Raw genomic sequence first — 144179 nt, forward strand, 5'->3', positions numbered from 1 at the left:
TTTAAAATGTTACTCTGATTTTTAAACAAAGCATAAACAAAATCGGTCTTTTCTGGCCGTGATTTTGGGGATTTCACACAACTCATCTAATGCTAATTCTTGGGTGCTTGATACAGGATATGGTATTCACATTTGTACTGATTTGCATGCACTAAGAAGAAGTGAGCAAGTGGAGCACGGGAAGATAAACTTAGTCATGGGCAACAGGAAAGCATCACTTGTTACCAAGATAGGAGTTTATTCTTTATTGCTTAATAATGGGTTAATGTTAGATTTGAATAAGTGTTGTTACTCGCCCGAAATGGCGAGAAACATTATATCTTTTCATGGCCTGTACAAACAAGGTTTTACATTTTCATTTGATAATAAAAATGGTGCTATTAATGTTTATTACAATGATGTATTTTACTTTAAAGCAATACCTTGTGATGGTGTATATGAAGCTGTGAATGTTGTATACAATTTAGGAAATAATGTGTTGTATATTGATTCTTCTGATAGCTTGGATAAAGCATCCTTGTGGCATTGTCATCTTGGACATGTTAACAAGAAGCGCATAGGCCAACTCCAAAAGGCTGGAGTCTTGGAATCATTTGACCTCAAGTTAGATGACAGTTGCGAGTCTTGTTTACTTGGAAAAATGACAAAGTCACCATTCACAGGTACTTGTGATAGGGGTGAAGGTTTGTTGGACCTTGTACACATGGATGTGTGTGGGCCCTTCAGAGTTGCTACAAGGGATGCTAATCACTATTATGTGACTTTTACTGATGATTACAGTAGATATGGATATATTTACTTAATCAAGCATAAGTCAGAAACCTTTGAAAAGTTCAAAGTGTTTAAGCAGGAAGTTGATAATCAATTGGGCAGGAACATCAAAATGCTCCGATCCGATCGAGGAGGAGAGTATCTTTGCATTGAGTTCCTTGACTATCTTAAGGAATGTGGGATTGTCTCACAATTGACACCTCCTAGGACACCACAACTGAATGGTGTGGCTGAGAGGCGCAATCGAACCTTGTTGGACATGGTTCGTTCCATGATGAGTCGAGCTTCGTTACCAATCTCTTTCTGGGGTATGCCTTAGAGATTGCCGCCCATATCGTTAATCTAGTCCCTACTAAAAAGGTTGCCAAAACACCTCACGAGATGTGGACTGGGAAAGTGCCCAATTTGGACCACATCAAAATTTGGGGTTGTGAAGCTTTTGTGAGAAGTTCCACGAGGAGTTGGGCACGGGGCTGCATTTCAGCACCGCTTACCACCAACAGATGGACGGACAGAGTGAGCGGACGATTCAGACGCTCGAGGACATGCTTCGAGCATGTGTGTTGGACTTCGAAGGAAGTTGGGACACGTATTTGCCGTTGGCTGAGTTTTCCTATAACAACAACCACCATTCGAGTATTGGTATGCCTCCTTTCGAGTTGTTGTATAGGAGGAGGTGTCGGACTCCCATCTACTGGGGAGAGGTAGGGCAGCGAATGATGGGCAACACTGAGATAGTGCTTCAGATGACAGAGCATATATATAGCAGGTCAGACATAGTTTATTAACAGCTCATAGTCGCTAGAAGAGTTATGCGGATAGGCGACGGTCCGAGCTCTAGTTCTAGGTGGGAGACTTCGTACTCCTGAAGGTATCTCCTTGGAAGGGAGTGATACGATTCCGGAAGAGGGGCAAGCTAGGACCCCGGTACATTGGTTATTTCAGGGTGACCGCTAGGGTGGGCAGGGTAGCATACCGTTTGGAGCTACCTGCGGAGTTGAGTTAGATACATGATACCTTCCACGTGTCTCAGTTGAGGAAGTGTATTTCCGACGAGACGGTAGTTGTACCACTAGAGGACATTCAGGTGGATGTGAGCCTGAATTATGTTGAGAGGCCAATCGCGATTGTGGATCGAAAGATCAAGGTTCTGAGGAACAAGGAGGTGCCCCTGGTCCAGGTCTAGTGGCAACATCGGAGAGGGTCCGAGCTGACTTGGGAGTCGAAGTCAGAGATGCTGGAGCAGCATCCGGGGTTGTTTACGGCATAAGACTTCGAGGGCGAAGTCTGGTTCTAGTGGGGCAGAATTGTAACATCCTGAAATTCAAGTACACATATTTAACCCTTCTTCCTTTCTAAGTTGTCAAGTTTAGCTCTGAAAAGAAGTGTATGGAAAATGAGTACGCTGGACGTACTGAAGAGTACACTGCGCGTACTCATGCGCTTAAGTTGGATGCAGACCCGGTTGGGTACGCTGGGCGTACCAAGGTTACGTCGGGCGTAACCGGCCCGGATGCAAAACCCTAATTGTGGCTTGAGCCCTTTATAAGGAATGTGATGGCCTTATCCTCAGCCACCATTTCAGAGAGTGAAACCCTAAGAGAGAGCTACCCTTCATTCTTAACCTGTGTGTGTGCTTTTGAGCTTGGAAGTTCCTTTGTGTGTTTGTGAAGAAGAAGAGAGGATCATTGTGGAAGCTAGTCTTGGAGTGCAAACTTTGGATATGATCTTTGCAAGGGTGGGAACATCACTTGGAGGTAAAAATCTCAGAACTTTCCTCTTCATTTTGGTTTTGTGTTTCATGGTCCAATTTCTTAGGGTTTTGTCCCAAGATGGAGACTTTTTGAGTAAATGGTTCCCATAAGCCTTGATCTGTCCCATTTCAACTTTGGATGTGTTGTAGATGCTTAAAAATCCAAACTTGGTTGTCATTATGGAGTCATGCATGGGTTTTGGTCTTAATGAAGAAAGGAGATAAGAGGTTGGAAGAAGTTATAACTTTCTTAGCCATGCAAAGGTCTAAAGGTTTCGAATTTATGGTTTAGGAGGCAGTAGAGTGCCTAGATCTGTGATATGAACAGTTGTCTTAATCGATTCAGACCATAACTTTTGAGAATGGGAAACTAGGACTTACGCTGGGCGTAATCCCAATACGTGTCGCATAGGGGGTCGAGTCCCCCGATTCTGGTTAGCCAGAGTACGCCCCGCGTACTGCCCCCTGTTTACTTTCGTTGACTTTTAGGGTTTTAGTCAACATTTGAACTTTTGGGTCAAGGAGGGGTAAAATGGTCTTTTACCTTTCTGTGGGATTGTAGAAAGGGATTTAATCTAGCCTTTGAGAGCCATTATTTATTTGAGGATATTGTTTATGTGATTAGACGGGGGCTAGATCAGTATATTCGTGTGCGAGATTATCCGAGTTAACCGATGTGAGTCTTCTCACTATACATTACCTAGAGTGGTATCTATGTGTAGACCGGAGGGTCTTGTGTGCTATGTGTATGTATGAGATTATGTTTATTGTGATATATGCATGCTATGTGTTGTATAGACCGGACCGGAGGGTCCAACGATATAGACCGGACCGAAGGATCCAACGATACAGACCGGACCGAAGGGTCCAACGAGCTATGACCGGACCAGAGGGTCCAACGACCTACGGGACATGTTGGCTGTTATTCCTTCCGAAACTCTACATCTAAAACAACATCTTGAGAATTCGGTTGTTTTCAACACAATCTGCTGCAGTCTCAGATGAATTAGCCTCATAAGAGAATAAATCCACCACTTCAGAAGGACAAAGAAAGAAAATTTCCAAGAAGCGAAAAGGATCACCCTCAAAACTGAAGGCCAAAAAGAGAACCAACACTGGTGAATCCTCTCATCAGGATTCACAAATTGGATCTAGACCTGACTCTAGGTCTCTGTCTACCCCACCTAACCACTATTCCGAAGTACCCTTCAGAGTTTCAATATCACACTCTGCATACACTTACAGGGAATCTACACATAATCTACCCGCACCTTCTAAAAATGGTTGTGCTGGTATTGAGCAAACTCCCTTGGAGGCCATTGGGACAAACCCATGAGTCAATTTGAATCACCCTCTCATTTCTACACAAGTACAATTAGTGACCACTGCCACTGATTCCAAGCTTTACGAGACAAGAGTCGTCCCTCCCACCTCATAAGTCTCAATCGATCCGATACCTACCACATGTAAAGGAAGATCGTGTATTTTTAATAACTATTGGGTTAATTTTGACAGCAGAGCTCACACAAGGCATCCAAAGCTTACCTAAGACCAAGTTGAATACACTCTCATCCCCATGCGTCAATGGGCAGTCAAAATTCACATTTCCTTCACTCTTCCATTAGATGAAGAGACTGATCAAGAACTCCAACCATTTGTTAATGCTTTGAATTCTAAAACGAATGCATCAGTTCCCACTCTTGACGATATAGTGGGTGATCCTCCTTGAAATGAAGAAGTTGTTGCCGGAGAAATTCCTAACACAACCTTTGTGTTGGATGATCCTCCTTTGAAGACTGATGATAAAAATGATTTGCATGTCTCCACGCCCATCTCTAAAACTCCAAAGCCCAATGATGAAGATCTCTCCGATGAGATCATGTTTGAAGATGATAACACAACCGCTAGTGTCATCCTAGTTCCTACTACCTTCAACCTATTGCAAAAACCATCCTCCTCCAAGGCTCTTTTTGACTTTGGACCTTCTTCTTCCTAAGACATAATGGAAGGAGAAGAAAATCAAGAAGGACTCAACATCACCTCTCGCCATCCATAAAGTACCTTGGATGGCAATCAAGAAAATCCATCTCAAGATGATTAAAATGATGATGCCAAGGGTCTTGAAGACTCATAAGACAATGAAGATGATAATGATAAGAAGTCATAAAGTTCTACTTCGAACACATGATCCTTAGACGAAAACATTGTTGATCCATTTACTCTTTTGGAACTCTGAGAAAACGTTGTGACGGCTAATTCTAAGGTTGACAAGGTCAATGAAAAGGTTGCACCACTTGACTCAAAACTCGATCTTGTGATTAAATCTCTTCCGAGATCAAGGCTGCTGCACCCTCGAACCTTGATCGAGCCAATCAGTTGGACCAACTCATTTATCTTTGCTTGAGGCCGAGGAATGTTATAAAACAAATCTTGATCATCACATATCTACCACCTCTACCATGCTTAAGATCCACGATGACATGATCTCTGCTACTAATGAACTTATCAAGCAGACTCATGTTCGTCATGAAAAGCAAATTCAGATATTGGAGAAGGAAATTCTTCACAAGGATGCCATGAACATGGTGATGTAAGAAGTTCTCATAAAGGTCATTTGATCAGCTCAACACTTTGTGGATACTCTAAAACACAAGTTTGATGAGCTTCTATTAATAATGGAAGAAACATTTGACCATATCAAATCCCAAACTCCAACTGCCAATGCTTATGATTCACTTTCTAATCAAATCAACATGAGCTTTCAACAGGTGTTCGAACGCTTGGACAATTTGCAATCAGATGCATTGCTTGCATATGAGGTAGGGTCTTCCCATGCAATAGGGGGAGAGAAGATGGTTCAATGGAAACCTATCTTAGACTATGCCCTCCGAGATGAAACTATAGATGAAGAAATCATCAACGTAGAAGCTTTTGAAGAAGAAGATGATTTTGACGAAAATGATCCGGTGAATAATGCGATTATTGGACTTCAAGCCATCAAGGAACAATATATCATCTCAAAAATCCTTTCAGAAGAAGATAAGACGAAATGGTCCTCAGTCTCTTGGCCATCATCTCTATCAGAAGCCTTCAAAAGGAGTCACGCCATGGAAAAGTTAAAAACAAAATTGACTTTTGATGCTTTCTGAGCCACTCATCCAATGCCTTCTCCAATTCCTGCTCCGAGGATTGTCCAAATTGATGAAGGTTCTCCCTAAGGTTGTAGAACTCGCTACTCAGTGCCTGCTCGGCCGACTGCTGAGTAGCGAGTACTCGGGAGTACTTGGATTCGGTAATTCATGTAGAAATATTTTTAGGAAAATTATATATGTCAAAATCATAAGTTAAAATCATAATTTACTTGAAATATATAACAAAATTAGATACGTGTGTGTTAAATAATAAATCATTAAGTGTATTATACATATTAATCTTGAAATTCTTTATTTTTTTTCTCTTTTATGACAATTTTGACCCTTTGACCAAATTTGAGCGATTAGGATGAGTTTGACTTTGTTGACCGAGCAGGACAGAGCAAGACCGAGTAGGCCCGAGTTAGAGAGATTTTGACCGAGGTTGACCGATTTTTTACCGAGTTTGACTTAATCCGAGTTTTTTTTCCGAGTTCACATAACTCGCCTCGGTGGAGTGCCGATTCTGAGTACTCGCCCGAGTAAGCCGAGTTTTGCAACACTGGTTCTCCCACCAGGAAACCTGATGAGCTTCCTAAAGAGCCTTTGGTTCCTCCTCTATCCGAGCTGCTCATCAATCAATCTGGTCAACAAATCATATCATCTATTCTTACTCAAGAAGGTCCTATCGAAGACAAGGGAAAGAGGATCTCTTTCGAACTGGACAGCCCAGTGAAGTCATTAAAAAAGTCTGAGGGGTGGTCCAAAGAACAAATGCAACATGCTCTGGAAGAAAGCATCCATATTTAAGCATTGAAAGATAATCCCAATCCGATGCTGGGCATTTCTCCACTTTTCCGAGAAGGAATCTTGCATGACATTCATTTTGTGCCCTTCATGTAGTTTGATCTTCCAAAAATGACTGAGACCAACTTGAGTTACCAATATTTCCCCATAGACACTTCTACATCAAGTTCGCACTATTACATGCATCTGATTATCCACAAACCATCATCCGAACCAAGAGTGAGAGATTGAGAACCTTTTATTCCATAAATTCACAATCTCAAAAGGAAGTGTGGTCTCGAAAAAGAATTACCAAGACTGTTGGTTATGGTAAAAAGGTTTAAAGCAAGTTTGATCTCGATTGTCTTCTTTACAGATACTTCATATCTCAGAACAAGGAAACCACTGTTACAATCACTGATGCTGACTTTCCTTTGATGAATCCGAACGAAATTCTTACCATGGATGTTCATCTCAAAGATCATCAGAAAAATGAATCTAGCATTTGAGCTTTCAACACTGCTATCAGCTTTCTCAAGGACTACATTGCTGAATATTGTAGATCCGATGTGGAGTTTGCTCACCTGTTCAGAACTTAAAATCTATTGGCTAAAATCAGCACTAAGCTTCCTGAAGCTCAAATCTTAGGTGAAGGACCTATTGGAGATCCTAAACTTGGTTTTTTCTATCTCAAGAAATAGACAAATCAAAAAGAATTTTTCCGAGTTCTTGAGACACATCTCGTTCCAACCCATATTTTTCAAGAAATAGATAAATCATTAAGTGTATTATACATATTAATCTTGAAATTCTTTATTTTTTTCTCTTTTGATGACAATTTTGACCCTTTGACCAAATTTGACCGATTAGGCCGAGTTTGACTTTGTTGACCGAGCAGGCCAGAGCAAGATCGAGTAGGCCCGAGTTAGAGAGATTTTGACCGAGGTTGACCGATTTTTTTACTGAGTTTGACTTAATCCAAGTTTTTTTTTCCGAGTTCACATAACTTGCTACGGTGGAGGGCCGATTCTGAATACTCGGCCGAGTAGGCCGAGTTTTGCAACATTGGTTCTCCCACCAGGAAACCTGATGAGCTTCCTAAAGAGCCTTTGGTTCCTCCTCTATCCGAGATGCTCATCAATCAATCTGGTCAACAAATCATATCATCTATTCTTACTCAAGAAGGTCCTATCGAAGACAAGGGAAAGAGGATCTCTTTCGAACTAGACAGCCTAGTGAAGTCATTAAAAAAGTCTGAGGGCTGGTCCAAAGAACAAATGCAACATGCTATGGAAGAAAACATCCATATTTAAGCATTGAAAGATAATCCCAATCCGATGCTGGGCATTTCTCCGGTTTTCCGAGAAGGAATCTTGCATGACATTCATTTTGTGCCCTTCATGTATTTTGATCTTCCAAAAATGACCGAGACCAACTTGACTTACCAATATTTCCCCATAGACACTTCTACATCAAGTTCGCACTATTACATGCATCTGATTATCCATAAACCATCATCCGAACTGAGAGTGAGAGATTGAGAACCTTTTATTCCATAAATTCACAATCTCAAAAGGAAGTGTGGTCTCAAAAAAGAGTTACCAAGACTGTTGGTTACGGTAAAAAGGCTTAAATCAAGTTTGATCTCGACTGTCTTCTTTACAGATACTTCATATCTCGGAACAAGGAAACCACTGTTACAATCACTGATGCTGACTTTCCTTCGATGAATCCGAACGAAATTCTTACCATGGATGTTCATCTCAAAGATCATCAGAAAAATGAATCTAGCATTTGAGCTTTCAACACTGCTATCAGCTTTCTCAAGGACTACATTGCTGAATATTGTAGATCCGATGTGGAGTTTGCTCACCTGTTCAGAACTTAAAATCTATTGGCTAAAATCAACACTAAGCTTCCTGAAGCTCAAATCTTAGGTGAAGGACCTATTGGAGAACCTAAACTTGGTTTTGTCTATCTCAAGAAATAGACAAATGAAAAAGAATTTTTCCGAGTTCTTGAGACACATCTCTTTCCAACCCATATTTTTCAAAAGTTCATTTCAAATGCTGCAAAGAGTGATTCTTCTGAACACATCCAGAAGAAATTTATTGAGCATCTTCAATGGTACATTGAGGTCTAAAGCTACCTCTAGAGTGTTAACCTATTTGTCTTTTATGAAGCCAAGTGACAAGTCAAAAGATTGCAAATTTCACTTAAGGTGAGATTGTTGGAACATAGAAAAGTGATCCTTATGCAATCCGATATGAAGACTTCCGAGATGAAGATTGAGACTGAAGTGAACATGTTCCGAAGTGAAGAACAGCCAGAGATCTATGATTGTTTAGAAACATTTTGTGTCTGTAATGCATTAATTGTTGCAAGTACTATTTTGTATTATTATTATTATTGTTTTCTAGTATAGTACAAGAGAAAAGATCAACATCAAGGGCGGTGTCAGTCTGTTGATCTTCAGAAGTCTCTTAGTCCATGCGCACATTATCTGATTTGTCTTTTAGTCATCCCTTGACTATTTAAGGAGTTGTCATCTGTGTATCAAGATAGAGATGTGTGCACATCCTTTTCCCTCTAATCAAGAATCCTCCGGTCAATCATTCTCTCTTACATTCTTCTTTTTCTTGAATTACGTTACATTGTTCATACTTATTATTATTCCATTGTGAGAACCTTGTTGATTTTCTCTATTCCGAGACAAGAATGGTTTACCAGACTTGACTGGATCTCTATTATTAGAAATCATGGATCTTAAGTTCACTCAATGGTTGAGCTATCAAACCTTCGCCATGCAAATCCTTGCATTCACACAAATGAGATTGGAAAGGGAGAGGTCGCACAAGATAATTGTTGGTGCACACTACGCATTTTGATTCTCATTTTAGGGGAGGTTTTGTCAAATGAGTATTGGAGTATCATGTTGTGACAACCAACTTATGAGGAAAATTCAGACGTCGGACATCACTCATTGATTGTGAAAAGTGACCGCAAAGAAGCATTCATGCATTAGGGCCAATTTAAAATTTTGAAATATTATTTTTCTTTATCGTTTTGGGGATACTGCAAATCTTGTTCAAGGGATCAATATATATTATATATAACAAGCTCCTTGCAATTGCAATTTATGTTGTGATGAGATTGATATTGCGTACAACCAATCAAATTTTTTTACTGCCCTAGTAAAATTAACATAAACCAAGAGGGAGACAAATCGAATAAAGGCATTCATATCTGCGTTATGAACATCTAAAAGCCAGACAATAAAAAGAAGTTAGAAATAAAAAATATATTGTACGTATCATACCCTTAGAGAATTTCTTTCGTATAGGACACAACTACATTCCAAAATAATGGTCAAGCTATGTTACACTTTTACATAACCTACCTATGCCTATGTTAAGAAAACAAATTAGCACACCACAATTTTAGTCATTAGGAGTATAGTCCAAAAGGAAAATCCAAGTAAATTAGTGGCATCAATCATAAATCTAAACAACTAACATGTGTGTTTTCCTCATATTTTTGATTAATATATATCAACTGAACATCTTATCTTCCACGAACGGTGAAATATATATTTCGTTTCCCAAAAAATGACGAAACCATGCGTTTCATATAAAGCCGACCTGTGGGCAAAGAAATTATTCCAATTCATTCACATCCATTTTTTCTTATCTCTACCAGAACTATGACATCAACAAACCAGACAGCCCTGAGTTTTTTGGTATTAATCTTCTTCTCTGCTACTTTGCTTTCACACACTACATCTAGGTTGCTCCCTGAAACTTCCAGCTATGAGAGCCACGAACAATGGATGGCTCGTTATGGACGCGTGTACAAGGATGCTGATGAGAAAGAACAACGTTCAAAGATTTTTCAAGAGAATGTTCGGTACATAGAGTCATCCAACAGTGTCATGAACAAAGCTTACAAACTAGCAGTCAATGAGTTTGCAGACCTTACAAACCAAGAGTTCACGAGCACAAGGAACCGATTATAGGCACACGAATGTTCCCCATCGACCTCTGCTTTCAGGTATGAAAATGTGACAGCAGTTCCATCATCAATGGACTGGAGAAAGAAAGGAGCAGTAACACCTGTTAAAGACCAAGGCCAATGTGGTAAGCAAAAACTACTACCGGGATTTTCAAACTTGAGACATAGTCCAAGTAGTAATTAAGTTATGTTTGTTAACAAGACCATATTTAATTAAACTCGATATCGCATCATATATGTTTGTAGGGTGTTGCTGGGCGTTTTCAGCTGTGGCAGCTATGGAAGGAATAACCCAACTGAAAACAGGTAAATTGGTGTCTCTATCCGAACAAGAGCTCGTGGACTGCGACACCAGTGGTCAGGATTAGGGATGTGAGGGCGGTCTTATGGACGACACCTTTGATTTCATCCTAAACAATAAAGGCCTTACTACAGAGAGCAACTACCCGTACAAAGGAGTCGATGGCACCTGCAATACCAACGAGGAATCTAACCATGCTGCAGCGATTACGGGTCATGAAGATGTTCCTGCTAATAGTGAAAGTGCACTTTTGAAAGCTGTAGCTAGTCAGCCTATTTCTGTGGCCATTGATGCTAGTGGGTCCGACTTCCAATTCTACTCTAGCGGGGTGTTTACAGGAGAATGTGGTACTGAACTAGACCATGGTGTTACTGCGGTTGGTTATGGAGCGAGTGCAGACGGAACTAAATATTGGCTGGTGAAGAACTCTTGGGGAACAGGTTTACCATAATGATGCAAAGAGATGTTGATGCGCAAGAAGGCCTTTGTGGCATTGCCATGATGGCTTCCTACCCGACTGCATAATTGGGTAACATCAAGAGTAATTATTGTAAATTAAGTGTATTTACAGTTATGTTATTACAAGGAAACATGTAAATTACAAAATGTATCCCAAAAATTAAATATTTGTAAGGATGCAACTATATATATTATTCATAAGAGAAATTATGACCGTGAATGTATTTTCGTATATGCATATTCTTCTCCGAGTATAGCAAATTTCGGACAAACAATCACCCAAGCAAAACATGTTGAAACGAGTGAATTCTTTTTTGATCGATGGAAGGGTAAAATGAACAAGAAATACTTTTGACTAAATAACAAAGCTTACCATATGTTGGTAGCAGATTCAAGTGCAAACTTCCAAATAATCCAAAATGAAGGACATCACAAATAAGGGAATGAGAATCTGCAGGCCACATAGATGTGAGACCCGAGTCAAATCCAAGTCATGCCAATCAAAACACCAACTTTCCTTGAGAACCACTTGAAACATTTTTTTTGGGTGCTAAGCTGCATATGGAAGTACCAATGAAGTTGCTTTGAGAGCTATGCAATTTATTGGCTAGATGGAAGAAGCTATGAAACCACACATGTTAGTTTTAAGAAAACTATTAACATTTATGTATTTATAATAAAAAGAAAAGAAATTGCGTGTATTTATGTTATGTGTATTTATAATCCTACGTTTTGGCCCATGTATGGCCGTTTTATATATAGTTTCTTTTGTACAACGTAGTTGTTAATATATTATTATTAATAAAAGAAATCATGTTGTTTTTGAGAACAAATTTTTATTATATTGACTAGTAGATAAAAGATTGTAATAAACCAATTGATCGAAAGCTAAAGAAAAACCACACTACACCAACCGTTAAATTGGAAGTCCAAAACTGAAAAGCCACAACAAACGACACTCTTAATGGAATTTAAATAAACCTTCGACGTAAGGGAGTACACCAAGAAATCGTAATTGTCATTGGAATCATTAAGGTTACCGCATCTAAACAGTCTTGATAATCAAACCTTGCATAGTTTTGTAAATAAACTAAAAACTTGTTAATAGTCTGGAAAATTTTATCTATAACTAAGGACTCCTAAATGCCACATAATACTTCATTTTTGTTTATATTTTCTAAATTTATCACAAAAGAAATAAATGCATCTGAAATACAAAAAAACGCAATACAAAAAAACCGCACAATAGAAAATGCAACACATTTTTGGAACTCTGGCATTAGATTCAACAAAATAATTCCATGCATATTAGGGTTTTGGATCACCTCTAATGGTATCAAACTCAATTCGTCTCTCCTAATTTTGATCTCTTTCCCCTTACATCCTTCTTGGCATCAACAACCGTTAACCTTTATTTTTAACCTTTTCAAGCAGCCATGATCGACACCTCCTCATCATTTTTCTCAATCTTGGGAGCCTAAACTATGATTCCCAACAAGAAATATTTTACACACATAGTATTGGGTTCAATGTTTTTTTTATCATACTGACGAAACATGTCGTAAACTCCTACTACACATTATGATCGTGAGAGCATAAAAATCGTGTTGATCATCAAACATTCGATCTACGGTATAATCTAACAACTATATTTTATAAAATAAAATGATCCTAAACCGAATACGGCTACCATGTAGATTCTCAAGAAATCTGAGACCTTATTTCTTGAGATGTTAAGGGAAATCAACAGTTGTATAATACCTCTACTACCTCTACTGGGACCCGACTAACAATGAGTATTACACCTAAATCATGTCATTTACACTTCTCTTAGAAAAAAGTGATTTGATGGTCGTGTATTAGAATTTCCTCATATATACCGTTAAAGATTTGTGTTGCCATGAAAATGACAACATTGCTAGTATCATTCAATTATGTTCCCACGTTCTCTATCAACGTTTTTAATACGACAACATTGGATGGATATATTTAGAAATTAATATGATTTCCATTTGGATCACTCATAATCAATCATGGTTTTAGGCGAATGTGAAGTTGAAAGCCCAGGAGTCTAGTACCAAACGGTGACCGACATAACACTTTAATTATTGGTCACCCTTAGCCACCTTCGTTTATCGCAAAACCTAGGTTTTTTTTTGTATATATAAAGAATAACTGTTGTGTTTGTTTGTTTCGTAAGGCGACTCCTAATGAAATGGTTTAGAGACTTTGGTTTTTCACATATCTCACACCCGATGGGAGTTAAAGAAAAAAGAATTGGGTAATAAAGCTTATAAATGGTGGAGGACAGAAATTTCCACCAATAAAACTTTAGTTCTTCACCCACAAACAAACACGGGGGTTGAATAATCCACACTTTGAGAAAATTTTCCGATGAAAAAGTTTTTAAATTAACAAACAATAATAATATAAATTAATAACATAAAATCAAAAGTTACATTTAACATTGAAAATAATTGATGAAATAATTATTATGATTGAAATCATAAAAATGGCAAAATGAATAGTTTTTAAATATACTTTTTCAAATTTGATTTTCAATGATTTCCCTTTAGCACATTTTGTACCTTTTCAAACATATATTCACGATTTCCCTTTGTTAACATGGTAAACTAGCTTTTTTCTCCTCCATTTTAATTTGGTGGGCATGTGGACAAGTTTGCTATAGTAATATTGTGGAAAATGAGCTTGGAAAGGGATAGTTCGCACAAGGTCATTGTTGGTGCACACTATTCGTTTTGATTGTCATTTTTGAGGAGGTTTTGTCAAATGAGTATCGGAGTATCATGTCGTGACAACCGACTTTAGGGAAAATTCAGACATCACATCGGGCATCACTCATTTTTTTGTGAAATGTGGCCGTGAAGAAGCATTCACGCATTAGGGACAAATTAAAATTCTGAAATATTATTTTTCTTGATCGTTTTGGGAATCCTACAAGTCTTGTCGAAGGGATCATTATATATTATATATAACAAGCTCCTTGCAATTGCAATGTATGTTGTGATGAGACTGATATTGCGTACAACCAATCAAATTCTTTTACTACATAGTAATCTTCAAATGCATTGAATGTGTGGGCAATTATGAAATTGGGAACTCGCCGAGTACGCCCAGCGTAAGGCGTGCATGGACGCGGGTGCAAGGCAGAGTACGCCCAACGTGCTAGAGGTACGCCCAGCGTACTCTCAGAGTTCTAAAACCCTAAATTTAGGGTCAGCCACTATATAAGGAACATGTTGGTGCATACCCTAGCCTCCTTAAGCTCACCCTTAACCTCAGAAACCCTAGAAACCTGTATTCCCTCCATTGTTGGGTGTGTTTGGCCTTGGAAGCTCATTTTGGCAAAAGAAAAGCTAGAAGAAGAAAGGAGAAGTTGTCAAGGAAGGAAAGGATCGATTGGAGCTTGTAGATCTGAAGAGATATCATCCTTTGGAGCTTATTTGAGGTATAAAGCTTCTTGCTTGCCATCTATTTTGCATAGATCTAAGTGTTGTGAAGTTTTAGCATCTTTCTTGTCCCAAAGTTCTCATCTTGATTCATGCTTGGTGTTGGCCGAGATTATCTGTCCTTTCAGACCTTTGGAGAGGTCTTGAGTGAGAAAATGAGGTCCTAAGGGCTGTAGTTGTTCCATGTGTGAGATATATAGGTCTTATTGGATTAAGACCTTATATTAAGAGCTTTTGGACGTCCCAAGTGATAAAGTTTGAGACTTTACGAATCTTAGGCATGTTTGGCCTAGGGATCTGAAGTTTGGGCTTAAGAGCTTAAGCCATTAAGAAACTATAAGGACTTAATGAGTAGGAAGTTACGCCCCGCGTAGCGAGTCAATGCCCCGATCCCCTGTTGCGAATCAGCGTGTACGCCCAGCGTACCAAGGAGGGTACGCCCAGCGTACTCCCTCTGTTGGGTTTTCATTTTGGGCCTTAGGGTTTGGACTGTTATTTGAGTTGCTGGATTTTGGGCCGTGGATGGACATTTTGGATAGAGTCTTTTGGGCCCATTGGTTGTTATGGATCATGAGTTTAGGCCCATTGGGTGAGGTGGGCCCAATTTAGTAAATTGGGCCAATAATTGGTTTTGTTTTGGACTTCTGGACTTTGGGCCATTGGTGGGCTTGGGAGCTTACCTAGTGTTGGGTCGGATTGAGGTAGGGGTAAAATGGTCAATTTACCCTTAGAAGAGTATTGTGCTTGGCCTAATGTTTATTTGTGCTATGTTGGCTAGTTCGGGATTTTCGGTGAGTCGGTGATTCGAGAATCTGCTTCCTCAGTTCAGAGTTTCGGCAGTGCGAGGTGAGTTATCCTCACTATATCAACAGGGTCTAAGGCACCAAGGCCGGCCCTTTATCGGATTGATCCGGGTATTTGTTGTTATGTTATTGCTTTGATATGTTTGCATCCTGGTAGCTATGATGGTATATGTTAGAGACCTGGTTAATGTCGGTTCCCTGATATGTAGGGTGATGCTATGCTAGTGACCGGTTAGGTCGGTATCCTGGTTAGGATGATGATATGTTATGTGATCTGTTTGATCAGCTTGTTGACTGTGAATTCTTATATGATTGTATGGTTATGTGCACATGGTTGTTTGGACTAGAGTTGGGTTGAGGCGGGTCCTGCTTTGTGCTATAGGCCAGGATACCCAGGGCGGACCGATTGTCCCGAAGGCTCAGCGAGCGGTCCGGATAAGCTGTAGGCCCTAAGAGGGCGGACCAGACGTGCCGAGGCTCGGAGAGTGGACCAGGCCGACTGAAGGCCCGGTGCGGGCGGACCAGTTATACTGTAGACTCAGAGAGTGGACCAGGTGGATTGAAGGCCCGGTGCGGGCAGACCAATCACATTGCAGACTCGATGTATATGGCTAGACTCGGAGGGTGGACCAGGTGGACTGTTGGCCGGTGCGGCGGACCAGTCACATAGTAGACCCGAAGTGCATGGTTGTTCTGTGATCGGTTATGATATGGCATATTATGCGTTTTTGGTATTTGTGGTTGGTATTTTGGGGATATCTCACTAAGCTTTCGGGCTTACAGTTGTGGTTTAATGTTTTTCAGGTTCTTCAGGAGACCGTGGCAAGGCGAAGGCGTGATCGTACCGCTCCTCATGTTTATGTTGTGATGTGATTTTGGGAATACTCTAAATAAATTGTATTGAAAACCTTTTTGTAATAATTTAATGAAATCAGGTTGTTTTTGAAAAGTTTAAATTGGTTGGAATTTTTCGGTCGTTACAAGTTGGTATCAGAGCCTTGGTTTGAGTGAATTGGAGGAACACTCGTGTGACTCCAGTCTCAAATCAAGGAGAGTTTTCAAAAGAGAATTTAAAATGGTTTTCAAAATGAATAAAGGAGGGCGCGGAGGTATGATCAGCCGGAGCCAGTAAGTAACCCCAAAATTACCATACATGATATTTATTTTTGAGCTTTGATAGAACAGCATGCTAGTGCTAGGCTAGGGATCTTCAGGATTTCATGATAATGTTGCCTGATTTATGATGCATGTTAGCCTAGGGTTTCCTTGTGTGAGATTTCCAGTGTTCCTCTAGTAGTGAGGGTTGAGCGTTTGTTATGCATGTTTTCACTAGGGTGTTGTGGTAGTACTTCATACAAATATGGGTAGGTGTGGAAGGTAGTATGGGCCCGTTGTAACACCGTGAATTTCAAAATAATTTTTCGCATAATATAAAAACATTTTCATTTAATTTTCATAAAAACATCAATGTTTTAAGACTCCAATCCATATCATACAAAAATCCCAAGATCACATATCATAAAAATTCCATGCGTGTGTACAGATAAAGCCGGCACCTTCCCACGGTCATCACTAGTACCTGAAACAAACAACACTAACACTGTAAGCACAAAGCTTAGTGAGTTTCCTAAAATACCACACATAACACGTATTAGCCACTCGTGGCTATAACTCTGTGGGTCCGTAGACCCTACTCTGTGAACCCACTGGTTCTAACTCTGGGAACCTTCCGGTTCCAACTCTATAAACATGCACAACATAAATCACATAGAAATAATGCAGTACAACACATAACATACATATAGCATACAAATAGTCTGTCACATAACTCTGATTACCTACTCAAGGTAAAGTATAGTGAGAAGACTCACCTCGCGTATCTCGATAACTCGCAAATCCCAAAAATCTCTCGCGCTCGATCCTCCGAGCTATAATCCTCCTATAACATAATATATCTCTAATTAACACTTTCTCAACTAGGGTTGACTACCCCTATCGAGTCAACACTGGTCAACTCTGGTCAACGGTCAACGGTCAACTTTAACCGGACTCGGCGAGTGCACTAGAGCGACTCGGCGAGTCTATACGTGTTCACTGACTCCCTAGGGTCCTCTTTTGACACGTCGAGTACTTCCCTGACTCGACGAGTTCCACCTGGCATGAATCGCGGGACCACCACGACTCAACTCGCCGAGTCTCAAGAACAACTCGGCGAGTTCAGCTCGACTCAGTCCACCTGTCAGCCCTCTCTAACTCTCCCTGACTCACTGAGTCAACCCTTAACTCGGCAAGACCACTCGTTTCATGCTACTCGCCGAGTCTGTTCTTCGGACTCAGCGAGTCCATGCCATGCATCAACTCAATCTCGCTTCTGAGGTCAGATCCGCTCCAACAACTCATAGATCTGGCCCTCCCAAGCACATTCATCACGTAAAGTCTCAATCTTGGCTACCATGCAACGCCTACAAGGCTTCTTTTGAAGAAATGACCTCTAAAATGGTAACCTAAGTCTCCAACTCAAAAGGAAAGGCATAAATCATGGCATTTGGGACTCTCTGGACCTTCTAAGGTCCAGATCTAGGTACCATATCCCCATGGGACCTCTCATACTCCAAACACAAGGCAAACAAGGCATGAAGAAACCCTAGATTTGACCATATCAAGAAAAACACGAGTATAAGCTCCGAATGTTACCTCAAATAGCCTCTTCTGCCGAAATGGGAGTAGATCCAAGCTCCCCAACTCTCCTAGTTTGGCCTTCCTCTTCCTTTCTTGCAAATACACACAAAAATGGTGAATAATGGCCTCTTATCTCACTCACAAGAACTCTCAGCTGCTCTGGTGCTCTCAAGGTCGAAGGTAGCCCCAATGAAGGGGTTTAAGGTCCTTTAAATAGGGCTCAAGGCTGGGAAATTAGGGTTTCATTAAACAGCGCGGACTCGCCGAGTCCAGACGCGAACCCGCGTCCAAATCCGCAATCATACTCGGCGAGTCTAGGCTCTAACTCGCCGAGTCTCCTCACAAATTATCAAAAATAAATAAATGAATAATACTTGGGAATCCGGGCTGTTACAATTCTCCACCACTAGAACTGGACTTCGCCCTCGAAGTCTCGCTCTGCAAATAACTCTAGATGCTGCTCACGCATCTCATGCTCCGGTTCCCAAGTCATCTCGGACCCCTTCCAATGCTGCCACTGAACCAAAACCAGGGGTACCTCCTTGTTCCTCAGAACCTTGATTTTCCGATCTCTGATGGCCACTGGTCTCTTAGCATAATTCAGACTCGCATCCACCTGAATATCCTCTAATGGAACCACTGCCGACTCATCGGGTATACACTTCCTCAGCTGTGACACATGAAAAGTGTCGTGAATCTGCCCCAACTCTGCTGGCAAATCCAAACGATACGCTACCCGGCCTACCCTCGCGGTCACTCGGAAGTGACCAATCTATCGGGGCCCCAACTTGCCTCTCTTCCTGAATCGAATCACTCCTTTCCAAGGAGAGACCTTCAGGAGTACAAGGTCGCCGACCTGAAACTCAAGCTCGGACCGACATCTGTCTGCATAACTCTTCTGACGACTCTGAGCGGTCAACAACCTCTGTCTGACCTGCTGGATCTGCTCTATCGTCTGAAGCACGATCTCTATACTGCCCATCACCCACTGTCCAACCTCTTCCTAACAAATGGGGGTCCGACACCTCCTCCCATACAACAACTCAAAGGGTGGCATACCAATGCTCGAATGATGGCTGTTGTTGTAGGAAAACTCTGCCAAGGGCAAATATGCATCCCAGCTACCCCCGAAATCCAACACACATGCCCGGAGCATGTCCTCGAGCGTCTGAATCGTCCGCTCACTCTAACCGTTTGTCTGGGGATGATATGCGGTACTAAAATGCAGTCTAGTATCCAACTCCTCATGAAACTTCTTCCAGAATCTGGAAGTGAAGCGCACATTACGGTCTGAAACAATCGAGATCGGCACCCCATGCCGAGATACCACTTCCCTCACATACACCTCTGCCAATTTCTCTGCTGAAGAACTCTCGCTGATAGCAAAGAAGTGAGCGCTCTTCGTCAATCTGTCCACAATCACCCAAATTGCATCAACTCCTCTGGCAGTCCTTGGCAATTTGGTGATGAAATCCATAGTGATCTGTTCCCACTTCCATTCGAGAACCTCCAATGGCTGCAACTTACCATGCGGCCTCTGGTGCTCGGCCTTAACCCTACGGCAGGTCAAGCACCTCTCAACAAACCACACGACATCCCTCTTCATACAGGGCCACCAATACTCCTTTCTCAGATCCAAATACATCTTAGTGGCCCCCGGATGGATCGAAAATTTCGACCGATGAGCCTCCTCCATCAAAATGGTACACGTTCCTCCCACAAACGGTACCCAGATACGCCCCTGAAATGTCATAAGCCCCCGACCATCGGTAACGAACTCTGAAATCAAACGAACAACCCGTTCCCTCTTCTGCATCTCAGGTTGCACAGCCTCGGCCTGTGCCCCACGAATGCGTCCAACACTGGAGCTATGACGGTCAATCTCAAACATACATCCCGCAGCGGGGTGCTCTCCGCCCTGCGGCTCAATGCATCGGCTACCACATTAGCCTTGCCTGGGTGGTACAGGATCTCACAATCATAATCCTTGACCACATCCAACCACCTTGTCTGACGCATATTTAGGTTGGGCTGATCCAAATACTTCAACCTCTTATGGTCCGTGTATATCGTATACCGAACCCCATACAAGTAGTGACGCAAAATCTTGAGGGCGAACACCACTGCCCCCAATGCTAGATCATGGGTGGGATATCTCGGCTCATGAGGCTTCAGCTGCCTCGATGCATATGCTATCACATGCCCTCTCTGCATCGGCACCGCTCCCAACCCCAAAATCGATGCATCACAGTATACCACAAAGTCCTCCATCCCTTCCGGGAGGGCTAACACCGGGGCTTCACACAACCTTTGGCGAAGTGTCTCAAAGGAGGCCTGCTGCTCGGGGCCCCATGAAAAAGCAACACCCTTCCGGGTCAATCTGGTGAGTGGCACTGCGATCTTACAGAAATCCTTGATAAATCTCCGATAATACCCTGCCAACCCTAGGAAACTCCTGATCTCGGAGGGTGACCTCGGCACCTCCCAACTCATCACCGCCTCAACCTTGGCCGGATCGACCAATATCCCTTCCTGGTTAACAAGATGTCCCAAGAACTGGACCTCCCGCAACCAGAAATCACACTTAGAGAATTTGGCATAAAGCCTCTCCGATCTCAGAACTCCGAGAACCTCTCTCAAATGCTCCTCATGCTGCTCTCTAGATCTCGAATATACCAGAATGTCGTCGATAAACACAATCACCGACCGATCCAGCATCGGCCTACACACTCGGTTCATGAGATCCATGAACACTGCTGGGGCATTGGTGAGCCCGAAAGGCATCACCACAAACTCGTAATGCCCATAACGCGTCCTGAACGCTGTCTTCTGGACGTCCTCATCCCGCACCCTCACCTGATGATATCCAGACCTCAAGTCGATCTTGGAGAACCAAGATGCTCCCTGCAACTGATCGAACAAATCGTCGATCCTCGGCAACGGGTAACGGTTCTTGACCGTCAGCTTGTTCAACTCCCGGTAATCAATGCACATCCGGTGTGAACCATCCTTCTTCTTGACGAACAGGATAGGCGCTCCCCACGGCGAGCTGCTCGGCCGAATAAACCCCTTCCCCAGCAGCTCCTAAAGTTGCGAGGATAACTCTTGCATCTTTGGAGGTGCAAGGCGATAAGGCACCTTAGCGATAGGCGCGGCCCCCAGAACCAAATCGATACTGAACTCTACTTGCCTCACAGGAGGCACACCCGGCAACTCCTCGGGAAATATATCCGGAAACTCACGCACCACCGGAACCTCCTCAACTGAACTCGGCCTCTCGGAATCCACCCGCGTATCCATCACATACGCCATAAAACCCTTACAGCCCTGCTGTAGACACTGCCTCGCCCTAGCGGCCGAACAAAACGCTGATCCTGAACGTGTACCATCGCCGTACACCGAAAGAACTCCCCCACTAGGGTCTCGTATGGTCACCAGCTGTCGCTCGTAGTCGATAACCGCACCGAATCTGCTCAACCAGTCCATGCCCACAATGACACAGACATCACCCATCGCAATAGGAACCAGATCAATCGGGAACTCAACTCCGAAAATCTCGACTACGCACCCTCGGAGAACCTCCGTGGCATATATCACCCTCTCATCAGCTATGGAAACTCTCAGAGGCCGACTCAACGCCTTACGACTAACACTGATATGCTGACTAAAAGCCAAAGATACAAAAGTCCGACTCGCACCCAAGTCAAATAACACCAAGGCAGGTACACAATTCACAAGAAAAGTACCTACGCATAACATAATATAAGCATAATATCTCAACATCAAAATAAATACACGAAAGAATACATACCAGCCACGACATCGGGCGCTGCGCGGACCTCCTCCGCGGTCAGCTGAAAAGCTCTCCCTCGTGCCCTCGTCGCCTCGGCTTTCACTGGCCGACTCTTGGGTAGCTCTGATGGCGGCAGGGGCAGATCCCTGAGGTGCTCCCTGAGATGATCCTCGCAATTGCGGACACTCTGCCTTCCGGTGTCCGGTCTGGTTGCAGTGGAAACACACCGCAAACCCCTTGGGGCAGTCCTTGGCCATGTGCCCCTCCTTGCCACACTTGTAGCAAGATCCCGCTCTACAGACTCCATCATGTCCCTTGCCACACTTCCCACAAGTGCGGCCCTTCTGGCTCCCTGGTTTGGGATCAGCGGGCTTAGCCCGCTTGGCTGCCGGCTGAGACTGTGCCGGTCGCCGATCCCTCCCCTGAGACTCCGCCTCCTCCCTGGCCTGAGTCTCTAGCTCAATCTCCCTCTTCCGGGTATTTGCCTGAAGCTCGGCAAATATCTAGCTCAATCTCCCTCTTCCGGTACGAGGAGTTCGCCGCGAACTCCCGAATGTCTCGCCTCAAGATACTCAAATATCGGCTCATACGTGCCTGTTCCGTGGACACGTGCTCAGGGCAGAACATCGCCCTCTCATGGAACATCCTGGTAATCACCGTAATAGACTCAGTACCCTGCTTGCGGGGCTGAAACTCCTGGGCCAAACGCTCCCTCTCCACCTAGGGGACGTACTCATCTCGGAACATGGCAGTGAACCTCTCCCAGGTCACTGCCGCAAGCTCAGCAGGCGTAAAGTGCGCCGTCACAAACTTCCACCAGTCCTTCGCTCCCAAGCGAAGCTAGTTCAGCGCGAACCGAACCTTCAAATGCTCAGGAGTTGAGCAAGTGAAGAAACACCCCTCTATATCAGAAATCCATCTCATAGCCGCCACCGGGTCCTGGGTCCCATCGAACTCTTGTGGTTTTGTGTTGCTGAACTCTCGGAACAGCAATGCATCACCACCCCGCGGCCTCGCTGCAGCAATAGCTGCGGTGGCCGCTACAACAGCAGCCTCAGATAGAGCGGCATAACGCTCGTCAAAGGTCTCAATCAGCGTGGTCTTAATAGACCCGAACATCTCTGGTATCTCTGCCCTGATGGACGCAGCCACCTCCTCATGGATGATCCGGCGGATCTCCTCATCACTGGTCTCACTGCTCTCAGGCATCAGACGTGTCCTCACCATGATCTACCTCTTAAATACAACATATGATAAATTAGAATCCATTCCAGCATACTCACACTCGATAACTCTTCCCTCCTTGATCCTTGGTATTCCAAAGATTCTTACTTGGGCTGTACACCGCTCCGGTACTTTCAGTAGTACGGGCCCAATACTACTGTCCGCACCGTATCAGAATACACCCCAAGTCCTCCTCTTCGGATCCCAAATTCCAAGTACTCTATCATGCACAATCCACTCTCTAACAAATCTCTCATAAGCCCCTCGCTGCTACCTACTCACTCTCAAGCATCTCATAACAGCTCACCTCTCCCTAGGCTAAGGCATCACATATCAGGCCACTCTAGTCCTAATAGGAGTACCTAGCCTACTCTAGCATGAGAATACATCATATCAATATTAATATCACATAATATGAGGGTATTTTGGGAAATCACCGTTCGGGCGCGGACTGATCGTACACACAAATCTACTCTGCGTTTTTCCAAAAATCTTTTACTCTTTTTGAAAATACTTCTCAAATCCTCAATTTGAGTTCAAATACGCCTGAAGGTGTACTCGAATCCCTCAAACCAAGGCTCTGATACCAACTTGTAACACCGTGAATTTCAAAATAATTTTCCGCATAATATAAAAACATTTTCATTTAATTTTCATAAAAACATCAATGTTTTAAGACTCCAATCCATATCATACAAAAATCCCAAGATCACATATCATAAAAATTCCATGCGTGTGTACAGATCAAGCCGCCCCCTTCCCACGGTCATCGCTAGTACCTGAAACAAACAACACTAACACTGTAAGCACAAAGCTTAGTGAGTTCCCCAAAATACCACACATAACACGTATTAGCCACTCGAGGCTATAACTCTGTGGGTCCGTAGACCCTACTCTATGAACCCACTGGTTCTAACTCTGGGAACCTTCCGGTTCCAACTATATAAACATGCACAACACAAATCACGTAGAAATAATGCAGTACAACACATAACATACATATAACATACAAATACTCTGTCACATAACTCTGATTACCTACTCAAGGTAAAGTATAGTGAGAAGACTCACCTCGCGTATCTCGATAACTCGCAAATCCCAAAAATCTCTCGCGCTCATTCCTCCGAGCTATAATCCTCCTATAACACAATATATCTCTAATTAACACTTTCTCAACTAGGGTTGACTACCCCTATCAAGTCAACACTGGTCAACTCTGGTCAACGGTCAACGGTCAACTTTAACCGGACTCGGCGAGTGCACTAGAGCGACTCCGCGAGTCTATACGTGTTCACTGACTCCCTAGGGTCCTCTTTTGACACGTCGAGTACTTCCCTGACTCGACGAGTTCCACCTGGCATGAATCGCGGGGCCACCACGACTCAACTCGCGAAGTCTCAAGAACAACTCGGCGAGTTCAGCTCGACTCAGTCCACCTGTCAGCCCTCTCTAACTCTCCCTGACTCACTGAGTCAACCCTTAACTCGGCAAGACCACTCGCTGAGTGGTTAAGGACAATCTTCATGCTACTCGCCGAGTTTGTTCTTTGGACTCGGCGAGTTCATGCCATGTATCAACTCAATCTCGCTTTTGAGGTCAGATCCACTCCAACAACTCATAGATCTCGCCCTCCCAAGCACATTCATCACGTAAAGTCTCAATCTTGGCTACCATGCAACGCCTACAAGGCTTCTTTTGAAGAAATGACCTCTAAAATGGTAACCTAAGTCTCCAACTCAAAAGGAAAGGCATAAAGCATGGCATTTGGGACTCTCTAGACCTTCTAAGGTCCAGATCTAGGTACCATATACCCATGGGACCTCTCATACTCTAAACACAAGGCAAACAAGGCATGAAGAAACCCTAGATTTGACCATATCAAGAAAAACACGAGTATAAGCTCTGAATGTTACCTCAAATAGCCTCTTCTGCCGAAATGGGAGTAGATCCAAGCTCCCCAACTCTCCTAGTTTGGCCTTCCTCTTCCTTTCTTGCAAATACACACAAAAATGGTGAATAATGGCCTCTTATCTCACTCACAAGAACTCTCAGCTGCTCTGGTGCTCTCAAGGTCGAAGGTAGCCGCAATGAAGGGGTTTAAGGTCCTTTAAATAGGGCTCAAGGCCGGGAAATTAGGGTTTCATTAAACAGCGTGGACTCGCCGAGTCCATTCCTTGGACTCGCCGAGTCCAGATGTGAACCCGCGCCCAAATCCGCGATCATACTCGGCGAGTCTAGGCTCCAACTCGCTGAGTCTCCTCACAAATTATCAAAAATAAATAAATGAATAATACTTGGGAATCCGGGCTGTTACACCCGTACTACTGAAAGCACAGGACCCATACGCGTATCAGGGAAACCATGACCTCTAGGGTTGGATTGAGAGTTGGTTCCCGGGATAGTGGGAAGAATCTGAGATTTTGTGGTGTTTTTCAGTATGGAGATTCCGAGGCATGCTGGGAGTGGATCCGGGTCAGGATCGGGAGCAGGAGAGGGAGTTCCGGGCGGGTCAGTACCGCCCAAGGTTATTGGTCAGATGAGCACATGCGAGTTGGATGCGAGGATTCGTGAGATCCTGCGTGATGAGATTGCTATGTTGTTCCGGGCTGAATTGCCGGAACTGTTTGGGTCGATCAAGACCGCCATGGTGGAGTATTTTGATGAGCGCTATGCAGCTCTCAAAGAGACAGCTGCCGCGGCAGCTACAACGGCTGTATCTTTTAAATGTTTGGATTTTTTCGGTCATTACAAAATTATAAAAACGGCAAAATGAATAGTTTTTAAATGTACTTTTTCAATTTTGATTTTCAATGATTTCCCTTTAGCACATTTTGTACCTTTTCAAACATATTTTCACGATTTCCCTTTTTTAACACGATTTCCCTTACAGAATTTCCTTCGTATAGGACACAACTACATTCCAAAATAATGGTCAAGCTATGTTAAGCTTTTACATAACCTACCTATGCCTACGTTAAGAAAACAAATTAGCACACAACAATTTTAGTCATTAGGAGTATAGTCCAAAAGGAAAATCCAAGTAAATTAGTGGCATCAATCATAAATCTAAACAACGTAACATGTGTGTTTTCCTCATATTTTTGATTAATATATATCAACTGAACATCTTATCTTCCACGAACGGTGAAATATATATTTCGTTTCCCAAAAAATGACGAAACCATGCGTTTCTATATAAAGCCGACCTGTGGGCAAAGAAATTTTTCCAAATCATTCACATCCATTTTTTCTTATCTCTACCAGAACTATGACATCAACAAACCAGACAGCCCTGAGTTTTTTGGTATTAATCTTCTTCTTTGCTACTTTGCTTTCACACACTACATCTAGGCTGCTCCCTGAAACTTCTAGCTATGAGAGCCACGAACAATGGATGGCTCGTTATGGACGCGTGTACAAGGATGCTGATGAGAAAGAACAACGTTCAAAGATTTTTCAAGAGAATGTTCGGTACATAGAGTCATCCAACAGTGTCATGAACAAAGCTTACAAACTAGCAGTCAATGAGTTTGCAGACCTTACAAACCAAGAGTTCACGAGCACAAGGAACCGATTCAAGGCACACGAATGTTCCCCATCGACCTCTGCTTTCAGGTATGAAAATGTGACAGCAGTTCCATCATCAGTGGACTAGAGAAAGAAAAGAGCAGTAACACCTGTTAAAGACCAAGGCCAATGTGGTAAGCAAAAACTACTACCGGGATTTTCAAACTTGAGACGTAGTCCAAGTAGTAATTAAGTTATGTTTGTTAACAAGACCATATTTAATTAAACTCGATATCGCATCATATATGTTTGTAGGGTGTTGCTGGGCGTTTTCAGCTGTGGCAGCTATGGAAGGAATAACCCAACTGAAAACAGGTAAATTGGTGTCTCTATCCGAACAAGAGCTCGTGGACTGCGACACCAGTGGTCAGGATCAGGGATGTGAGGGCGGTCTTATGGACGACGCCTTTGATTTCATCCTAAACAATAAAGGCCTTACTACAGAGAGCAACTACCCGTACAAAGGAGTCGATGGCACCTGCAACAGCAACGAGGAATCTAACCATGCTGCAGCGATTACGGGTCATGAAGATGTTCCTGCTAATAGTGAAAGTGCACTTTTGAAAGCTGTAGCTAGTCAGCCTATTTCTGTGGCCATTGATGCTAGTGGGTCCGACTTCCAATTCTACTCTAGCGGGGTGTTTACAGGAGAATGTGGTACTGAACTAGACCATGGTGTTACTGCGGTTGGTTATGGAGCGAGTGCAGACGGAACTAAATATTGGCTGGTGAAGAACTCTTGGGGAACAAGTTGGGGTCAAGAGGGGTACATAATGATGCAAAGAGATGTTGATGCGCAAGAAGGACTTTGTGGCATTGCCATGATGGTTTCCTACCCGACTGCATAATTGTGTAACATCAAGAGTAATTATTGTAAATTAAGTGTATTTACAGTTATGTTATTACAAGGAAACATGTAAATTACAAAATGTATCCCAAAAATTAAACATTTGTAAGGATGCAACTATATATATTATTCATAAGAGAAATTGTGAGCGTGAATGTATTTTCGTATATGCATATTCTTCTCCGAGTATAGAAAATTTCGGACAAATAATCACCCAAGCAAAACATGTTGAAACGAGTGAATTCTTTTTTGATCAAACCAAGGGTCAAATGAACAAGAAATACTTTTGACCAAATAACAAAGTTTACCATAAGTTGGTAGCAGATTAAAGTGCAATATTCCAAATAATCCAAAATGAAGGACATCACAAATCAGGGAATGAGAATCCAGATAGATGTGAGACCGGAGTCAAATCCAAGTCATGCCAATCAAAACACCAACTTTCCTTGAGAACCACTTGAAACAATTTTTTTTGGGTGCTAAGCTGCATATGGAAGTACCGGTGAAGTTGCTTTGAGAGCTATGCAATTTATTGGCTAGATGGAAGAAGCTATGAAACCACACATGTTATTTTTAAGAAAACTATTAACATTTATGTATTTATAATAAAAAGAAAAGAAATTGCGTGTATTTATGTTATGTGTATTTATAATCCTACGTTTTGGCCCATGTATTGCCGTTTTATATATAGTTTCTTTTGTACAACGTAGTTGTTAATATATTATTATTAATGAAAGAAATCATGTTGTTCTTGAGAACAAATTTTTATTGTATTGACTAGTAGATAAAGATTGTAATAAACCAATTGATCGAAAGCTAAAGGGTAACCACACAACACCAACCGTTAAATTGAAAGTCCAAAATTGAAAAGCCACAACAAACGACACTCTTAATGGAATTTAAATAAACCTTCGATGTAAGGGAGTACACCATGAAATCATAATTGTTGTTGGAATCATTGAGGTTACCGCATCTAAACATTCTTGATAATCAAACCTTGCATAGTTTTGTAAATAAACTAAAAACTTTTTAATAGTCTGGAAACTGTTATTTATAACTAAGGACTCCTAAATGCCACATAATACTTCATTTTTATTTATATTTTCTAAGTTTATCAAAAAAGAAATAAATGCATCTGAAAATAAGAAAATCTACATACAATAAAACGAAATAAAAAAACATCGCACATTAGAAAATGCAAAAATTTTTCGAACTTTGGCATTAGATTCAACCAAATAATTCCATGCATATTAGGGTAAGGATCACCTCTAATAGTATCAAAGTCAATTCGTCTCTCCTAATTTTGATCTCTTTCCCCTTACATCCTTCTTGGCATCAACAACCGTTGACCTTTATTTTTAACCTTTTCAAGCAGCCATGATCGACACCTCCTCATCATTTATCTCAATCTTGGGAGCCTAAACTATGATTCCCGACAAGAAATATTTTACACACATAGTATTGGGTTCAATGTTTTTTTTATCATACTGACGAAACATGTCGTAGACTCCTACTACACATTATGATCGTGAGAGCATAAAAATCAAGTTGATCGTCATACATTCGATCTACGGTATAATCTAACAGCTATATTTTATAAAATAAAATGATCCTAAACCGAATACGGCTACCATGTAGATTCTCGAGAAATCTGAGACCTTATTTCTTGAGATGTTAAGGGAAATCAACAGTTGTATAATACCTCTACTACTTCTGCTGGGACCCGACTAACAATGAGTATTACACCTAAATCATGTCGGTTACACTTCTCTTAGAAAAAACTGATTTGATGGTCGTGTATTAGAATTTCCTCATATATACCGTTAAAGATTTGTGTTGCCATGAAAATGACGACATTGCTAGTATCATTCAATTATGTTCCCACGTTCTCTATCAACGTTTTTAATACGACAACATTGGATGGATATATTTAGAAGTTAACATGATTTCCATCTGGATCACTCATAATCAATCATTGTTTTAGGCGAAGGTGAAGTTCAAAGCCGAGGAGTCTAGTACCAAACGGTGACCGACATAACATTTTAATTATTGGTCACCCTTAGACCCCTTGGTTAATCGGAAAACCAAGGTTTTTTGTATATATAAAGAATAACTATTGTGTTTGTTTGTTTCATGAGGCGACTCCTAATGAAATGGTTTAGAGACTTTGGTTTTTCACATATCTCACACCCGATGCGAGTTAAATAAAAGAATAGCGTAATAAAGCTTATAAAAGGTCGAGGACACATACTTCCACTAATAGAACTTTAGTTTTTCACCCAAAAACAAACAAGGGGGTTGAATAATCCACATTTTGAGAAAATCTTCCGATGAAAATTTTTTTAAATTAACAAACAATAATAATAGATAATAATAACATCAAATCTAAAGTTACATTTAACGTTGAAAAGAAATGATGAAATAGTTATTATGATTGAAATTATAAAAATGGCTAAATGAATAGTTTTTAAATGTACTTTTTCAAATTTGATTTTCAATGATTTCCCTTTAGCACATTTTGCACCTTTTCAAACATATTTTCATGATTTCCCTTTTTTAACATGGTAAACTTGCTTTTTTTCTTTACCATTTTAATTTGGTGGGCATGTGGACAAGTTTGCTACAGTAATATTGTGGAAAATGAGCTTGGAAAGGGATAGTTCGCACAAGGTCATTGTTAGTGCACACTATTCGTTTCGATTCTCATTTTTGGGGAGGTTTTGTCAAATGAGTATCGGAGTATCATGTCGTGACAACCGACTTCAGGGAAAATTCAGACATCACATCGGGCATCACTCATTTTTTGTGAAATGTGGCCATGAAGAAGCATTCACGCATTAGGGAAAAATTAAAATTCTGTAATATTATTTTTCTTGATCGTTTTGGGAATCCTGCAAGTCTTGTTGAAGGGATCATTATATATTATATATAACAAGCTCCTTGCAATTGCAATGTATGTTGTGATGAGATTGATATTGCGTACAACCAATCAAATTCTTTTACTGCATAGTATTCATCAGAAGCATTGAATGTGTGGGTAAAGTTAACATAAATCAAGACGGAGACAAATAGAATAAAGGCATGCATATCTGGGTTTTGAACATCTAAAGCCCAGACAATTTAAAAAAAATTAGAAATAAAAAAATATCTTGTACATATAAGACCCTTAGAGAATTTCCTTAATATAGGACACAACTACATACCAAAATAATGGCCAAGCTATGTTCAGCTTTTACATAACCTACCCATGCTTGTGTTAAGAAAACAAATTAGCACACAACAATTTTAGTCAATAGGAGTATAGTCCAAAAGGAAAATCCAAATAAATTAGTGGCATCAATCATAAATCTAAACAACGTAACATGTGTGTTTTCCTCATATTTTTGATTAATATATATCAACTGAACATCTTATCTTCCACGAAAGGTGATATATTTCCTAAACAATGACGAAACCATGCGTTTCAATATAAAGCCGGGCAAAGAAATTATTCCAAATCATTCACATCCATTTTTTCTTATCTCTACCAGAACTATGACATCAACAAACCAGACAACCCTGAGTTTTTTGGTATTATTCTTCTTCACTGCTACTTTGCTTTCACACACTACATCAAGGTTGCTCCCTGAAACTTCCAGCTATGAGAGCCACGAACAATGGATGGCTCGTTATGGACACGTGTACAAGGATGCTGATGAGAAAGAACAACGTTCAAAGATTTTTCAAGAGAATGTTCGGTACATAGAGTCATCCAACAGTCTCATGAACAAAGCTTACAAACTAGCAGTCAATGAGTTTGCACACCTTACAAACCAAGGGTTCACGAGCACAAGGAACCGATTCAAGGCACACGAATGTTCCCCATCGACCTCTGCTTTCAGGTATGAAAATGTGACAACAGTTCCATCATCAATGGACTGGAGAATGAAAGGCGCAGTAACACTTGAGACGTAGTCCAAGTAGTAATTAAGTTATGTTTGTTAACAAGACCATATTTAATTAAACTCGATATCACATCATATATGTTTGTAGGGTGTTGCTGGGCGTTTTCAGCTGTGGAAACTATGGAAGGAATAACCCAACTGAAAACAGGTAAATTGGTCTCTCTATCCGAACAAGAGCTTGTGGACTGCGACACAGTGGTCAGGATCAGGGATGTGAGGGCGGTCTTATGGACGACGCCTTTGATTTCATCCTAAACAATAAAGGCCTTACTACAGAGAGCAACTACCCGTACAAAGGAGTCGATGGCACCTGCAACAGCAACGAGGAATCTAACCATGCTACAGCGATTACGGGTCATGAAGATGTTCCTGCTAATAATGAAAGTGCACTTTTGAAAGTTGTAGCTAGTCAGCCTATTTCTGTGGCCATTGATGCTAGTGGGTCCGACTTCCAGTTCTACTCTAGCGGGGTGTTTACAGGAGAATGTGGTACTGAACTAGACGATGGTGTTATTGCGTTTGGTTATGGAGTGAGTGTAGAGCATATATAGTAGGTCAGACATAGGTTATTAACAGCTCATAGTCGCTAGAAGAGTTATGTGGATAGGAGATGGTCCGTGCTCTAGTTCTAGGTGGGAGACTTCGTACTCCTGAAGGTATCTCCTTGGAAGGGAGTGATACGATTTCGGAAGAGGGGCAAGCTAGGACCCCGGTACATTGGTCATTTCAGGGTGACCGCTAGGGTGGGCAGGGTAGCATACCGTTTGGAGGTACCTGCGGTTGAGCCAGATACATGATACCTTCCACGTGTCTCAGTTGAGGAAGTGTATTTCTGACGAGACGGTAGTTTTACCGCTAGAGGACATTCAGGTGGATGGGATCCTGAATTATGTTGAGAGGCCAATCGTGATTGTGGATCGAAAGATCAAGGTTCTGAGGAACAAGGAGGTGCCCCTGGTCTAGGTCCAGTGGCAACATCGGAGAGGGTCCAAGCTGACTTGGGAGCCGGAGTCAGAGATGCTGGAGCAGCATCCGGGGTTGTTTACGGCATAAGACTTCGAGGGCGAAGTCTGGTTCTAGTGGGGCAGAATTGTAACATCCTGAAATTCAAGTACACATATTTAACCCTTCTTCCTTTCTAAGTTGTCAAGTTTAGCTCTTAAAAGAAGTGTATGGAAAATGAGTACGCTGGACGTACTGAAGAGTACACTGCGCGTACTCATGCGCTTAAGTTGGACGCGGACCCGGTTGGGTACGCTGGGCGTACCAAGGTTACGTCGGGCGTAACCGGCCCAGATGCAAAACCCTAATTGTGGCTTGAGCCCTTTATAAGGAATGTGATGGCCTTATCCTCAGCTACCATTTCAGAGAGTGAAACCCTAAGAGAGAGCTACCCTTCATTCTTAACCTGTGTGTGTGCTTTTGAGCTTGGAAGTTCCTTTGTGTGTTTGTGAAGAAGAAAAGAGGATCATTGTGGAAGCTAGTCTTGGAGTGCAAACTTTGGATCTGAGCTTTGCAAGGGTGGGAACATCACTTGGAGGTAAAAATCTCAGAACTTTCCTCTTCATTTTGGTTTTGTGTTTCATGGTCCAATTTCTTAGGGTTTTGTCCCAAGATGGAGACTTTTTGAGTAAATGGTCCCCATAAGCCTTGATCTATCCCATTTCAACTTTGGATGTGTTGTAGATGCTTAAGAATCCAAACTTGGTTGTCATTATGGAGTCATGCATGGGTTTTGGTCTTAATGAAGAAAGGAGATAAGAGGTTGGAAGAAGTTATAACTTTCTTAGCCATGCAAAGGTCTAAAGGTTTCGAATTTATGGTTTAGGAGGCAGTAGAGTACCTAGATCTGTGATATGAACCGTTGTCTTAATCGATTCAGACCAAAACTTTTGAGAATGGGAAACTGGGACTTATGTTGGGCGTAATCCCAGTACGCGTCGCGTAGGGGATCGAGTCCCCCGATTCTGGTTAGCCGGAGTACGCCCCGCGTACTGCCCCCTGTTTACTTTCGTTGAATTTTAGGGTTTTAGTCAACATTTGAACTTTTGGGTTAAGGAGGGGTAAAATGGTCTTTTGCCTTTCTGTGGGATTGTAGAAAGGGATTTAATATAGCCCTTGAGAGCCATTATTTATTTGAGGATATTGTTTATGTGATTAGGCGGGGGATAGATCAGTATATTCGTGTGCGAGATTATCCGAGTTAACCGAGGTGAGTCTTCTCACTATACATTACCTAGAGTGGTATCTATGTGTAGACCGGAGGGTCTTGTGTGCTATGTGTATGTATGAGATTATGTGCATTGTGATATATGCATGCTATGTGTTGTATAGACCGGACCAGAGGGCCCAACGATATAGACCGGACCGAAGGGTACAACGAGCTATGACAGGACCAGAGGGTCCAACGACCTACGGGACTAGAGGGTCCCGCTGAGACACATCGACCGAAGGGTCGTACTGTAGCCTCGAGTGGCGTATGTGTTGGATGTGTTATTTTTGGGACTCACTAAGCATTTATGCTTACCGTGTTGTGTGTTATGTATTGCAGGTACCAGTGAGGATCGCAGGAAGGCGCCGACATGACCGTACACACAGATGGAGTTTTATTTACATTGAGATCTTGGGATTTTTTTATTGAGATGATGTTGATACATGGATTTTGATATTACATATGAATTTTATTATATTTTGAAATGGAAAAATTGTTTTGAAAATTTACGTTGTTACACTTCATCTCTCGGAACTTCTCAAATCTAAGCTTTTGAAAATATGATCCTTAAGATCTTCATTCGTTGATATCTCTGATATTCATTTAGAGTTTGTGCCATCTCTAGGCATATATGAAGTACCAATGATGCTTTGAAATCTCTTTAGAAGTATCTTAAGTCACCTCCATCTCGAAACTTGATCATTCTGTGATTCTCTTAAATCTTCAATAAATGAATTTTAAGGTTATCATTTAAGAATTCATTCTGAAACGTTTTGTCATGATGATTTAAATGGTAATTTCTTTATGATTATCCTCTTCATTCCCAATAAAAATGCTTTCGACATGCATTCCAATAAATGTACCGAGTGTTTATGAATTGAATTGATAGTTTTCCAAATTGAACAAACAAACGTCCCATCTCATGGTTACTAACTATCACTTAGGAAGGTCTTTTAGACCTAAGCATTTAATGCAACCCGTTTCCTTTTTCGGGTGTCATCATTCAACTATTCGACCTGACCCATAAACATCCACATATATAAGGATTTTGAATCCTAACTATTCCCACTTTTCTCACTTTTGGCTATCGCCTTCCTAGAACCTCTCAACTGTGCTCTCTTGTTATTAAACGTTATTTAATCTTTTCAATGGCATCAAAAACTTCCAAAACTGAAAATAAGAAGAGATCATCAAAGGGGTCAGCCTCATCATCTTCAACTGAACCCATTCTTAGGGAAACTACCCAAATATTTTCCCTCGATCCTATGGACTACGATGCGTCCGTCAGGATCATGATCATGTTCATAGCTAGACCTCCTATCGCCATTCCTCTTTCCAAAATCCCCATCCATAACATCCTCTTAGGCTTCTATACAAAGCTTTTGAACGTGTAAAGATCGAAGATGGTGTTCTTGAAGTGAAAATAATAGACGATCATATTGTACCTGTGCACAAAGCAACATTTCTTTGTGTAATTGAAGTTGCAGAAAACCTTCAAGGTTTTTGAGTGAAGGAACCCACCTTAGACGAATTTCAATCGTTCCTCTCTCAGATTGGGTACAATGGCAAATTCAAAGCCAACGAGTTCAAGAAATCTGTTGTTCCTAGGATTTGGACCATCCTAATGCATCTCATCCTCAGAGGATTATCCATAAAGCATGGATAAACGGACACGATGAGCAAAGATTGGCTCTATGTCGTCTACATCATCTTCACTGGAAGAGCCAACACTGTTGATCTACCAGAAGTCCTTTGGCAAGACTTCAGGAAGTTTACCGATAAGAGTAAGGCAAATGAGATTTCGAGTCCGAGATTCTGGGCTCTGACTCTTCAATAGATGTACTATAAGCTCCATGTAGCCATTCCAATCAACTCTGACATGCGAGAGGTATACTAATCTTTTAACACAATTAAGACTTATAGGTTACCCGGTCAAACCTCTTTTGGACCTACCCGACGTCTACCCCAACACATGTTGGCTGTTATTCCTTCTGAATCTCTACATCTAAAACAACATCTTGAGAATTCGGTTGTTTTCAACACAATCTGCCCCAGTCTCAGATGAATTAGCCTCATAAGAGAATAAATCCACTACTTCAGAAGGACAAAGAAAGAAAATTTCCAAGAAGCGAAAAGGATCACCCTCAAAACCGAAGGCCAAAAAGAGAACCAACACTGGTGAATCCTCTCACCAGGATTCACGGATCGGATCTAGACTTGACTCTAGGTCTCTGCCTACCCCGCCTAACCACTATTCCGAAGTACCCTTCGGAGTTTCAATATCACACTCTACATACACTTACGGGGAATCTACACATAATCTACCTGCACCTTCTAAAAATGGTGGTGCTGGTATTGAGCAAACTCCCTTGGAGGCCATTAGGACAAACCCATGAGTCAATTTGAATCACCCTCTCATTTCTACACAAGTACAATCAGAGACCACTGCCACTGATTCCAAGCTTTACGAGACAAGAGTCGTCCCTCCCACCTCATAAGTCTCAATTGATCCGATACCTACCACATGTAAAGGACGATCATGTATTTTTAATAACTATTGGGTTAATTTTGCCATTAGAGCTCACACAAGGCATCCAAAGCTTACCTAAGACCAAGTTGAATACACTCTCATCCCCATGCGTCAATGGGCAGTCAAAATTCACATTTCCTTCACTCTTCCATCAGATGAAGAGAATGATCAAGAACTCCAACCATTTCTTAATGCTTTGAATTCTAAAACGAATGCATAAGTTCCCACTCTTGACGATATAGTGGGTGATCCTCCTTGAAATGAAGAAGTTGCTGCCGGAGAAATTCCTAATACAACCTTTGTGTTGGATGATCCTCCTTTGAAGACTGATGATACAAATGATTTTCATGTCTCCACGCCCATCTCTAAAACTCCCAAGCCCAATGATGAAGATCTCTCCAATGAGATCATGTTCGAAGATGATAACACAACCGCTAGTGTCATCCTAGTTCCTACTACCTTCAACCTATTGCAAAAACCTTCCTCCTCCAAGGCTCTTTTTGACTTTGGACCTTCTTCTTCCTAAGACATAATGGAAGGAGAAGAAAATCAAGAAGGACTCAACATCATCTCTCGCCATCCATAAACTACCTTGGATGGCGATCAAGAAAATCCATCTCAAGATGATTAAAACAATGATGCCAAGGATCTTGAAGACTCATAAGACAATGAAATTGATAATGATAAGAAGTCATAAAGTTCTACTTCGAACACATGATCCTTAGAAGAAAACATTTTTGATCCATTTACTCTTTTGGAACTCTGAGACAACGTTGTGACGGCTAATTCTAAGGTTGACAAGGTCAATGAAAAGGTTAAACCACTTGACTCAAAACTCGATCTTGTGATTAAATCTCTTTCCGAGATCAAGGCTGCTGCACCCTCGGACCTTGATCGAGCCAATCAGTTGGACCAACTCATTTCTCTTTGCTTGAGGCCAAGGAATGTTATAAAACAAATCTTGATCATCACATATCTACCACCTCTACCATGCTTAAGATCCACGATGACATGATCTCTGCTACTAACGAACTTATCAAGCAGACTCATGTTCATCATGAAAAGCAAATTCAGATATTGGAGAAGGAAATTCTTCACAAGGATGCCATGAACATGGTGATGTAAGAAGTTCTCATAAAGGTCATTTGATCAGCTCAACACTTTGTGAATACTCTAAAACACAAGTTTGATGAGCTTCTGTTAATAATGGAAGAAACTTTTGACCATATCAAAGCCCAAACTCCAACTGCCAATGCTTATGATTCACTTTCTAATCAAATCAACACGAGCTTTCAACATGTGTTCGAACGCTTGGACAATTTGCAATCAGATGCATTGCTTGCATATGAGGCAGGGCCTTCCCATGCAATAGGGGGAGAGAAGATGGTTCAATGGAAACCTATCTTAGACTATGCGCTCCGAGATGAAACTACAGATGAAGAAATCATCAGCGTAGAAGCTTTTGAAGAAGAAGATGAATTTGACGAAAATGATCTGGTGAATAATGCGATTATTGGACTTCAAGCCATCAGGGAACAATATATCATCTCAAAAATCCTTTCAGAAGAAGATAAGATGAAATGGTCCTTAGTCTCTTGGCCATCATCTCTATCAGAAGCCTTCAAAAGGAGTCACGCCATGGAAAAGTTAAAAACAAAATTGACTTTTGATGCTTTCCGAGCCACTCATCCAATGCCTTCTCCAATTCCTGCTCCGAGGATTGTCCAAATTGATGAAGGTTCTCCCCAAGGTTGTAGAACTCGCTACTTAGTGCTTGCTCGGCCGACTGCTAAGTAGCGAGTACTCGGGAGTACTTGGATTCGGTAATTCATGTAGAAATATTTTTAGGAAAATTATATATGTCAAAATCATAAGTTAAAATCATAATTTACTTGAAATATATAACAAAATTAGATACGTGTGTGTTAAATAATAAATCATTAAGTGTATTATACATATTAATCTTGAAATTCTTTATTTTTTTCTCTTTTTATGACAATTTTGACCCTTTGACCAAATTTGACCGATTAGGCCGAGTTTGACTTTGTTGACCGAGCAGGCCAGAGCAAGATCGAGTAGGCCCGAGTTAGAGAGATTTTGACCGAGGTTGACCGATTTTTTTACTGAGTTTGACTTAATCCAAGTTTTTTTTTCCGAGTTCACATAACTTGCTTCGGTGGAGGGCCGATTCTGAATAGTCGGCCGAGTAGGCCGAGTTTTGCAACATTGGTTCTCCCACCAGGAAACCTGATGAGCTTCCTAAAGAGCCTTTGGTTCCTCCTCTATCCGAGATGCTCATCAATCAATCTGGTCAACAAATCATATCATCTATTCTTACTCAAGAAGGTCCTATCGAAGACAAGGGAAAGAGGATCTCTTTCGAACTAGACAGCCTAGTGAAGTCATTAAAAAAGTCTGAGGGCTGGTCCAAAGAACAAATGCAACATGCTATGGAAGAAAGCATCCATATTTAAGCATTGAAAGATAATCCCAGTCCGATGCTGGGCATTTCTCCGGTTTTCCGAGAAGGAATCTTGCATGACATTCATTTTGTGCCCTTCATGTATTTTGATCTTCCAAAAATGACCGAGACCAACTTGACTTACCAATATTTCCCCATAGACACTTCTACATCAAGTTCGCACTATTACATGCATCTGATTATCCACAAACCATCATCCGAACTGAGAGTGAGAGATTGAGAACCTTTTATTCCATAAATTCACAATCTCAAAAGGAAGTGTGGTCTCGAAAAAGAATTACCAAGACTGTTGGTTATGGTAAAAAGGTTTAAAGCAAGTTTGATCTCGATTGTCTTCTTTACAGATACTTCATATCTCAGAACAAGGAAACCACTGTTACAATCACTGATGCTGACTTTCCTTTGATGAATCCGAACGAAATTCTTACCATGGATGTTCATCTCAAAGATCATCAGAAAAATGAATCTAGCATTTGAGCTTTCAACACTGCTATCAGCTTTCTCAAGGACTACATTGCTGAATATTGTAGATCCGATGTGGAGTTTGCTCACCTGTTCAGAACTTAAAATCTATTGGCTAAAATCAGCACTAAGCTTCCTGAAGCTCAAATCTTAGGTGAAGGACCTATTGGAGATCCTAAACTTGGTTTTGTCTATCTCAAGAAATAGACAAATCAAAAAGAATTTTTCCGAGTTCTTGAGACACATCTCGTTCCAACCCATATTTTTCAAAAGTTCATTTCAAATGCTGCAAAGAGTGATTCTTCTGAACACATCCAGAAGAAATTTATTGAGCATCTTCAATGGTACATTGAGGTCTAAAGCTACCTCTAGAGTGTTAACCTATTTGTCTTTTATGAAGCCAAGTGACAAGTCAAAAGATTGCAAATTTCACTTAAGGTGAGATTGTTGGAACATAGAAAAGTGATCCTTATGCAATCCGATATGAAGACTTCCGAGATGAAGATTGAGACTGAAGTGAACATGTTCCGAAGTGAAGAACAGCCCGAGATCTATGATTGTTTAGAAACATTTTGTGTCTGTAATGCATTAATTGTTGCAAGTACTATTTTGTATTATTATTATTATTGTTTTCTAGTATAGTACAAAAGAAAAGATCAACATCAAGGGCGGTGTCAGTCTGTTGATCTTCAGAAGTCTCTCAGTCCATGCGCACATTATCTGATTTGTCTTTTAGTCATCCCTTGACTATTTAAGGAGTTGTCATCTTTGTATCAAGATAGAGATGTGTGCACATCCTTTTCCCTCTAATCAAGAATCCTCCGGTCAATCATTCTCTCTTACATTCTTCTTTTTCTTGAATTACATTACATTGTTCATACTTAGTATTATTCAATTGTGAGAACTTTGTTGATTTTCTCTATTCCGAGACAAGAATTAATGGTTTACCACACTTGATTGGATCCCTATTATTAGAAATCATGGATCTTAAGTTAACTCAATGGTTGAGCTATCAAACCTTCGCCATGCAAATCCTTGCATTCACACAAATGAGTTTGGAAAGGGAGAGGTCGCACAAGATAATTGTTGGTGCACACTACACATTTTGATTCTCATTTTAGGGGAGGTTTTGTCAAATGAGTATTGGAGTATGATATTGTGACAACCAACTTATGAGGAAAATTCAGACGTCGGACATCACTCATTGATTGTGAAAAGTGACCGCGAAGAAGCATTCATGCATTAGGGCCAATTTAAAATTTTGAAATATTATTTTTCTTTATCGTTTTGGGGATACTGCAAATCTTGTTCAAGGGATCAATATATATTATATATAACAAGCTCCTTGCAATTGCAATTTATGTTGTGATGAGATTGATATTGCGTACAACCAATCAAATTTTTTTACTGCCCTAGTAAAATTAACATAAACAAAGATGGAGACAAATCGAATAAAGGCATTCATATCTGCGTTTAGGAACATCTAAAAGCCAGACAATAAAAAGAAGTTAGAAATAAAAAATATATTGTACGTATCATACCCTTAGAGAATTTCTTTCGTATAGGACACAACTACATTCCAAAATAATGGTCAAGTTATGTTAAGCTTTTACATAACCTACCTATGCCTATGTTAAGAAAACAAATTAGCACACAACAATTTTAGTCATTAGGAGTACAGTCCAAAAGGAAAATCCAAGCAAATTAGTGGCATCAATCATAAATCTAAACAACGTAACATGTGTGTTTTCCTCATATTTTTGATTAATATATATCAACTGAACATCTTATCTTCTACGAACGGTGAAATTATATATTTCGTTTCCCAAAAAACGACGAAACCATGCGTTTCTATATAAAGCCGACCTGTGGGCAAAGAAATTATTCCGAATCATTCACATCCATTTTTTCTTATCTCTACCAGAACTATGACATCAACAAACCAGACAGCCCTGAGTTTTTTGGTATTAATCTTCTTCTCTGCTACTTTGCTTTCACACACTACATCTAGGCTGCTCCCTGAAACTTCCAGCTATGAGAGCCACGAACAATGGATGGCTCGTTATGGACGCGTGTACAAGGATGCTGATGAGAAAGAACAACGTTCAAAGATTTTTCAAGAGAATGTTCGGTACATAGAGTCATCCAACAGTGTCATGAACAAAGCTTACAAACTGGCAGTCAATGAGTTTGCAGACCTTACAAACCAAGAGTTCACGAGCACAAGGAACCGATTCAAGGCACACGAATGTTCCCCATCGACCTCTGCTTTCAGGTATGAAAATGTGACAGCAGTTCCATCATCAATGGACTGGAGAAAGAAAGGAGCAGTAACACCTGTTAAAGACCAAGGCCAATGTGGTAAGCAAAAACTACTACCGGGATTTTCAAACTTGAGACGTAGTCCAAGTAGTAATTAAGTTATGTTTGTTAACAAGACCATATTTAATTAAACTCGATATCGCATCATATATGTTTGTAGGGTGTTGCTGGGCGTTTTCAGCTGTGGCAGCTATGGAAGGAATAACCCAACTGAAAACAGGTAAATTGGTGTCTCTATCCGAACAAGAGCTCGTGGACTGCGACACCAGTGGTCAGGATCAGGGATGTGAGGGCGGTCTTATGGACGACGCCTTTGATTTCATCCTAAACAATAAAGGCCTTACTACAGAGAGCAACTACCCGTACAAAGGAGTCGATGGCACCTGCAACAGCAACGGGGAATCTAACCATGCTGCAGCGATTACGGGTCATGAAGATGTTCCTGCTAATAGTGAAAGTGCACTTTTGAAAGCTGTAGCTAGTCAGCCTATTTCTGTGGCCATTGATGCTAGTGGGTCCGACTTCCAATTCTACTCTAGCGGGGTGTTTACGGGAGAATGTGGTACTGAACTAGACCATGGTGTTACTGCGGTTGGTTATGGAGCGAGTGCAGACGGAACTAAATATTGGCTGGTGAAGAACTCTTGGGGAACAGGTTGGGGTCAAGAGGGGTACATAATGATGCAAAGAGATGTTGATGCGCAAGAAGGCCTTTGTGGCATTGCCATGATGGCTTCCTACCCGACTGCATAATTGTGTAACATCAAGAGTAATTATTGTAAATTAAGTGTATTTACAGTTATGTTATTACAAGGAAACATGTAAATTAAAAAATGTATCCCAAAAATTAAATATTTGTAAGAATCGATGCAGCTATATATATATATATATATATATTATTCATAAGAGAAATTGTGACCGTGAATGTATTTTCGTATATGCATATTCTTCTCCGAGTATTGCAAATTAATTTCGGACAAACAATCACCCAAGCAAAACATGTTGAAACGAGTGAATTCTTTTTTGATCAAACCAAGGGTCAAATGAACAAGAAATACTTTTGACCAAATAACAAAGTTTACCATAAGTTGGTAGCAGATTCAAGTGCAAACTTCCAAATAATCCAAAATGAAGCACATCACAAATCAGGGAATGAGAATCTGCAGGCCAGATAGATGTCAGACCCGAGTCAAATCCAAGTCATGCCAATCAAAACACCAACTTTCCTTGAGAACCACTTGAAACATTTTTTTTGGGTGCTAAGCTGCATTTGGAAGTACCGATGAAGTTGCTTTGAGAGCTATGCAATTTATTGGCTAGATGGAAGAAGCTATGAAACCGCACATGTTATTTTTAAGAAAACTATTAACATTTATGTATTTATAATAAAAAGAAAAGAAATTGCGTGTATTTATGTTATGTGTATTTATAATCCTACGTTTTGGCCCATGTATGGCCGTTTTATATATAGTTTCTTTTGTACAACGTAGTTAATATATTATTATTAATGAAAGAAATCATGTTCTTGAGAACAAATTTTTATTGTATTGACTAGTAGATAAAGATTGTAATAAACCAATTGATCGAAAGCTAAAGAAAAACCACACTACACCAACCGTTAAATTGGAAGTCCAAAACTAAAAAGCCACAACAAACGACACTCTTAATGGAATTTAAATAAACCTTCGATGTAAGGGAGTACACCATGAAATCGTAATTGTCATTGGAATCATTAAGGTTACCGCATCTAAACAGTCTTGATAATCAAACCTTGCATAGTTTCGTAAATAAACTAAAAACTTGTTAATAGTCTGGAAAATTTTGTCTATAACTAAGGACCCCTAAATGCCACATAATACTTCATTTTTATTTATATTTTCTAAGTTTATCACAAAAGAAATAAATGCATCTGAAAATAAGAAAATGAAATACAAAAAAACCGCACAAAAGAAAATGCAACACATTTTTGGAACTCTGGCATTAGATTCAACAAAATAATTCCATGCATATTAGGGTTTTGGATCACCTCTAATGGTAGCATACTCAATTCGTCTCTCCTAATTTTGATCTCTTTCCCCTTACATCCTTCTTGGCATCAACAACCGTTAACCTTTATTTTTAACCTTTTCAAGCAGCCATGATCGACACCTCCTCATCATTTTACTCAATCTTGGGAGCCTAAACTATGATTCCCGACAAGAAATATTTTACACACATAATATTGGGTTCAATGTTTTTTTTATCATACTGACGAAACATGTCGTAAACTCCTACTACACATTATGATTGTGAGAGCATAAAAATCGACTTGATCGTCAAACATTCGATCTACGGTATAATCTAACAGCTATATTTTATAAAATAAAATGATCCTAAACCGAATACGGCTACCATGTAGATTCTCGAGAAATCTGAGACCTTATTTCTTGAGATGTTAAGGGAAATCAACAGTTGTATAATACCTCTACTACCTCTACTGGGACCCGACTAACAATGAGTATTACACCTAAATCATGTCGGTTACACTTCTATTAGAAAAAAACTGATTTGATAGTCGTGTATTAGAATTTCCTCATATATGCCGTTAAAGATTTGTGTTGCCATGAAAATGACGACATTGCTAGTATCATTCAATTATGTTCCCACGTTCTCTATCAACGTTTTTAATACGACAACATTGGATGGATATATTTAGAAATTAATATGATTTCCATTTCGATCACTCCTAATCACTCATGGTTTTAGGCGAAGGTGAAGTTCAAAGCCCAGGAGTGTAGTACCAAACGGTGACGGCCATAACACTTTAATTATTGGTCACCCTTAACCACCTTCGTTTGTCAAAAAACCAAGGTTTTTTTTGTATATATAAAGAATAACTATTGTGTTTGTTTGTTTCATGAGGCGACTCCTAACGAAATGCTTTAGAGACTTTGGTTTTTCACATATGTCACACCCGATGGAAGTTAAAAAAAAAAAATATTGGGTAATAAAGCTTATAAATGATGGAGGACAGATATTTCCACCAATAGAACTTTAGTTCTTCACCCACAAACAAACAAGGGGGTTGAATAATCCACATTTTGAGACAATTTTCCGATGAAAAAGTTTTTAAATTAACAAACAATAATAATATAAATTAATAACATACAATCAAAAGTTAGGTTTAACATTGAAAATAATTGATGAAATAATTATCATGATTGAAATCATAAACATGGCAAAATGAATAGTATTTAAATATACTTTTTCAATTTTGATTTTCAATGATTTCCCTTTAGCACATTTTGTACCTTTTCAAACATATTTTCACGATTTCCCTTTGTTAACATGGTAAACTGGTTTTTTTCTTCTCCATTTTAATTTGGTGGGCATGTGGACAAGTTTGCTATAGTAATATTGTGGAAAATGAGCTTGGACAGGGATAGTTCGCACAAGGTCAATGTTGGTGCACACTATTCGTTTTGATTGTCATTTTTGAGGAGGTTTTGTCAAATAAGTATCGGAGTATCATGTCGTGACAACCGACTTCAGGGAAAATTCAGACATCACATCGGGCATCACTCATTTTTTGTGAAATGTGGCCGTGAAGAAGCATTCACGCATTATGGCCAAATTAAAATTCTGAAATATTATTTTTCTTGATCGTTTTGGGAATCCTGCAAGTCTTGTTGAAGGGATCATTATATATTATATATAACAAGCTCTTTGCAATTGCAATGTATGTTGTGATGAGATTGATATTGCGTACAACCAATCAAATTCTTTTACTGGATAGTATTCTTCAAATGCATTGAATGTGTGGGTAAAGTTACCATAAATCAAGACGGAGAAAAATAGAATAAAGGCATGCATATCTGGGTTTTGAACATCTAAAACCCAGACGATTTTAAAAAAATTAGAAATAAAAAAATATCTTGTACGTATCAGACCCTTAGAGAATTTCCTTCATATAGGACACAACTACATACCAAAATAATGGCCAAGCTATGTTCGCTTTTACATAACCTACCTATGCTTGTGTTAAGAAAACAAATTAGCACACAACAATTTTAGTCAATAGGAGTATAGTCCAAAAGGAAAATCCAAGTAAATTAGTGGCATCAATCATAAATCTAAACAACGTAACATGTGTGTTTTCCTCATATTTTTGATTAATATATATCAACTGAACATCTTATCTTCCACGAAAGGTGATATATTTCCTAAACAATGACGAAACCATGCGTTTCTATATAAAGCCGGGCAAAGAAATTATTCCGAATCATTCACATCCATTTTTTCTTATCTCTACCAGAACTATGACATCAACAAACCAGACAGCCCTGAGTTTTTTGGTATTAATCTTCTTCTCTGCTACTTTGCTTTCACACACTACATCTAGGCTGCTCCCTGAAACTTCCAGCTATGAGAGCCACGAACAATGGATGGCTCGTTATGGACGCGTGTACAAGGATGCTGATGAGAAAGAACAACGTTCAAAGATTTTTCAAGAGAATGTTCGGTACATAGAGTCATCCAACAGTGTCATGAACAAAGCTTACAAACTAGCAGTCAATGAGTTTGCAGACCTTACAAACCAAGAGTTCACGAGCACAAGGAACCGATTCAAGGCACACGAATGTTCCCCATCGACCTCTGCTTTCAGGTATGAAAATGTGACAGCAGTTCCATCATCAATGGACTGGAGAAAGAAAGGAGCAGTAACACCTGTTAAAGACCAAGGCCAATGTGGTAAGCAAAAACTACTACCGGGATTTTCAAACTTGAGACGTAGTCCAAGTAGTAATTAAGTTATGTTTGTTAACAAGACCATATTTAATTAAACTCGATATCGCATCATATATGTTTGTAGGGTGTTGCTGGGCGTTTTCAGCTGTGGCAGCTATGGAAGGAATAACCCAACTGAAAACAGGTAAATTGGTGTCTCTATCCGAACAAGAGCTCGTGGACTGCGACACCAGTGGTCAGGATCAGGGATGTGAGGGCGGTCTTATGGACGACGCCTTTGATTTCATCCTAAACAATAAAGGCCTTACTACAGAGAGCAACTACCCGTACAAAGGAGTCGATGGCACCTGCAACAGCAACGAGGAATCTAACCATGCTGCAGCGATTACGGGTCATGAAGATGTTCCTGCTAATAGTGAAAGTGCACTTTTGAAAGCTGTAGCTAGTCAGCCTATTTCTGTGGCCATTGATGCTAGTGGGTCCGACTTCCAATTCTACTCTAGTGGGGTGTTTACGGGAGAATGTGGTACTGAACTAGACCATGGTGTTACTGCGGTTGGTTATGGAGCGAGTGCAGACGGAACTAAATATTGGCTGGTGAAGAACTCTTGGGGAACAGGTTGGGGTCAAGAGGGGTACATAATGATGCAAAGAGATGTTGATGCGCAAGAAGGCCTTTGTGGCATTGCCATGATGGCTTCCTACCCGACTGCATAATTGTGTAACATCAAGAGTAATTATTGTAAATTAAGTGTATTTACAGTTATGTTATTACAAGGAAACATGTAAATTACAAAATGTATCCCAAAAATTAAATATTTGTAAGAATCGATGCAGCTATATATATATTATTCATAAGAGAAATTGTGACCGTGAATGTATTTTCGTATATGCATATTCTTCTCCGAGTATTGCAAATTAATTTCGGACAAACAATCACCCAAGCAAAACATGTTGAAACGAGTGAATTCTTTTTTGATCAAACCAAGGGTCAAATGAACAAGAAATACTTTTGACCAAATAACAAAGTTTACCATAAGTTGGTAGCAGATTAAAGTGCAATATTCCAAATAATCCAAAATGAAGGACATCACAAATCAGGGAATGAGAATCCAGATAGATGTGAGACCGGAGTCAAATCCAAGTCATGCCAATCAAAACACCAACTTTCCTTGAGAACCACTTGAAACAATTTTTTTTGGGTGCTAAGCTGCATATGGAAGTACCGGTGAAGTTGCTTTGAGAGCTATGCAATTTATTGGCTAGATGGAAGAAGCTATGAAACCACACATGTTATTTTTAAGAAAACTATTAACATTTATGTATTTATAATAAAAAGAAAAGAAATTGCGTGTATTTATGTTATGTGTATTTATAATCCTACGTTTTGGCCCATGTATTGCCGTTTTATATATAGTTTCTTTTGTACAACGTAGTTGTTAATATATTATTATTAATGAAAGAAATCATGTTGTTCTTGAGAACAAATTTTTATTGTATTGACTAGTAGATAAAGATTGTAATAAACCAATTGATCGAAAGCTAAAGGACAACCACACAACACCAACCGTTAAATTGAAAGTCCAAAATTGAAAAGCCACAACAAACGACACTCTTAATGGAATTTAAATAAACCTTCGATGTAAGGGAGTACACCATGAAATCATAATTGTCGTTGGAATCATTGAGGTTACCGCATCTAAACATTCTTGATAATCAAACCTTGCATAGTTTCGTAAATAAACTAAAAACTTTTTAATAGTCTGGAAACTGTTATTTATAACTAAGGACTCCTAAATGCCACATAATACTTCATTTTTATTTATATTTTCTAAGTTTATCAAAAAAGAAATAAATGCATCTGAAAATAAGAAAATCTACATACAATAAAACGAAATAAAAAAAAAATCGCACATTAGAAAATGCAAAACATTTTTCGAACTTTGGCATTAGATTCAACCAAATAATTCCATGCATATTAGGGTAAGGATCACCTCTAATAGTATCAAAGTCAATTCGTCTCTCCTAATTTTGATCTCTTTCCCCTTACATCCTTCTTGGCATCAACAACCGTTGACCTTTATTTTTAACCTTTTCAAGCAGCCATGATCGACACCTCCTCATCATTTATCTCAATCTTGGGAGCCTAAACTATGATTCCCGACAAGAAATATTTTACACACATAGTATTGGGTTCAATGTTTTTTTTATCATACTGACGAAACATGTCGTAGACTCCTACTACACATTATGATCGTGAGAGCATAAAAATCAAGTTGATCGTCATACATTCGATCTACGGTATAATCTAACAGCTATATTTTATAAAATAAAATGATCCTAAACCGAATACGGCTACCATGTAGATTCTCGAGAAATCTGAGACCTTATTTCTTGAGATGTTAAGGGAAATCAACAGTTGTATAATACCTCTACTACTTCTGCTGGGACCCGACTAACAATGAGTATTACACCTAAATCATGTCGGTTACACTTCTCTTAGAAAAAACTGATTTGATGGTCGTGTATTAGAATTTCCTCATATATACCGTTAAAGATTTGTGTTGCCATGAAAATGACGACATTGCTAGTATCATTCAATTATGTTCCCACGTTCTCTATCAACGTTTTTAATACGACAACATTGGATGGATATATTTAGAAGTTAACATGATTTCCATCTGGATCACTCATAATCAATCATTGTTTTAGGCGAAGGTGAAGTTCAAAGCCGAGGAGTCTAGTACCAAACGGTGACCGACATAACATTTTAATTATTGGTCACCCTTAGACCCCTTGGTTAATCGGAAAACCAAGGTTTTTTGTATATATAAAGAATAACTATTGTGTTTGTTTGTTTCATGAGGCGACTCCTAATGAAATGGTTTAGAGACTTTGGTTTTTCACATATCTCACACCCGATGCGAGTTAAATAAAAGAATAGCGTAATAAAGCTTATAAAAGGTCGAGGACACATACTTCCACTAATAGAACTTTAGTTTTTCACCCAAAAACAAACAAGGGGGTTGAATAATCCACATTTTGAGAAAATCTTCCGATGAAAAAGTTTTTAAATTAACAAACAATAATAATAGATAATAATAACATCAAATCTAAAGTTACATTTAACGTTGAAAAGAAATGATGAAATAGTTATTATGATTGAAATTATAAAAATGGCTAAATGAATAGTTTTTAAATGTACTTTTTCAAATTTGATTTTCAATGATTTCCCTTTAGCACATTTTGCACCTTTTCAAACATATTTTCATGATTTCCCTTTTTTAACATGGTAAACTTGCTTTTTTTCTTTACCATTTTAATTTGGTGGGCATGTGGACAAGTTTGCTACAGTAATATTGTGGAAAATGAGCTTGGAAAGGGATAGTTCGCACAAGGTCATTGTTAGTGCACACTATTCGTTTCGATTCTCATTTTTGGGGAGGTTTTGTCAAATGAGTATCGGAGTATCATGTCGTGACAACCGACTTCAGGGAAAATTCAGACATCACATCGGGCATCACTCATTTTTTGTGAAATGTGGCCATGAAGAAGCATTCACGCATTAGGGCAAAATTAAAATTCTGTAATATTATTTTTCTTGATCGTTTTGGGAATCCTGCAAGTCTTGTTGAAGGGATCATTATATATTATATATAACAAGCTCCTTGCAATTGCAATGTATGTTGTGATGAGATTGATATTGCGTACAACCAATCAAATTCTTTTACTGCATAGTATTCATCAGATGCATTGAATGTGTGGGTAAAGTTAACATAAATCAAGACGGAGACAAATAGAATAAAGGCATGCATATCTGGGTTTTGAACATCTAAAGCCCAGACAATTTAAAAAAAATTAGAAATAAAAAAATATCTTGTACATATAAGACCCTTAGAGAATTTCCTTAATATAGGACACAACTACATACCAAAATAATGGCCAAGCTATGTTCAGCTTTTACATAACCTACCCATGCTTGTGTTAAGAAAACAAATTAGCACACAACAATTTTAGTCAATAGGAGTATAGTCCAAAAGGAAAATCCAAATAAATTAGTGGCATCAATCATAAATCTAAACAACGTAACATGTGTGTTTTCCTCATATTTTTGATTAATATATATCAACTGAACATCTTATCTTCCACGAAAGGTGATATATTTCCTAAACAATAAAGAAACCATGCGTTTCAATATAAAGCCGGGCAAAGAAATTATTCCAAATCATTCACATCCATTTTTTCTTATCTCTACCAGAACTATGACATCAACAAACCAGACAGCCCTGAGTTTTTTGGTATTATTCTTCTTCGCTGCTACTTTGCTTTCACACACTACATCAAGGTTGCTCCCTGAAACTTCCAGCTATGAGAGCCACGAACAATGGATGGCTCGTTATGGACACGTGTACAAGGATGCTGATGAGAAAGAACAACGTTCAAAGATTTTTCAAGAGAATGTTCGGTACATAGAGTCATCCAACAGTCTCATGAACAAAGCTTACAAACTAGCAGTCAATGAGTTTGCAGACCTTACAAACCAAGGGTTCACGAGCATAAGGAACCGATTCAAGGCACACGAATGTTCCCCATCGACCTCTGCTTTCAGGTATGAAAATGTGACAGCAGTTCCATCATCAATGGACTGGAGAATGAAAGGCGCAGTAACACTTGAGACGTAGTCCAAGTAGTAATTAAGTTATGTTTGTTAACAAGACCATATTTAATTAAACTCGATATCACATCATATATGTTTGTAGGGTGTTGCTGGGCGTTTTCAGCTGTGGAAACTATGGAAGGAATAACCCAACTGAAAACAGGTAAATTGGTCTCTCTATCCGAACAAGAGCTTGTGGACTCCGACACAGTGGTCAGGATCAGGGATGTGAGGGCGGTCTTATGGACGACGCCTTTGATTTCATCCTAAACAATAAAGGCCTTACTACAGAGAGCAACTACCCGTACAAAGGAGTCGATGGCACCTGCAACAGCAACGAGGAATCTAACCATGCTACAGCGATTACGGGTCATGAAGATGTTCCTGCTAATAATGAAAGTGCACTTTTGAAAGTTGTAGCTAGTCAGCCTATTTCTGTGGCCATTGATGCTAGTGGGTCCGACTTCCAGTTCTACTCTAGCGGGGTGTTTACAGGAGAATGTGGTACTGAACTAGACGATGGTGTTATTGCGGTTGGTTATGGAGTGAGTGTAGAGCATATATAGTAGGTCAGACATAGGTTATTAACAGCTCATAGTCGCTAGAAGAGTTATGTGGATAGGAGATGGTCCGTGCTCTAGTTCTAGGTGGGAGACTTCGTACTCCTGAAGGTATCTCCTTGGAAGGGAGTGATACGATTTCGGAAGAGGGGCAAGCTAGGACCCCGGTACATTGGTCATTTCAGGGTGACCGCTAGGGTGGGCAGGGTAGCATACCGTTTGGAGGTACCTGCGGTTGAGCCAGATACATGATACCTTCCACGTGTCTCAGTTGAGGAAGTGTATTTCTGACGAGACGGTAGTTTTACCACTAGAGGACATTCAGGTGGATGGGATCCTGAATTATGTTGAGAGGCCAATCGTGATTGTGGATCGAAAGATCAAGGTTCTGAGGAACAAGGAGGTGCCCCTGGTCTAGGTCCAGTGGCAACATCGGAGAGGGTCCAAGCTGACTTGGGAGCCGGAGTCAGAGATGCTGGAGCAGCATCCGGGGTTGTTTACGGCATAAGACTTCGAGGGCGAAGTCTGGTTCTAGTGGGGCAGAATTGTAACATCTTGAAATTCAAGTACACATATTTAACCCTTCTTCCTTTCTAAGTTGTCAAGTTTAGCTCTTAAAAGAAGTGTATGGAAAATGAGTACGCTGGACGTACTGAAGAGTACACTGCGCGTACTCATGCGCTTAAGTTGGACGCGGACCCGGTTGGGTACGCTGGGCGTACCAAGGTTACGTCGGGCGTAACCGGCCCAGATGCAAAACCCTAATTGTGGCTTGAGCCCTTTATAAGGAATGTGATGGCCTTATCCTCAGCCACCATTTCAGAGAGTGAAACCCTAAGAGAGAGCTACCCTTCATTCTTAACCTGTGTGTGTGCTTTTGAGCTTGGAAGTTCCTTTGTGTGTTTGTGAAGAAGAAAAGAGGATCATTGTGGAAGCTAGTCTTGGAGTGCAAACTTTGGATCTGAGCTTTGCAAGGGTGGGAACATCACTTGGAGGTAAAAATCTCAGAACTTTCCTCTTCATTTTGGTGTTGTGTTTCATGGTCCAATTTCTTAGGGTTTTGTCCCAAGATGGAGACTTTTTGAGTAAATGGTCCCCATAAGCCTTGATCTATCCCATTTCAACTTTGGATGTGTTGTAGATGCTTAAGAATCCAAACTTGGTTGTCATTATGGAGTCATGCATGGGTTTTGGTCTTAATGAAGAAAGGAGATAAGAGGTTGGAAGAAGTTATAACTTTCTTAGCCATGCAAAGGTCTAAAGGTTTCGAATTTATGGTTTAGGAGGCAGTAGAGTACCTAGATCTGTGATATGAACCGTTGTCTTAATCGATTCAGACCAAAACTTTTGAGAATGGGAAACTGGGACTTATGCTGGGCGTAATCCCAGTACGCGTCGCGTAGGGGATCGAGTCCCCCGATTCTGGTTAGCCGGAGTACGCCCCGCGTACTGCCCCCTGTTTACTTTCGTTGAATTTTAGGGTTTTAGTCAACATTTGAACTTTTGGGTTAAGGAGGGGTAAAATGGTCTTTTGCCTTTCTGTGGGATTGTAGAAAGGGATTTAATATAGCCCTTGAGAGCCATTATTTATTTGAGGATATTGTTTATGTGATTAGGCGGGGGATAGATCAGTATATTCGTGTGCGAGATTATCCGAGTTAACCGAGGTGAGTCTTCTCACTATACATTACCTAGAGTGGTATCTATGTGTAGACCGGAGGGTCTTGTGTGCTATGTGTATGTATGAGATTATGTGCATTGTGATATATGCATGCTATGTGTTGTATAGACCGGACCAGAGGGCCCAACGATATAGACCGGACCGAAGGGTACAACGAGCTATGACAGGACCAGAGGGTCCAACGACCTACGGGACTAGAGGGTCCCGCTGAGACACATCGACCGAAGGGTCGTACTGTAGCCTCGAGTGGCGTATGTGTTGGATGTGTTATTTTTGGGACTCACTAAGCATTTATGCTTACCGTGTTGTGTGTTATGTATTGCAGGTACCAGTGAGGATCGCAGGAAGGCGCCGACATGACCGTACACACAGATGGAGTTTTATTTACATTGAGATCTTGGGATTTTTTTATTGAGATGATGTTGATACATGGATTTTGATATTACATATGAATTTTATTATATTTTGAAATGGAAAAATTGTTTTGAAAATTTACGTTGTTACACTTCATCTCTCGGAACTTCTCAAATCTAAGCTTTTGAAAATATGATCCTTAAGATCTTCATTCGTTGATATCTCTGATATTCATTTAGAGTTTGTGCCATCTCTAGGCATATATGAAGTACCAATGATGCTTTGAAATCTCTTTAGAAGTATCTTAAGTCACCTCCATCTCGAAACTTGATCATTCTGTGATTCTCTTAAATCTTCAATAAATGAATTTTAAGGTTATCATTTAAGAATTCATTCTGAAACGTTTTGTCATGATGATTTAAATGGTAATTTCTTTATGATTATCCTCTTCATTCCCAATAAAAATGCTTTCGACATGCATTCCAATAAATGTACCGAGTGTTTATGAATTGAATTGATAGTTTTCCAAATTGAACAAACAAACGTCCCATCTCATGGTTACTAACTATCACTTAGGAAGGTCTTTTAGACCTAAGCATTTAATGCAACCCGTTTCCTTTTTCGGGTGTCATCATTCAACTATTCGACCTGACCCATAAACATCCACATATATAAGGATTTTGAATCCTAACTATTCCCACTTTTCTCACTTTTGGCTATCGCCTTCCAAGAACCTCTCAACTGTGCTCTCTTGTTATTAAACGTTATTTAATCTTTTCAATGGCATCAAAAACTTCCAAAACTGAAAATAAGAAGAGATCATCAAAGGGGTCAGCCTCATCATCTTCAACTGAACCCATTCTTAGGGAAACTACCCAAATATTTTCCCTCGATCCTATGGACTACGATGCGTCCGTCAGGATCATGATCATGTTCATAGCTAGACCTCCTATCGCCATTCCTCTTTCCAAAATCCCCAACCATAACATCCTCTTAGGCTTCTATACAAAGCTTTTGAACGTGTAAAGATCGAAGATGGTGTTCTTGAAGTGAAAATAATAGACGATCATATTGTACCTGTGCACAAAGCAACATTTCTTTGTGTAATTGAAGTTGCAGAAAACCTTCAAGGTTTTTGAGTGAAGGAACCCACCTTAGACGAATTTCAATCGTTCCTCTCTCAGATTGGGTACAATGGCAAATTCAAAGCCAACGAGTTCAAGAAATCTGTTGTTCCTAGGATTTGGACCATCCTAATGCATCTCATCCTCAGAGGATTATCCATAAAGCATGGATAAACGGACACGATGAGCAAAGATTGGCTCTATGTCGTCTACATCATCTTCACTGGAAGAGCCAACACTGTTGATCTACCAGAAGTCCTTTGGCAAGACTTCAGGAAGTTTACCGATAAGAGTAAGGCAAATGAGATTTCGAGTCCGAGATTCTGGGCTCTGACTCTTCAATAGATGTACTATAAGCTCCATGTAGCCATTCCAATCAACTCTGACATGCGAGAGGTATACTAATCTTTTAAAACAATTAAGACTTATAGGTTACCCGGTCAAACCTCTTTTGGACCTACCCGACGTCTACCCCAACACATGTTGGCTGTTATTCCTTCTGAATCTCTACATCTAAAATAACATCTTGAGAATTCGGTTGTTTTCAACACAATCTGCCCCAGTCTCAGATGAATTAGCCTCATAAGAGAATAAATCCACTACTTCAGAAGGACAAAGAAAGAAAATTTCCAAGAAGCGAAAAGGATCACCCTCAAAACCGAAGGCCAAAAAGAGAACCAACACTGGTGAATCCTCTCACCAGGATTCACGGATCGGATCTAGACTTGACTCTAGGTCTCTGCCTACCCCGCCTAACCACTATTCCGAAGTACCCTTCGGAGTTTCAATATCACACTCTACATACACTTACGGGGAATCTACACATAATCTACCTGCACCTTCTAAAAATGGTGGTGCTGGTATTGAGCAAACTCCCTTGGAGGCCATTAGGACAAACCCATGAGTCAATTTGAATCACCCTCTCATTTCTACACAAGTACAATCAGTGACCACTGCCACTGATTCCAAGCTTTACGAGACAAGAGTCGTCCCTCCCACCTCATAAGTCTCAATTGATCCGATACCTACCACATGTAAAGGACGATCATGTATTTTTAATAACTATTGGGTTAATTTTGCCATTAGAGCTCACACAAGGCATCCAAAGCTTACCTAAGACCAAGTTGAATACACTCTCATCCCCATGCGTCAATGGGCAGTCAAAATTCACATTTCCTTCACTCTTCCATCAGATGAAGAGAATGATCAAGAACTCCAACCATTTCTTAATGCTTTGAATTCTAAAACGAATGCATAAGTTCCCACTCTTGACGATATAGTGGGTGATCCTCCTTGAAATGAAGAAGTTGCTGCCGGAGAAATTCCTAATAAAACCTTTGTGTTGGATGATCCTCCTTTGAAGACTGATGATACAAATGATTTTCATGTCTCCACGCCCATCTCTAAAACTCCCAAGCCCAATGATGAAGATCTCTCCAATGAGATCATGTTCGAAGATGATAACACAACCGCTAGTGTCATCCTAGTTCCTACTACCTTCAACCTATTGCAAAAACCTTCCTCCTCCAAGGCTCTTTTTGACTTTGGACCTTCTTCTTCCTAAGACATAATGGAAGGAGAAGAAAATCAAGAAGGACTCAACATCATCTCTCGCCATCCATAAACTACCTTGGATGGCGATCAAGAAAATCCATCTCAAGATGATTAAAACAATGATGCCAAGGATCTTGAAGACTCATAAGACAATGAAATTGATAATGATAAGAAGTCATAAAGTTCTACTTCGAACACATGATCCTTAGAAGAAAACATTTTTGATCCATTTACTCTTTTGGAACTCTGAGACAACGTTGTGACGGCTAATTCTAAGGTTGACAAGGTCAATGAAAAGGTTAAACCACTTGACTCAAAACTCGATCTTGTGATTAAATCTCTTTCCGAGATCAAGGCTGCTGCACCCTCGGACCTTGATCGAGCCAATCAGTTGGACCAACTCATTTCTCTTTGCTTGAGGCCAAGGAATGTTATAAAACAAATCTTGATCATCACATATCTACCACCTCTACCATGCTTAAGATCCACGATGACATGATCTCTGCTACTAACGAACTTATCAAGCAGACTCATGTTCATCATGAAAAGCAAATTCAGATATTGGAGAAGGAAATTCTTCACAAGGATGCCATGAACATGGTGATGTAAGAAGTTCTCATAAAGGTCATTTGATCAGCTCAACACTTTGTGAATACTCTAAAACACAAGTTTGATGAGCTTCTGTTAATAATGGAAGAAACTTTTGACCATATCAAAGCCCAAACTCCAACTGCCAATGCTTATGATTCACTTTCTAATCAAATCAACACGAGCTTTCAACATGTGTTCGAACGCTTGGACAATTTGCAATCAGATGCATTGCTTGCATATGAGGCAGGGCCTTCCCATGCAATAGGGGGAGAGAAGATGGTTCAATGGAAACCTATCTTAGACTATGCGCTCCGAGATGAAACTACAGATGAAGAAATCATCAGCGTAGAAGCTTTTGAAGAAGAAGATGAATTTGACGAAAATGATCTGGTGAATAATGCGATTATTGGACTTCAAGCCATCAGGGAACAATATATCATCTCAAAAATCCTTTCAGAAGAAGATAAGACGAAATGGTCCTTAGTCTCTTGGCCATCATCTCTATCAGAAGCCTTCAAAAGGAGTCACGCCATGGAAAAGTTAAAAACAAAATTGACTTTTGATGCTTTCCGAGCCACTCATCCAATGCCTTCTCCAATTCCTGCTCCGAGGATTGTCCAAATTGATGAAGGTTCTCCCCAAGGTTGTAGAACTCGCTACTTAGTGCTTGCTCGGCCGACTGCTAAGTAGCGAGTACTCGGGAGTACTTGGATTCGGTAATTCATGTAGAAATATTTTTAGGAAAATTATATATGTCAAAATCATAAGTTAAAATCATAATTTACTTGAAATATATAACAAAATTAGATACGTGTGTGTTAAATAATAAATCATTAAGTGTATTATACATATTAATCTTGAAATTCTTTATTTTTTTCTCTTTTTATGACAATTTTGACCCTTTGACCAAATTTGACCGATTAGGCCGAGTTTGACTTTGTTGACCGAGCAGGCCAGAGCAAGATCGAGTAGGCCCGAGTTAGAGAGATTTTGACCGAGGTTGACCGATTTTTTTACTGAGTTTGACTTAATCCAAGTTTTTTTTTCCGAGTTCACATAACTTGCTTCGGTGGAGGGCCGATTCTGAATAGTCGGCCGAGTAGGCCGAGTTTTGCAACATTGGTTCTCCCACCAGGAAACCTGATGAGCTTCCTAAAGAGCCTTTGGTTCCTCCTCTATCCGAGATGCTCATCAATCAATCTGGTCAACAAATCATATCATCTATTCTTACTCAAGAAGGTCCTATCGAAGACAAGGGAAAGAGGATCTCTTTCGAACTAGACAGCCTAGTGAAGTCATTAAAAAAGTCTGAGGGCTGGTCCAAAGAACAAATGCAACATGCTATGGAAGAAAGCATCCATATTTAAGCATTGAAAGATAATCCCAATCCGATGCTGGGCATTTCTCCGGTTTTCCGAGAAGGAATCTTGCATGACATTCATTTTGTGCCCTTCATGTATTTTGATCTTCCAAAAATGACCGAGACCAACTTGACTTACCAATATTTCCCCATAGACACTTCTACATCAAGTTCGCACTATTACATGCATCTGATTATCCACAAACCATCATCCGAACTGAGAGTGAGAGATTGAGAACCTTTTATTCCATAAATTCACAATCTCAAAAGGAAGTGTGGTCTCGAAAAAGAATTACCAAGACTGTTGGTTATGGTAAAAAGGTTTAAAGCAAGTTTGATCTCGATTGTCTTCTTTACAGATACTTCATATCTCAGAACAAGGAAACCACTGTTACAATCACTGATGCTGACTTTCCTTTGATGAATCCGAACGAAATTCTTACCATGGATGTTCATCTCAAAGATCATCAGAAAAATGAATCTAGCATTTGAGCTTTCAACACTGCTATCAGCTTTCTCAAGGACTACATTGCTGAATATTGTAGATCCGATGTGGAGTTTGCTCACCTGTTCAGAACTTAAAATCTATTGGCTAAAATCAGCACTAAGCTTCCTGAAGCTCAAATCTTAGGTGAAGGACCTATTGGAGATCCTAAACTTGGTTTTGTCTATCTCAAGAAATAGACAAATCAAAAAGAATTTTTCCGAGTTCTTGAGACACATCTCGTTCCAACCCATATTTTTCAAAAGTTCATTTCAAATGCTGCAAAGAGTGATTCTTCTGAACACATCCAGAAGAAATTTATTGAGCATCTTCAATGGTACATTGAGGTCTAAAGCTACCTCTAGAGTGTTAACCTATTTGTCTTTTATGAAGCCAAGTGACAAGTCAAAAGATTGCAAATTTCACTTAAGGTGAGATTGTTGGAACATAGAAAAGTGATCCTTATGCAATCCGATATGAAGACTTCCGAGATGAAGATTGAGACTGAAGTGAACATGTTCCGAAGTGAAGAACAGCCCGAGATCTATGATTGTTTAGAAACATTTTGTGTCTGTAATGCATTAATTGTTGCAAGTACTATTTTGTATTATTATTATTATTGTTTTCTAGTATAGTACAAAAGAAAAGATCAACATCAAGGGCGGTGTCAGTCTGTTGATCTTCAGAAGTCTCTCAGTCCATGCACACATTATCTGATTTGTCTTTTAGTCATCCCTTGACTATTTAAGGAGTTGTCATCTTTGTATCAAGATAGAGATGTGTGCACATCCTTTTCCCTCTAATCAAGAATCCTCCGGTCAATCATTCTCTCTTACATTCTTCTTTTTCTTGAATTACATTACATTGTTCATACTTAGTATTATTCAATTGTGAGAACTTTGTTGATTTTCTCTATTCCGAGACAAGAATTAATGGTTTACCACACTTGATTGGATCCCTATTATTAGAAATCATGGATCTTAAGTTAACTCAATGGTTGAGCTATCAAACCTTCGCCATGCAAATCCTTGCATTCACACAAATGAGTTTGGAAAGGGAGAGGTCGCACAAGATAATTGTTGGTGCACACTACACATTTTGATTCTCATTTTAGGGGAGGTTTTGTCAAATGAGTATTGGAGTATGATATTGTGACAACCAACTTATGAGGAAAATTCAGACGTCGGACATCACTCATTGATTGTGAAAAGTGACCGCGAAGAAGCATTCATGCATTAGGGCCAATTTAAAATTTTGAAATATTATTTTTCTTTATCGTTTTGGGGATACTGCAAATCTTGTTCAAGGGATCAATATATATTATATATAACAAGCTCCTTGCAATTGCAATTTATGTTGTGATGAGATTGATATTGCGTACAACCAATCAAATTTTTTTACTGCCCTAGTAAAATTAACATAAACAAAGATGGAGACAAATCGAATAAAGGCATTCATATCTGCGTTTAGGAACATCTAAAAGCCAGACAATAAAAAGAAGTTAGAAATAAAAAATATATTGTACGTATCATACCCTTAGAGAATTTCTTTCGTATAGGACACAACTACATTCCAAAATAATGGTCAAGTTATGTTAAGCTTTTACATAACCTACCTATGCCTATGTTAAGAAAACAAATTAGCACACAACAATTTTAGTCATTAGGAGTACAGTCCAAAAGGAAAATCCAAGCAAATTAGTGGCATCAATCATAAATCTAAACAACGTAACATGTGTGTTTTCCTCATATTTTTGATTAATATATATCAACTGAACATCTTATCTTCTACGAACGGTGAAATTATATATTTCGTTTCCCAAAAAATGACGAAACCATGCGTTTCTATATAAAGCCGACCTGTGGGCAAAGAAATTATTCCAATTCATTCACATCCATTTTTTCTTATCTCTACCAGAACTATGACATCAACAAACCAGACAGCCCTGAGTTTTTTGGTATTAATCTTCTTCTCTGCTACTTTTCTTTCACACACTACATCTAGGTTGCTCCCTGAAACTTCCAGCTATGAGAGCCACGAACAATGGATGGCTCGTTATGGACGCGTGTACAAGGATGCTGATGAGAAAGAACAACGTTCAAAGATTTTTCAAGAGAATGTTCGGTACATAGAGTCATCCAACAGTGTCATGAACAAAGCTTACAAACTAGCAGTCAATGAGTTTGCAGACCTTACAAACCAAGAGTTCACGAGCACAAGGAACCGATTCAAGGCACACGAATGTTCCCCATCGACCTCTGCTTTCAGGTATGAAAATGTGACAGCAGTTCCATCATCAATGGACTGGAGAAAGAAAGGCGCAGTAACACCTGTTAAAGACCAAGGCCAATGTGGTAAGCAAAAACTACTACCTGGATTTTCAAACTTGAGACGTAGTCCAAGTAGTAATTAAGTTATGTTTGTTAACAAGACCATATTTAATTAAACTCGATATCGCATCATATATGTTTGTAGGGTGTTGCTGGGCGTTTTCAGCTGTGGCAGCTATGGAAGGAATAACCCAACTGAAAACAGGTAAATTGGTGTCCCTATCCGAACAAGAGCTCGTGGACTGCGACACCAGTGGTCAGGATCAGGGATGTGAGGGCGGTCTTATGGACGACGCCTTTGATTTCATCCTAAACAATAAAGGCCTTACTACAGAGAGCAACTACCCGTACAAAGGAGTCGATGGCACCTGCAACAGCAACGAGGAATCTAACCATGCTGCAGCGATTACGGGTCATGAAGATGTTCCTGCTAATAGTGAAAGTGCACTTTTGAAAGCTGTAGCTAGTCAGCCTATTTCTGTGGCCATTGATGCTAGTGGGTCCGACTTCCAATTCTACTCTAGCGGGGTGTTTACGGGAGAATGTGGTACTGAACTAGACCATGGTGTTACTGCGGTTGGTTATGGAGCGAGTGCAGACGGAACTAAATATTGGCTGGTGAAGAACTCTTGGGGAACAGGTTGGGGTCAAGAGGGGTACATAATGATGCAAAGAGATGTTGATGCGCAAGAAGGCCTTTGTGGCATTGCCATGATGGCTTCCTACCCGACTGCATAATTGTGTAACATCAAGAGTAATTATTGTAAATTAAGTGTATTTACAGTTATATATGTTATTACAAGGAAACATGTAAATTACAAAATGTATCCCAAAAATTAAATATTTGTAAGAATCGATGCAGCTATATATATATATTATTCATAAGAGAAATTGTGACCGTGAATGTATTTTCGTATATGCATATTCTTCTCCGAGTATTGCAAATTAATTTCGGACAAACAATCACCCAAGCAAAACATGTTGAAACGAGTGAATTCTTTTTTGATCGATGGAAGGGTAAAATGAACAAGAAATACTTTTGACTAAATAACAAAGCTTACCATATGTTGGTAGCAGATTCAAGTGCAAACTTCCAAATAATCCAAAATGAAGGACATCACAAATAAGGGAATGAGAATGTGCAGGCCACATAGATGTGAGACCCGAGTCAAATCCAAGTCATGCCAATCAAAACACCAACTTTCCTTGAGAACCACTTGAAACATTTTTTTAGGGTGCTAAGCTGCATTTGGAAGTACCGATGAAGTTGCTTTGAGAGCTATGCAATTTATTGGCTAGATGGAAGAAGCTATGAAACCACACATGTTATTTTTAAGAAAACTATTAACATTTATGTATTTATAATTAAAAGAAAAGATATTGCGTGTATTTATGTTATGTGTATTTATAATCCTACGTTTTGGCCCATGTATGGCCGTTTTATATATAGTTTCTTTTGTAAAACGTAGTTGTTAATATATTATTATTAATGAAAGAAATCATATTGTTCTTGAGAACAAATTTTTATTGTATTGATTACTAGATAAAGATTGAACTAAACCAATTGATCGAAAGCTAAAGAAAAACCATACTACACCAACCGTTAAATTGGAAGTCCAAAACTGAAAAGCCACAACAAACGACACTCTTAATGGAATTTAAATAAACCTTCGATGTAAGGGAGTACACCATGAAATCGTAATTGTCATTGAAATCATTAAGGTTACCGCATCTAAACAGTCTTGATAATCAAACCTTGCATAGTTTCGTAAATAAACTAAAAACTTGTTAATAGTCTGGAAAATTTTATCTATAACTAAGGACTCCTAAATGCCACATAATACTTCATTTTTGTTTATATTTTCTAAGTTTAACACAAAAGATATAAATGCATCTTAAAATAAGAAAATGAAATACAAAAAAACCACACAAAAGAAAATGCAACACATTTTTGGAACTCTGGCATTAGATTCAACAAAATAATTCCATGCATATTAGGGTTTTGGATCACCTCTAATGGTATCAAACTCAATTCGTATCTCCTAATTTTGATCTCTTTCCCCTTACATCCTTCTTGGCATCAACAACCGTTAACCTTTATTTTTAACCTTTTCAAACAGCCATGATCGACACCTCCTCATTATTTTTCTCAATCTTGGGAGCCTAAACTATGATTCCCGACAAGAAATATTTTACACACATAATATTGGGTTCAATGTTTTTTTTATCATACTGACGAAACATGTCGTAAACTCCTACTGTGACAACCCGAAATTTCCATTTGTATGAACAATATCTATTCAATAGAAGCCAGTCCAGTTTCAGTGATTTTCAGACTTTATCGAACAAGTTTGTGTACATTAGAGTTTATGTTTCAGGAGATGTCAGGAGAGTGGATGCTCCTGGATTGGTGAAACTTGAACATTCCAAGTTTCATAATGTCATAGTCCAATCTCCAGAATAAAAATATTTTCTGCCAAAATATTTCAGGACTATAAATAGATTTCTGAATTAATTAATTGATTATTCACAAATCCAACTAGAGAAAAGCCATTTTCTCTCTGACGGATCTTCGGGTTTTCATCCCAGATTGTGAGTCTACTTTCCTAGATGTATTTTATTACTTGTTTTATGCTTTATAACATTAATTACATGTCTAAAATGCAAGATCCGGGAGTTTAGCGCCCAAGAACGTTCTTGGGGAGTAAACTCCAAAATGGAGCTTTAAGGCTACCTAGTCACGTTTCCTTGTTAGGCAACTAGTTAAGGACTTAATGTATAATCATTAGAGGCTAGAAATCCTCAAAGAAAAACAAGCAATTGGAGTTTACGGCCCAAGAATTCTTGGACCATAAACACCATTTCCAAGGGCCAAAAGTGAGCCCTAAATCACCCTTGAGGCTTAAGGCATTTACCCTCTAATGTTTGTAGCTAATTTGGACACCAAAACACTTCTAAATCATAAAGATTTAGGAGTTTATGGCCAAGACATGCTCTTGGGCCGTAAACCCCTTTTTGAAGGGCTATAAGTGCCCTAAACACCTCTAAGGCCTTGAGACAATTACCCTTGAATACATAGGACTTGAATGGGGAATAAACTACATCAAAATCATCCCTAAAAGGGAGTTTACGGCCAAGGAACATCACTTGGGCCGTAAACTCCAAGTAAAGGCAAATGTGTGCCTAATGTCCCCTTTAGCCTTAGATAAAAACATAGCAGCTATCCTACATGTGCAAGTGACCAAAAAGAATTAAAACCAACACCCCATAGAAGTTTATGGCCGTAAACTCTAGGGGATATGGTCTTTAGGCCGTAAACTCCTCTATCGAGCATTCTAGGGCCTTAAACTACTTCAAGGATTATTCCAACAATGCTAGGCTTATTCTAGGATTAAGATAGCACTTCAAAACACCCAAAACCACCAAGTGGTGAGTTCACGGCCGTAAACTCATGGGTTCACGGCCGTAAACTCCAAAGGTGGGGTTTGTTGGGTGGTGAACTATTATACCATGGCATTTGGTGCTTCAAACCCTTTTGCCTTGTCCCGTATCGACTTAGATGCAACCCTTAGGACCTATAACATTTATACAAAGTGTTTTCATGTTCCCAAGTGTCCCAAATTATTTTATTAAGTTATTATTTGGCTAATTAGTTATATATATGCTTATTATATGATAACTAGGCTCGTGCGTGTAAACAAGTCTCTGTTTGCCACCTAGCACGGTATCCGACACTGCAATTCAAACAGCTCACCACATGTGAGTTCATACCCCTTTAATCAACCTTTGAAATGATTTTAAATGTTTTAAATACTTTATGGGGGAATACAAGTCAAACACTTATAGTTATTGCTTCAATCACATGTGATTGCATTTAATCACATGTGATTAATAACTAGGAAACCAATGATTTTATCACTGTTCAAACTGATTATCAAACTGTTTTACTTCAAAATGTTTTACAAACTCCTATACTTTTTAAACTTATTTACAACTGTGATTCAAACAAATGTTCCAATTACTTAAACTGTTTTATCAAACTTATGCCTTCAAATTGTTTTATAGATTGACATCAAGTCGATCTTTTCTTGAAATAATATTTATGGTTCAAATGTCTTATAAAATTCTTATTTATGCTTTTACTTCTTATAAATTGCATGCCCATATATGTATAGATGTATAAATAATGTTTAAAGGGCTTAGGAATGCCATCCGCCCTATTTCCTTTTCCTCGATTTGGATGTGGTCTGGTGGGATTTCGGGTGACCATCCGAAGGTCGTTTCAATATTAATTATATATCAAATATACATATATAGACATAAAATTACTCCCATATTCATACGTACTAGACACATCATTAGTTAGTTACCATCGGGGTAACACAGGATCATACATATACAACTATACTACGAGAACATATACAACTATACTACGAGAACATATACAACTATACTAGAATTAGAAACATTACATTACAAATACAAGAATACGTTAACAAATGTGATCCACTGTATCGGAGCATGCCTTAAATGTCATGTCCCGAGTTGTAGCCAGAATTCTCTTGGAGGGAGAGCGTGAGTTTGTGTATAGATCTATACTGGATTGACTATCCTACACCTCGCTGCTAGCTACAGCGGGACCTGCAGGTCTGCGGGTGCCAAACGTCATTCCGTTATTACGACCATTCGTATGTCATTGTTACCAGTCGATAGTATGGTGCAATTATCACATCTTACCTTAATATAAATCCGGTTTAAGGTAGTTAGTACAACAGTAGTTTCTATAAAACAGAACTACGGTACTACATTGATTTACCCATTACATATTTTTAGTGATAACCTCACTTAAACATTTAATGCACAAACTATATTTTATTAAATGATAGTTACACTTGGTAAATTACACACTTTTACAACAAACGAGCATACAAAACAGTTAAGCCTTGGTAGAAGGCTACTTTAATAGAAAATATAGGATTTTCTGAGGGATTCAAACTTTTACAAACACTTACATACATTTTACGAACTTATACTTGAGACACGTTCAAACGATTTTGATAACAAACACCGACACTAAAATACTTATGAACTCACCAGCTTAATGCTGATAAACTCTTTCAAAATAACTTGTATTCTCAGGTCATCAGTAGACAGGTACCGGGGCCAGCTTTTGAGAAGATGGAGCGCATTCAAGACTCATCATATTATTATTTTGATTTACATTATATTTTGGTGTCTAAAACTGTACAGAACACACTTGTATTAAATTTATATATTTAATGCAATGGATGATGTTGTTTGCTTATTTACATTTACTGTGTTGTGATACTTTACATGACGTCCTCCGCCCCAGAACGTTTCCGCCGTTCTTGGTTTTGGGGTGTGACAGATTGGTATCAGAGCATTGTTTATAGTGAATCAAGTATATCAACCCATAAAAGATATACTAAACTATAAACCCAAAAGGGATTAAAACACTCTGACCAAGAGTCTATACTTTAAATATTAAAATATTTAATTAAGTATACTAGTCTGCATTCATACTAAAATCAGTGTCACAATGACAAGAACAAAAGTATTACGATTGTTAAATATCACAAGTGAGCTCGGGGATGTATGGTCAGTCCTGGGAATGGCATAGCCTGATCAACTATGCTGGTCCTAGGAGTGATTAGCATATGCCCTAGAATGGTTGTGATATGTTAACAAGTCTAAAAACTTACCAACAATACCACAAGAAGATCAGTAGAACTTAAACTTAATATACGATAGGTGTATTTTGTACTACTAGTTACACGTATACTATATTCTTATACCTCTCTTCTCGCGTAGATTTAAATGGCTGGATTCCATCACGGCGACCCGTACTTTCCAAATGAAGGCAATGCCGGGTGGATCGATGAAGAGCCCGAAGATGAGCATCCAATCCCTTTGGATGATCACCTCGCAGAAGGCTTTTCTGATGGATCCGACTCCGAGCCTGAAGTCAACAACCTACCGCTAGTAGGTCAAGCCCCGAAAAACAACCCTCGACCAGCTTTTCCAGGTCCTACTCCCATGTGGGCAAACAACTTGAATCGCTGGAGTGATGAGCAGGGTCAACCCTTACCATACTTTGGGGACCGAAGCTTCTACAACGTCAGCGATGGTGGCTCTGCTGACCGAGCTCTGCTTGTCATTATCCGCAGAATAGCTCGTAATGTCGAGCAAGGTCGAGCAGCCATCGACCGGGTCATGGAGATTGATGCCAACTCTGGTGTCAACACAATCCGCATCCGCCGTCTTGAAGAAGACATGGAACGGAACCGGAGGACTAATGAAACCCTGCAGCAACAGCTGGCTGCCTCACGAGCGGAAATCTTAGAACTTCGAACTCGTCAGAGGGCTCAGGATCGACACCTTCAAGAGGTGTTTCGTCAAGTGTCCGACCTCAGGGCTCGCCCGGGGAATTCCCATCGCCGTTAAATGATGTCTAGTACATCTCTGTCTTTTGGTTAAGGAATAGCCTTTAACATCTGTGCTCTAAGTAGCACTTGTCTGTAAAATATTCCTAACTTTCAGTACTCTAATTAGGAATCTAAGAACTGTCAAACTATCTGTTTGGTATGATGTAAGACCTACTGTTAGGTCGATTTTCCCTGAACTTATTACATCAGTAATACCAGTAGTGTTGAAATCTATCTAACCTGTGGGAAAAATCTGTACACTTGTGCTTTCCTACTAATGTTCCTTGTTGTGACTTCAAACACTCATTCAACAGTTGGGCTATAGTTAAATTAGTCCATGTGTCACTCTCATTTTGCTTACAAATTGATTCTTACCATCTTTCTTATCTTTATAAACTTATAGCTGAAAGATGCCTCCTCGCAAATCTCCTAGGAATAACCCTGCACCTCCACCACCTCCTCCGCCTCCGGTCATCGATACTGCAGCCCTGAATGCTGCCGTAGCCGCAGCAGTGGCGACTGCCATGGCTCAGTATCATTCAACTGATGCCAGCAGAGGTGGAACCCCTGTGGAATCAACCCCGGTTGAAACCCCTGTGCGCTCGAGAGAGTGCTCATACAAGGATTTCACAAATTGCAAGCCGAAGCCTTTCTACGGCACCGGCGGGGTCATTACCCTCTCGCAATAGCTCGAGAAGACTGAATCAGTCTTCGAAATCTGTTCATGCCCTGCGGCGAGTAAAGTCAAGTACGTCGCATGCACCTTTGAAGGAAAGGCCCTGACATGGTGGAACGGCCATGTTAAGGCACTAACTCTCGTCGTAGCCAACGACATAGGCTGGGAGACGACGAAAGATCTCATGATGGAGGAATACTGCCCGAGGGGCGAATTCCAGAAACTGGAACATGAACTCTGGAACCTGACCATGAAGGGCACCAATGTGATCGCTTACACTGCCCGATTTAGCGAACTGGTGGCCCTCTGCCCCAATATGGTTCCCACTGAGGGGAAGAAGATCGAACGGTACATATGGGGGCTAGTGCCTCCGTATCAGGGGAATGTTCTAGCATCAAACCCTGCTACCTTCGATAGTGCCAAACGATTGGCACAGCGACTCATTGACCATGGAGTCAAAACCCCTGCAACCACAACCACCCTAGCCATCCAGGAACCCTCCAAACCCGTTGATACTAAGCGGAAATTCTGGGGTGAAAAGAAGAAGCAACAGGCTGCCAAAAAGCAGCAAATTGTGGCAATGCATGCCGCAATAACCCCTACTGCTGCTACTACTGCTCCGGTGAGTCGGTATGTTGGAAGTTTGCCCAAGTGCAACAAATGCAACTAGCACCACAACGGCCCCTACCGTGAAATGCAGTGCTCAAACTGCAACAGAAAAGGACACACCGTCCGTTTCTGTAAGTTCCCGACACAACCTATCAACCAAGTCCCTGGCTCTGGCGTGAGCCCAACCTGCTATGGATGTGGCGAAGCAGGCCACTTTAAGAGGGACTGCCCCAAAGCGAGGAATGCTGGAGGAGCAGGGAGGGTACTAGCTATAGGCCACGGGGAAGCAGTTGCTGACCCGACCGTGGTGACTGGTACGTTCCTCCTCGATAACTCCTATGCATGCATTCTGTTCGATAGTGGAGCGGAGCGAAGCTTCGTAAACCATAAATTTGCTCGCATGCTTAATCAACCACCGCACGCACTCAAAGAACTATTCACAGTAGAAATGGCTAATGGAAAAACTGAAAGTAGGAGTAGCATATACTTAGGTTGTATCCTAACTCTAGATAACCATTCATTCCCAATCGACCTCATGCTAGTCTCAATAAAAAGTTTCGACGTTATTATTGGCATGGATTGGTTAAGCCTTCATCGCGCCGACATCATGTGCTTCGAGAAAGCAATCCGTCTAAACCTTCCGTCTAATGAAACTCTTATAGTCTACGGCGACAAACCCGGTGCAAGTCTTCATATTATATCAAGTATTCAAGCACGTAAGTATCTGCGTAAGGAATACAGTGCATTCCTTGCTCACATCGTCGACACGAGCCTCGAAACGAAAAAACTAAAGAACATCCCTGTAGTGAGCGACTTCCCCGACATTTTCCCAGAAGAACTACCCGGGTTACCTCCGCAATGACAGGTCGAGTTTAAAATCGACTTGGTCCCAGGAGCTACCCCAGTAGCCAAGTCGCCCTACCGATTAGCACCAGCTGAGATGCAGGAACTCTCTGGTCAACTTAACGAACTGCTCAGCAAGGGCTTTATAAGACCGAGTTGCTCACCTTGGGGAGCACCGGTCTTGTTCGTTAAAAAGAAAGACGGATCATTCCGTATGTGTATTGACTACAAAGAACTCAACAAACTGACGGTCAAAAATCGTTACCCTCTGCCTCGTATAGACGATTTATTTGACCAACTGCAAGGGGCGAACTATTTTTCTAAGATTGATCTGAGATCCGGATATCACCAGTTACGAGTGCAAGAGGAGGATGTGCCAAAGACAGCCTTCCGAACTCGTTACGGACACTACGAGTTCGTGGTGATGCCATTCGGATTGACCAATGCGCCCGCAGTCTTCATGGATCTGATGAATAGGGTATGCCAGCCTTACTTGGATCAGTTTGTCATCGTTTTCATTGACGACATCCTGATCTATTCCCGAAGTAAGAAAGAACATGGCGATCACCTACGACAAGTTCTAGAGACGTTACGAAAAGAGAAACTTTATGCGAAGTTCTCGAAATGTGAATTTTGGATCCGAAGAGTTGAATTCTTAGGACACGTGGTAAGCGAAGAGGGAATCCACGTGGACCCATCCAAAATAAAAGCCATTGAGAACTGGTCAGCGCCAAAGACGCCTACTGAAATTCGCCAATTTCTAGGTCTCGCTGACTACTACCGCAGGTTCATTCAGAACTTCTCTCGAATATCGAAACCTCTTACGACCCTGACCCAGAAAGGCATGGCCTTTGACTGGGAAGAGAAACAAGAGAGAGCGTTCCAAACGCTCAAACGAGCCTTGTGCACAGCGCCAATACTATCCCTCCCCGAAGGGGTAGAAGACTTCGTAGTCTATTGCGATGCATCCAATCAAGGGCTCAGATGTGTTCTGATGCAGCGAGGAAAGGTCATCGCCTACGCCTCGAGACAGTTGAAGACACACGAGGTTAATTACACGACCCACGATCTTGAACTAGGAGCGGTAGTGTTCGCTCTGAAGATCTGGAGACATTACTTGTATGGAACGAGGAACACTATCTTTATCGACCACAAGAGTTTACAACACATCTTCGATCAGAAGGAGCTCAACATGAGACAACGACGGTGGGTCGAGCTACTCAGTGATTACGAATGCGATATTCGTTATCATCCGGGTAAAGCCAACGTAGTAGCAGACGCCCTAAGTCGGAAGGAATATTCTGGTCGCAAAGTCAAGTCATTGTCAATTACCATCCATTCACACTTGTCTAAGCAAATTCAGGCGGCTCAACTTGAAGCCATGAAACCTGAAAATGTGACGAGTGAATCCCTTAGAGGAATGGACAAGAATTTAGAAGCCAAGGGTGACAGAGCCTTATATTTCATGAACCGGATCTAGACACCGAAACACGGTGGTTTCCGAGACTTGGTCATGACCGAGACGCACAACACTCGGTATTCCGTCCACCCAGGTTCAGATAAGATGTATATGGATCTTAAAAAGCTATACTGGTGGCCTAATATGAAAGCAGAGATTGCTACCTTCGTAAGTAAATGCCTTACTTGCGCAAAGGTTAAGGTCGAGTACCAGAAGCCCTCTGGTTTATTGCAACAACCAGAGATCCCGGAATGGAAGTGGGAGCGGATCACTATGGATTTCATAACCAAATTGCCCAAGACAACGGGTGGACTTGATACCATATGGGTCATCGTGGATAGATTGACCAAGTCTGCATACTTCCTGCCTATCAAAGAAACTGACAAGATGGAGAAACTTACGAGAACATACATTAGGGAAATCGTACGGCTTCATGGTGTACCTCGTCCATTATCTCCGATAGAGATAGTAGGTTCACCTCAAGATTTTGGCAATCACTACAACATTCCCTAGGAACAAGGCTGGACATGAGCACAGCCTACCATCCTCAGACCGACGGACAGAGTGAGAGGAACATCCAAACACTAGAAGATATGTTGCGAGCCTGCGTGATGGACTTTGGGAAGGCATGGGATACTCATTTACCCCTTGTCGAGTTTTCCTATAATAACAGTTATCACACGAGCATCAAGGTTGCTCCATTTGAAGCTCTCTACGGCCGGAAGTGCAGATCCCCTTTGTGCTGGGCTGAGGTGGGTGATACCCAATTAGCCAGGGGGCAAGCTTCCGACAGTACTCTCATCGGTCCGGAGATAATTCGGGAAACGTCAGAGAAAATCGTTTAGATCCGTGAGCGATTGAAAGCCTCTAGAGACCGACAGAAGAGCTACGTTGATAAACGAAGAAAACCTTTGGAATTTTAGGTGGGAGACCGAGTCCTTCTCAAAGTCTCACCCTGGAAGGGCTTGATACGCTTCGGCAAGCGTGGGAAGCTTAATCCGAGGTACATAGGGCCTTTCGAGATTCTTGCAAGAGTCGGCCCCGTAGCTTACAAACTCGACCTACTCGACACACTTCGTAACGTACATTCTACATTCCACGTATCTAACTTGAAAAAGTGTCTGTCCGACGAGACTCTTGTAATCCCACTCGACGAGATCGAGATCAACGAGAGCCTCAACTTCGTGGAAGAACCTGTAGAGATCATGGACCGTGAGGTCAAGCAGACGAAGCAAAGCCGTATCCCTATCGTGAAGGTTCGTTGGAATGCCAAGCGAGGACCGGAATTCACTTGGGAACGCGAGGATCAGATGAAACTGAAATACCCCCATCTTTTCGCTTAATTTATTTGTAACTTCTTATTTGCTTAAATTCTAATTTCGGGACGAAATTCCTTCTAATGGGGGGATGATGTGAGAACCCGAAATTTCCATTTGTACGAACAATAACTATTCAATAGAAGCCAGTCCAGTTTCAGTGATTTTCAGACTTTATCGAACAAGTTTGTGTACATTAGGGTTTATGTTTCAGGAGATGTCAGGAGAGTGGATGCTCCTGGATTGGTGAAACTTGAACATTCCAAGTTTCATAATGTCATAGTCCAATCTCCAGAATAAAAATATTTTCTGCCAAAATATTTCAGGACTATAAATAGATTTCTGAATTAATTAATTGATTATTCACAAATCCAACTAGAGAAAAGCCATTTTCTCTCTGACGGATCTTCGGGTTTTCATCCCAGATTGTGAGTCTACTTTCCTAGATGTGTTTTATTACTTGTTTTATGCTTTATAACATTAATTACATGTCTAAAATGCAAGATCCGGGAGTTTACCGCCCAAGAACGTTCTTGGGAAGTAAACTCCAAAATGGAGCTTTAAGGCTACCTAGTCCCGTTTCCTTGTTAGGCAACTAGTTAAGGACTTAATGTATAATCACTAGAGGCTAGAAATCATCAAAGAACAACAAGCAATTGGAGTTTACGGCCCAAGAGTTCTTGGACCGTAAACACCATTTCCAAGGGCCAAAAGTGAGCCCTAAATCACCCTTGAGGCTTAAGGCATTTACCCTCTAATGTTTGTAGCTAATTTAGACACCAAAACACTTCTAAATCATAAAGATTTAGGAGTTTACGGCCAAGACATGCTCTTGGGCCGTAAACCCCTTTTTGAAGGGCTATAAGTGCCCTAAACACCTCTAAGGCCTTGAGACAATTACCCTTGAATACATAGGACTTGAATGGGGAATAAACTACATCAAAATCATCCCTAAAAGGGAGTTTATGGCCAAGGAACATCACTTGGGCCGTAAACTCCAAGTAAAGGCACAAATGTGTGCCTAATGTCCCCTTTAGCCTTAGATAAAAACATAGAAGCTATCCTACATGTGCAAGTGACCAAAAAGAATTAAAACCAACACCCCATAGGAGTTTACGGCCGTAAACTCTAGGGGATATGGTCTTTAGGCCATAAACTCCTCTATCGAGCATTCTAGGGCCTTAAACTACTTCAAGGATTATTCCAACAATGCTAGGCTTATTCTAGGATTAAGATAGCACTTCAAAACACCCAAAACCACCAAGTGGTGAGTTCACGGCCGTAAACTCATGGGTTCACGGCCGTAAACTCCAAAGGTGGGGTTTGTTGGGTGGTGAACTATTATACCATGTCATTTGGTGCTTCAAACCCTTTTGCCTTGTCCCGTATCGACTTAGATGCAACCCTTAGGACCTATAACATTTATACAAAGTGTTTTCATGTTCCCAAGTGTCCCAAATTATTTTATTAAATCATTATTTGGCTAATTAGTTATATATATGCTTATTATATGATAACTAGGCTCGTGCGTGTAAACAAGTCTCCGTTTGCCACCTAGCACGGTATCCGACACTGCAATTCAAACAACTCACCACATGTGAGTTCATACCCCTTTAATCAACCTTTGAAATGATTTTAAATGTTTTAAATACTTTATGGGGGAATACAAGTCAAACACTTATAGTTATTGCTTCAATCACATGTGATTGCATTTAATCACATGTGATTAATAACTAGGAAACCAATGATTTTATCACTGTTCAAACTGATTATCAAACTGTTTTACTTCAAAATGTTTTACAAACTCTTATACTTTTTAAACTTATTTACAACTGTGATTCAAACAAATGTTCCAATTACTTAAACTGTTTTATCAAACTTATGCCTTCAAATTGTTTTATAGATTGACATCAAGTCGATCTTTTCTTGAAATAATATTTATGGTTCAAATGTCTTATAAAATTCTTATTTATGCTTTTACTTCTTATAAATTGCATGCCCATATATGTATAGATGTATAAATAATGTTTAAAGGGCTTAGGAATGCCATCCGCCCTATTTCCTTTTCCTCGATTTGGATGTGGTCTGGTGGGATTTCGGGTGACCATCCGAAGGTCGTTTCAATATTAATTATATATCAAATATACATATATAGACATAAAATTACTCCAATATTCATACGTACTAGACACATCATTAGTTAGTTACCATCGGGGTAACACAGGATCATACATATACAACTATACTACGAGAACATAAACAGTCTTGATAATCAAACCTTGCATAGTTTCGTAAATAAACTAAAAACTTGTTAATAGTCTGGAAAAATTTGTCTATAACTAAAGACCCCTAAATGCCACATAATACTTCATTTTTATTTATATTTTCTAAGTTTATCACAAAAGAAATAAATGCATCTGAAAATAAGAAAATGAAATACAAAAAAACCGCACAAAAGAAAATGCAACACATTTTTGGAACTCTGGCATTAGATTCAACAAAATAATTCCATGCATATTAGGGTTTTGGATCACCTCTAATGGTAGCATACTCAATTCGTCTCTCCTAATTTTGATCTCTTTCCCCTTACATCCTTCTTGGCATCAACAACCGTTAACCTTTATTTTTAACCTTTTCAAGCAGCCATGATCGACACCTCATCATCATTTTTCTCAATCTTGGGAGCCTAAACTATGATTCCCGACAAGAAATATTTTACACACATAATATTGGGTTCAATGTTTTTCTTTTATCATACTGACGAAACATGTCGTAAACTCCTACTACACATTATGATTGTGAGAGCATAAAAATCGACTTGATCGTCAAACATTCGATCTACGGTATAATCTAACAGCTATATTTTATAAAATAAAATGATCCTAAACCGAATACGGCTACCATGTAGATTCTCGAGAAATCTGAGACCTTATTTCTTGAGATGTTAAGGGAAATCAACAGTTGTATAATACCTCTACTACCTTTACTGGGACCCGACTAACAATGAGTATTACACCTAAATCATGTCGGTTACACTTCTCTTAGAAAAAATTGATATGATGGTCGTGTATTAGAATTTCCTCATATATACCGTTAAAGATTTGTGTTGCCATGAAAATGACGACATTGCTAGTATCATTCAATTATGTTCCCACGTTCTCTATCAACGTTTTTAATACGACAACATTGGATGGATATATTTAGAAATTAATATGATTTCCATTTCGATCACTCATAATCAGTCATGCTTTTAGGCGAAGGTGAAGTTGAAAGCCCAGGAGTCTAGTACCAAACGGTGACCGACATAACACTTGAATTATTGGTCACCCTTAGCCACCTCCGTTTATCGAAAAACCAAGATTTTTTTTTGTATATATAAAGAATAACTATTGTGTTTGTTTGTTTCATGAGGCGACTCCAAATGGAATGGTTTAGAGACTTTGGTTTTTCACATATCTCATACACGATGGGAGTTAAAAAAAAAATTGGGTAATAAAGCTTATAAATGGTGGAGGAGAGATATTTCCACCAATAGAACTTTAGTTCTTCACCCTCAAACAAACAAGGGGGTTGAATAATCCACATTTTGAGAAAATTTTCTGATGAAAAACTTTTTAAATTAACAAACAAAAATAATATAAATTAATAACATAAAATCAAAAGTTACATTTAACATTGAAAATAATTGATGAAATAATTATTATGATTGAAATCATAAAAATGGCAAAATGAATAGTTTTTAAATATACTTTTTCATTTTTGATTTTCAATGATTTCCCTTTAGCACATTTTGTACCTTTTCAAACATATTTTCACGATTTCCCTTTGTTAACACGGTAAACTGGCTTTTTTCTTCTCCATTTTAATTTGGTGGGCATGTGGACAAGTTTGCTACAGCAATATTGTGGAAAATGAGCTTGGACATGGATAGTTCGCACAAGGTCAATGTTGGTGCACACTATTCATTTTGATTGTCATTTTTGAGGAGGTTTTGTCAAATAAGTATTGGAGTATCATGTCGTGACAACCGACTTCAGGGAAAATTAAGACATCACATCGGGCTTCACTCATTTTTTGTGAAATGTGGCCGTGAAGAAGCATTCACGCATTATGGCCAAATTAAAATTCTGAAATATTATTTTTCTTGATCGTTTTGGGAATCCTGCAAGTCTTGTTGAAGGGATCATTATATATTATATATAACAAGCTCCTTGCAATTGCAATGTATGTTGTGATGAGATTGATATTGCGTACAACCAATCAAATTCTTTTACCGCATAGTATTCTTCAAATGCATTGAATGTGTGGGTAAAGTTAACATAAATCAAGACCGAGACAAATAGAATAAAGGCATGGATATCTGGGTTTTGAACATCTAAAACCCAGACAATTTAAAAAAAAAAGAAATTAGAAATAAAAAAATATCTGGTACGTATCAGACCCTTAGAGAATTTTCTTCACATAGGTCACAACTACATACCAAAAGAATGGCCAAGCTATGTTCAGCTTTTACATAACCTACCTATGCGTGTGTTAAGAAAACAAATTAGCACAAAACAATTTTAGTCAATAGGAGTATAGTCCAAAAGGAAAATCCAAGTAAATTAGTGGCATCAATCATAAATCTAAACAACGTAACATGTGTGTTTTCCTAATATTTTTGATTAATATATATCAACTGAACATCTTATCTTCCACGAAAGGTGATATATTTCCTAAACAATGACGAAACCATGCGTTTCTATATAAAGCCGGGCAAAGAAATTATTCCGAATCATTCACATCCATTTTTTCTTATATCTACCAGAACTATGACATCAACAAACCAGACAGCCCTGAGTTTTTTGGTATTAATCTTCTTCTCTGCTACTTTGCTTTCACAAACTACATCTAGGCTGCTCCCTGAAACTTCCAGCTATGAGAGCCACGAACAATGGATGGCTCGTTGTGGACGCGTGTACAAGGATGCTGATGAGAAAGAACAACGTTTAAAGATTTTTCAAGAGAATGTTCGGTACATAGAGTCATCCAACAGTGTCATGAACAAAGCTTACAAACTAGCAGTCAATGAGTTTGCAGACCTTACAAACCAAGAGTTCACGAGCACAAGGAACCGATTCAAGGCACACGAATGTTCCCCATCGACCTCTGCTTTCAGGTATGAAAATGTGACAGCAGTTCCATCATCAATGGACTGGAGAAAGAAAGGAGCAGTAACACCTGTTAAAGACCAAGGCCAATGTGGTAAGCAAAAACTACGACCGGGATTTTCAAACTTGAGACGTAGTTATGTTTGTTAACAAGACCATATTTAATTAAACTCGATATCGCATCATATATGTTTGTAGGGTGTTGCTGGGCGTTTTCAGCTGTGGCAGCTATGGAAGGAATAACCCAACTGAAAACAGGTAAATTGGTGTCTCTATCCGAACAAGAGCTCGTGGACTGCGACACCAGTGGTCAGGATCAGGGATGTGAGGGCGGTCTTATGGACGACGCCTTTGATTTCATCCTAAACAATAAAGGCCTTACTACAGAGAGCAACTACCCGTACAAAGGAGTCGATGGCACCTGCAACAGCAACGAGGAATCTAACCATGCTGCAGCGATTACGGGTCATGAAGATGTTCCTGCTAATAGTGAAAGTGCACTTTTGAAAGCTGTCGCTAGTCAGCCTATTTCTGTGGCCATTGATGCTAGTGGGTCCGACTTCCAATTCTACTCTAGTGGGGTGTTTACGGGAGAATGTGGTACTGAACTAGACCATGGTGTTACTGCGGTTGGTTATGGAGCGAGTGCAGACGGAACTAAATATTGGCTGGTGAAGAACTCTTGGGGAACAGGTTGGGGTCAAGAGGGGTACATAATGATGCAAAGAGATGTTGATGCGCAAGAAGGCCTTTGTGGCATTGCCATGATGGCTTCCTACCCGACTGCATAATTGTGTAACATCAAGAGTAATTATTGTAAATTAAGTGTATTTACAGTTATATATGTTATTACAAGGAAACATGTAAATTACAAAATGTATCCCAAAAATTAAATATTTGTAAGAATCGATGCAGCTATATATATATATTATTCATAAGAGAAATTGTGACCGTGAATGTATTTTCGTATATGCATATTCTTCTCCGAGTATTGCAAATTAATTTCGGACAAACAATCACCCAAGCAAAACATGTTGAAACGAGTGAATTCTTTTTTGATCAAACGAAGGGTCAAATGAACAAGAAATATTTTTGACCAAATAACAAAGTTTACCATAAGTTGGTAGCAGATTCAAGTGCAAACTTCCAAATAATCCAAAATGAAGCACATCACAAATCAGGGAATGAGAATCTGCAGGCCACAGATAGATGTCAGACCCGAGTCAAATCCAAGTCATGCCAATCAAAACACCAACTTTTCTTGAGAACCACTTGAAACATCTTTTTTGGGTGCTAAGCTGCATTTGGAAGTACCGATGAATTTGCTTTGAGAGCTATGCAATTTATTGGCTAAATGGAAGAAGCTATGAAACCACACATGTTATTTTTAAGAAAACTATTAACATTTATGTATTTATAATAAAAAGAAAAGAAATTGCGTCTATTTATGTTATGTGTATTTATAATCCTACGTTTTGGCCCATGTATGGCCGTTTTATATATAGTTTCTTTTGTACAACGTAGTTGTTAATATATTATTATTAATGAAAGAAATCATGTTGTTCTTGAGAACAAATTTTTATTGTATTGACTAGTAGATAAAGATTGTAATAAACCAATTGATCGAAAGCTAAAGAAAAACCACACTACACCAACCGTTAAATTGGAAGTCCAAAACTGAAAAGCCACAACAAACGACACTCTTAATGGAATTTAAATAAACCTTCGATGTAAGGGAGTACACCATGAAATCGTAATTGTCATTGGAATCATTAAGGTTACCGCATCTAAACAGTCTTGATAATCAAACCTTGCATAGTTTCGTAAATAAACTAAAAACTTGTTAATAGTCTGCAAAATTTTGTCTATAACTAAGGACCCCTAAATGCCACATAATACTTCATTTTTATTTATATTTTCTAAGTTTATCACAAAAGAAATAAATGCATCTGAAAATAAGAAAACGAAATACAAAAAAACCGCACCAAAGAAAATGCAACACATTTTTGGAACTCTGGCATTAGATTCAACAAAATAATTCCATGCATATTAGGGTTTTGGATCACCTCTAATGGTAGCATACTCAATTCGTCTCTCCTAATTTTGATCTCTTTCCCCTTACATCCTTCTTGGCATCAACAACCGTTAACCTTTATTTTTAACCTTTTCAAGCAGCCATGATCGACACCTCCTCATCATTTTTCTCAATCTTGGGAGCCTAAACTATGATTCCCGACAAGAAATATTTTACACACATAATATTGGGTTCAATGTTTTTTTTATCATACTGACGAAACATGTCGTAAACTCCTACTACACATTATGATTGTGAGAGCATAAAAATCGACTTGATCGTCAAACATTCGATCTACGGTATAATCTAACAGCTATATTTTATAAAATAAAATGATCCTAAACTGAACACGGCTACCATGTAGATTCTCGAGAAATCTGAGACCTTATTTCTTGAGATGTTAAGGGAAATCAACAGTTGTATAATACCTCTACTACCTTTACTGGGACCCGACTAACAATGAGTATTACACCTAAATCATGTCGGTTACACTTCTCTTAGAAAAAATTGATATGATGGTCGTGTATTAGAATTTCCTCATATATACCGTTAAAGATTTGTGTTGCCATGAAAATGACGACATTGCTAGTATCATTCAATTATGTTCCCACGTTCTCTATCAACGTTTTTAATACGACAACATTGGATGGATATATTTAGAAATTAATATGATTTCCATTTCGATCACTCCTAATCACTCATGGTTTTAGGCGAAGGTGAAGTTCAAAGCCCAGGAGTGTAGTACCAAACGGTGACGGCCATAACACTTTAATTATTGGTCACCCTTAGCCACCTTCGTTTGTCAAAAAACCAAGGTTTTTTTTTTGTATATATAAAGAATAACTATTGTGTTTGTTTGTTTCATGAGGCGACTCCTAATGAAATGCTTTAGAGACTTTGGTTTTTCACATATCTCACACCCGATGGAAGTTAAAAAAAAAATTATTGGGTATTAAAGCTTATAAATGATGGAGGACAGATATTTCCACCAATAGAACTTTAGTTCTTCACCCTCAAACAAACAAGGGGGTTGAATAATCCACATTTTGAGAAAATTTTCCGATGAAAAACTTTTTAAATTAACAAACAATAATAATATAAATTAATAACATAAAATCGAAAGTTACATTTAACATTGAAAATAATTGATGAAATAATAATTATTATTATTGAAATCATAAAAATGGCAAAATGAATAGTTTTTAAATATACTTTTTCACTTTTGATTTTCAATGATTTCCCTTTAGCACATTTTGTACCTTTTCAAACATATTTTCACGATTTCCCTTTGTTAACATGGTAAACTGGCTTTTTTCTTCTCCATTTTAATTTGGTGGGCATGTGGACAAGTTTGCTATAGTAATATTGTGGAAAATGAGCTTGGACAGGGATAGTTCGCACAAGGTCAATGTTGGTGCACACTATTCGTTTTGATTGTCATTTTTGAGGAGGTTTTGTCAAATAAGTATCGGAGTATCATGTCGTGACAACCGACTTCAGGGAAAATTAAGACATCACATCGGGCTTCACTCATTTTTTGTGAAATGTGGCCGTGAAGAAGCATTCACGCATTATGGCCAAATTAAAGTTCTGAAATATTATTTTTCTTGATCGTTTTGGGAATCCTGCAAGTCTTGTTGAAGGGATCATTATATATTATATATAACAAGCTCCTTGCAATTGCAATGTATGTTGTGATGAGATTGATATTGCGTACAACCAATCAAATTCTTTTACCGCATAGTATTCTTCAAATGCATTGAATGTGTGGGTAAAGTTAACATAAATCAAGACGGAGACAAATAGAATAAAGGCATGCATATCTGGGTTTTGAACATCTAAAACCCAGACAAGTTCAAAAAAAAATTAGAAATAAAAAAATATCTGGTACGTATCAGACCCTTAGAGAATTTTCTTCACATAGGTCACAACTACATACCAAAATAATGGCCAAGCTATGTTCAGCTTTTACATAACCTACCTATGCGTGTGTTAAGAAAACAAATTAGCACAAAACAATTTTAGTCAATGGGAGTATACTCCAAAAGGAAAATCCAAGTAAATTAGTGGCATCAATCATAAATCTAAACAACGTAACATGTGTGTTTTCCTCATATTTTTGATTAATATATATCAACTGAACATCTTATCTTCCACGAAAGGTGATATATTTCCTAAACAATGACGAAACCATGCGTTTCTATATAAAGCCGGGCAAAGAAATTATTCCGAATCATTCACATCCATTTTTTCTTATCTCTACCAGAACTATGACATCAACAAACCAGACAGCCCTGAGTTTTTTGGTATTAATCTTCTTCTCTGCTACTTTGCTTTCACACACTACATCTAGGCTGCTCCCTGAAACTTCCAGCTATGAGAGCCACGAACAATGGATGGCTCGTTATGGACGCGTGTACAAGGATGCTGATGAGAAAGAACAACGTTCAAAGATTTTTCAAGAGAATGTTCGGTACATAGAGTCATCCAACAGTGTCATGAACAAAGCTTACAAGCTAGCAGTCAATGAGTTTGCAGACCTTACAAACCAAGAGTTCACGAGCACAAGGAACCGATTCAAGGCACACGAATGTTCCCCATCGACCTCTGCTTTCAGGTATGAAAATGTGACAGCAGTTCCATCATCAATGGACTGGAGAAAGAAAGGAGCAGTAACACCTGTTAAAGACCAAGGCCAATGTGGTAAGCAAAAACTACTACCGGGATTTTCAAACTTGAGATGTAGTCCAAGTAGTAATTAAGTTATGTTTGTTAACAAGACCATATTTAATTAAACTCGATATCGCATCATATATGTTTGTAGGGTGTTGCTGGGCGTTTTCAGCTGTGGCAGCTATGGAAGGAATAACCCAACTGAAAACAGGTAAATTGGTGTCTCTATCCGAACAAGAGCTCGTGGACTGCGACACCAGTGGTCAGGATCAGGGATGTGAGGGCGGTCTTATGGACGACGCCTTTGATTTCATCCTAAACAATAAAGGCCTTACTACAGAGAGCAACTACCCGTACAAAGGAGTCGATGGCACCTGCAACAGCAACGAGGAATCTAACCATGCTGCAGCGATTACGGGTCATGAAGATGTTCCTGCTAATAGTGAAAGTGCACTTTTGAAAGCTGTAGCTAGTCAGCCTATTTCTGTGGCCATTGATGCTAGTGGGTCCGACTTCCAATTCTACTCTAGCGGGGTGTTTACGGGAGAATGTGGTACTGAACTAGACCATGGTGTTACTGCGGTTGGTTATGGAGCGAGTGCAGACGGAACTAAATATTGGCTGGTGAAGAACTCTTGGGGAACAGGTTGGGGTCAAGAGGGGTACATAATGATGCAAAGAGATGTTGATGCGCAAGAAGGCCTTTGTGGCATTGCCATGATGGCTTCCTACCCGACTGCATAATTGTGTAACATCAAGAGTAATTATTGTAAATTAAGTGTATTTACAGTTATGTTATTACAAGGAAACATGTAAATTACAAAATGTATCCCAAAAATTAAATATTTGTAAGAATCGATGCAGCTATATATATATTATTCATAAGAGAAATTGTGACCGTGAATGTATTTTCGTATATGCATATTCTTCTCCGAGTATTGCAAATTAATTTCGGACAAACAATCACCCAAGCAAAACATGTTGAAACGAGTGAATTCTTTTTTGATCAAACGAAGGGTCAAATGAACAAGAAATACTTTTGACCAAATAACAAAGTTTACCATAAGTTGGTAGCAGATTCAAGTGCAAACTTCCAAATAATGCAAAATGAAGCACATCACAAATCAGGGAATGAGAATCTGCAGGCCAGATAGATGTCAGACCCGAGTCAAATCCAAGTCATGCCAATCAAAACACCAACTTTCCTTGAGAACCACTTGAAACATTTTTATTGGGTGCTAAGCTGCATTTGGAAGTACCGATGAAGTTGCTTTGAGAGCTATGCAATTTATTGGCTAGATGGAAGAAGCTATGAAACCGCACATGTTATTTTTAAGAAAACTATTAACATTTATGTATTTATAATAAAAAGAAAAGAAATTGCGTGTATTTATGTTATGTGTATTTATAATCCTACGTTTTGGCCCATGTATGGCCGTTTTATATATAGTTTCTTTTGTACAACGTAGTTGTTAATATATTATTATTAATGAAAGAAATCATGTTGTTCTTGAGAACAAATTTTTATTGTATTGACTAGTAGATAAAGATTGTAATAAACCAATTGATCGAAAGCTAAAGAAAAACCACACTACACCAACCGTTAAATTGGAAGTCCAAAACTGAAAAGCCACAACAAACGACACTCTTAATGGAATTTAAATAAACCTTCGATGTAAGGGAGTACACCATGAAATCGTAATTGTCATTGGAATCATTAAGGTTACCGCATCTAAACAGTCTTGATAATCAAACCTTGCATAGTTTCGTAAATAAACTAAAAACTTGTTAATAGTCTGGAAAATTTTGTCTATAACTAAGGACCCCTAAATGCCACATAATACTTCATTTTTATTTATATTTTCTAAGTTTATCACAAAAGAAATAAATGCATCTGAAAATAAGAAAATGAAATACAAAAAAACCGCACAAAAGAAAATGCAACACATTTTTGGAACTCTGGCATTAGATTCAACAAAATAATTCCATGCATATTAGGGTTTTGGATCACCTCTAATGGTAGCATACTCAATTCGTCTCTCCTAATTTTGATCTCTTTCCCCTTACATCCTTCTTGGCATCAACAACCGTTAACCTTTATTTTTAACCTTTTCAAGCAGCCATGATCGACACCTCATCATCATTTTTCTCAATCTTGGGAGCCTAAACTATGATTCCCGACAAGAAATATTTTACACACATAATATTGGGTTCAATGTTTTTTTTATCATACTGACGAAACATGTCGTAAACTCCTACTACACATTATGATTGTGAGAGCATAAAAATCGACTTGATCGTCAAACATTCGATCTACGGTATAATCTAACAGCTATATTTTATAAAATAAAATGATCCTAAACCGAATACGGCTACCATGTAGATTCTCGAGAAATCTGAGACCTTATTTCTTGAGATGTTAAGGGAAATCAACAGTTGTATAATACCTCTACTACCTCTACTGGGACCCGACTAACAATGAGTATTACACCTAAATCATGTCGGTTACACTTCTCTTAGAAAAAAACTGATTTGATAGTCGTGTATTAGAATTTCCTCATACATACCGTTAAAGATTTGTGTTGCCATGAAAATGACGACATTGCTAGTATCATTCAATTATGTTCCCACGTTCTCTATCAACGTTTTTAATACGACAACATTGGATGGATATATTTAGAAATTAATATGATTTCCATTTCGATCACTCCTAATCACTCATGGTTTTAGGCGAAGGTGAAGTTCAAAGCCCAGGAGTGTAGTACCAAACGGTGACGGCCATAACACTTTAATTATTGGTCACCCTTAGCCACCTTCGTTTGTCAAAAAACCAAGGTTTTTTTTTTGTATATATAAAGAATAACTATTGTGTTTGTTTGTTTCATGAGGCGACTCCTAATGAAATGCTTTAGAGACTTTGGTTTTTCACATATCTCACACCCGATGGAAGTTAAAAAAAAAAGTATTGGGTAATAAAGCTTATAAATGATGGAGGACAGATATTTCCACCAATAGAACTTTAGTTCTTCACCCTCAAACAAACAAGGGGGTTGAATAATCCACATTTTGAGAAAATTTTCCGATGAAAAACTTTTTAGATTAACAAACAATAATAATATAAATTAATAACATAAAATCGAAAGTTACATTTAACATTGAAAATAATTGATGAAATAATAATTATTATTATTGAAATCATAAAAATGGCAAAATGAATAGTTTTTAAATATACTTTTTCACTTTTGATTTTCAATGATTTCCCTTTAGCACATTTTGTACCTTTTCAAACATATTTTCACGATTTCCCTTTGTTAACATGGTAAACTGGCTTTTTTCTTCTCCATTTTAATTTGGTGGGCATGTGGACAAGTTTGCTACAGTAATATTGTGGAAAATGAGCTTGGACAGGGATAGTTCGCACAAGGTCAATGTTGGTGCACACTATTCGTTTTGATTGTCATTTTTGAGGAGGTTTTGTCAAATAAGTATCGGAGTATCATGTCGTGACAACCGACTTCAGGGAAAATTAAGACATCACATCGGGCTTCACTCATTTTTTGTGAAATGTGGCCGTGAAGAAGCATTCACGCATTATGGCCAAATTAAAGTTCTGAAATATTATTTTTCTTGATCGTTTTGGGAATCCTGCAAGTCTTGTTGAAGGGATCATTATATATTATATATAACAAGCTCCTTGCAATTGCAATGTATGTTGTGATGAGATTGATATTGCGTACAACCAATCAAATTCTTTTACTGGATAGTATTCTTCAAATGCATTGAATGTGTGGGTAAAGTTAACATAAATCAAGACGGAGACAAATAGAATAAAGGCATGCATATCTGGGTTTTGAACATCAAAACCCAGACAAGTTAAAAAAAAAAATTAGAAATAAAAAAATATCTGGTACGTATCAGACCCTTAGAGAATTTTCTTCACATAGGTCACAACTACATACCAAAATAATGGCCAAGCTATGTTCAGCTTTTACATAACCTACCTATGCGTGTGTTAAGAAAACAAATTAGCACAAAACAATTTTAGTCAATAGGAGCATACTCCAAAAGGAAAATCCAAATAAATTAGTGGCATCAATCATAAATCTAAACAACGTAACATGTGTGTTTTCCTCATATTTTTGATTAATATATATCAACTGAACATCTTATCTTCCACGAAAGGTGATATATTTCCTAAACAATGACGAAACCATGCGTTTCTATATAAAGCCGGGCAAAGAAATTATTCCGAATCATTCACATCCATTTTTTCTTATCTCTACCAGAACTATGACATCAACAAACCAGACAGCCCTGAGTTTTTTGGTATTAATCTTCTTCTCTGCTACTTTGCTTTCACACACTACATCTAGGCTGCTCCCTGAAACTTCCAGCTATGAGAGCCACGAACAATGGATGGCTCGTTATGGACGCGTGTACAAGGATGCTGATGAGAAAGAACAACGTTCAAAGATTTTTCAAGAGAATGTTCGGTACATAGAGTCATCCAACAGTGTCATGAACAAAGCTTACAAGCTAGCAGTCAATGAGTTTGCAGACCTTACAAACCAAGAGTTCACGAGCACAAGGAACCGATTCAAGGCACACGAATGTTCCCCATCGACCTCTGCTTTCAGGTATGAAAATGTGACAGCAGTTCCATCATCAATGGACTGGAGAAAGAAAGGAGCAGTAACACCTGTTAAAGACCAAGGCCAATGTGGTAAGCAAAAACTACTACCGGGATTTTCAAACTTGAGACGTAGTCCAAGTAGTAATTAAGTTATGTTTGTTAACAAGACCATATTTAATTAAACTCGATATCGCATCATATATGTTTGTAGGGTGTTGCTGGGCGTTTTCAGCTGTGGCAGCTATGGAAGGAATAACCCAACTGAAAACAGGTAAATTGGTGTCTCTATCCGAACAAGAGCTCGTGGACTGCGACACCAGTGGTCAGGATCAGGGATGTGAGGGCGGTCTTATGGACGACGCCTTTGATTTCATCCTAAACAATAAAGGCCTTACTACAGAGAGCAACTACCCGTACAAAGGAGTCGATGGCACCTGCAACAGCAACGAGGAATCTAACCATGCTGCAGCGATTACGGGTCATGAAGATGTTCCTGCTAATAGTGAAAGTGCACTTTTGAAAGCTGTAGCTAGTCAGCCTATTTCTGTGGCCATTGATGCTAGTGGGTCCGACTTCCAATTCTACTCTAGCGGGGTGTTTACGGGAGAATGTGGTACTGAACTAGACCATGGTGTTACTGCGGTTGGTTATGGAGCGAGTGCAGACGGAACTAAATATTGGCTGGTGAAGAACTCTTGGGGAACAGGTTGGGGTCAAGAGGGGTACATAATGATGCAAAGAGATGTTGATGCGCAAGAAGGCCTTTGTGGCATTGCCATGATGGCTTCCTACCCGACTGCATAATTGTGTAACATCAAGAGTAATTATTGTAAATTAAGTGTATTTACAGTTATGTTATTACAAGGAAACATGTAAATTAAAAAATGTATCCCAAAAATTAAATATTTGTAAGAATCGATGCAGCTATATATATATTATTCATAAGAGAAATTGTGACCGTGAATGTATTTTCGTATATGCATATTCTTCTCCGAGTATTGCAAATTAATTTCGGACAAACAATCACCCAAGCAAAACATGTTGAAACGAGTGAATTCTTTTTTGATCAAACGAAGGGTCAAATGAACAAGAAATACTTTTGACCAAATAACAAAGTTTACCATAAGTTGGTAGCAGATTCAAGTGCAAACTTCCAAATAATCCAAAATGAAGCACATCACAAATCAGGGAATGAGAATCTGCAGGCCAGATAGATGTCAGACCCGAGTCAAATCCAAGTCATGCCAATCAAAACACCAACTTTCCTTGAGAACCACTTGAAACATTTTTTTGGGTGCTAAGCTGCATTTGGAAGTACCGATGAAGTTGCTTTGAGAGCTATGCAATTTATTGGCTAGATGGAAGAAGTTATGAAACCACACATGTTATTTTTAAGAAAACTATTAACATTTATGTATTTATAATAAAAAGAAAAGAAATTGCGTGTATTTATGTTATGTGTATTTATAATCCTACGTTTTGGCCCATGTATGGCCGTTTTATATATAGTTTCTTTTGTACAACGTAGTTAATATATTATTATTAATGAAAGAAATCATGTTGTTCTTGAGAACAAATTTTTATTGTATTGACTAGTAGATAAAGATTGTAATAAACCAATTGATCGAAAGCTAAAGAAAAACCACACTACACCAACCGTTAAATTGGAAGTCCAAAACTGAAAAGCCACAACAAACGACACTCTTAATGGAATTTAAATAAACCTTCGATGTAAGGGAGTACACCATGAAATCGTAATTGTCATTGGAATCATTAAGGTTACCGCATCTAAACAGTCTTGATAATCAAACCTTGCATAGTTTCGTAAATAAACTAAAAACTTGTTAATAGTCTGGAAAATTTTGTCTATAACTAAGGACCCCTAAATGCCACATAATACTTCATTTTTATTTATATTTTCTAAGTTTATCACAAAAGAAATAAATGCATCTGAAAATAAGAAAATGAAATACAAAAAAACCGCACAAAAGAAAATGCAACACATTTTTGGAACTCTGGCATTAGATTCAACAAAATAATTCCATGCATATTAGGGTTTTGGATCACCTCTAATGGTAGCATACTCAATTCGTCTCTCCTAATTTTGATCTCTTTCCCCTTACATCCTTCTTGGCATCAACAACCGTTAACCTTTATTTTTAACCTTTTCAAGCAGCCATGATCGACACCTCCTCATCATTTTACTCAATCTTGGGAGCCTAAACTATGATTCCCGACAAGAAATATTTTACACACATAATATTGGGTTCAATGTTTTTTTTATCATACTGACGAAACATGTCGTAAACTCCTACTACACATTATGATTGTGAGAGCATAAAAATCGACTTGATCGTCAAACATTCGATCTACGGTATAATCTAACAGCTATATTTTATAAAATAAAATGATCCTAAACCGAATACGGCTACCATGTAGATTCTCGAGAAATCTGAGACCTTATTTCTTGAGATGTTAAGGGAAATCAACAGTTGTATAATACCTCTACTACCTCTACTGGGACCCGACTAACAATGAGTATTACACCTAAATCATGTCGGTTACACTTCTCTTAGAAAAAAACTGATTTGATAGTCGTGTATTAGAATTTCCTCATATATGCCGTTAAAGATTTGTGTTGCCATGAAAATGACGACATTGCTAGTATCATTCAATTATGTTCCCACGTTCTCTATCAACGTTTTTAATACGACAACATTGGATGGATATATTTAGAAATTAATATGATTTCCATTTCGATCACTCCTAATCACTCATGGTTTTAGGCGAAGGTGAAGTTCAAAGCCCAGGAGTGTAGTACCAAACGGTGACGGCCATAACACTTTAATTATTGGTCACCCTTAACCACCTTCGTTTGTCAAAAAACCAAGGTTTTTTTTTTGTATATATAAAGAATAACTATTGTGTTTGTTTGTTTCATGAGGCGACTCCTAACGAAATGCTTTAGAGACTTTGGTTTTTCACATATCTCACACCCGATGGAAGTTAAAAAAAAAAAATATTGGGTAATAAAGCTTATAAATGATGGAGGACAGATATTTCCACCAATAGAACTTTAGTTCTTCACCCACAAACAAACAAGGGGGTTGAATAATCCACATTTTGAGACAATTTTCCGATGAAAAAGTTTTTAAATTAACAAACAATAATAATATAAATTAATAACATACAATCAAAAGTTAGGTTTAGCATTGAAAATAATTGATGAAATAATTATCATGATTGAAATCATAAAAATGGCAAAATGAATAGTTTTTAAATATACTTTTTCAATTTTGATTTTCAATGATTTCCCTTTAGCACATTTTGTACCTTTTCAAACATATTTTCACGATTTCCCTTTGTTAACATGGTAAACTGGTTTTTTTCTTCTCCATTTTAATTTGGTGGGCATGTGGACAAGTTTGCTATAGTAATATTGTGGAAAATGAGCTTGGACAGGGATAGTTCGCACAAGGTCAATGTTGGTGCACACTATTCGTTTTGATTGTCATTTTTGAGGAGGTTTTGTCAAATAAGTATCGGAGTATCATGTCGTGACAACCGACTTCAGGGAAAATTCAGACATCACATCGGGCATCACTCATTTTTTGTGAAATGTGGCCGTGAAGAAGCATTCACGCATTATGGCCAAATTAAAATTCTGAAATATTATTTTTCTTGATCGTTTTGGGAATCCTGCAAGTCTTGTTGAAGGGATCATTATATATTATATATAACAAGCTCTTTGCAATTGCAATGTATGTTGTGATGAGATTGATATTGCGTACAACCAATCAAATTCTTTTACTGGATAGTATTCTTCAAATGCATTGAATGTGTGGGTAAAGTTACCATAAATCAAGACGGAGAAAAATAGAATAAAGGCATGCATATCTGGGTTTTGAACATCTAAAACCCAGACGATTTTAAAAAAATTAGAAATAAAAAAATATCTTGTACGTATCAGACCCTTAGAGAATTTCCTTCATATAGGACACAACTACATACCAAAATAATGGCCAAGCTATGTTCGCTTTTACATAACCTACCTATGCTTGTGTTAAGAAAACAAATTAGCACACAACAATTTTAGTCAATAGGAGTATAGTCCAAAAGGAAAATCCAAGTAAATTAGTGGCATCAATCATAAATCTAAACAACGTAACATGTGTGTTTTCCTCATATTTTTGATTAATATATATCAACTGAACATCTTATCTTCCACGAAAGGTGATATATTTCCTAAACAATGACGAAACCATGCGTTTCTATATAAAGCCGGGCAAAGAAATTATTCCGAATCATTCACATCCATTTTTTCTTATCTCTACCAGAACTATGACATCAACAAACCAGACAGCCCTGAGTTTTTTGGTATTAATCTTCTTCTCTGCTACTTTGCTTTCACACACTACATCTAGGCTGCTCCCTGAAACTTCCAGCTATGAGAGCCACGAACAATGGATGGCTCGTTATGGACGCGTGTACAAGGATGCTGATGAGAAAGAACAACGTTCAAAGATTTTTCAAGAGAATGTTCGGTACATAGAGTCATCCAACAGTGTCATGAACAAAGCTTACAAACTAGCAGTCAATGAGTTTGCAGACCTTACAAACCAAGAGTTCACGAGCACAAGGAACCGATTCAAGGCACACGAATGTTCCCCATCGACCTCTGCTTTCAGGTATGAAAATGTGACAGCAGTTCCATCATCAATGGACTGGAGAAAGAAAGGAGCAGTAACACCTGTTAAAGACCAAAGCCAATGTGGTAAGCAAAAACTACTACCGGGATTTTCAAACTTGAGACGTAGTCCAAGTAGTAATTAAGTTATGTTTGTTAACAAGACCATATTTAATTAAACTCGATATCGCATCATATATGTTTGTAGGGTGTTGCTGGGCGTTTTCAGCTGTGGCAGCTATGGAAGGAATAACCCAACTGAAAACAGGTAAATTGGTGTCTCTATCCGAACAAGAGCTCGTGGACTGCGACACCAGTGGTCAGGATCAGGGATGTGAGGGCGGTCTTATGGACGACGCCTTTGATTTCATCCTAAACAATAAAGGCCTTACTACAGAGAGCAACTACCCGTACAAAGGAGTCGATGGCACCTGCAACAGCAACGAGGAATCTAACCATGCTGCAGCGATTACGGGTCATGAAGATGTTCCTGCTAATAGTGAAAGTGCACTTTTGAAAGCTGTAGCTAGTCAGCCTATTTCTGTGGCCATTGATGCTAGTGGGTCCGACTTCCAATTCTACTCTAGCGGGGTGTTTACGGGAGAATGTGGTACTGAACTAGACCATGGTGTTACTGCGGTTGGTTATGGAGCGAGTGCAGACGGAACTAAATATTGGCTGGTGAAGAACTCTTGGGGAACAGGTTGGGGTCAAGAGGGGTACATAATGATGCAAAGAGATGTTGATGCGCAAGAAGGCCTTTGTGGCATTGCCATGATGGCTTCCTACCCGACTGCATAATTGTGTAACATCAAGAGTAATTATTGTAAATTAAGTGTATTTACAGTTATGTTATTACAAGGAAACATGTAAATTACAAAATGTATCCCAAAAATTAAATATTTGTAAGAATCGATGCAGCTATATATATATTATTCATAAGAGAAATTGTGACCGTGAATGTATTTTCGTATATGCATATTCTTCTCCGAGTATTGCAAATTAATTTCGGACAAACAATCACCCAAGCAAAACATGTTGAAACGAGTGAATTCTTTTTTGATCAAACGAAGGGTCAAATGAACAAGAAATACTTTTGACCAAATAACAAAGTTTACCATAAGTTGGTAGCAGATTCAAGTGCAAACTTCCAAATAATCCAAAATGAAGCACATCACAAATCAGGGAATGAGAATCTGCCGGCCAGATAGATGTCAGACCCGAGTCAAATCCAAGTCATGCCAATCAAAACACCAACTTTCCTTGAGAACCACTTGAAACATTTTTTTTTGGGTGCTAAGCTGCATTTGGAAGTACCGATGAAGTTGCTTTGAGAGCTATGCAATTTATTGGCTAGATGGAAGAAGCTATGAAACCGCACATGTTATTTTTAAGAAAACTATTAACATTTATGTATTTATAATAAAAAGAAAAGAAATTGCGTGTATTTATGTTATGTGTATTTATAATCCTACGTTTTGGCCCATGTATGGCCGTTTTATATATAGTTTCTTTTGTACAACGTAGTTGTTAATATATTATTATTAATGAAAGAAATCATGTTGTTCTTGAGAACAAATTTTTATTGTATTGACTAGTAGATAAAGATTGTAATAAACCAATTGATCGAAAGCTAAAGAAAAACCACACTACACCAACCGTTAAATTGGAAGTCCAAAACTGAAAAGGCACAACAAACGACACTCTTAATGGAATTTAAATAAACCTTCGATGCAGGGGAGTACACCATGAAATCGTAATTGTCATTGGAATCATTAAGGTTACCGCATCTAAACAGTCTTGATAATCAAACCTTGCATAGTTTCGTAAATAAACTAAAAACTTGTTAATAATCTGGAAAATTTTGTCTATAACTAAAGACCCCTAAATGCCACATAATACTTCATTTTTATTTATATTTTCTAAGTTTATCACAAAAGAAATAAATGCATCTGAAAATAAGAAAATGAAATACAAAAAAACCGCACAAAAGAAAATGCAACACATTTTTGGAACTCTGGCATTAGATTCAACAAAATAATTCCATGCATATTAGGGTTTTGGATCACCTCTAATGGTAGCATACTCAATTCGTCTCTCCTAATTTTGATCTCTTTCCCCTTACATCCTTCTTGGCATCAACAACCGTTAACCTTTATTTTTAACCTTTTCAAGCAGCCATGATCGACACCTCATCATCATTTTTCTCAATCTTGGGAGCCTAAACTATGATTCCCGACAAGAAATATTTTACACACATAATATTGGGTTCAATGTTTTTCTTTTATCATACTGACGAAACATGTCGTAAACTCCTACTACACATTATGATTGTGAGAGCATAAAAATCGACTTGATCGTCAAACATTCGATCTACGGTATAATCTAACAGCTATATTTTATAAAATAAAATGATCCTAAACCGAATACGGCTACCATGTAGATTCTCGAGAAATCTGAGACCTTATTTCTTGAGATGTTAAGGGAAATCAACAGTTGTATAATACCTCTACTACCTCTACTGGGACCCGACTAACAATGAGTATTACACCTAAATCATGTCGGTTACACTTCTCTTAGAAAAAAACTGATTTGATAGTCGTGTATTAGAATTTCATCATACATACCGTTAAAGATTTGTGTTGCCATGAAAATGACGACATTGCTAGTATCATTCAATTATGTTCCCACGTTCTCTATCAACGTTTTTAATACGACAACATTGGATGGATATATTTAGAAATTAATATGATTTCCATTTTGATCACTCCTAATCACTCATGGTTTTAGGCGAAGGTGAAGTTCAAAGCCCAGGAGTGTAGTACCAAACGGTGACGGCCATAACACTTTAATTATTGGTCACCCTTAGCCACCTTCGTTTGTCAAAAAACCAAGGTTTTTTTTTTGTATATATAAAGAATAACTATTGTGTTTGTTTGTTTCATGAGGCGACTCCTAATGAAATGCTTTAGAGACTTTGGTTTTTCACATATCTCACACCCGATGGAAGTTAAAAAAAAAAGTATTGGGTAATAAAGCTTATAAATGATGGAGGACAGATATTTCCACCAATAGAACTTTAGTTCTTCACCCTCAAACAAACAAGGGGGTTGAATAATCCACATTTTGAGAAAATTTTCCGATGAAAAACTTTTTAAATTAACAAACAATAATAATATAAATTAATAACATAAAATCGAAAGTTACATTTAACATTGAAAATAATTGATGAAATAATAATTATTATTATTGAAATCATTAAAATGGCAAAATGAATAGTTTTTAAATATACTTTTTCACTTTTGATTTTCAATGATTTCCCTTTAGCACATTTTGTACCTTTTCAAACATATTTTCACGATTTCCCTTTGTTAACATGGTAAACTGGCTTTTTTCTTCTCCATTTTAATTTGGTGGGCATGTGGACAAGTTTGCTACAGTAATATTGTGGAAAATGAGCTTACACAGGGATAGTTCGCACAAGGTCAATGTTGGTGCACACTATTCGTTTTGATTGTCATTTTTGAGGAGGTTTTGTCAAATAAGTATCGGAGTATCATGTCGTGACAACCGACTTCAGGGAAAATTAAGACATCACATCGGGCTTCACTCATTTTTTGTGAAATGTGGCCGTGAAGAAGCATTCACGCATTATGGCCAAATTAAAGTTCTGAAATATTATTTTTCTTGATCGTTTTGGGAATCCTGCAAGTCTTGTTGAAGGGATCATTATATATTATATATAACAAGCTCCTTGCAATTGCAATGTATGTTGTGATGAGATTGATATTGCGTGCAACCAATCAAATTCTTTTACTAGATAGTATTCTTCAAATGCATTGAATGTGTGGGTAAAGTTAACATAAATCAAGACGGAGACAAATAGAATAAAGGCATGCATATCTGGGTTTTGAACATCTAAAACCCAGACAATTTAAAAAAAAAAATTAGAAATAAAAAAATATCTGGTACGTATCAGACCCTTAGAGAATTTTCTTCACATAGGTCACAACTACATACCAAAATAATGGCCAAGCTATGTTCAGCTTTTACATAACCTACCTATGCGTGTGTTAAGAAAACAAATTAGCACACAACAATTTTAGTCAATAGGAGTATACTCCAAAAGGAAAATCCAAGTAAATTAGTGGCATCAATCATAAATCTAAACAACGTAACATGTGTGTTTTCCTCATATTTTTGATTAATATATATCAACTGAACATCTTATCTTCCACGAAAGGTGATATATTTCCTAAACAATGACGAAACCATGCGTTTCTATATAAAGCCGGGCAAAGAAATTATTCCGAATCATTCACATCCATTTTTTCTTATCTCTACCAGAACTATGACATCAACAAACCAGACAGCCCTGAGTTTTTTGGTATTAATCTTCTTCTCTGCTACTTTGCTTTCACACACTACATCTAGGCTGCTCCCTGAAACTTCCAGCTATGAGAGCCACGAACAATGGATGGCTCGTTATGGACGCGTGTACAAGGATGCTGATGAGAAAGAACAACGTTCAAAGATTTTTCAAGAGAATGTTCGGTACATAGAGTCATCCAACAGTGTCATGAACAAAGCTTACAAGCTAGCAGTCAATGAGTTTGCAGACCTTACAAACCAAGAGTTCACGAGCACAAGGAACCGATTCAAGGCACACGAATGTTCCCCATCGACCTCTGCTTTCAGGTATGAAAATGTGACAGCAGTTCCATCATCAATGGACTGGAGAAAGAAAGGAGCAGTAACACCTGTTAAAGACCAAGGCCAATGTGGTAAGCAAAAACTACTACCGGGATTTTCAAACTTGAGACGTAGTCCAAGTAGTAATTAAGTTATGTTTGTTAACAAGACCATATTTAATTAAACTCGATATCGCATCATATATGTTTGTAGGGTGTTGCTGGGCGTTTTCAGCTGTGGCAGCTATGGAAGGAATAACCCAACTGAAAACAGGTAAATTGGTGTCTCTATCCGAACAAGAGCTCGTGGACTGCGACACCAGTGGTCAGGATCAGGGATGTGAGGGCGGTCTTATGGACGACGCCTTTGATTTCATCCTAAACAATAAAGGCCTTACTACAGAGAGCAACTACCCGTACAAAGGAGTCGATGGCACCTGCAACAGCAACGAGGAATCTAACCATGCTGCAGCGATTACGGGTCATGAAGATGTTCCTGCTAATAGTGAAAGTGCACTTTTGAAAGCTGTAGCTAGTCAGCCTATTTCTGTGGCCATTGATGCTAGTGGGTCCGACTTCCAATTCTACTCTAGCGGGGTGTTTACGGGAGAATGTGGTACTGAACTAGACCATGGTGTTACTGCGGTTGGTTATGGAGCGAGTGCAGACGGAACTAAATATTGGCTGGTGAAGAACTCTTGGGGAACAGGTTGGGGTCAAGAGGGGTACATAATGATGCAAAGAGATGTTGATGCGCAAGAAGGCCTTTGTGGCATTGCCATGATGGCTTCCTACCCGACTGCATAATTGTGTAACATCAAGAGTAATTATTGTAAATTAAGTGTATTTACAGTTATGTTATTACAAGGAAACATGTAAATTACAAAATGTATCCCAAAAATTAAATATTTGTAAGAATCGATGCAGCTATATATATATTATTCATAAGAGAAATTGTGACCGTGAATGTATTTTCGTATATGCATATTCTTCTCCGAGTATTGCAAATTAATTTCGGACAAACAATCACCCAAGCAAAACATGTTGAAACGAGTGAATTCTTTTTTGATCAAACGAAGGGTCAAATGAACAAGAAATACTTTTGACCAAATAACAAAGTTTACCATAAGTTGGTAGCAGATTCAAGTGCAAACTTCCAAATAATCCAAAATGAAGCACATCACAAATCAGGGAATGAGAATCTGCCGGCCAGATAGATGTCAGACCCGAGTCAAATCCAAGTCATGCCAATCAAAACACCAACTTTCTTTGAGAACCACTTGAAACATTTTTTTTGGGTGCTAAGCTGCATTTGAAGTACCGATGAAGTTGCTTTGAGAGCTATGCAATTTATTGGCTAGATGGAAGAAGCTATGAAACCGCACATGTTATTTTTAAGAAAACTATTAACATTTATGTATTTATAATAAAAAGAAAAGAAATTGCGTGTATTTATGTTATGTGTATTTATAATCCTACGTTTTGGCCCATGTATGGCCGTTTTATATATAGTTTCTTTTGTACAACGTAGTTGTTAATATATTATTATTAATGAAAGAAATCATGTTGTTCTTGAGAACAAATTTTTATTGTATTGACTAGTAGATAAAGATTGTAATAAACCAATTGATCGAAAGCTAAAGAAAAACCACACTACAACCGTTAAATTGGAAGTCCAAAACTGAAAAGCCACAACAAACGACACTCTTAATGGAATTTAAATAAACCTTCGATGTAAGGGAGTACACCATGAAATCGTAATTGTCATTGGAATCATTAAGGTTACCGCATCTAAACAGTCTTGATAATCAAACCTTGCATAGTTTCGTAAATAAACTAAAAACTTGTTAATAGTCTGGAAAATTTTGTCTATAACTAAGGACCCCTAAATGCCACATAATACTTCATTTTTATTTATATTTTCTAAGTTTATCACAAAAGAAATAAATGCATCTGAAAATAAGAAAATGAAATACAAAAAAACCGCACAAAAGAAAATGCAACACATTTTTGGAACTCTGGCATTAGATTCAACAAAATAATTCCATGCATATTAGGGTTTTGGATCACCTCTAATGGTAGCATACTCAATTCGTCTCTCCTAATTTTGATCTCTTTCCCCTTACATCCTTCTTGGCATCCACAACCGTTAACATTTATTTTTAACCTTTTCAAGCAGCCATGATCGACACCTCATCATCATTTTTCTCAATCTTGGGAGCCTAAACTATGATTCCCGACAAGAAATATTTTACACACATAATATTGGGTTCAATGTTTTTTTTTTATCATACTGACGAAACATGTCGTAAACTCCTACTACACATTATGATTGTGAGAGCATAAAAATCGACTTGATCGTCAAACATTCGATCTACGGTATAATCTAACAGCTATATTTTATCAAATAAAATGATCCTAAACCGAATACGGCTACCATGTAGATTCTCGAGAAATCTGAGACCTTATTTCTTGAGATGTTAAGGGAAATCAACAGTTGTATAATACCTCTACTACCTCTACTGGGACCCGACTAACAATGAGTATTACACCTAAATCATGTCGGTTACACTTCTCTTAGAAAAAAACTGATTTGATAGTCGTGTATTAGAATTTCCTCATACATACCGTTAAAGATTTGTGTTGCCATGAAAATGACGACATTGCTAGTATCATTCAATTATGTTCCCACGTTCTCTATCAACGTTTTTAATACGACAACATTGGATGGATATATTTAGAAATTAATATGATTTCCATTTCGATCACTCCTAATCACTCATGGTTTTAGGCGAAGGTGAAGTTCAAAGCCCAGGAGTGTAGTACCAAACGGTGACGGCCATAACACTTTAATTATTGGTCACCCTTAGCCACCTTCGTTTGTCAAAAAACCAAGGTTTTTTTTTTGTATATATAAAGAATAACTATTGTGTTTGTTTGTTTCATGAGGCGACTCCTAATGAAATGCTTTAGAGACTTTGGTTTTTCACATATCTCACACCCGATGGAAGTTAAAAAAAAAGTATTGGGTAATAAAGCTTATAAATGATGGAGGACAGATATTTCCACCAATAGAACTTTAGTTCTTCACCCTCAAACAAACAAGGGGGTTGAATAATCCACATTTTGAGAAAATTTTCCGACGAAAAACTTTTTAAATTAACAAACAATAATAATATAAATTAATAACATAAAATCGAAAGTTACATTTAACATTGAAAATAATTGATGAAATAATAATTATTATTATTGAAATCATAAAAATGGCAAAATGAATAGTTTTTAAATATACTTTTTCACTTTTGATTTTCAATGATTTCCCTTTAGCACATTTTGTACCTTTTCAAACATATTTTCACGATTTCCCTTTGTTAACATGGTAAACTGGCTTTTTTCTTCTCCATTTTAATTTGGTGGGCATGTGGACAAGTTTGCTACAGTAATATTGTGGAAAATGAGCTTACACAGGGATAGTTCGCACAAGGTCAATGTTGGTGCACACTATTCGTTTTGATTGTCATTTTTGAGGAGGTTTTGTCAAATAAGTATCGGAGTATCATGTCGTGACAACCGACTTCAGGGAAAATTAAGACATCACATCGGGCTTCACTCATTTTTTGTGAAATGTGGCCGTGAAGAAGCATTCACGCATTATGGCCAAATTAAAGTTCTGAAATATTATTTTTCTTGATCGTTTTGGGAATCCTGCAAGTCTTGTTGAAGGGATCATTATATATTATATATAACAAGCTCCTTGCAATTGCAATGTATGTTGTGATGAGATTGATATTGCGTGCAACCAATCAAATTCTTTTACTAGATAGTATTCTTCAAATGCATTGAATGTGTGGGTAAAGTTAACATAAATCAAGACGGAGACAAATAGAATAAAGGCATGCATATCTGGGTTTTGAACATCTAAAACCCAGACAATTTAAAAAAAAAAATTAGAAATAAAAAAATATCTGGTACGTATCAGACCCTTAGAGAATTTTCTTCACATAGGTCACAACTACATACCAAAATAATGGCCAAGCTATGTTCAGCTTTTACATAACCTACCTATGCGTGTGTTAAGAAAACAAATTAGCACACAACAATTTTAGTCAATAGGAGTATACTCCAAAAGGAAAATCCAAGTAAATTAGTGGCATCAATCATAAATCTAAACAACGTAACATGTGTGTTTTCCTCATATTTTTGATTAATATATATCAACTGAACATCTTATCTTCCACGAAAGGTGATATATTTCCTAAACAATGACGAAACCATGCGTTTCTATATAAAGCCGGGCAAAGAAATTATTCCGAATCATTCACATCCATTTTTTCTTATCTCTACCAGAACTATGACATCAACAAACCAGACAGCCCTGAGTTTTTTGGTATTAATCTTCTTCTCTGCTACTTTGCTTTCACACACTACATCTAGGCTGCTCCCTGAAACTTCCAGCTATGAGAGCCACGAACAATGGATGGCTCGTTATGGACGCGTGTACAAGGATGCTGATGAGAAAGAACAACGTTCAAAGATTTTTCAAGAGAATGTTCGGTACATAGAGTCATCCAACAGTGTCATGAACAAAGCTTACAAGCTAGCAGTCAATGAGTTTGCAGACCTTACAAACCAAGAGTTCACGAGCACAAGGAACCGATTCAAGGCACACGAATGTTCCCCATCGACCTCTGCTTTCAGGTATGAAAATGTGACAGCAGTTCCATCATCAATGGACTGGAGAAAGAAAGGAGCAGTAACACCTGTTAAAGACCAAGGCCAATGTGGTAAGCAAAAACTACTACCGGGATTTTCAAACTTGAGACGTAGTCCAAGTAGTAATTAAGTTATGTTTGTTAACAAGACCATATTTAATTAAACTCGATATCGCATCATATATGTTTGTAGGGTGTTGCTGGGCGTTTTCAGCTGTGGCAGCTATGGAAGGAATAACCCAACTGAAAACAGGTAAATTGGTGTCTCTATCCGAACAAGAGCTCGTGGACTGCGACACCAGTGGTCAGGATCAGGGATGTGAGGGCGGTCTTATGGACGACGCCTTTGATTTCATCCTAAACAATAAAGGCCTTACTACAGAGAGCAACTACCCGTACAAAGGAGTCGATGGCACCTGCAACAGCAACGAGGAATCTAACCATGCTGCAGCGATTACGGGTCATGAAGATGTTCCTGCTAATAGTGAAAGTGCACTTTTGAAAGCTGTAGCTAGTCAGCCTATTTCTGTGGCCATTGATGCTAGTGGGTCCGACTTCCAATTCTACTCTAGCGGGGTGTTTACGGGAGAATGTGGTACTGAACTAGACCATGGTGTTACTGCGGTTGGTTATGGAGCGAGTGCAGACGGAACTAAATATTGGCTGGTGAAGAACTCTTGGGGAACAGGTTGGGGTCAAGAGGGGTACATAATGATGCAAAGAGATGTTGATGCGCAAGAAGGCCTTTGTGGCATTGCCATGATGGCTTCCTACCCGACTGCATAATTGTGTAACATCAAGAGTAATTATTGTAAATTAAGTGTATTTACAGTTATGTTATTACAAGGAAACATGTAAATTACAAAATGTATCCCAAAAATTAAATATTTGTAAGAATCGATGCAGCTATATATATATTATTCATAAGAGAAATTGTGACCGTGAATGTATTTTCGTATATGCATATTCTTCTCCGAGTATTGCAAATTAATTTCGGACAAACAATCACCCAAGCAAAACATGTTGAAACGAGTGAATTCTTTTTTGATCAAACGAAGGGTCAAATGAACAAGAAATACTTTTGACCAAATAACAAAGTTTACCATAAGTTGGTAGCAGATTCAAGTGCAAACTTCCAAATAATCCAAAATGAAGCACATCACAAATCAGGGAATGAGAATCTGCCGGCCAGATAGATGTCAGACCCGAGTCAAATCCAAGTCATGCCAATCAAAACACCAACTTTCTTTGAGAACCACTTGAAACATTTTTTTTGGGTGCTAAGCTGCATTTGAAGTACCGATGAAGTTGCTTTGAGAGCTATGCAATTTATTGGCTAGATGGAAGAAGCTATGAAACCGCACATGTTATTTTTAAGAAAACTATTAACATTTATGTATTTATAATAAAAAGAAAAGAAATTGCGTGTATTTATGTTATGTGTATTTATAATCCTACGTTTTGGCCCATGTATGGCCGTTTTATATATAGTTTCTTTTGTACAACGTAGTTGTTAATATATTATTATTAATGAAAGAAATCATGTTGTTCTTGAGAACAAATTTTTATTGTATTGACTAGTAGATAAAGATTGTAATAAACCAATTGATCGAAAGCTAAAGAAAAACCACACTACAACCGTTAAATTGGAAGTCCAAAACTGAAAAGCCACAACAAACGACACTCTTAATGGAATTTAAATAAACCTTCGATGTAAGGGAGTACACCATGAAATCGTAATTGTCATTGGAATCATTAAGGTTACCGCATCTAAACAGTCTTGATAATCAAACCTTGCATAGTTTCGTAAATAAACTAAAAACTTGTTAATAGTCTGGAAAATTTTGTCTATAACTAAGGACCCCTAAATGCCACATAATACTTCATTTTTATTTATATTTTCTAAGTTTATCACAAAAGAAATAAATGCATCTGAAAATAAGAAAATGAAATACAAAAAAACCGCACAAAAGAAAATGCAACACATTTTTGGAACTCTGGCATTAGATTCAACAAAATAATTCCATGCATATTAGGGTTTTGGATCACCTCTAATGGTAGCATACTCAATTCGTCTCTCCTAATTTTGATCTCTTTCCCCTTACATCCTTCTTGGCATCCACAACCGTTAACATTTATTTTTAACCTTTTCAAGCAGCCATGATCGACACCTCATCATCATTTTTCTCAATCTTGGGAGCCTAAACTATGATTCCCGACAAGAAATATTTTACACACATAATATTGGGTTCAATGTTTTTTTTTTATCATACTGACGAAACATGTCGTAAACTCCTACTACACATTATGATTGTGAGAGCATAAAAATCGACTTGATCGTCAAACATTCGATCTACGGTATAATCTAACAGCTATATTTTATAAAATAAAATGATCCTAAACCGAATACGGCTACCATGTAGATTCTCGAGAAATCTGAGACCTTATTTCTTGAGATGTTAAGGGAAATCAACAGTTGTATAATACCTCTACTACCTCTACTGGGACCCGACTAACAATGAGTATTACACCTAAATCATGTCGGTTACACTTCTCTTAGAAAAAAACTGATTTGATAGTCGTGTATTAGAATTTCCTCATACATACCGTTAAAGATTTGTGTTGCCATGAAAATGACGACATTGCTAGTATCATTCAATTATGTTCCCACGTTCTCTATCAACGTTTTTAATACGACAACATTGGATGGATATATTTAGAAATTAATATGATTTCCATTTCGATCACTCCTAATCACTCATGGTTTTAGGCGAAGGTGAAGTTCAAAGCCCAGGAGTGTAGTACCAAACGGTGACGGCCATAACACTTTAATTATTGGTCACCCTTAGCCACCTTCGTTTGTCAAAAAACCAAGGTTTTTTTTGTATATATAAAGAATAACTATTGTGTTTGTTTGTTTCATGAGGCGACTCCTAATGAAATGCTTTAGAGACTTTGGTTTTTCACATATCTCACACCCGATGGAAGTTAAAAAAAAAAATATTGGGTAATAAAGCTTATAAATGATGGAGGACAGATATTTCCACCAATAGAACTTTAGTTCTTCACCCACAAACAAACAAGGGGGTTGAATAATCCACATTTTGAGAAAATTTTCCGATGAAAAAGTTTTTAAATTAACAAACAATAATAATATAAATTAATAACATACAATCAAAAGTTAGATTTAACATTGAAAATAATTATTGAAATAATTATCATGATTGAAATCATAAAAATGGCAAAATGAATAGTTTTTAAATATACTTTTTCAATTTTGATTTTTAATGATTTCCCTTTAGCACATTTTGTACCTTTTCAAACATATTTTCACGATTTCCCTTTGTTAACATGGTAAACTGGCTTTTTTCTTCTCCATTTTAATTTGGTGGGCATGTGGACAAGTTTGCTACAGTAATATTGTGGAAAATGAGCTTGGACAGGGATAGTTCGCACAAGGTCAATGTTGGTGCACACTATTCGTTTTGATTGTCATTTTTGAGGAGGTTTTGTCAAATAAGTATCGGAGTATCATGTCGTGACAACCGACTTCAGGGAAAATTCAGACATCACATCGGGCATCACTCATTTTTTGTGAAATGTGGCCGTGAAGAAGCATTCACGCATTATGGCCAAATTAAAATTCTGAAATATTATTTTTCTTGATCGTTTTGGGAATCCTGCAAGTCTTGTTGAAGGGATCATTATATATTATATATAACAAGCTCTTTGCAATTGCAATGTATGTTGTGATGAGATTGATATTGCGTACAACCAATCAAATTCTTTTACTGGATAGTATTCTTCAAATGCATTGAATGTGTGGGTAAAGTTACCATAAATCAAGACGGAGAAAAATAGAATAAAGGCATGCATATCTGGGTTTTGAACATCTAAAACCCAGACAATTTTAAAAAAATTAGAAATAAAAAAATATCTTGTACGTATCAGACCCTTAGAGAATTTCCTTCATATAGGACACAACTACATACCAAAATAATGGCCAAGCTATGTTCGCTTTTACATAACCTACCTATGCTTGTGTTAAGAAAACAAATTAGCACACAACAATTTTAGTCAATAGGAGTATAGTCCAAAAGGAAAATCCAAGTAAATTAGTGGCATCAATCATAAATCTAAACAACGTAACATGTGTGTTTTCCTCATATTTTTGATTAATATATATCAACTGAACATCTTATCTTCCACGAAAGGTGATATATTTCCTAAACAATGACGAAACCATGCGTTTCTATATAAAGCCGGGCAAAGAAATTATTCCGAATCATTCACATCCATTTTTTCTTATCTCTACCAGAACTATGACATCAACAAACCAGACAGCCCTGAGTTTTTTGGTATTAATCTTCTTCTCTGCTACTTTGCTTTCACACACTACATCTAGGCTGCTCCCTGAAACTTCCAGCTATGAGAGCCACGAACAATGGATGGCTCGTTATGGACGCGTGTACAAGGATGCTGATGAGAAAGAACAACGTTCAAAGATTTTTCAAGAGAATGTTCGGTACATAGAGTCATCCAACAGTGTCATGAACAAAGCTTACAAACTAGCAGTCAATGAGTTTGCAGACCTTACAAACCAAGAGTTCACGAGCACAAGGAACCGATTCAAGGCACACGAATGTTCCCCATCGACCTCTGCTTTCAGGTATGAAAATGTGACAGCAGTTCCATCATCAATGGACTGGAGAAAGAAAGGAGCAGTAACACCTGTTAAAGACCAAGGCCAATGTGGTAAGCAAAAACTACTACCGGGATTTTCAAACTTGAGACGTAGTCCAAGTAGTAATTAAGTTATGTTTGTTAACAAGACCATATTTAATTAAACTCGATATCGCATCATATATGTTTGTAGGGTGTTGCTGGGCGTTTTCAGCTGTGGCAGCTATGGAAGGAATAACCCAACTGAAAACAGGTAAATTGGTGTCTCTATCCGAACAAGAGCTCGTGGACTGCGACACCAGTGGTCAGGATCAGGGATGTGAGGGCGGTCTTATGGACGACGCCTTTGATTTCATCCTAAACAATAAAGGCCTTACTACAGAGAGCAACTACCCGTACAAAGGAGTCGATGGCACCTGCAACAGCAACGAGGAATCTAACCATGCTGCAGCGATTACGGGTCATGAAGATGTTCCTGCTAATAGTGAAAGTGCACTTTTGAAAGCTGTAGCTAGTCAGCCTATTTCTGTGGCCATTGATGCTAGTGGGTCCGACTTCCAATTCTACTCTAGCGGGGTGTTTACGGGAGAATGTGGTACTGAACTAGACCATGGTGTTACTGCGGTTGGTTATGGAGCGAGTGCAGACGGAACTAAATATTGGCTGGTGAAGAACTCTTGGGGAACAGGTTGGGGTCAAGAGGGGTACATAATGATGCAAAGAGATGTTGATGCGCAAGAAGGCCTTTGTGGCATTGCCATGATGGCTTCCTACCCGACTGCATAATTGTGTAACATCAAGAGTAATTATTGTAAATTAAGTGTATTTACAGTTATGTTATTACAAGGAAACATGTAAATTACAAAATGTATCCCAAAAATTAAATATTTGTAAGAATCGATGCAGCTATATATATATTATTCATAAGAGAAATTGTGACCGTGAATGTATTTTCGTATATGCATATTCTTCTCCGAGTATTGCAAATTAATTTCGGACAAACAATCACCCAAGCAAAACATGTTGAAACGAGTGAATTCTTTTTTGATCAAACGAAGGGTCAAATGAACAAGAAATACTTTTGACCAAATAACAAAGTTTACCATAAGTTGGTAGCAGATTCAAGTGCAAACTTCCAAATAATCCAAAATGAAGCACATCACAAATCAGGGAATGAGAATCTGCCGGCCAGATAGATGTCAGACCCGAGTCAAATCCAAGTCATGCCAATCAAAACACCAACTTTCCTTGAGAACCACTTGAAACATTTTTTTTTGGGTGCTAAGTTGCATTTGGAAGTACCGATGAAGTTGCTTTGAGAGCTATGCAATTTATTGGCTAGATGGAAGAAGCTATGAAACCGCACATGTTATTTTTAAGAAAACTATTAACATTTATGTATTTATAATAAAAAGAAAAGAAATTGCGTGTATTTATGTTATGTGTATTTATAATCCTACGTTTTGGCCCATGTATGGCCGTTTTATATATAGTTTCTTTTGTACAACGTAGTTGTTAATATATTATTATTAATGAAAGAAATCATGTTGTTCTTGAGAACAAATTTTTATTGTATTGACTAGTAGATAAAGATTGTAATAAACCAATTGATCGAAAGCTAAAGAAAAACCACACTACACCAACCGTTAAATTGGAAGTCCAAAACTGAAAAGCCACAACAAACGACACTCTTAATGGAATTTAAATAAACCTTCGATGTAAGGGAGTACACCATGAAATCGTAATTGTCATTGGAATCATTAAGGTTACCGCATCTAAACAGTCTTGATAATCAAACCTTGCATAGTTTCGTAAATAAACTAAAAACTTGTTAATAGTCTGGAAAATTTTGTCTATAACTAAAGACCCCTAAATGCCACATAATACTTCATTTTTATTTATATTTTCTAAGTTTATCACAAAAAAATAAATGCATCTGAAAATAAGAAAACGAAATACAAAAAAAACGCAGAAAAGAAAATGCAACACATTTTTGGAACTCTGGCATTAGATTCAACAAAATAATTCCATGCATATTAGGGTTTTGGATCACCTCTAATGGTAGCATACTCAATTCGTCTCTCCTAATTTTGATCTCTTTCCCCTTACATCCTTCTTGGCATCAACAACCATTAACCTTTATTTTTAACCTTTTCAAGCAGCCATGATCGACACCTCATCATCATTTTTCTCAATCTTGGGAGCCTAAACTATGATTCCCGACAAGAAATATTTTACACACATAATATTGGGTTCAATGTTTTTTTTTATCATACTGACGAAACATGTCGTAAACTCCTACTACACATTATGATCGTGAGAGCATAAAAATCGACTTGATCGTCAAACATTCGATCTACGGTATAATCTAACAGCTATATTTTATAAAATAAAATGATCCTAAACCGAATACGGCTACCATGTAGATTCTCGAGAAATCTGAGACCTTATTTCTTGAGATGTTAAGGGAAATCAACAGTTGTATAATACATCTACTACCTCTACTGGGACCCGACTAACAATGAGTATTACACCTAAATCATGTCGGTTACACTTCTCTTAGAAAAAACTGATTTGATAGTCGTGTATTAGAATTTCCTCATATATACCGTTAAAGATTTGTGTTGCCATGAAAATGACGACATTGCTAGTATCATTCAATTATGTTCCCACGTTCTCTATCAACGTTTTTAATACGACAACATTGGATGGATATATTTAGAAATTAATATGATTTCCATTTCGATCACTCCTAATCACTCATGGTTTTAGGCGAAGGTGAAGTTCAAAGCCCAGGAGTGTAGTACCAAACGGTGACGGCCATAACACTTTAATTATTGGTCACCCTTAGCCACCTTCGTTTGTCAAAAAACCAAGGTTTTTTTTGTATATATAAAGAATAACTATTGTGTTTGTTTGTTTCATGAGGCGACTCCTAATGAAATGCTTTAGAGACTTTGGTTTTTCACATATCTCACACCCGATGGAAGTTAAAAAAAAAGTATTGGGTAATAAAGCTTATAAATGATGGAGGACAGATATTTCCACCAATAGAACTTTAGTTCTTCACCCTCAAACAAACAAGGGGGTTGAATAATCCACATTTTGAGAAAATTTTCCGACGAAAAACTTTTTAAATTAACAAACAATAATAATATAAATTAATAACATAAAATCGAAAGTTACATTTAACATTGAAAATAATTGATGAAATAATAATTATTATTATTGAAATCATAAAAATGGCAAAATGAATAGTTTTTAAATATACTTTTTCACTTTTGATTTTCAATGATTTCCCTTTAGCACATTTTGTACCTTTTCAAACATATTTTCACGATTTCCCTTTGTTAACATGGTAAACTGGCTTTTTTCTTCTCCATTTTAATTTGGTGGGCATGTGGACAAGTTTGCTACAGTAATATTGTGGAAAATGAGCTTGGACAGGGATAGTTCGCACAAGGTCAATGTTGGTGCACACTATTCGTTTTGATTGTCATTTTTGAGGAGGTTTTGTCAAATAAGTATCGGAGTATCATGTCGTGACAACCGACTTCAGGGAAAATTCAGACATCACATCGGGCATCACTCATTTTTTGTGAAATGTGGCCGTGAAGAAGCATTCACGCATTATGGCCAAATTAAAATTCTGAAATATTATTTTTCTTGATCGTTTTGGGAATCCTGCAAGTCTTGTTGAAGGGATCATTATATATTATATATAACAAGCTCTTTGCAATTGCAATGTATGTTGTGATGAGATTGATATTGCGTACAACCAATCAAATTCTTTTACTGGATAGTATTCTTCAAATGCATTGAATGTGTGGGTAAAGTTACCATAAATCAAGACGGAGAAAAATAGAATAAAGGCATGCATATCTGGGTTTTGAACATCTAAAACCCAGACAATTTTAAAAAAATTAGAAATAAAAAAATATCTTGTACGTATCAGACCCTTAGAGAATTTCCTTCATATAGGACACAACTACATACCAAAATAATGGCCAAGCTATGTTCGCTTTTACATAACCTACCTATGCTTGTGTTAAGAAAACAAATTAGCACACAACAATTTTAGTCAATAGGAGTATAGTCCAAAAGGAAAATCCAAGTAAATTAGTGGCATCAATCATAAATCTAAACAACGTAACATGTGTGTTTTCCTCATATTTTTGATTAATATATATCAACTGAACATCTTATCTTCCACGAAAGGTGATATATTTCCTAAACAATGACGAAACCATGCGTTTCTATATAAAGCCGGGCAAAGAAATTATTCCGAATCATTCACATCCATTTTTTCTTATCTCTACCAGAACTATGACATCAACAAACCAGACAGCCCTGAGTTTTTTGGTATTAATCTTCTTCTCTGCTACTTTGCTTTCACACACTACATCTAGGCTGCTCCCTGAAACTTCCAGCTATGAGAGCCACGAACAATGGATGGCTCGTTATGGACGCGTGTACAAGGATGCTGATGAGAAAGAACAACGTTCAAAGATTTTTCAAGAGAATGTTCGGTACATAGAGTCATCCAACAGTGTCATGAACAAAGCTTACAAACTAGCAGTCAATGAGTTTGCAGACCTTACAAACCAAGAGTTCACGAGCACAAGGAACCGATTCAAGGCACACGAATGTTCCCCATCGACCTCTGCTTTCAGGTATGAAAATGTGACAGCAGTTCCATCATCAATGGACTGGAGAAAGAAAGGAGCAGTAACACCTGTTAAAGACCAAGGCCAATGTGGTAAGCAAAAACTACTACCGGGATTTTCAAACTTGAGACGTAGTCCAAGTAGTAATTAAGTTATGTTTGTTAACAAGACCATATTTAATTAAACTCGATATCGCATCATATATGTTTGTAGGGTGTTGCTGGGCGTTTTCAGCTGTGGCAGCTATGGAAGGAATAACCCAACTGAAAACAGGTAAATTGGTGTCTCTATCCGAACAAGAGCTCGTGGACTGCGACACCAGTGGTCAGGATCAGGGATGTGAGGGCGGTCTTATGGACGACGCCTTTGATTTCATCCTAAACAATAAAGGCCTTACTACAGAGAGCAACTACCCGTACAAAGGAGTCGATGGCACCTGCAACAGCAACGAGGAATCTAACCATGCTGCAGCGATTACGGGTCATGAAGATGTTCCTGCTAATAGTGAAAGTGCACTTTTGAAAGCTGTAGCTAGTCAGCCTATTTCTGTGGCCATTGATGCTAGTGGGTCCGACTTCCAATTCTACTCTAGCGGGGTGTTTACGGGAGAATGTGGTACTGAACTAGACCATGGTGTTACTGCGGTTGGTTATGGAGCGAGTGCAGACGGAACTAAATATTGGCTGGTGAAGAACTCTTGGGGAACAGGTTGGGGTCAAGAGGGGTACATAATGATGCAAAGAGATGTTGATGCGCAAGAAGGCCTTTGTGGCATTGCCATGATGGCTTCCTACCCGACTGCATAATTGTGTAACATCAAGAGTAATTATTGTAAATTAAGTGTATTTACAGTTATGTTATTACAAGGAAACATGTAAATTACAAAATGTATCCCAAAAATTAAATATTTGTAAGAATCGATGCAGCTATATATATATTATTCATAAGAGAAATTGTGACCGTGAATGTATTTTCGTATATGCATATTCTTCTCCGAGTATTGCAAATTAATTTCGGACAAACAATCACCCAAGCAAAACATGTTGAAACGAGTGAATTCTTTTTTGATCAAACGAAGGGTCAAATGAACAAGAAATATTTTTGACCAAATAACAAAGTTTACCATAAGTTGGTAGCAGATTCAAGTGCAAACTTCCAAATAATCCAAAATGAAGCACATCACAAATCAGGGAATGAGAATCTGCAGGGTAGATAGATGTCAGACCCGAGTCAAATCCAAGTCATGCCAATCAAAACACCAACTTTCCTTGAGAACCACTTGAAACATTTTTATTGGGTGCTAAGCTGCATTTGGAAGTACCGATGAAGTTGCTTTGAGAGCTATGCAATTTATTGGCTAGATGGAAGAAGCTATGAAACCGCACATGTTATTTTTAAGAAAACTATTAACATTTATGTATTTATAATAAAAAGAAAAGAAATTGCGTGTATTTATGTTATGTGTATTTATAATCCTACGTTTTGGCCCATGTATGGCCGTTTTATATATAGTTTCTTTTGTACAACGTAGTTGTTAATATATTATTATTAATGAAAGAAATCATGTTGTTCTTGAGAACAAATTTTTATTGTATTGACTAGTAGATAAAGATTGTAATAAACCAATTGATCGAAAGCTAAAGAAAAACCACACTACACCAACCGTTAAATTGGAAGTCCAAAACTGAAAAGCCACAACAAACGACACTCTTAATGGAATTTAAATAAACCTTCGATGTAAGGGAGTACACCATGAAATCGTAATTGTCATTGGAATCATTAAGGTTACCGCATCTAAACAGTCTTGATAATCAAACCTTGCATAGTTTCGTAAATAAACTAAAAACTTGTTAATAGTCTGGAAAATTTTGTCTATAACTAAAGACCCCTAAATGCCACATAATACTTCATTTTTATTTATATTTTCTAAGTTTATCACAAAAAAATAAATGCATCTGAAAATAAGAAAACGAAATACAAAAAAAACGCAGAAAAGAAAATGCAACACATTTTTGGAACTCTGGCATTAGATTCAACAAAATAATTCCATGCATATTAGGGTTTTGGATCACCTCTAATGGTAGCATACTCAATTCGTCTCTCCTAATTTTGATCTCTTTCCCCTTACATCCTTCTTGGCATCAACAACCATTAACCTTTATTTTTAACCTTTTCAAGCAGCCATGATCGACACCTCATCATCATTTTTCTCAATCTTGGGAGCCTAAACTATGATTCCCGACAAGAAATATTTTACACACATAATATTGGGTTCAATGTTTTTTTTATCATACTGACGAAACATGTCGTAAACTCCTACTACACATTATGATCGTGAGAGCATAAAAATCGACTTGATCGTCAAACATTCGATCTACGGTATAATCTAACAGCTATATTTTATAAAATAAAATGATCCTAAACCGAATACGGCTACCATGTAGATTCTCGAGAAATCTGAGACCTTATTTCTTGAGATGTTAAGGGAAATCAACAGTTGTATAATACATCTACTACCTCTACTGGGACCCGACTAACAATGAGTATTACACCTAAATCATGTCGGTTACACTTCTCTTAGAAAAAACTGATTTGATAGTCGTGTATTAGAATTTCCTCATATATACCGTTAAAGATTTGTGTTGCCATGAAAATGACGACATTGCTAGTATCATTCAATTATGTTCCCACGTTCTCTATCAACGTTTTTAATACGACAACATTGGATGGATATATTTAGAAATTAATATGATTTCCATTTCGATCACTCCTAATCACTCATGGTTTTAGGCGAAGGTGAAGTTCAAAGCCCAGGAGTGTAGTACCAAACGGTGACGGCCATAACACTTTAATTATTGGTCACCCTTAGCCACCTTCGTTTGTCAAAAAACCAAGGTTTTTTTTGTATATATAAAGAATAACTATTGTGTTTGTTTGTTTCATGAGGCGACTCCTAATGAAATGCTTTAGAGACTTTGGTTTTTCACATATCTCACACCCGATGGAAGTTAATATATATATATATATATATATATATATATATATATATATATATATATATATATATATATATTGGGAAATAAAGCTTATAAATGATGGAGGACAGATATTTCCATCAATAGAACTTTAGTTCTTCACCCACAAACAAACAAGGGGGTTGAATAATCCACATTTTGAGAAAATTTTCCGATGAAAATGTTTTTAAATTAACAAACAATAATAATATAAATTAATAACATACAATCAAAAGTTAGATTTAACATTGAAAATAATTGATGAAATAATTATCATGATTGAAATCATAAAAATGGCAAAATGAATAGTTTTTAAATATACTTTTTCAATTTTGATTTTCAATGATTTCCCTTTAGCACATTTTGTACCTTTTCAAACATATTTTCACGATTTCCCTTTGTTAACATGGTAAACTGGCTTTTTTCTTCTCCATTTTAATTTGGTGGGCATGTGGACAAGTTTGCTACAGTAATATTGTGGAAAATGAGCTTGGACAGGGATAGTTCGCACAAGGTCAATGTTGGTGCACACTATTCGTTTTGATTGTCATTTTTGAGGAGGTTTTGTCAAATAAGTATCGGAGTATCATGTCGTGACAACCGACTTCAGGGAAAATTCAGACATCACATCGGGCATCACTCATTTTTTGTGAAATGTTGCCGTGAAGAAGCATTCACGCATTATGGCCAAATTAAAATTCTGAAATATTATTTTTCTTGATCGTTTTGGGAATCCTGCAAGTCTTGTTGAAGGGATCATTATATATTATATATAACAAGCTCTTTGCAATTGCAATGTATGTTGTGATGAGATTGATATTGCGTACAACCAATCAAATTCTTTTACTGGATAGGATTCTTCAAATGCATTGAATGTGTGGGTAAAGTTACCATAAATCAAGACGGAGAAAAATAGAATAAAGGCATGCATATCTGGGTTTTGAACATCTAAAACCCAGACAATTTTAAAAAAATTAGAAATAACAAAAATATCTTGTACGTATCAGACCCTTAGAGAATTTCCTTCATATAGGACACAACTACATACCAAAATAATGGCCAAGCTATGTTCGTTTTTACATAACCTACCTATGCTTGTGTTAAGAAAACAAATTAGCACACAACAATTTTAGTCAATAGGAGTATAGTCCAAAAGGAAAATCCAAGTAAATTAGTGGCATCAATCATAAATCTAAACAACGTAACATGTGTGTTTTCCTCATATTTTTGATTAATATATATCAACTGAACATCTTATCTTCCACGAAAGGTGATATATTTCCTAAACAATGACGAAACCATGCGTTTCTATATAAAGCCGGGCAAAGAAATTATTCCGAATCATTCATATCCATTTTTTCTTATCTCTACCAGAACTATGACATCAACAAACCAGACAGCCCTGAGTTTTTTGGTATTAATCTTCTTCTCTGCTACTTTGCTTTCACACACTACATCTAGGCTGCTCCCTGAAACTTCCAGCTATGAGAGCCACGAACAATGGATGGCTCGTTATGGACGCGTGTACAAGGATGCTGATGAGAAAGAACAACGTTCAAAGATTTTTCAAGAGAATGTTCGGTACATAGAGTCATCCAACAGTGTCATGAACAAAGCTTACAAACTAGCAGTCAATGAGTTTGCAGACCTTACAAACCAAGAGTTCACGAGCACAAGGAACCGATTCAAGGCACACGAATGTTCCCCATCGACCTCTGCTTTCAGGTATGAAAATGTGACAGCAGTTCCATCATCAATGGACTGGAGAAAGAAAGGAGCAGTAACACCTGTTAAAGACCAAGGCCAATGTGGTAAGCAAAAACTACTACCGGGATTTTCAAACTTGAGACGTAGTCCAAGTAGTAATTAAGTTATGTTTGTTAACAAGACCATATTTAATTAAACTCGATATCGCATCATATATGTTTGTAGGGTGTTGCTGGGCGTTTTCAGCTGTGGCAGCTATGGAAGGAATAACCCAACTGAAAACAGGTAAATTGGTGTCTCTATCCGAACAAGAGCTCGTGGACTGCGACACCAGTGGTCAGGATCAGGGATGTGAGGGCGGTCTTATGGACGACGCCTTTGATTTCATCCTAAACAATAAAGGCCTTACTACAGAGAGCAACTACCCGTACAAAGGAGTCGATGGCACCTGCAACAGCAACGAGGAATCTAACCATGCTGCAGCGATTACGGGTCATGAAGATGTTCCTGCTAATAGTGAAAGTGCACTTTTGAAAGCTGTAGCTAGTCAGCCTATTTCTGTGGCCATTGATGCTAGTGGGTCCGACTTCCAATTCTACTCTAGCGGGGTGTTTACGGGAGAATGTGGTACTGAACTAGACCATGGTGTTACTGCGGTTGGTTATGGAGCGAGTGCAGACGGAACTAAATATTGGCTGGTGAAGAACTCTTGGGGAACAGGTTGGGGTCAAGAGGGGTACATAATGATGCAAAGAGATGTTGATGCGCAAGAAGGCCTTTGTGGCATTGCCATGATGGCTTCCTACCCGACTGCATAATTGTGTAACATCAAGAGTAATTATTGTAAATTAAGTGTATTTACAGTTATGTTATTACAAGGAAACATGTAAATTACAAAATGTATCCCAAAAATTAAATATTTGTAAGAATCGATGCAGCTATATATATATTATTCATAAGAGAAATTGTGACCGTGAATGTATTTTCGTATATGCATATTCTTCTCCGAGTATTGCAAATTAATTTCGGACAAACAATCACCCAAGCAAAACATGTTGAAACGAGTGAATTCTTTTTTGATCAAACGAAGGGTCAAATGAACAAGAAATATTTTTGACCAAATAACAAAGTTTACCATAAGTTGGTAGCAGATTCAAGTGCAAACTTCCAAATAATCCAAAATGAAGCACATCACAAATCAGGGAATGAGAATCTGCAGGGTAGATAGATGTCAGACCCGAGTCAAATCCAAGTCATGCCAATCAAAACACCAACTTTCCTTGAGAACCACTTGAAACATTTTTATTGGGTGCTAAGCTGCATTTGGAAGTACCGATGAAGTTGCTTTGAGAGCTATGCAATTTATTGGCTAGATGGAAGAAGCTATGAAACCGCACATGTTATTTTTAAGAAAACTATTAACATTTATGTATTTATAATAAAAAGAAAAGAAATTGCGTGTATTTATGTTATGTGTATTTATAATCCTACGTTTTGGCCCATGTATGGCCGTTTTATATATAGTTTCTTTTGTACAACGTAGTTGTTAATATATTATTATTAATGAAAGAAATCATGTTGTTCTTGAGAACAAATTTTTATTGTATTGACTAGTAGATAAAGATTGTAATAAACCAATTGATCGAAAGCTAAAGAAAAACCACACTACACCAACCGTTAAATTGGAAGTCCAAAACTGAAAAGCCACAACAAACGACACTCTTAATGGAATTTAAATAAACCTTCGATGTAAGGGAGTACACCATGAAATCGTAATTGTCATTGGAATCATTAAGGTTACCGCATCTAAACAGTCTTGATAATCAAACCTTGCATAGTTTCGTAAATAAACTAAAAACTTGTTAATAGTCTGGAAAATTTTGTCTATAACTAAAGACCCCTAAATGCCACATAATACTTCATTTTTATTTATATTTTCTAAGTTTATCACAAAAAAATAAATGCATCTGAAAATAAGAAAACGAAATACAAAAAAAACGCAGAAAAGAAAATGCAACACATTTTTGGAACTCTGGCATTAGATTCAACAAAATAATTCCATGCATATTAGGGTTTTGGATCACCTCTAATGGTAGCATACTCAATTCGTCTCTCCTAATTTTGATCTCTTTCCCCTTACATCCTTCTTGGCATCAACAACCATTAACCTTTATTTTTAACCTTTTCAAGCAGCCATGATCGACACCTCATCATCATTTTTCTCAATCTTGGGAGCCTAAACTATGATTCCCGACAAGAAATATTTTACACACATAATATTGGGTTCAATGTTTTTTTTATCATACTGACGAAACATGTCGTAAACTCCTACTACACATTATGATCGTGAGAGCATAAAAATCGACTTGATCGTCAAACATTCGATCTACGGTATAATCTAACAGCTATATTTTATAAAATAAAATGATCCTAAACCGAATACGGCTACCATGTAGATTCTCGAGAAATCTGAGACCTTATTTCTTGAGATGTTAAGGGAAATCAACAGTTGTATAATACATCTACTACCTCTACTGGGACCCGACTAACAATGAGTATTACACCTAAATCATGTCGGTTACACTTCTCTTAGAAAAAACTGATTTGATAGTCGTGTATTAGAATTTCCTCATATATACCGTTAAAGATTTGTGTTGCCATGAAAATGACGACATTGCTAGTATCATTCAATTATGTTCCCACGTTCTCTATCAACGTTTTTAATACGACAACATTGGATGGATATATTTAGAAATTAATATGATTTCCATTTCGATCACTCCTAATCACTCATGGTTTTAGGCGAAGGTGAAGTTCAAAGCCCAGGAGTGTAGTACCAAACGGTGACGGCCATAACACTTTAATTATTGGTCACCCTTAGCCACCTTCGTTTGTCAAAAAACCAAGGTTTTTTTTGTATATATAAAGAATAACTATTGTGTTTGTTTGTTTCATGAGGCGACTCCTAATGAAATGCTTTAGAGACTTTGGTTTTTCACATATCTCACACCCGATGGAAGTTAAATATATATATATATATATATATATATATATATATATATATATATATATTGGGAAATAAAGCTTATAAATGATGGAGGACAGATATTTCCATCAATAGAACTTTAGTTCTTCACCCACAAACAAACAAGGGGGTTGAATAATCCACATTTTGAGAAAATTTTCCGATGAAAATGTTTTTAAATTAACAAACAATAATAATATAAATTAATAACATACAATCAAAAGTTAGATTTAACATTGAAAATAATTGATGAAATAATTATCATGATTGAAATCATAAAAATGGCAAAATGAATAGTTTTTAAATATACTTTTTCAATTTTGATTTTCAATGATTTCCCTTTAGCACATTTTGTACCTTTTCAAACATATTTTCACGATTTCCCTTTGTTAACATGGTAAACTGGCTTTTTTCTTCTCCATTTTAATTTGGTGGGCATGTGGACAAGTTTGCTACAGTAATATTGTGGAAAATGAGCTTGGACAGGGATAGTTCGCACAAGGTCAATGTTGGTGCACACTATTCGTTTTGATTGTCATTTTTGAGGAGGTTTTGTCAAATAAGTATCGGAGTATCATGTCGTGACAACCGACTTCAGGGAAAATTCAGACATCACATCGGGCATCACTCATTTTTTGTGAAATGTTGCCGTGAAGAAGCATTCACGCATTATGGCCAAATTAAAATTCTGAAATATTATTTTTCTTGATCGTTTTGGGAATCCTGCAAGTCTTGTTGAAGGGATCATTATATATTATATATAACAAGCTCTTTGCAATTGCAATGTATGTTGTGATGAGATTGATATTGCGTACAACCAATCAAATTCTTTTACTGGATAGGATTCTTCAAATGCATTGAATGTGTGGGTAAAGTTACCATAAATCAAGACGGAGAAAAATAGAATAAAGGCATGCATATCTGGGTTTTGAACATCTAAAACCCAGACAATTTTAAAAAAATTAGAAATAACAAAAATATCTTGTACGTATCAGACCCTTAGAGAATTTCCTTCATATAGGACACAACTACATACCAAAATAATGGCCAAGCTATGTTCGTTTTTACATAACCTACCTATGCTTGTGTTAAGAAAACAAATTAGCACACAACAATTTTAGTCAATAGGAGTATAGTCCAAAAGGAAAATCCAAGTAAATTAGTGGCATCAATCATAAATCTAAACAACGTAACATGTGTGTTTTCCTCATATTTTTGATTAATATATATCAACTGAACATCTTATCTTCCACGAAAGGTGATATATTTCCTAAACAATGACGAAACCATGCGTTTCTATATAAAGCCGGGCAAAGAAATTATTCCGAATCATTCATATCCATTTTTTCTTATCTCTACCAGAACTATGACATCAACAAACCAGACAGCCCTGAGTTTTTTGGTATTAATCTTCTTCTCTGCTACTTTGCTTTCACACACTACATCTAGGCTGCTCCCTGAAACTTCCAGCTATGAGAGCCACGAACAATGGATGGCTCGTTATGGACGCGTGTACAAGGATGCTGATGAGAAAGAACAACGTTCAAAGATTTTTCAAGAGAATGTTCGGTACATAGAGTCATCCAACAGTGTCATGAACAAAGCTTACAAACTAGCAGTCAATGAGTTTGCAGACCTTACAAACCAAGAGTTCACGAGCACAAGGAACCGATTCAAGGCACACGAATGTTCCCCATCGACCTCTGCTTTCAGGTATGAAAATGTGACAGCAGTTCCATCATCAATGGACTGGAGAAAGAAAGGAGCAGTAACACCTGTTAAAGACCAAGGCCAATGTGGTAAGCAAAAACTACTACCGGGATTTTCAAACTTGAGACGTAGTCCAAGTAGTAATTAAGTTATGTTTGTTAACAAGACCATATTTAATTAAACTCGATATCGCATCATATATGTTTGTAGGGTGTTGCTGGGCGTTTTCAGCTGTGGCAGCTATGGAAGGAATAACCCAACTGAAAACAGGTAAATTGGTGTCTCTATCCGAACAAGAGCTCGTGGACTGCGACACCAGTGGTCAGGATCAGGGATGTGAGGGCGGTCTTATGGACGACGCCTTTGATTTCATCCTAAACAATAAAGGCCTTACTACAGAGAGCAACTACCCGTACAAAGGAGTCGATGGCACCTGCAACAGCAACGAGGAATCTAACCATGCTGCAGCGATTACGGGTCATGAAGATGTTCCTGCTAATAGTGAAAGTGCACTTTTGAAAGCTGTAGCTAGTCAGCCTATTTCTGTGGCCATTGATGCTAGTGGGTCTGACTTCCAATTCTACTCTAGCGGGGTGTTTACGGGAGAATGTGGTACTGAACTAGACCATGGTGTTACTGCGGTTGGTTATGGAGCGAGTGCAGACGGAACTAAATATTGGCTGGTGAAGAACTCTTGGGGAACAGGTTGGGGTCAAGAGGGGTACATAATGATGCAAAGAGATGTTGATGCGCAAGAAGGCCTTTGTGGCATTGCCATGATGGCTTCCTACCCGACTGCATAATTGTGTAACATCAAGAGTAATTATTGTAAATTAAGTGTATTTACAGTTATGTTATTACAAGGAAACATGTAAATTACAAAATGTATCCCAAAAATTAAATATTTGTAAGAATCGATGCAGCTATATATATATTATTCATAAGAGAAATTGTGACCGTGAATGTATTTTCGTATATGCATATTCTTCTCCGAGTATTGCAAATTAATTTCGGACAAACAATCACCCAAGCAAAACATGTTGAAACGAGTGAATTCTTTTTTGATCAAACGAAGGGTCAAATGAACAAGAAATACTTTTGACCAAATAACAAAGTTTACCATAAGTTGGTAGCAGATTCAAGTGCAAACTTCCAAATAATCCAAAATGAAGCACATCACAAATCAGGGAATGAGAATCTGCCGGCCAGATAGATGTCAGACCCGAGTCAAATCCAAGTCATGCCAATCAAAACACCAACTTTCTTTGAGAACCACTTGAAACATTTTTTTTGGGTGCTAAGCTGCATTTGAAGTACCGATGAAGTTGCTTTGAGAGCTATGCAATTTATTGGCTAGATGGAAGAAGCTATGAAACCGCACATGTTATTTTTAAGAAAACTATTAACATTTATGTATTTATAATAAAAAGAAAAGAAATTGCGTGTATTTATGTTATGTGTATTTATAATCCTACGTTTTGGCCCATGTATGGCCGTTTTATATATAGTTTCTTTTGTACAACGTAGTTGTTAATATATTATTATTAATGAAAGAAATCATGTTGTTCTTGAGAACAAATTTTTATTGTATTGACTAGTAGATAAAGATTGTAATAAACCAATTGATCGAAAGCTAAAGAAAAACCACACTACACCAACCGTTAAATTGGAAGTCCAAAACTGAAAAGCCACAACAAACGACACTCTTAATGGAATTTAAATAAACCTTCGATGTAAGGGAGTACACCATGAAATCGTAATTGTCATTGGAATCATTAAGGTTACCGCATCTAAACAGTCTTGATAATCAAACCTTGCATAGTTTCGTAAATAAACTAAAAACTTGTTAATAGTCTGGAAAATTTTGTCTATAACTAAGGACCCCTAAATGCCACATAATACTTCATTTTTATTTATATTTTCTAAGTTTATCACAAAAGAAATAAATGCATCTGAAAATAAGAAAACGAAATACAAAAAAACCGCACAAAAGAAAATGCAACACATTTTTGGAACTCTGGCATTAGATTCAACAAAATAATTTCATGCATATTAGGGTTTTGGATCACCTCTAATGGTAGCATACTCAATTCGTCTCTCCTAATTTTGATTTCTTTCCCCTTACATCCTTCTTGGCATCAACAACCGTTAACCTTTATTTTTAACCTTTTCAAGCAGCCATGATCGACACCTCCTCATCATTTTTCTCAATCTTGGGAGCCTAAACTATGATTCCCGACAAGAAATATTTTACACACATAATATTGGGTTCAATGTTTTTTTTATCATACTGACGAAACATTTCATAAACTCCTACTACACATTATGATTGTGAGAGCATAAAAATCGACTTGATCGTCAAACATTCGATCTACGGTATAATCTAACAGCTATATTTTATAAAATAAAATGATCCTAAACCGAATACGGCTACCATGTAGATTCTCGAGAAATCTGAGACCTTATTTCTTGAGATGTTAAGGGAAATCAACAGTTGTATAATACCTCTACTACCTCTACTGGGACCCGACTAACAATGAGTATTACACCTAAATCATGTCGGTTACACTTCTCTTAGAAAAAAACTGATTTGATAGTCGTGTATTAGAATTTCCTCATATATACCGTTAAAGATTTGTGTTGCCATGAAAATGACGACATTGCTAGTATCATTCAATTATGTTCCCACGTTCTCTATCAACGTTTTTAATACGACAACATTGGATGGATATATTTAGAAATTAATATGATTTCCATTTCGATCACTCCTAATCACTCATGGTTTTAGGCGAAGGTGAAGTTCAAAGCCCAGGAGTGTAGAACCAAACGGTGACGGCCATAACACATTAATTATTGGTCACCCTTAGCCACCTTCGTTTGTCAAAAAACCAAGGTTTTTTTTTGTATATATAAAGAATAACTATTGTGTTTGTTTGTTTCATGAGGCGACTCCTAATGAAATGCTTTAGAGACTTTGGTTTTTCACATATCTCACACCCGATGGAAGTTAAAAAAAAATATTGGGTAATAAAGCTTATAAATGATGGAGGACAGATATTTCCACCAATAGAACTTTAGTTCTTCACCCACAAACAAACAAGGGGGTTGAATAATCCACATTTTGAGAAAATTTTCCGATGAAAAAGTTTTTAAATTAACAAACAATAATAATATAAATTAATAACATACAATCAAAAGTTAGATTTAACATTGAAAATAATTATTGAAATAATTATCATGATTGAAATCATAAAAATGGCAAAATGAATAGTTTTTAAATATACTTTTTCAATTTTGATTTTCAATGATTTCCCTTTAGCACATTTTGTACCTTTTCAAACATATTTTCACGATTTCCCTTTGTTAACATGGTAAACTGGCTTTTTTCTTCTCCATTTTAATTTGGTGGGCATGTGGACAAGTTTGCTACAGTAATATTGTGGAAAATGAGCTTGGACAGGGATAGTTCGCACAAGGTCAATGTTGGTGCACACTATTCGTTTTGATTGTCATTTTTGAGGAGGTTTTGTCAAATAAGTATCGGAGTATCATGTCGTGACAACCGACTTCAGGGAAAATTCAGACATCACATCGGGCATCACTCATTTTTTTGTGAAATGTGGCCGTGAAGAAGCATTCACGCATTATGGCCAAATTAAAATTCTGAAATATTATTTTTCTTGATCGTTTTGGGAATCCTGCAAGTCTTGTTGAAGGGATCATTATATATTATATATAACAAGCTCTTTGCAATTGCAATGTATGTTGTGATGAGATTGATATTGCGTACAACCAATCAAATTCTTTTACTGGATAGTATTCTTCAAATGCATTGAATGTGTGGGTAAAGTTATCATAAATCAAGACGGAGAAAAATAGAATAAAGGCATGCATATCTGGGTTTTGAACATCTAAAACCCAGACAATTTTAAAAAAATTAGAAATAAAAAAATATCTTGTACGTATCAGACCCTTAGAGAATTTCCTTCATATAGGACACAACTACATACCAAAATAATGGCCAAGCTATGTTCGCTTTTACATAACCTACCTATGCTTGTGTTAAGAAAACAAATTAGCACACAACAATTTTAGTCAATAGGAGTATAGTCCAAAAGGAAAATCCAAGTAAATTAGTGGCATCAATCATAAATCTAAACAACGTAACATGTGTGTTTTCCTCATATTTTTGATTAATATATATCAACTGAACATCTTATCTTCCACGAAAGGTGATATATTTCCTAAACAATGACGAAACCATGCGTTTCTATATAAAGCCGGGCAAAGAAATTATTCCGAATCATTCACATCCATTTTTTCTTATCTCTACCAGAACTATGACATCAACAAACCAGACAGCCCTGAGTTTTTTGGTATTAATCTTCTTCTCTGCTACTTTGCTTTCACACACTACATCTAGGCTGCTCCCTGAAACTTCCAGCTATGAGAGCCACGAACAATGGATGGCTCGTTATGGACGCGTGTACAAGGATGCTGATGAGAAAGAACAACGTTCAAAGATTTTTCAAGAGAATGTTCGGTACATAGAGTCATCCAACAGTGTCATGAACAAAGCTTACAAGCTAGCAGTCAATGAGTTTGCAGACCTTACAAACCAAGAGTTCACGAGCACAAGGAACCGATTCAAGGCACACGAATGTTCCCCATCGACCTCTGCTTTCAGGTATGAAAATGTGACAGCAGTTCCATCATCAATGGACTGGAGAAAGAAAGGAGCAGTAACACCTGTTAAAGACCAAGGCCAATGTGGTAAGCAAAAACTACTACCGGGATTTTCAAACTTGAGACGTAGTCCAAGTAGTAATTAAGTTATGTTTGTTAACAAGACCATATTTAATTAAACTCGATATCGCATCATATATGTTTGTAGGGTGTTGCTGGGCGTTTTCAGCTGTGGCAGCTATGGAAGGAATAACCCAACTGAAAACAGGTAAATTGGTGTCTCTATCCGAACAAGAGCTCGTGGACTGCGACACCAGTGGTCAGGATCAGGGATGTGAGGGCGGTCTTATGGACGACGCCTTTGATTTCATCCTAAACAATAAAGGCCTTACTACAGAGAGCAACTACCCGTACAAAGGAGTCGATGGCACCTGCAACAGCAACGAGGAATCTAACCATGCTGCAGCGATTACGGGTCATGAAGATGTTCCTGCTAATAGTGAAAGTGCACTTTTGAAAGCTGTAGCTAGTCAGCCTATTTCTGTGGCCATTGATGCTAGTGGGTCCGACTTCCAATTCTACTCTAGCGGGGTGTTTACGGGAGAATGTGGTACTGAACTAGACCATGGTGTTACTGCGGTTGGTTATGGAGCGAGTGCAGACGGAACTAAATATTGGCTGGTGAAGAACTCTTGGGGAACAGGTTGGGGTCAAGAGGGGTACATAATGATGCAAAGAGATGTTGATGCGCAAGAAGGCCTTTGTGGCATTGCCATGATGGCTTCCTACCCGACTGCATAATTGTGTAACATCAAGAGTAATTATTGTAAATTAAGTGTATTTACAGTTATGTTATTACAAGGAAACATGTAAATTACAAAATGTATCCCAAAAATTAAATATTTGTAAGAATCGATGCAGCTATATATATATTATTCATAAGAGAAATTGTGACCGTGAATGTATTTTCGTATATGCATATTCTTCTCCGAGTATTGCAAATTAATTTCGGACAAACAATCACCCAAGCAAAACATGTTGAAACGAGTGAATTCTTTTTTGATCAAACGAAGGGTCAAATGAACAAGAAATATTTTTGACCAAATAACAAAGTTTACCATAAGTTGGTAGCAGATTCAAGTGCAAACTTCCAAATAATCCAAAATGAAGCACATCACAAATCAGGGAATGAGAATCTGCAGGGTAGATAGATGTCAGACCCGAGTCAAATCCAAGTCATGCCAATCAAAACACCAACTTTCCTTGAGAACCACTTGAAACATTTTTATTGGGTGCTAAGCTGCATTTGGAAGTACCGATGAAGTTGCTTTGAGAGCTATGCAATTTATTGGCTAGATGGAAGAAGCTATGAAACCGCACATGTTATTTTTAAGAAAACTATTAACATTTATGTATTTATAATAAAAAGAAAAGAAATTGCGTGTATTTATGTTATGTGTATTTATAATCCTACGTTTTGGCCCATGTATGGCCGTTTTATATATAGTTTCTTTTGTACAACGTAGTTGTTAATATATTATTATTAATGAAAGAAATCATGTTGTTCTTGAGAACAAATTTTTATTGTATTGACTAGTAGATAAAGATTGTAATAAACCAATTGATCGAAAGCTAAAGAAAAACCACACTACACCAACCGTTAAATTGGAAGTCCAAAACTGAAAAGCCACAACAAACGACACTCTTAATGGAATTTAAATAAACCTTCGATGTAAGGGAGTACACCATGAAATCGTAATTGTCATTGGAATCATTAAGGTTACCGCATCTAAACAGTCTTGATAATCAAACCTTGCATAGTTTCGTAAATAAACTAAAAACTTGTTAATAGTCTGGAAAATTTTGTCTATAACTAAGGACCCCTAAATGCCACATAATACTTCATTTTTATTTATATTTTCTAAGTTTATCACAAAAGAAATAAATGCATCTGAAAATAAGAAAATGAAATACAAAAAAACCGCACAAAAGAAAATGCAACACATTTTTGGAACTCTGGCATTAGATTCAACAAAATAATTCCATGCATATTAGGGTTTTGGATCACCTCTAATGGTAGCATACTCAATTCGTCTCTCCTAATTTTGATCTCTTTCCCCTTACATCCTTCTTGGCATCAACAACCGTTAACCTTTATTTTTAACCTTTTCAAGCAGCCATGATCGACACCTCATCATCATTTTTCTCAATCTTGGGAGCCTAAACTATGATTCCCGACAAGAAATATTTTACACACATAATATTGGGTTCAATGTTTTTTTTTTATCATACTGACGAAACATGTCGTAAACTCCTACTACACATTATGATTGTGAGAGCATAAAAATCGACTTGATCGTCAAACATTCGATCTACGGTATAATCTAACAGCTATATTTTATAAAATAAAATGATCCTAAACCGAATACGGCTACCATGTAGATTCTCGAGAAATCTGAGACCTTATTTCTTGAGATGTTAAGGGAAATCAACAGTTGTATAATACCTCTACTACCTCTACTGGGACCCGACTAACAATGAGTATTACACCTAAATCATGTCGGTTACACTTCTCTTAGAAAAAAACTGATTTGATAGTCGTGTATTAGAATTTCCTCATACATACCGTTAAAGATTTGTGTTGCCATGAAAATGACGACATTGCTAGTATCATTCAATTATGTTCCCACGTTCTCTATCAACGTTTTTAATACGACAACATTGGATGGATATATTTAGAAATTAATATGATTTCCATTTCGATCACTCCTAATCACTCATGGTTTTAGGCGAAGGTGAAGTTCAAAGCCCAGGAGTGTAGTACCAAACGGTGACGGCCATAACACTTTAATTATTGGTCACCCTTAGCCACCTTCGTTTGTCAAAAAACCAAGGTTTTTTTGTATATATAAAGAATAACTATTGTGTTTGTTTGTTTCATGAGGCGACTCCTAATGAAATGCTTTAGAGACTTTGGTTTTTCACATATCTCACACCCGATGGAAGTTAAAAAAAAATATTGGGTAATAAAGCTTATAAATGATGGAGGACAGATATTTCCACCAATAGAACTTTAGTTCTTCACCCACAAACAAACAAGGGGGTTGAATAATCCACATTTTGAGAAAATTTTCCGATGAAAAAGTTTTTAAATTAACAAACAATAATAATATAAATTAATAACATACAATCAAAAGTTAGATTTAACATTGAAAATAATTATTGAAATAATTATCATGATTGAAATCATAAAAATGGCAAAATGAATAGTTTTTAAATATACTTTTTCAATTTTGATTTTCAATGATTTCCCTTTAGCACATTTTGTACCTTTTCAAACATATTTTCACGATTTCCCTTTGTTAACATGGTAAACTGGCTTTTTTCTTCTCCATTTTAATTTGGTGGGCATGTGGACAAGTTTGCTACAGTAATATTGTGGAAAATGAGCTTGGACAGGGATAGTTCGCACAAGGTCAATGTTGGTGCACACTATTCGTTTTGATTGTCATTTTTGAGGAGGTTTTGTCAAATAAGTATCGGAGTATCATGTCGTGACAACCGACTTCAGGGAAAATTCAGACATCACATCGGGCATCACTCATTTTTTGTGAAATGTTGCCGTGAAGAAGCATTCACGCGTTATGGCCAAATTAAAATTCTGAAATATTATTTTTCTTGATCGTTTTGGGAATCCTGCAAGTCTTGTTGAAGGGATCATTATATATTATATATAACAAGCTCTTTGCAATTGCAATGTATGTTGTGATGAGATTGATATTGCGTACAACCAATCAAATTCTTTTACTGGATAGTATTCTTCAAATGCATTGAATGTGTGGGTAAAGTTACCATAAATCAAGACGGAGAAAAATAGAATAAAGGCATGCATATCTGGGTTTTGAACATCTAAAACCCAGACAATTTTAAAAAAATTAGAAATAAAAAAATATCTTGTACGTATCAGACCCTTAGAGAATTTCCTTCATATAGGACACAACTACATACCAAAATAATGGCCAAGCTATGTTCGCTTTTACATAACCTACCTATGCTTGTGTTAAGAAAACAAATTAGCACACAACAATTTTAGTCAATAGGAGTATAGTCCAAAAGGAAAATCCAAGTAAATTAGTGGCATCAATCATAAATCTAAACAACGTAACATGTGTGTTTTCCTCATATTTTTGATTAATATATATCAACTGAACATCTTATCTTCCACGAAAGGTGATATATTTCCTAAACAATGACGAAACCATGCGTTTCTATATAAAGCCGGGCAAAGAAATTATTCCGAATCATTCACATCCATTTTTTCTTATCTCTACCAGAACTATGACATCAACAAACCAGACAACCCTGAGTTTTTTGGTATTAATCTTCTTCTCTGCTACTTTGCTTTCACACACTACATCTAGGCTGCTCCCTGAAACTTCCAGCTATGAGAGCCACGAACAATGGATGGCTCGTTATGGACGCGTGTACAAGGATGCTGATGAGAAAGAACAACGTTCAAAGATTTTTCAAGAGAATGTTCGGTACATAGAGTCATCCAACAGTGTCATGAACAAAGCTTACAAGCTAGCAGTCAATGAGTTTGCAGACCTTACAAACCAAGAGTTCACGAGCACAAGGAACCGATTCAAGGCACACGAATGTTCCCCATCGACCTCTGCTTTCAGGTATGAAAATGTGACAGCAGTTCCATCATCAATGGACTGGAGAAAGAAAGGAGCAGTAACACCTGTTAAAGACCAAGGCCAATGTGGTAAGCAAAAACTACTACCGGGATTTTCAAACTTGAGACGTAGTCCAAGTAGTAATTAAGTTATGTTTGTTAACAAGACCATATTTAATTAAACTCGATATCGCATCATATATGTTTGTAGGGTGTTGCTGGGCGTTTTCAGCTGTGGCAGCTATGGAAGGAATAACCCAACTGAAAACAGGTAAATTGGTGTCTCTATCCGAACAAGAGCTCGTGGACTGCGACACCAGTGGTCAGGATCAGGGATGTGAGGGCGGTCTTATGGACGACGCCTTTGATTTCATCCTAAACAATAAAGGCCTTACTACAGAGAGCAACTACCCGTACAAAGGAGTCGATGGCACCTGCAACAGCAACGAGGAATCTAACCATACTGCAGCGATTACGGGTCATGAAGATGTTCCTGCTAATAGTGAAAGTGCACTTTTGAAAGCTGTAGCTAGTCAGCCTATTTCTGTGGCCATTGATGCTAGTGGGTCCGACTTCCAATTCTACTCTAGCGGGGTGTTTACGGGAGAATGTGGTACTGAACTAGACCATGGTGTTACTGCGGTTGGTTATGGAGCGAGTGCAGACGGAACTAAATATTGGCTGGTGAAGAACTCTTGGGGAACAGGTTGGGGTCAAGAGGGGTACATAATGATGCAAAGAGATGTTGATGCGCAAGAAGGCCTTTGTGGCATTGCCATGATGGCTTCCTACCCGACTGCATAATTGTGTAACATCAAGAGTAATTATTGTAAATTAAGTGTATTTACAGTTATGTTATTACAAGGAAACATGTAAATTACAAAATGTATCCCAAAAATTAAATATTTGTAAGAATCGATGCAGCTATATATATATTATTCATTGTAACAGCCCGGAATTCCAAGTATTGTAATGATTATGTTTTTGGGGGTGTTTTAAGAGGGGACTCGGCGAGTTGGAGTTTAGACTCGCCGAGTAGGATCGCAGACCTGGTCGCGGGTTCGCGACTGGACTCGACGAGTCCAGATATGGACTCGGCGAGTCTGCGCTGTTTGGCGAAAACCCTAACCGTTCAGGTTTGGGACGTATAAGGGGCACTTATTGGCCGTCATTGTTCATTTTAGCCTTCTGAGAAGAACCCTAAATCGATTGGGTGCATCTGGAGCAAAGTTTAAGGGCCATTGTTGATCTTGGAAGGGTTGTGGTGCAAGGAAGAGAAGGGCTTGGCTAAAGGAACAGCAAGGGAGTCACGTTCTGAGGATTTGGGGACACAGAGGGCACATTATTCAGGTAAGAATTCGAATTATGCTCTGCTATGTTGATGTGTCATGGAATTAGGGTTTATGGAACCCCTTTGTGATTAGATTAAGTGTTACCCTAGTCCCCAAACGACTATAACCCTGTATTAGGACCTTAGAGGTCGAGAAGGTCCCATGCTTGTGTATTTCGGGACAATACTTATCTCAGGAAGCAGTTTGATCGACGGCATGGCATGGACTCGACGAGTCCGATGAACAGACTCGGCGAGTAGCTTGAAGATTTACGGGGACTCGTCGAGTTGTTCTTCAGACTCGGCGAGTTGAGTCGGGGTGGCCCCGCGATTCTTCCAGGAGGAACTCGTCGAGTAAAAAGGGGATACTCGACGTGTAGAAAGGGTGTGTTAAGGAATCGGTGAGTTAAGGGCGAGTGGACTCAGAGTCGTTGAACTCGGCGAGTCTTGGGGTGACTCGGCGAGTTAGATCGCGGGTTGAGTGAAGTTCTGAGTATGGGGACTCGGCGAGTCATAGGGTTGACTCGGCGAGTAGGGTTAGTCAGGGGTTGACTTTGACCTTGTCTTTGACCAAGGATTTACCAATGGTTCCAGGGGTATTTTGGTAATTGTTGTTATTGTTTGAGTTCAGTGCATTGGTGACTGTCCAGGGGTGGAGATCGTATCAGTGATCGGAGCAGCTTGAGCTATCTGTTCAGTCGGCAGTTTCGAGGTGAGTTATCCTCACTATATCGCTAGGGTTTATGGCACCAATGCCAACCCTTTTATCGGATGGAAATCCGGGTAGTTGTCAGTTGTTATATGTTATGGGCCGGAAGGCAATATATGTTATGGGCCGGAAGGCATTACTATGTGGACCGGAAGGTCATGGCCTGGAAAGGCGTATGTATGCATGTAGTATGTTGACTGATTCATAGGGTAATGTTATGATAATGACCGGCTAGACCGGTATCTTGTTAGAGTAATGCTATGATATGTGATCTGTTGATCGATTGTTGTCTATGAACTGCTATATGATTGTTTGTTATTCTATATATGCATTATATGCTTATGGGCCGGAAGGCGATATGTTATGGGCCGGAAGGCAATATGTTATGGGCCGGAAGGCGATTATGTTGTGTGATGGACCGGAAGGTCGGCGTGGGTAGGACCGGAAGGTTTACCCAGCAGGGACGGAAGTCCCCTGAGACACATGGACCGGAAGGTCAGGGCCTGGAAAGGCGTATATGTGGTTGGTATTTTGGGGGTATCTCACTAAGCTTTCGGGCTTACAGTTGTGGTTTTATGTTTCAGGTTCTCAAGAGTCTGTGGCAAGGCAAGGGCGTGATCGTACCGTTCCACGCGTTGGTGTTTCATGATATGAACTTGGAAAATTACTCTGTTTAATAATGTATTGAAAACCTTTTTGCAACAATGTTAATAAAATGGGTGATTTTGAAAAGTTTTGATTGTTTTGAAATTTTGGATGTTACATTCATAAGAGAAATTGTGACCGTGAATGTATTTTCGTATATGCATATTCTTCTCCGAGTATTGCAAATTAATTTCGGACAAACAATCACCCAAGCAAAACATGTTGAAACGAGTGAATTCTTTTTTGATCAAACGAAGGGTCAAATGAACAAGAAATAATTTTGACCAAATAACAAAGTTTACCATAAGTTGGTAGCAGATTCAAGTGCAAACTTCCAAATAATCCAAAATGAAGCACATCACAAATCAGGGAATGAGAATCTGCCGGCCAGATAGATGTCAGACCCGAGTCAAATCCAAGTCATTAACATTTATGTATTTATAATAAAAAGAAAAGAAATTGCGTGTATTTATGTTATGTGTATTTATAATCCTACATTTTGGCCCATGTATGGCCGTTTTATATATAGTTTCTTTTGTACAACGTAGTTGTTAATATATTATTATTAATGAAAGAAATCATGTTGTTCTTGAGAACAAATTTTTATTGTATTGACTAGTAGATAAAGATTGTAATAAACCAATTGATCGAAAGCTAAAGAAAAACCCCACTACACCAACCGTTAAATTGGAAGTCCAAAACTGAAAAGCCACAACAAACGACACTCTTAATGGAATTTAAATAAACCTTCGATGTAAGGGAGTACACCATGAAATCGTAATTGTCATTGGAATCATTAAGGTTACCGCATCTAAACAGTCTTGATAATCAAACCTTGCATAGTTTCGTAAATAAACTAAAAACTTGTTAATAGTCTGGAAAATTTTGTCTATAACTAAGGACCCCTAAATGCCACATAATACTTCATTTTTATTTATATTTTCTAAGTTTATCACAAAAGAAATAAATGCATCTGAAAATAAGAAAACGAAATACAAAAAAACCGCACAAAAGAAAATGCAACACATTTTTGGAACTCTGGCATTAGATTCAACAAAATAATTCCATGCATATTAGGGTTTTGGATCACCTCTAATGGTAGCATACTCAATTCGTCTCTCCTAATTTTGATCTCTTTCCCCTTACATCCTTCTTGGCATCAACAACCGTTAACCTTTATTTTTAACCTTTTCAAGCAGCCATGATCGACACCTCCTCATCATTTTTCTCAATCTTGGGAGCCTAAACTATGATTCCCGACAAGAAATATTTTACATACATAATATTGGGTTCAATGTTTTTTTTATCATACTGACGAAACATGTCGTAGACTCCTACTACACATTATGATTGTGAGAGCATAAAAATCGACTTGATCGTCAAACATTCGATCTACGGTATAATCTAACAGCTATATTTTATAAAATAAAATGATCCTAAACCGAATACGGCTACCATGTAGATTCTCGAGAAATATGAGACCTTATTTCTTGAGATGTTAAGGGAAATCAACAGTTGTATAATACCTCTACTACCTCTAATGGGACCCGACTAACAATGAGTACTACACCTAAATCATGTCGGTTACACTTCTCTTAGAAAAAAACTGATTTGATAGTCGTGTATTAGAATATCCTCATATATACCATTAAAGATTTGTGTTGCCATGAAAATGACGACATTGCTAGTATCATTCAATTATGTTCCCACGTTCTCTATCAACGTTTTTAATACGACAACATTGGATGGATATATTTAGAAATTAATATGATTTCCATTTCGATCACTCCTAATCACTCATGGTTTTAGGCGAAGGTGAAGTTCAAAGCCCAGGAGTGTAGTACCAAACGGTGACGGCCATAACAGTTTAATTATTGGTCACCCTTAGCCACCTTCGTTTGTCAAAAAACCAAGGTTTTTTTTGTATATATAAAGAATAACTATTGTGTTTGTTTGTTTCATGAGGCGACTCCTAATGAAATGCTTTAGAGACTTTGGTTTTTCACATATCTCACACCCGATGGAAGTTAAAAAAAAAGTATTGGGTAATAAAGCTTATAAATGATGGAGGACAGATATTTCCACCAATAGAACTTTAGTTCTTCACCCACAAACAAACAAGGGGGTTGAATAATCCACATTTTGAGAAAAATTTTCGATGAAAAAGTTTTTAAGTTAATAAACAATAATAATATAAATTAATAACATACAATCAAAAGTTAGATTTAACATTGAAAATAATATATGAAATAATTATCATGATTGAAATCATAAAAATGGCAAAATGAATAGTTTTTAAATATACTTTTTCAATTTTGATTTTCAATGATTTCCCTTTAGCACATTTTGTACCTTTTCAAACATATTTTCACGATTTTCCTTTGTTAACATGGTAAACTGGCTTTTTTCTTCTCCATTTTAATTTGGTGGGCATGTGGACAAGTTTGCTACAGTAATATTGTGGAAAATGAGCTTGGACAGGGATAGTTCGCACAAGGTCAATGTTGGTGCACACTATTCGTTTTGATTGTCATTTTTGAGGAGGTTTTGTCAAATAAGTATCGGAGTATCATGTCGTGACAACCGACTTCAGGGAAAATTCAGACATCACATCGGGCATCACTCATTTTTTGTGAAATGTGGCCGTGAAGAAGCATTCACGCATTATGGCCAAATTAAAATTCTGAAATATTATTTTTCTTGATCGTTTTGGGAATCCTGCAAGTCTTGTTGAAGGGATCATTATATATTATATATAACAAGCTCTTTGCAATTGCAATGTATGTTGTGATGAGATTGATATTGCGTACAACCAATCAAATTCTTTTACTGGATAGTATTCTTCAAATGCATTGAATGTGTGGGTAAAGTTACCATAAATCAAGACGGAGAAAAATAGAATAAAGGCATGCATATCTGGGTTTTGAACATCTAAAACCCAGACAATTTTAAAAAAATTAGAAATAACAAAAATATCTTGTACGTATCAGACCCTTAGAGAATTTCCTTCATATAGGACACAACTACATACCAAAATAATGGCCAAGCTATGTTCGCTTTTACATAACCTACCTATGCTTGTGTTAAGAAAACAAATTAGCACACAACAATTTTAGTCAATAGGAGTATAGTCCAAAAGGAAAATCCAAGTAAATTAGTGGCATCAATCATAAATCTAAACAACGTAACATGTGTGTTTTCCTCATATTTTTGATTAATATATATCAACTGAACATCTTATCTTCCACGAAAGGTGATATATTTCCTAACCAATGACGAAACCATGCGTTTCTATATAAAGCCGGGCAAAGAAATTATTCCAAATCATTCACATCCATTTTTTCTTATCTCTACCAGAACTATGACATCAACAAACCAGACAGCCCTGAGTTTTTTGGTATTAATCTTCTTCTCTGCTACTTTGCTTTCACACACTACATCTAGGCTGCTCCCTGAAACTTCCAGCTATGAGAGCCACGAACAATGGATGGCTCGTTATGGACGCGTGTACAAGGATGCTGATGAGAAAGAACAACGTTCAAAGATTTTTCAAGAGAATGTTCGGTACATAGAGTCATCCAACAGTGTCATGAACAAAGCTTACAAACTAGCAGTCAATGAGTTTGCAGACCTTACAAACCAAGAGTTCACGAGCACAAGGAACCGATTCAAGGCACACGAATGTTCCCCATCGACCTCTGCTTTCAGGTATGAAAATGTGACAGCAGTTCCATCATCAATGGACTGGAGAATGAAAGGAGCAGTAACACCTGTTAAAGACCAAGGCCAATGTGGTAAGAAAAAACTACTACCGGGATTTTCAAACTTGAGACGTAGTCCAAGTAGTAATTAAGTTATGTTTGTTAACAAGACCATATTTAATTAAACTCGATATCGCATCATATATGTTTGTAGGGTGTTGCTGGGCGTTTTCAGCTGTGGCAGCTATGGAAGGAATAACCCAACTGAAAACAGGTAAATTGGTGTCTCTATCCGAACAAGAGCTCGTGGACTGCGACACCAGTGGTCAGGATCAGGGATGTGAGGGCGGTCTTATGGACGACGCCTTTGATTTCATCCTAAACAATAAAGGCCTTACTACAGAGAGCAACTACCCGTACAAAGGAGTCGATGGCACCTGCAACAGCAACGAGGAATCTAACCATGCTGCAGCGATTACGGGTCATGAAGATGTTCCTGCTAATAGTGAAAGTGCACTTTTGAAAGCTGTAGCTAGTCAGCCTATTTCTGTGGCCATTGATGCTAGTGGGTCCGACTTCCAATTCTACTCTAGCGGGGTGTTTACGGGAGAATGTGGTACTGAACTAGACCATGGTGTTACTGCGGTTGGTTATGGAGCGAGTGCAGACGGAACTAAATATTGGCTGGTGAAGAACTCTTGGGGAACAGGTTGGGGTCAAGAGGGGTACATAATGATGCAAAGAGATGTTGATGCGCAAGAAGGCCTTTGTGGCATTGCCATGATGGCTTCCTACCCGACTGCATAATTGTGTAACATCAAGAGTAATTATTGTAAATTAAGTGTATTTACAGTTATATATGTTATTACAAGGAAACATGTAAATTACAAAATGTATCCCAAAAATTAAATATTTGTAAGAATCGATGCAGCTATATATATATTATTCATAAGAGAAATTGTGACCGTGAATGTATTTTCGTATATGCATATTCTTCTCCGAGTATTGCAAATTAATTTCGGACAAACAATCACCCAAGCAAAACATGTTGAAACGAGTGAATTCTTTTTTGATCGATGGAAGGGTAAAATGAACAAGAAATACTTTTGACTAAATAACAAAGCTTACCATATGTTGGTAGCAGATTCAAGTGCAAACTTCCAAATAATCCAAAATGAAGGACATCACAAATAAGGGAATGAGAATCTGCAGGCCACATAGATGTGAGACCCGAGTCAAATCCAAGTCATGCCAATCAAAACACCAACTTTCCTTGAGAACCACTTGAACCATTTTTTTAGGGTGCTAAGCTGCATTTGGAAGTACCGATGAAGTTGCTTTGAGAGCTATGCAATTTATTGGCTAGATGGAAGAAGCTATGAAACCACACATGTTATTTTTAAGAAAACTATTAACATTTATGTATTTATAATTAAAAGAAAAGAAATTGCGTGTATTTATGTTATGTGTATTTATAATCCTACGTTTTGGCCCATGTATGGCCGTTTTATGTATAGTTTCTTTTGTAAAACGTAGTTGTTAATATATTATTATTAATGAAAGAAATCATATTGTTCTTGAGAACAAATTTTTATTGTATTGATTACTAGATAAAGATTGAACTAAACCAATTGATCGAAAGCTAAAGAAAAACCACACTATACCAACCGTTAAATTGGAAGTCCAAAACTGAAAAGCCACAACAAACGACACTCTTAATGGAATTTAAATAAACCTTCGATGCAAGGGAGTACACCATGAAATCGTAATTGTCATTGGAATCATTAAGGTTACCGCATCTAAACAGTCTTGATAATCAAACCTTGCATAGTTTCGTAAATAAACTAAAAACTTGTTAATAGTCTGGAAAATTTTGTCTATAACTAAGGACCCCTAAATGCCACATAATACTTCATTTTTATTTATATTTTCTAAGTTTATCACAAAAGAAATAAATGCATCTGAAAATAAGAAAACGAAATACAAAAAAAAACGCAGAAAAGAAAATGCAACAGATTTTTGGAACTCTGGCATTAGATTCAACAAAATAATTCCATGCATATTAGGTTTTTGGATCACCTCTAATGGTAGCATACTCAATTCGTCTCTCCTAATTTTGATCTCTTTCCCCTTACATCCTTCTTGGCATCAACAACCGTTAACCTTTATTTTTAACCTTTTCAAGCAGCCATGATCGACACCTCCTCATCATTTTTCTCAATCTTGGGAGCCTAAACTATGATTCCCGACATGAAATATTTTACATACATAATATTGGGTTCAATGTTTTTTTTATCATACTGACGAAACATGTCGTAGACTCCTACTACACATTATGATTGTGAGAGCATAAAAATCGACTTGATCGTCAAACATTCGATCTACGGTATAATCTAACAGCTATATTTTATAAAATAAAATGATCCTAAACCGAATACGGCTACCATGTAGATTCTCGAGAAATATGAGACCTTATTTCTTGAGATGTTAAGGGAAATCAACAGTTGTATAATACCTCTACTACCTCTACTGGGACCCGACTAACAATGAGTATTACACCTAAATCATGTCGGTTACACTTCTCTTAGAAAAAAACTGATTTGATAGTCGTGTATTAGAATTTCCTCATATATATCGTTAAAGATTTGTGTTGCCATGAAAATGACGACATTGCTAGTATCATTCAATTATGTTCCCACGTTCTCTATCAACGTTTTTAATACGACAACATTGGATGGATATATTTAGAAATTAATATGATTTCCATTTCGATCACTCCTAATCACTCATGGTTTTAGGCGAAGGTGAAGTTCAAAGCCCAGGAGTGTAGTACCAAACGGTGACGGCCATAACAGTTTAATTATTGGTCACCCTTAGCCACCTTCGTTTGTCAAAAAACCAAGGTTTTTTTTGTATATATAAAGAATAACTATTGTGTTTGTTTGTTTCATGAGGCGACTCCTAATGAAATGCTTTAGAGACTTTGGTTTTTCACATATCTCACACCCGATGGAAGTTAAAAAAAAAAGTATTGGGTAATAAAGCTTATAAATGATGGAGGACAGATATTTCCACCAATAGAACTTTAGTTCTTCACCCACAAACAAACAAGGGGGTTGAATAATCCACATTTTGAGAAAAAATTTCGATGAAAAAGTTTTTAAATTAACAAACAATAATAATATAAATTAATAACATACAATCAAAAGTTAGATTTAACATTGAAAATAATATATGAAATTATTATCATGATTGAAATCATAAAAATGGCAAAATGAATAGTTTTTAAATATACTTTTTCAATTTTGATTTTCAATGATTTCCCTTTAGCACATTTTGTACCTTTTCAAACATATTTTCACGATTTCCCTTTGTTAACATGGTAAACTGGCTTTTTTCTTCTCCATTTTAATTTGGTGGGCATGTGGACAAGTTTGCTACAGTAATATTGTGGAAAATGAGCTTGGACAGGGATAGTTCGCACAAGGTCAATGTTGGTGCACACTATTCGTTTTGATTGTCATTTTTGAGGAGGTTTTGTCAAATAAGTATCGGAGTATCATGTCGTGACAACCGACTTCAGGGAAAATTCAGACATCACATCGGGCATCACTCATTTTTTGTGAAATGTTGCCGTGAAGAAGCATTCACGCATTATGGCCAAATTAAAATTCTGAAATATTATTTTTCTTGATCGTTTTGGGAATCTTGCAAGTCTTGTTGAAGGGATCATTATATATTATATATAACAAGCTCTTTGCAATTGCAATGTATGTTGTGATGAGATTGATATTGCGTACAACCAATCAAATTCTTTTACTGGATAGTATTCTTCAAATGCATTGAATGTGTGGGTAAAGTTACCATAAATCAAGACGGAGAAAAATAGAATAAAGGCATGCATATCTGGGTTTCGAACATCTAAAACCCAGACAATTTTAAAAAAAATTAGAAATAACAAAAATATCTTGTACGTATCAGACCCTTAGAGAATTTCCTTCATATAGGACACAACTACATACCAAAATAATGGCCAAGCTATGTTCGCTTTTACATAACCTACCTATGCTTGTGTTAAGAAAACAAATTAGCACACAACAATTTTAGTCAATAGGAGTATAGTCCAAAAGGAAAATCCAAGTAAATTAGTGGCATCAATCATAAATCTAAACAACGTAACATGTGTGTTTTCCTCATATTTTTGATTAATATATATCAACTGAACATCTTATCTTCCACGAAAGGTGATATATTTCCTAAACAATGATGAAACCATGCGTTTCTATATAAAGTCGGGCAAAGAAATTATTCCGAATCATTCACATCCATTTTTTCTTATCTCTACCAGAACTATGACATCAACAAACCAGACAGCCCTGAGTTTTTTGGTATTAATCTTCTTCTCTGCTACTTTGCTTTCACACACTACATCTAGGCTGCTCCCTGAAACTTCCAGCTATGAGAGCCACGAACAATGGATGGCTCGTTATGGACGCGTGTACAAGGATGCTGATGAGAAAGAACAACGTTCAAAGATTTTTCAAGAGAATGTTCGGTACATAGAGTCATCCAACAGTGTCATGAACAAGGCTTACAAACTAGCAGTCAATGAGTTTGCAGACCTTACAAACCAAGAGTTCACGAGCACAAGGAACCGATTCAAGGCACACGAATGTTCCCCATCGACCTCTGCTTTCAGGTATGAAAATGTGACAGCAGTTCCATCATCAATGGACTGGAGAAAGAAAGGAGCAGTAACACCTGTTAAAGACCAAGGCCAATGTGGTAAGCAATAAGTACTACCGGGATTTTCAAACTTGAGACGTAGTCCAAGTAGTAATTAAGTTATGTTTGTTAACAAGACCATATTTAATTAAACTCGATATCGCATCATATATGTTTGTAGGGTGTTGCTGGGCGTTTTCAGCTGTGGCAGCTATGGAAGGAATAACCCAACTGAAAACAGGTAAATTGGTGTCTCTATCCGAACAAGAGCTCGTGGACTGCGACACCAGTGGTCAGGATCAGGGATGTGAGGGCGGTCTTATGGACGACGCCTTTGATTTCATCCTAAACAATAAAGGCCTTACTACAGAGAGCAACTACCCGTACAAAGGAGTCGATGGCACCTGCAACAGCAACGAGGAATCTAACCATGCTGCAGCGATTACGGGTCATGAAGATGTTCCTGCTAATAGTGAAAGTGCACTTTTGAAAGCTGTAGCTAGTCAGCCTATTTCTGTGGCCATTGATGCTAGTGGGTCCGACTTCCAATTCTACTCTAGCGGGGTGTTTACGGGAGAATGTGGTACTGAACTAGACCATGGTGTTACTGCGGTTGGTTATGGAGCGAGTGCAGACGGAACTAAATATTGGCTGGTGAAGAACTCTTGGGGAACAGGTTGGGGTCAAGAGGGGTACATAATGATGCAAAGAGATGTTGATGCGCAAGAAGGCCTTTGTGGCATTGCCATGATGGCTTCCTACCCGACTGCATAATTGTGTAACATCAAGAGTAATTATTGTAAATTAAGTGTATTTACAGTTATGTTATTACAAGGAAACATGTAAATTACAAAATGTATCCCAAAAATTAAATATTTGTAAGAATCGATGCAGCTATATATATATTATTCATTGTAACAGCCCGGAATTCCAAGTATTGTAATGATTATGTTTTTGGGGGTGTTTTAAGAGGGGACTCGGCGAGTTGGAGTCTAGACTCGCCGAGTAGGATCGCAGACCTGGTCGCGGGTTCGCGACTGGACTCGACGAGTCCAGATATGGACTCGGCGAGTCTGCGCTGTTTGGCGAAAACCCTAACCGTTCAGGTTTGGGACGTATAAGGGGCACTTATTGGCCGTCATTGTTCATTTTAGCCTTCTGAGAAGAACCCTAAATCGATTGGGTGCATCTGGAGCAAAGTTTAAGGGCCATTGTTGATCTTGGAAGGGTTGTGGTGCAAGGAAGAGAAGGGCTTGGCTAAAGGAACAGCAAGGGAGTCACGTTCTGAGGATTTGGGGACACAGAGGGCACATTATTCAGGTAAGAATTCCAATTATGCTCTGCTATGTTGATGTGTCATGGAATTAGGGTTTATGGAACCCCTTTGTGATTAGATTAAGTGTTACCCTAGTCCCCAAACGACTATAACCCTGTATTAGGACCTTAGAGGTCGAGAAGGTCCCATGCTTGTGTATTTCGGGACAATACTTATCTCAGGAAGCAGTTTGATCGACGGCATGGCATGGACTCGACGAGTCCGATGAACAGACTCGGCGAGTAGCTTGAAGATTTACGGGGACTCGTCGAGTTGTTCTTCAGACTCGGCGAGTTGAGTCGGGGTGGCCCCGCGATTCTTCCAGGAGGAACTCGTCGAGTAAAAAGGGGATACTCGACGTGTAGAAAGGGTGTGTTAAGGAATCGGTGAGTTAAGGGCGAGTGGACTCAGAGTCGTTGAACTCGGCGAGTCTTGGGGTGACTCGGCGAGTTAGATCGCGGGTTGAGTGAAGTTCTGAGTATGGGGACTCGGCGAGTCATAGGGTTGACTCGGCGAGTAGGGTTAGTCAGGGGTTGACTTTGACCTTGTCTTTGACCAAGGATTTACCAATGGTTCCAGGGGTATTTTGGTAATTGTTGTTATTGTTTGAGTTAAGTGCATTGGTGACTGTCCAGGGGTGGAGATCGTATCAGTGATCGGAGCAGCTTGAGCTATCTGTTCAGTCGGCAGTTTCGAGGTGAGTTATCCTCACTATATCGCTAGGGTTTATGGCACCAATGCCAACCCTTTTATCGGATGGAAATCCGGGTAGTTGTCAGTTGTTATATGTTATGGGCCGGAAGGCAATATATGTTATGGGCCGGAAGGCATTACTATGTGGACCGGAAGGTCATGGCCTGGAAAGGCGTATGTATGCATGTAGTATGTTGACTGATTCATAGGGTAATGTTATGATAATGACCGGCTAGACCGGTATCTTGTTAGAGTAATGCTATGATATGTGATCTGTTGATCGATTGTTGTCTATGAACTGCTATATGATTCTTTGTTATTCTATATATGCATTATATGCTTATGGGCCGGAAGGCGATATGTTATGGGCCGGAAGGCAATATGTTATGGGCCGGAAGGCGATTATGTTGTGTGATGGACCGGAAGGTCGGCGTGGGTAGGACCGGAAGGTTTACCCAGCAGGGACGGAAGTCCCCTGAGACACATGGACCGGAAGGTCAGGGCCTGGAAAGGCGTATATGTGGTTGGTATTTTGGGGGTATCTCACTAAGCTTTCGGGCTTACAGTTGTGGTTTTATGTTTCAGGTTCTCAAGAGTCTGTGGCAAGGCAAGGGCGTGATCGTACCGTTCCACGCGTTGGTGTTTCATGATATGAACTTGGAAAATTACTCTGTTTAATAATGTATTGAAAACCTTTTTGCAACAATGTTAATAAAATGGGTGATTTTGAAAAGTTTTGATTGTTTTGAAATTTTGGATGTTACATTCATAAGAGAAATTGTGACCGTGAATGTATTTTCGTATATGCATATTCTTCTCCGAGTATTGCAAATTAATTTCGGACAAACAATCACCCAAGCAAAACATGTTGAAACGAGTGAATTCTTTTTTGATCAAACGAAGGGTCAAATGAACAAGAAATAATTTTGACCAAATAACAAAGTTTACCATAAGTTGGTAGCAGATTCAAGTGCAAACTTCCAAATAATCCAAAATGAAGCACATCACAAATCAGGGAATGAGAATCTGCCGGCCAGATAGATGTCAGACCCGAGTCAAATCCAAGTCATTAACATTTATGTATTTATAATAAAAAGAAAAGAAATTGCGTGTATTTATGTTATGTGTATTTATAATCCTACGTTTTGGCCCATGTATGGCCGTTTTATATATAGTTTCTTTTGTACAACGTAGTTGTTAATATATTATTATTAATGAAAGAAATCATGTTGTTCTTGAGAACAAATTTTTATTGTATTGACTAGTAGATAAAGATTGTAATAAACCAATTGATCGAAAGCTAAAGAAAAACCCCACTACACCAACCGTTAAATTGGAAGTCCAAAACTGAAAAGCCACAACAAACGACACTCTTAATGGAATTTAAATAAACCTTCGATGTAAGGGAGTACACCATGAAATCGTAATTGTCATTGGAATCATTAAGGTTACCGCATCTAAACAGTCTTGATAATCAAACCTTGCATAGTTTCGTAAATAAACTAAAAACTTGTTAATAGTCTGGAAAATTTTGTCTATAACTAAGGACCCCTAAATGCCACATAATACTTCATTTTTATTTATACTTTCTAAGTTTATCACAAAAGAAATAAATGCATCTGAAAATAAGAAAATGAAATACAAAAAAACCGCACAAAAGAAAATGCAACACATTTTTGGAACTCTGGCATTAGATTCAACAAAATAATTCCATGCATATTAGGGTTTTGGATCACCTCTAATGGTAGCATACTCAATTCGTCTCTCCTAATTTTGATCTCTTTCCCCTTACATCCTTCTTGGCATCAACAACCGTTAACCTTTATTTTTAACCTTTTCAAGCAGCCATGATCGACACCTCCTCATCATTTTTCTCAATCTTGGGAGCCTAAACTATGATTCCCGACAAGAAATATTTTACATACATAATATTGGGTTCAATGTTTTTT

At 38.1% G+C, this 144179-nt stretch overlaps 17 protein-coding genes and 4 pseudogenes across 17 annotated transcripts; all 21 read left to right on the plus strand.

The window, feature by feature from the left end:
* The first annotated feature begins 10144 nt into the window (after positions 1 to 10144).
* LOC145068325 (senescence-specific cysteine protease SAG39-like) lies at positions 10145 to 11333 on the plus strand (annotated as a pseudogene).
* A 15116-nt stretch (positions 11334 to 26449) lies between these two features.
* LOC145068323 (senescence-specific cysteine protease SAG39-like) lies at positions 26450 to 27596 on the plus strand (annotated as a pseudogene).
* Positions 27597 to 31129: 3533 nt separating this feature from the next.
* LOC145067693 (senescence-specific cysteine protease SAG39 pseudogene) lies at positions 31130 to 32090 on the plus strand (annotated as a pseudogene).
* Positions 32091 to 41153: 9063 nt separating this feature from the next.
* Positions 41154 to 42300, plus strand: LOC145066466 (senescence-specific cysteine protease SAG39-like). Its single transcript, XM_079013724.1, has 2 exons — positions 41154 to 41586; positions 41708 to 42300. The coding sequence occupies exons 1-2, from the start codon at positions 41154 to 41156 to the stop codon at positions 42298 to 42300; spliced, it is 1026 nt and encodes a 341-aa protein (XP_078869850.1).
* A 3545-nt stretch (positions 42301 to 45845) lies between these two features.
* On the plus strand, positions 45846 to 46992 carry LOC145066469 (senescence-specific cysteine protease SAG39-like). The gene is made up of 2 exons (XM_079013728.1): positions 45846 to 46278; positions 46400 to 46992. The coding sequence occupies exons 1-2, from the start codon at positions 45846 to 45848 to the stop codon at positions 46990 to 46992; spliced, it is 1026 nt and encodes a 341-aa protein (XP_078869854.1).
* A 3545-nt stretch (positions 46993 to 50537) lies between these two features.
* Positions 50538 to 51498, plus strand: LOC145067694 (senescence-specific cysteine protease SAG12 pseudogene; annotated as a pseudogene).
* Positions 51499 to 60561: 9063 nt separating this feature from the next.
* LOC145066468 (senescence-specific cysteine protease SAG39-like) lies at positions 60562 to 61708 on the plus strand. Its single transcript, XM_079013726.1, has 2 exons — positions 60562 to 60994; positions 61116 to 61708. The coding sequence occupies exons 1-2, from the start codon at positions 60562 to 60564 to the stop codon at positions 61706 to 61708; spliced, it is 1026 nt and encodes a 341-aa protein (XP_078869852.1).
* Positions 61709 to 77130: 15422 nt separating this feature from the next.
* LOC145066513 (senescence-specific cysteine protease SAG12-like) lies at positions 77131 to 78260 on the plus strand. Its single transcript, XM_079013792.1, has 2 exons — positions 77131 to 77563; positions 77668 to 78260. Exons 1-2 carry the CDS (start codon positions 77131 to 77133, stop codon positions 78258 to 78260), a joined length of 1026 nt encoding a protein of 341 aa, XP_078869918.1.
* Positions 78261 to 81813: 3553 nt separating this feature from the next.
* LOC145066405 (senescence-specific cysteine protease SAG39-like) lies at positions 81814 to 82960 on the plus strand. The gene is made up of 2 exons (XM_079013638.1): positions 81814 to 82246; positions 82368 to 82960. The coding sequence occupies exons 1-2, from the start codon at positions 81814 to 81816 to the stop codon at positions 82958 to 82960; spliced, it is 1026 nt and encodes a 341-aa protein (XP_078869764.1).
* Positions 82961 to 86506: 3546 nt separating this feature from the next.
* Positions 86507 to 87653, plus strand: LOC145066432 (senescence-specific cysteine protease SAG39-like). The gene is made up of 2 exons (XM_079013680.1): positions 86507 to 86939; positions 87061 to 87653. Exons 1-2 carry the CDS (start codon positions 86507 to 86509, stop codon positions 87651 to 87653), a joined length of 1026 nt encoding a protein of 341 aa, XP_078869806.1.
* A 3537-nt stretch (positions 87654 to 91190) lies between these two features.
* Positions 91191 to 92337, plus strand: LOC145066592 (senescence-specific cysteine protease SAG39-like). Its single transcript, XM_079013887.1, has 2 exons — positions 91191 to 91623; positions 91745 to 92337. The coding sequence occupies exons 1-2, from the start codon at positions 91191 to 91193 to the stop codon at positions 92335 to 92337; spliced, it is 1026 nt and encodes a 341-aa protein (XP_078870013.1).
* Positions 92338 to 95887: 3550 nt separating this feature from the next.
* On the plus strand, positions 95888 to 97034 carry LOC145066428 (senescence-specific cysteine protease SAG39-like). The gene is made up of 2 exons (XM_079013673.1): positions 95888 to 96320; positions 96442 to 97034. Exons 1-2 carry the CDS (start codon positions 95888 to 95890, stop codon positions 97032 to 97034), a joined length of 1026 nt encoding a protein of 341 aa, XP_078869799.1.
* A 3544-nt stretch (positions 97035 to 100578) lies between these two features.
* On the plus strand, positions 100579 to 101725 carry LOC145066464 (senescence-specific cysteine protease SAG39-like). Its single transcript, XM_079013723.1, has 2 exons — positions 100579 to 101011; positions 101133 to 101725. Exons 1-2 carry the CDS (start codon positions 100579 to 100581, stop codon positions 101723 to 101725), a joined length of 1026 nt encoding a protein of 341 aa, XP_078869849.1.
* Positions 101726 to 105261: 3536 nt separating this feature from the next.
* LOC145066462 (senescence-specific cysteine protease SAG39-like) lies at positions 105262 to 106408 on the plus strand. The gene is made up of 2 exons (XM_079013719.1): positions 105262 to 105694; positions 105816 to 106408. Exons 1-2 carry the CDS (start codon positions 105262 to 105264, stop codon positions 106406 to 106408), a joined length of 1026 nt encoding a protein of 341 aa, XP_078869845.1.
* A 3540-nt stretch (positions 106409 to 109948) lies between these two features.
* LOC145066453 (senescence-specific cysteine protease SAG39-like) lies at positions 109949 to 111095 on the plus strand. The gene is made up of 2 exons (XM_079013710.1): positions 109949 to 110381; positions 110503 to 111095. The coding sequence occupies exons 1-2, from the start codon at positions 109949 to 109951 to the stop codon at positions 111093 to 111095; spliced, it is 1026 nt and encodes a 341-aa protein (XP_078869836.1).
* Positions 111096 to 114681: 3586 nt separating this feature from the next.
* On the plus strand, positions 114682 to 115828 carry LOC145066482 (senescence-specific cysteine protease SAG39-like). Its single transcript, XM_079013754.1, has 2 exons — positions 114682 to 115114; positions 115236 to 115828. Exons 1-2 carry the CDS (start codon positions 114682 to 114684, stop codon positions 115826 to 115828), a joined length of 1026 nt encoding a protein of 341 aa, XP_078869880.1.
* Positions 115829 to 119401: 3573 nt separating this feature from the next.
* Positions 119402 to 120548, plus strand: LOC145066509 (senescence-specific cysteine protease SAG39-like). Its single transcript, XM_079013787.1, has 2 exons — positions 119402 to 119834; positions 119956 to 120548. Exons 1-2 carry the CDS (start codon positions 119402 to 119404, stop codon positions 120546 to 120548), a joined length of 1026 nt encoding a protein of 341 aa, XP_078869913.1.
* A 3537-nt stretch (positions 120549 to 124085) lies between these two features.
* On the plus strand, positions 124086 to 125232 carry LOC145066483 (senescence-specific cysteine protease SAG39-like). Its single transcript, XM_079013755.1, has 2 exons — positions 124086 to 124518; positions 124640 to 125232. Exons 1-2 carry the CDS (start codon positions 124086 to 124088, stop codon positions 125230 to 125232), a joined length of 1026 nt encoding a protein of 341 aa, XP_078869881.1.
* A 3537-nt stretch (positions 125233 to 128769) lies between these two features.
* On the plus strand, positions 128770 to 129916 carry LOC145066500 (senescence-specific cysteine protease SAG39-like). The gene is made up of 2 exons (XM_079013775.1): positions 128770 to 129202; positions 129324 to 129916. Exons 1-2 carry the CDS (start codon positions 128770 to 128772, stop codon positions 129914 to 129916), a joined length of 1026 nt encoding a protein of 341 aa, XP_078869901.1.
* Positions 129917 to 135157: 5241 nt separating this feature from the next.
* LOC145067010 (senescence-specific cysteine protease SAG39-like) lies at positions 135158 to 136304 on the plus strand. The gene is made up of 2 exons (XM_079014239.1): positions 135158 to 135590; positions 135712 to 136304. Exons 1-2 carry the CDS (start codon positions 135158 to 135160, stop codon positions 136302 to 136304), a joined length of 1026 nt encoding a protein of 341 aa, XP_078870365.1.
* A 3545-nt stretch (positions 136305 to 139849) lies between these two features.
* LOC145066504 (senescence-specific cysteine protease SAG39-like) lies at positions 139850 to 140996 on the plus strand. Its single transcript, XM_079013783.1, has 2 exons — positions 139850 to 140282; positions 140404 to 140996. Exons 1-2 carry the CDS (start codon positions 139850 to 139852, stop codon positions 140994 to 140996), a joined length of 1026 nt encoding a protein of 341 aa, XP_078869909.1.
* The last annotated feature ends 3183 nt before the right edge of the window (positions 140997 to 144179 follow it).

Source organism: Lactuca serriola, chromosome 8 (assembly GCF_051521515.1).
Source record: "Lactuca serriola cultivar US96UC23 chromosome 8, Lser_US96UC23_V15, whole genome shotgun sequence".
Lineage (NCBI taxonomy): Eukaryota > Viridiplantae > Streptophyta > Magnoliopsida > Asterales > Asteraceae > Lactuca > Lactuca serriola.

Coding starts and splice junctions, on each gene's coding strand:
- LOC145066466 (XM_079013724.1), top strand. CDS start 41,154: ATGACATCAACAAACCAGACAGCCCTGAGTTTTTTGGTATTAATCTTC. Junction 41,587..41,707: donor TAAAGACCAAGGCCAATGTG/GTAAGCAAAAAC, acceptor ATATGTTTGTAG/GGTGTTGCTGGGCGTTTTCA.
- LOC145066469 (XM_079013728.1), top strand. CDS start 45,846: ATGACATCAACAAACCAGACAGCCCTGAGTTTTTTGGTATTAATCTTC. Junction 46,279..46,399: donor TAAAGACCAAGGCCAATGTG/GTAAGCAAAAAC, acceptor ATATGTTTGTAG/GGTGTTGCTGGGCGTTTTCA.
- LOC145066468 (XM_079013726.1), top strand. CDS start 60,562: ATGACATCAACAAACCAGACAGCCCTGAGTTTTTTGGTATTAATCTTC. Junction 60,995..61,115: donor TAAAGACCAAGGCCAATGTG/GTAAGCAAAAAC, acceptor ATATGTTTGTAG/GGTGTTGCTGGGCGTTTTCA.
- LOC145066513 (XM_079013792.1), top strand. CDS start 77,131: ATGACATCAACAAACCAGACAGCCCTGAGTTTTTTGGTATTAATCTTC. Junction 77,564..77,667: donor TAAAGACCAAGGCCAATGTG/GTAAGCAAAAAC, acceptor ATATGTTTGTAG/GGTGTTGCTGGGCGTTTTCA.
- LOC145066405 (XM_079013638.1), top strand. CDS start 81,814: ATGACATCAACAAACCAGACAGCCCTGAGTTTTTTGGTATTAATCTTC. Junction 82,247..82,367: donor TAAAGACCAAGGCCAATGTG/GTAAGCAAAAAC, acceptor ATATGTTTGTAG/GGTGTTGCTGGGCGTTTTCA.
- LOC145066432 (XM_079013680.1), top strand. CDS start 86,507: ATGACATCAACAAACCAGACAGCCCTGAGTTTTTTGGTATTAATCTTC. Junction 86,940..87,060: donor TAAAGACCAAGGCCAATGTG/GTAAGCAAAAAC, acceptor ATATGTTTGTAG/GGTGTTGCTGGGCGTTTTCA.
- LOC145066592 (XM_079013887.1), top strand. CDS start 91,191: ATGACATCAACAAACCAGACAGCCCTGAGTTTTTTGGTATTAATCTTC. Junction 91,624..91,744: donor TAAAGACCAAAGCCAATGTG/GTAAGCAAAAAC, acceptor ATATGTTTGTAG/GGTGTTGCTGGGCGTTTTCA.
- LOC145066428 (XM_079013673.1), top strand. CDS start 95,888: ATGACATCAACAAACCAGACAGCCCTGAGTTTTTTGGTATTAATCTTC. Junction 96,321..96,441: donor TAAAGACCAAGGCCAATGTG/GTAAGCAAAAAC, acceptor ATATGTTTGTAG/GGTGTTGCTGGGCGTTTTCA.
- LOC145066464 (XM_079013723.1), top strand. CDS start 100,579: ATGACATCAACAAACCAGACAGCCCTGAGTTTTTTGGTATTAATCTTC. Junction 101,012..101,132: donor TAAAGACCAAGGCCAATGTG/GTAAGCAAAAAC, acceptor ATATGTTTGTAG/GGTGTTGCTGGGCGTTTTCA.
- LOC145066462 (XM_079013719.1), top strand. CDS start 105,262: ATGACATCAACAAACCAGACAGCCCTGAGTTTTTTGGTATTAATCTTC. Junction 105,695..105,815: donor TAAAGACCAAGGCCAATGTG/GTAAGCAAAAAC, acceptor ATATGTTTGTAG/GGTGTTGCTGGGCGTTTTCA.
- LOC145066453 (XM_079013710.1), top strand. CDS start 109,949: ATGACATCAACAAACCAGACAGCCCTGAGTTTTTTGGTATTAATCTTC. Junction 110,382..110,502: donor TAAAGACCAAGGCCAATGTG/GTAAGCAAAAAC, acceptor ATATGTTTGTAG/GGTGTTGCTGGGCGTTTTCA.
- LOC145066482 (XM_079013754.1), top strand. CDS start 114,682: ATGACATCAACAAACCAGACAGCCCTGAGTTTTTTGGTATTAATCTTC. Junction 115,115..115,235: donor TAAAGACCAAGGCCAATGTG/GTAAGCAAAAAC, acceptor ATATGTTTGTAG/GGTGTTGCTGGGCGTTTTCA.
- LOC145066509 (XM_079013787.1), top strand. CDS start 119,402: ATGACATCAACAAACCAGACAGCCCTGAGTTTTTTGGTATTAATCTTC. Junction 119,835..119,955: donor TAAAGACCAAGGCCAATGTG/GTAAGCAAAAAC, acceptor ATATGTTTGTAG/GGTGTTGCTGGGCGTTTTCA.
- LOC145066483 (XM_079013755.1), top strand. CDS start 124,086: ATGACATCAACAAACCAGACAGCCCTGAGTTTTTTGGTATTAATCTTC. Junction 124,519..124,639: donor TAAAGACCAAGGCCAATGTG/GTAAGCAAAAAC, acceptor ATATGTTTGTAG/GGTGTTGCTGGGCGTTTTCA.
- LOC145066500 (XM_079013775.1), top strand. CDS start 128,770: ATGACATCAACAAACCAGACAACCCTGAGTTTTTTGGTATTAATCTTC. Junction 129,203..129,323: donor TAAAGACCAAGGCCAATGTG/GTAAGCAAAAAC, acceptor ATATGTTTGTAG/GGTGTTGCTGGGCGTTTTCA.
- LOC145067010 (XM_079014239.1), top strand. CDS start 135,158: ATGACATCAACAAACCAGACAGCCCTGAGTTTTTTGGTATTAATCTTC. Junction 135,591..135,711: donor TAAAGACCAAGGCCAATGTG/GTAAGAAAAAAC, acceptor ATATGTTTGTAG/GGTGTTGCTGGGCGTTTTCA.
- LOC145066504 (XM_079013783.1), top strand. CDS start 139,850: ATGACATCAACAAACCAGACAGCCCTGAGTTTTTTGGTATTAATCTTC. Junction 140,283..140,403: donor TAAAGACCAAGGCCAATGTG/GTAAGCAATAAG, acceptor ATATGTTTGTAG/GGTGTTGCTGGGCGTTTTCA.